The sequence below is a fragment of the Rissa tridactyla genome, chromosome 1 (assembly GCF_028500815.1).
Source record: "Rissa tridactyla isolate bRisTri1 chromosome 1, bRisTri1.patW.cur.20221130, whole genome shotgun sequence".
NCBI lineage: Eukaryota > Metazoa > Chordata > Aves > Charadriiformes > Laridae > Rissa > Rissa tridactyla.
This window is the reverse complement of record NC_071466.1, coordinates 136,759,800-136,881,695: the sequence shown is the minus strand read 5'-3', so window position 1 is coordinate 136,881,695 and position 121,896 is coordinate 136,759,800. Positions and strand designations below refer to the sequence as shown.

The 121,896-nt window shown below is 39.5% G+C and overlaps 1 protein-coding gene across 3 annotated transcripts; it reads right to left on the bottom strand.

Annotated features, from left to right (window-relative positions):
• Positions 1 to 1,375: 1,375 nt before the first annotated feature.
• Positions 1,376 to 85,828, bottom strand: FBLN1 (fibulin 1). Of its 3 annotated transcripts, none has more exons than XM_054222257.1 (17): positions 84,674 to 85,013; positions 69,972 to 70,071; positions 62,009 to 62,144; positions 55,798 to 55,969; positions 53,053 to 53,112; positions 50,742 to 50,843; positions 49,291 to 49,428; positions 46,921 to 47,058; positions 44,481 to 44,624; positions 43,541 to 43,669; positions 42,917 to 43,042; positions 42,217 to 42,336; positions 41,243 to 41,374; positions 40,569 to 40,692; positions 27,105 to 27,247; positions 24,967 to 25,098; positions 1,376 to 4,020 (listed from the first exon to the last, which is right to left on the bottom strand). In XM_054222257.1, the coding sequence occupies exons 2-17, from the start codon at positions 70,061 to 70,063 to the stop codon at positions 3,881 to 3,883; spliced, it is 2,028 nt and encodes a 675-aa protein (XP_054078232.1). In that variant the 5' UTR covers positions 70,064 to 70,071; positions 84,674 to 85,013; the 3' UTR covers positions 1,376 to 3,880. The 3 variants fall into 3 exon arrangements, with proteins under 3 accessions (XP_054078232.1, XP_054078214.1, XP_054078223.1); XM_054222239.1 differs by lacking the exon at positions 84,674 to 85,013 and adding an exon at positions 85,021 to 85,824 and having other exon boundaries at positions 1,379 to 4,020; XM_054222248.1 differs by lacking the exons at positions 1,376 to 4,020; positions 24,967 to 25,098; positions 27,105 to 27,247; positions 84,674 to 85,013 and adding exons at positions 32,277 to 32,719; positions 85,021 to 85,828.
• Positions 85,829 to 121,896: the final 36,068 nt, after the last annotated feature.

The following is a 121,896-nucleotide window of genomic DNA, read 5'->3' as shown; positions in this document are numbered from 1 at the left end:
TGTAAGAACACAGCTGCATCGAACCTGCTTCCGTAAAAGGCGCAGTCTGTCATGTGTTGGTCACGCTGGCTGGTGTAACTCGCTCTGCTCCAGAAGTCACCTTGTGCCACGCTTTTCACACCACCCGGCGTTGCACGAGGCGGGAGACTTCACCAGGGCCATGTTGGCAGCACGGATTGACTGCGTGTGTGGAGGCACCGAAGCGGTCACGAACTGGATGGGCGAAGCGGAGACCATAATATTTCTCGTGGGCCAAACTCAGGCGCAGTGTGATTTTGTGGTGGAGACAAGAACACATTAATGCTGCACGAGCTCCAAATAATGGGGGTATCCACAGTGCTGAGAAGCAATTTGCCGTGTTGGAGCGCTGCAGTCAGTCAGCGGCGGCTTCCAAGAGTTACTTGGAAGTTAAGTCACCGTAGTTAGGACAGCTACCCTGGAAAGGCACACGGTATTTCTCTCCACGAAATAACTTTTGTCATCGCTGCACAAGCTTACCCAGCTATCAAATGTGGAAGGTACTGATTTGAAGACTGTTACGAAACTTGTTTGTTCTTCATTGCTATTGTCCTTGGCTGTCGTGCCCTTCTTCTGTAACAGGAGTAACTACGCTAGGGTTACCTGCACTATGCTATTTTGCCTTCTCTATCTGCTGATAAATTACAGATCCATCAGGAAGCGATTTTTAAACTGAAGAAGAAGAAAGTAGATCAGTCTATCAGCAAATTTATCTGAAATATTCCTGGCATGTTATTATTTTATTTGACTAAGGCTATGGCCCCAATTACTCAGAACCGTCTACGTACACTGAATGCTTACTCAGGCAAAACTGTGCTAATCCCACTAGAAATCACTCTTGAGGCAATTTTTCCTGCCATAAGGCTCGTCCTAGCAGCAGTCCCTGTAGCATACAAGAAGTCGTGCAATCTATGGAGGATGCCTCACTCAGCAGAACAACCCGAGCCCGGCTGCTCCTCCCGTCGGGAATCTGGCTGGCACCTGTGAGCCTTCGCTCATTCGAGTGATTTTTGCCTCTCCGTACTCATCTAGTGTCAAATGAGATAGTTTATCAGGTAATTTGATCCTGTGTAGTATCCGTAATTGCCTGTTATCATTACTCATTCTTTTAATGGTGTGTGATTGTTTTTCCGAGGCACGTGACATCATTCTGTGTGTGACTGAGCAGATGACTTAAAAAAAGCAGACTAATGGGCACTCGGCAGTCTGTACTCGTTCTCGTCGTTTTCTTCTAAATGCTCATTTACTTGTGATTCTGTTTCCCCACAATTAAAATGACTTGAACTTAGATCTAATCATTCCAAAGAAAGCACAGCAAAAGCAAAGCCTGCAAAGTGAGCGGATCTCGGCGACAATTTCATCAGCACGTTCTCCCACTTGAACAGCTTTAATGATTTGCCAGTAAAAATTACAAATAGTTTTACTTTGCCCCATTTGCAACAAATGAAACTTCATTGTCACAGGTTTGGATGAGAGAAATATTTAATCTTTCCTATCATTACTGAATTATCTAGTTTTTCTATGCTGATCTATTAAAAGTTAAGACACGTCACAGTGACCATGGCATTAAGCGCTCTTTAATTTTATTATACACAAAACATAAAATCATCTACTGGATCAACGTTCTCATATGACATCAGGACTATTTAAAAAGCTGCTTGCAATTTTCGAAGATTATTTGGGACAATGTAGGAAAACAGTTTTCCAGGAAGTAGTGGTAATCCTTCTTCTGTCCTATTTTTACTCAAAAATGCAGACAGAAGAAGGGGACAGGGGTGTGTGTGTGGTGGTGTGTGGTTTCTCCTTTACAGAAAAAAAGTTTGTAAATTAGTTTGTTCATCAGTTTGATCCTAAAATTAGATTTCTGCTGTCCCAACGTTCTTTCCAGTGCAACTAAATACCACTTACAGAGGAAATAAAAGATCAAAAATGACAGTCTAGAAAATCAGATGGAAACAGTTTTTGTATTTTTGGTACTAAGGCTAATTACTTTTCCTACACTGGCAAGGAAAAGAACTTGACGTTTAAGTAGAGTCTTCTGTCCTCCTTTTCTTGGACTTTGTTGACATAATAAAATGTTTTACTTTCCAATCTGAATCGGAGTTACATAGGCCAGTAATCCCTGAAGTCAACAGTATCTCTTGTACTTTCGAGTTTTCCAACATCTCCGTTAGTTGAATGACGAAGGTCACCTGCTATAAGTATTACCTGCTTGATAGCATTTTTCTACGCCAATATGTAAATATTTATTGAAAAGATAAAGACCATAGAGGCAGCCACTGACAACACTGAACATGTTTTAAGCTGATGGCATCCTGAAAACCTGGCTACGTATGGTGTTGGGATGCTCTGTGCAGGGGGAACAAACACCGTCAAGAGGCTATCCTTTAGTCAAATTCTAGTCATGAGAATATCATAAAACTTTCATTTAAGGAGTGAGAATGCTGCAGGCAGAGAAGCTTCCCTGCCACAGAAAATGGAATGAAGACTTCTGTATGTACCCAGTAAAGTTGTTATGGTCTTTTATTTGCAAGGAGCAGAGAGGCGGATCTTTATTAGTCTTATTCAAAGATCGTTCAGGTCAATGGAAAGATTTCCTTAAGCTTCAGCGGCTTTTGTGTAAAAGGAAGCAACAAATGCCTAGCGCCAATAATGACCAACGAAACAGCAGGCTGTTTTGAGTGGGGAATGTGTGATATATCCATAGAATGAATTTGCTTGCAGGAGACGCATTTTTGTATATTATACAATTTTTCTGGTAAGCAGAAACCATAGCATGTGTTTGAGTATTTCCCATCTGACTTTCTTTATTTCCTCACATCTTAACAAACACAACAAACTGAAACATGGAGCTAGTTATTTTCCGTTCCGTAATAAAAAAGATAGGTTACTTTGATGCCCAGAAGATACATTAAAACATTCATTTATTTGTGAGAGTTTTTGTGATATTATTACATATACCTTGGTTTGGTGCATAGGAAGCGTGCAGTTTAACATGCTGATTTTATTACCCATTTTAAAAAGGTATGGAGCTTTACTCTGTTACAGAGAGGTGATACAGGTCTGAGTTTCCTGTATATCACTGAGTAGGGATGAGACTGGAATTTAAGCAATATGCCTTATCCTTGTACGAGGTTAATTTCAATGAGAGGTATTTATTTAATTAGAATCAAACATAATCTTACAATCAAATAATAAGTACAAAAAAGGAGTATTTTCTTAATGTGTGCAATAGCTTGCTGCTCTCTTACTCTTTCTAATTCCTTTTGCACTTCCTCTTGGAGCCGTAGCTGAATGGCGCTTTTTAAATACCTAGGCTAAACTTCTCAGAAATGATTAGCAATTCTGGGCGCCTATTCAGAGTTACGCTACTGGGGCCCGAAAGCGAATATTTGGCACTTTCTGACACTCTGACTCCTTCAAGGTAGTTAATATTGAGGTGAAATTACTAATTCTTACCAAACTTCTTCCATCCAAAGATACCATATATTCATCCCAATCAACTCCGACATCTACTTTGTTCCACGTCCTCAGTCGCTCTGGTTATCTGGCCAAGGAGCAATAGTTAAGATCTGCCTAAACATTTAGAAAAGTTTTAAATTTCACTAGGCAGCTGAGCACTTTTACACGCTACTTATTTATACAGACAACTACTACATCAGGCTCACTTAATTTGCTCCACCCTATGTCTCTAATCAACATAATAGCTTGTTATCTGTCTTAAACTATAAACCAAATATTTAAAAATAAAACAAACAAAAAAAAAACACTATTGGGTTTTACAAACAAGTATATGACATAATAGCTTGTGGTAATGATTTAGGTTGGAGTGGCTCGCTTGCCTGGGATTTTAAACACTTTCTCAGAACCAGTACTCGGAGACAAAGATGTGAACGTTGACAATGTTACGATGAGATACCACTCCACCCATGACGTAGTTCATCTCCAGTTTCAGGATGGCATGGAAAGGTCCAACGATGGGCCTCACCTGGCGAACTACACCTGTTGGGGTAGAAATAGGTTGCTGAGACTAATAGGGGAATCAGAAGGGCTTGGATGCACTCCACCCTGCTCCACCTCAGCAAGAGAAAAATTGCCCTTCATTTTCAGTATTGCTGATGGAAAGTTATTTCATCTACTGGACCTGTAAATGGCATAAAGAAAGTTCACAGAATAAGAATAAAATAAAACTTTTGAATCAAAATATTTTGCGGAAGATCTAGAAAGAGCACTAAAATGTTGCCAATGGCAGAAAAGATATATATTCTGAAACGAGAAATTTTTTTTTACCTTGTATTCAGAGCGATAAACTCTTCAAGGCCTGCGACATTGCTTTTTACATAGGACGTAAGGAGACTTTGCCTAGCTAAGCCAGCACACACACTGCCCTGAGGAGTACATAAGCACGCGCACCTGGGAATGCCATGCAATTTCTGGTACCGTGTTGAAAACCACTTTTCATTTGGAACAGTAGAAACTATTTGTAACAGCAATTACGACGCAGCAATAAAATCAGCACCTTCCCTATAAATATCTCGTAACACTAATTTGTAAATTGACAGTGTGTTGCATCGTGGGCGGATAACCCCACTAAAAGCAATCGGAATAAAAGCAGGCGAGTTTAACGAGGGAAGGGGGACTATCACACTGTCTGTCCCTGTGTCATTCCTCACACGGATGGCGGCCATTCCCTCCCCACCAGCAGGGGCTGATAATGAGGAAAGAAGAGGTAAAGGCAAAGCGAGCTGTGTCTTTTAGGGCTCCGGTCCTTCAGTTTGTTTTACACAGAGGAGACCCAGTGCTGGGGCGCAGCAGGACGGGGACTGCTGGGGGCTGAGTGGTGAGGTCCTCAGGGGGGCTGCAGGGCAGGGCTTCTTCAGCCAGGGCATGTCCCACCACCCCAGCCAGGCAGCAGGGCAGGCCAGGGGACAGCCGGGTTCAAGCAAGGGTCCAGATCACTGGGCAAGTTCATGGTGATGACGCAGGGATGAAGTCAAACTAGGAAGGCGGCATATGGGCCAGGTCCAGAATAAGAGGACCCACAGCTGTGATGGAGCCAGAGACCAGCTCTCTTCCAGCACAGCTCAGGCAGCGACTGCAGCTGACTGAAATGGGGCTCGTGGCCGCTGGGCAGAGTGTGGGGGAGGACCCTGGGGAAGCCCATCTGGGCCATATAGGTTTTGTCGGCACCTTGACACGATGTGGCTAAACCAAATAGTGTTACAGCTTCAGACCTACACAAAAGAAAGTCAACGGGAGCTTTGCCGCTGACTCCAAAGGCTTGGGATCAGCCCATAAACGTGTTCTCGCTTCACAGTTATTTCCTAAGCCCGGTGTAATTAGAGTAGGGGGCTACCAAATGGCTGACATCTGAAAGGATGTATCCAAAAGGTCAAAATCACGTAAACCTGGGGTCAGCCAGCAGGCATCGGGGGTCTGGCAGAGACCCCCTCCTCAGACCCCTCCTTCTGACAACTGACTTATCTGGCAAGGCGTTTGATTCGGAGGGAAATACTCAGTTTAAGAAAGGATTCTTTAAGACGTATCCCTTCTGCATGCTGGGGGTTATGTTTCACAAGCAGGCAGCACACCAGCGCCTTCCCAGAGCCCCAGCCGAACTCCTACAGCAGTCCCCTACGAACACGTTGGCTTGAGATCTGATGGGAGAGATAAACGTTTGCTTATGCAGGCTGTCAGCACCTTTTTCTAGGGCAGTGATGACATTACAGTTTTGTTCTGTTTAAATACCAACTAATATCTTCAGCATGCACTAAAATTGCAAACTTTTCACCACATTCACTTTGCTTGCCATATTTGATGAATACACTTTTTAAGCATCCTTCCCCCTACAATTTATATGTACATACATACATATATATATATATATACACACACACACACATATTTTTTTTTAGTTTTCTTGGCTACTCTCCCGCACCTTGTAAAAATGACTGGGCTTGGCAGATGATATATTGAAAAAGAAAAGCCTTGCTAAAATTGCCCTCCCTTTAGGGTAGCATTTAAAGCATTTTGGTAACAACACATCACATTATTGCAGGCAGTGCTTTAACTGACAACCACGGAAACACGCAGCATTGGAATCATTCAGTATTGGCAAGCTGTTTAACCCACCCTGTTAGCGGCTCCTGCAGTGATCACCAAGCCTCAGATGGCAAAGGTTCCTGTTTCCATTTAGCAACCTTTCACAGTGTTCTACGCTTTCTTCCTCTGCTCCAGTGGAGTCTGCTCTAGTCTAGAAGTGGGGTTGCAAATTGTGTTTTTTTCTGACGTGACGCAATTCCCCTCAAGATGGCTTATGCCACAGTATGGCGTCTAACCATACATTATTGATGTCGCATTCAAAGCAATTAGTGACTTTCTCATTCTTGTTTGGATGCATTCTGCTAATAGGCAGAAAAAATGGAACACTTACTTATTTTCAAGGTGGAACGGGCGAATACACTGCGATCCATGTGGCAGTACTTTTCCACGCAGTTCTTTTGCTGCAGTTTTAAAATCAAGCCTAATAATGGTCTGAGAAGCGAAAGCTGCACACGTTAAGACAGCTACACTGAAGCAAGAAATTGCAGGAATGTGCAAAGAAACACAATACTCCCACAACATTTATTTATCCGGTTTGTTGTGGCAATGTCCTAGATGGTCCTGAAATGACCACCAGTGCAAAAGAACTATTTCCCTTCCTCTCCTATTAAATAAACAGGATGTTGCAGCCAGATGGGTTCGCACTACAGCATGCGTATAAGGATGCAGTCATTCTAAATGGGCAGAAGAAAAAAAAAAAGAAAAAAAAGACAAAACCCTTGAAATGTTCTACTGGACAAAAGCACAGGACAGGTTTTCAGCTCTTGGCAGACTTACTCATCGAGAGCTCTCGCATTTTTTTGGTGAAAAGTGCTAAAATGGAAAACCTGAGCATTTTTATCCACCAGCCTCAGGGACAAATGTGGGTGGAAACCATGCAATAGCAAAGCTGCTCAGACCCTGAAACCTGGCTACACATTTACTCACTTCCCAGTGATGCTGTTGCAGTGGTCCTAGGACTTGTCTCAGAAATGCTGTCAAAGGCTACCTGCTATAACCTGTCACTGCCTTCTGACGCTACCTGTGCCTGATTCTCTAATGTCTTGCGCCTGTCATGTCAGGTACGCGGGAGGCACAGCTATTCTGTACCCAAACAAGGCCAGCAGTGCCTTGTGCCTACTCTCACAAATGGACGTCTACAGAAAAAGCTTCAGATTTGGGCCTGGCACGTGTAATTCACATACACGGCTCAATGAATCAGTCGGCATCTTGAGAGCCTTTAGCACAGGACACATCTGAAGATGCCATGTGTGATAATTCTGGATGTTTTTAAGCGACGTGGCTTTATCAGTTACTGCAACATTTGCATAAACATGTTGTTCCACTATGCCTTTTGGCAGACTGGCTGGGTCCAGATTTGTGGTCTGGCATCCTTCAGCACTTATAGATGAATATTGAGTACAAAAATGTACTTTTATAGTAACAGGAAGGTTACAATTTTTAAATGTACTTAAAAGTCAGGAAATGTAGAAATTAGGCAGCTGCTTTTTGATCTCTTTTTTACCAGTCTAAATCCAAAGTAGCTGGATGGAGCCACTCCAATTTGACACAGGGGTAACTGAAGCCTGGGACTTGGTCCTGGATCACTGTAGCAGTACACACTGTCCTGTGAGTTACCCTCCAGAGGATGCCAGAACAATGGTGTTGCTCATTAAGTGACCTGAAAACGGAGTGCTCTCCAATACCACCATCAACTGGTGCTCTCTGGGACCAAAGCTGCAGACTCTACAGTTGGTAAGTGGGGTGAGTTTATTTAAGCAAGTTCATCCAAACCCTTTTCCAACAAAATTAGATTTCAGCTAGGTTTGCACAAAAAAATAAGCCAGGAGAATATTTGCCTATACTAAAACAGGGTCAATCACCGATAAAGGACATTTGCGCTGCTGCTGAATCCCATGTGCCAGGCAATCTCGAGCATCTGTGTTGTCTTGCCTACAGGCACACCTATGCAAGCGCGCGATACTACCCTCCACTCCGATGTGCTGCTGTTGCTGCTGTTTGTACTCTTCAGTTCATAATCTGTGACCCAAACACAGACTCAACCTACAGAAAACCCTACATGTCACAGGCCAGGCAGACTACTTTCCATCAGCTCGCCTTTGTTTGGTTTTGCTTTGTTGTTAACTGAGCAGAGATGTTATGGCAGGTCCCAAATCTGCTTGGGTATCTTCATGGTTTGCTGACCTTCTGCTTTTAGAAAACATTTATAAGACTTCTTTTTCTTGCACACTTTGCCCTTATTGTAAACAGGATCTACGCCAATCCTTTCCACCTGCTGATCTGTGTAAGCAAACAGCCCTGGCTTGAGAGGCAGTAAGTTTTTGGATGTCACAGTTATTTCTGCAGTGATTGTCTGACCATGGCCCAGAACTTTTAAAGCTCTGCAATTAATACTTGCCCTCTTTCTTCTTCTTCTTTCGTGTTTTGTATTTCCATTTTGTCTAAGGTAAAAGTATGTCACCATGTGAAGGCATTAACCTAAATAATATAGAACGCATATTTTCAAGAATAAGAATAATGACAACAAGCAGTATTTTAGAGCCACTGTCATTGGATTACTGATGCTTTGCTTATCAAAGAAGATGGGATAAATAAGACAGCAAGGTTAATATTGTTAATCTTCCTAAGCCTTTCAGCAGAATTTCTATTATTGTAATCAGATGCCACAGGTATTCCTTGGCTTGTCTATACCTCTTTAAGATATCATTACATTTCTCTGCTTTGAAATATGTGAGACCCTCAGGCAATTCACCTCTGTGTCTGGTTTCTGCTTGTATTTTTGCATTATGCAGCTGATTTGCTAAGAAGCTCCATTTCGAACTTAGGAGAAACACTGCTGTTTTGTCAGCACGTTAACCCATTCTGGATGACAAGTCCCCATGTTATCGTGTATTAACATTTTGTCTCCAGAAATCCAGACTCCTCATTCTGACTTCTGTGCTAAGCTCACTGCCCGGTATGCCGAAAAAGCACTTGCAAAACTCTTTAAACCACTTTTTTTAAAAAAAATCCCTTCTCTTCTTTTTTTTCCACTACTAACTACAAAATCTGCAGCAATTACACTTGCAATGAATCTGGGTTATTGCGCTCCTTACACCTGTTGCTGAACACGGCATTTGCATTTTCTCTAGAGAGAGTTCCTCTAACAGAGACCTCCACAGTTTGCCAGAAAGCAGAACCAACAAAGCTTATTTTCACACTGCCATTAGAAATGGCTGGTTTGGGTTGGTAGAGACATGCATTATGTTATGTTTTCTGTTCCAGGGGTGAAGGTCGCAAGATTTTCCACAGGGATTGATTCTGGAGTCTAGACAAATGTTTAAATCTATATCATCGTAAGAACTCGGCGCAGACGTAAGTTGCACCCATTCCTCAAAAAGAGAGCCGCAGATAACCTAAACTTTTGAGGACCCCCCCAAAATCGAACTGGGAAGTGTTAGTGGAGCAGGCAAGGAATCAGGGGCTGAAGGGAGAGGCAAGAGGGACTGCTGATTACTGGGGAGCTTTATCTGCTGACTGCTGGAAGAAGAGGGGATGTGCTGAAGTAAACCTCCTCTTGCCTTACCTGCATATGCATACGCAGGCATATGTGTTTGTGTATATATAAACAACCAAAACTACTGCCAAATCAAGAGTTGTTCTTCCAAATAACCTGTGGGCTATGCTCAGGAAAATACAATAAACACAGTTATCAAAAACGTGATCAATCCCCTCAACCGCATTTCAAGCTCTGTGTTAAGTAACAAGCAGAAGAGCTCTTTTCCTCTTACCACTTTCTCATCTTTTCCCCCGTGCACGGGGTTACAGCTGTATTGTTTTGTTCTGGTCACCACATGCCAAAGGATAGTAACAAAACTACCTTGGGGTTTTTTTTCCCCTTTGGGCTCACAGCGAGCACAGTGTCTCCTTTCTGTGATTCTCCTCAGGTGGCAAGTTAACAGAGAGACATGTGGCTTTTTACTCTCAGTCGAATCCAACAGTATTGCCCCTTTTTCATTAGTGCAAGACATAACCCTTGACAATATGGGCAGGCACCAATTTAGCCCGTTTTTTCTGGGAACAAACGATTTATTTAGGAAAATTTGCTGAATTTTTTTTTTTTACATTGTTTAATTGTATGATCTGTGGTCAGCTCAAAACTGACCACAAACTGGCTAAACTTGGGACGGATGGTGTGGAGTTACTGGGAGAGCATGAAGTGGTAAAAAGAAGAACAATCCACTTTTCCGAATCATTAATCTATAGTAAACGTATTAATCCGGTCCTAAATAGAACAAAACACATCTTTTTATTCATTCTGAGATCTATTTTAAATTTAATACTCTGTAAAAAGTATCTAAAATAATAAGAATGGGATATACATTTGAAATACCAAAGGCAGTCAGACAAGTCTGAGCATAGCTCATTGTTTGCTTTTCCTTCAAAATATGCACACACTGCTATTAATTATTTTTCTTTCGTGTTTGCGTCCTGGTCATGCATTATTAAAATTAACTTTCACAAATCAGAAACTAACAGGACAACTGAGAATTAGTTTTCATTCACTTGACTGCAAGTGGAACTACCGACCATATAAATATATATATATATAAAAAGAATATTTTCCACTAGCTAGAATTAACAGAAACTTGCTATAAGAAATATGATTTGAATTATTGTGGAATAAGGCTCCGTAAGAATGTTATTATCAGGTCCATTGGGAAATACAGTCATAGACAGCAAAAAGTCTGGGAATGAGGAGAATTTAAGAATCTCCTGGGATCTTCTTGGTAGTTCTTATGTGTGATGATGTTTCTTTGCCCCCGATGCACAGCCTGTTCCACTGGCTGCCTAGCTCTGTTGCCCCAGGCAACTTCTGATCAAGTACACGCCAGCAAGGCAGGCAGGAGAGCAGGGCCGAAAAGCTGAGGAGGGTATGAGGCTTAGCAGGTAAGAGGCAGGAATACATACTAGGGCTGAAAAATGCGGACTGTTTTCATGCAGCATGTATGACATATTGGTAGCAATACACTCATTTCTGTTCCTTATGAGATAAATAAAATCCCATGCGAGATGCGTAAGAGCGCAAGCAAATGCGTTTTCCCCCTCAGTTTCCTAATCCTCAATCTATGAGTCTACAGATCTCATTGTAAGTGAAAGCTAAAATCCATCGTTAAACGTGTCCCCTTTGAAAAGGATCACAGGAAGGCTCGCCCAGAGGACGTGCTGTTACACAGTGAGAGGCAGTGCTGTCTGTTTTCACAGACAGGGAACTTTTGGGATGAGCTGCTAGTGACACCCACAAGAAAGAGATTTCAATGACATAAAACCCACCTAATAATTTTTCCTCTACCTCTTTTCCTTGTGCTCTAAATGGATACTTGGAACGTGAAATGATTAATTTGGAAAAATTCAAGTACCAGGGAATGCGATGAGAGCTGTGGAGCTGGAGCCTAAACTCAATTGAAACTCAGGTAATTCATTGGGGTTTATATTAACTTCCAAGTAATCTCAGCCTGTGTTCTACAGTCCTACATTTGGCTCCTCCTGGATCTCTGTTCCATCACAAAACCCACTCTGGTCCCTTTTACAGCCTTGTCAGAGACGAGCAGTCCTAGCTGCCACGACGCAACAGTAACTACCCTTTTTTAAGCGGTGGATCTTTGGGAATCAGAAAAATAGCCTTTAAATAGCCTGCTAGGCTGTGCCAGGCCATGGGTATGTATGACTACGTGCAAAGGACGGACACAGGCTCTCCCCTAATGTTGGCAAACTTCTTTAATCCCATGTGCGTGCTGCAGTAGTGAAGCCGAGAGGTGATCTCGGCCTCCTGGGACCTAAAGCCATTGCATGGCTATTAAAAGGAAAGTAGCCCGAAACACCAGCACACCAGCGGTAATGTGTGGTGAACAACTTTTTGTAGGGGAAAGGCATGTTTATGAGTTTCCCTTAAGCAATGCAAGAAGACTGATCTCCTCATGTTAATGCAAGATCCTGGACTATAATTTCAAGTTTGCTTTTCTCCTCAAGGCCTCTTGCTTTATACTGCTGGCCAAGATTTTCAAAATTAGGAGTAAACATCTCAGATGCATCGGTGTTACTTAAGAGCCTAGTCACAGTTTCAAAAGAGATGTTCAGGCAATTAGGAAGTTTAGGACTAGGGAAATGATCATTGCAGTGGCTATTTTAAAAGGCAAAGCTGATAGGATCATTCCAGAAATGAGCAAGAGAAAAAAAAATCCAGCCATGAATAAATGCTTCCTTGGATCAAACCATAGACAATGAGTTGCAGGTTAAGCTTGAATACCAGACTATCTCAGTCTACAACATGTAAATACATATCTATAGTGTGAAGCCAAAACTATGTAGCCAAAATGTTTTTTGGCTCTGTAGACCTCAACTCAAAGAAGTCATGTTAAGATTTGTAAGAAAAAAGTTATTTCTTATTCAGGATTCATTACAAATATAAAAAGTTCATCAGTAAGGTTAAAAAATAATTCACATCCTGGTCACAAGTAGAAAACATATATTTTAGGCTATTTTATCCAATTATTTTTTTTCTGTAGAAAGCTTTGGGGCTCTGCATACGTTAAAATTTAATTACATTCCTTTCCTAAAGGCTGCTTTGTATTCCAAAACATTATGCCAAAGTAATGATTTTCGCTACTTAAATGGCTCTGCCAACATAGTTACTAGAGTACTTACTGACCGATACCATGCCAGGGGAGAAGGGAAGTGAATCAACTGTTTGGTAATTGCCCACTGTATCCCTAGCTTTGAAAATATAATGCGTCAAACATTGCACATTAGGGAGTGTCTTACTGCATTTGGTAGAGTGAAAGCAGAAAAGTTTTTCCTTTTGTGGCAATCCAGTCCCCAACATCGCCACCATCCAGAATCAGAATCACAGGAACAGTCGAGGCAGGAAGCAGCTCTGAAGACCATCTATACAACTTCTTGCTCAAAGCAGAGTCACACAGAGCATGTTGCTCTGGGCTGTGTTCAGTCTGGTTTGCATAGCAAGGTTTTGTAGTGGGGGGGGCTACCGGGGTGGCTTCTGTGAGAAGATGCTAGAAGCTTCCCCCGTGTCCAATACAGCCAATGCTAGACAGCTCCAAGATGGACCCACCACTGGCCAAAGCTGAGCCCATCAGCAACGGTGGTAGCACCTCTGTAATAACATATTTAAGAAGGGACGGAGAAAAAATTGCTGTGAAACAGCAGCCAGAGGAGCAGAGTGAGAAAATATGAGAGGAATAACTCTGCAGACATCAAGGTCAGTGAAGAAGTAGGGGGAGGAGGTGCTCCAGGCACTGGAACAGAGATTCCCCTGCAGCCCATGGTGGAGGCCATGGTGAGGCAGGCTGTGCCCCTGCAGCCCATGGAGGTTAACAGTGGAGCAAATATCTACCTGCAGTGCACGGAGGACCCCACGCCAGAGCAGGCGGATGCCTGAAGGAGGCTGTGACCCCCTGGAGAGCCTACGCTGGAGCAGGTTTGCTGGCAGGACTTGTGATCCCACTCCATGGAAAGGACCCATGCTGGAGCAGTTTGTGAAGAACTGCAGCCTGTGGGGAGGACTGTCTCCCATGGGAGGGACTTCATGCTGGAGCAGGGGAAGGTTGTGAGGAGGAAGGAGTGCGAGAGACAACGTGTGATGAACTGACCACAAGCCCCATTCCCCATCTCCCTGTGCCACTCAGGGGGTGGAGGCAAAAAAAATCAGGAGTGAAGTTGAGCCCAGGAAGAAGGGAGGGGTGGGGGAAGGTGTTTTAAGATTTGGTTTTATTTCTCATTAGCCCACACTGATTTGATTGGTAATAAATTAAACTAATTTACCCATGTCAAGTCTGTTTTGCCCATGTTGGTAATTGGTAAGTCATCTCTCCCTGTCCTTATCTCGACCCACGAGCCTTTCATCGTATTTTTGTCCCCCTGTCCAGCTGAAGAGGGGGAATCACAGAGCGGCTTGGTGGACACGTGGTGTCCAGCCAGAGTCAACCCACCACAGAATATCTCTAAGTATGGAGACTCCACAGCTCTAGACAACCTGTTCCAGTGTTCAACCACCATTCCAATAAAGAAAAGATGTTTTTTCATATGTTTAAATGGAATGTCCTGTATTTCAATTTGTGCCCGTTGACTCTTGTCCTTTCCACACCACTGAGAAGGGTCTGTCTCTGTCGTCTTTACTCCCTCCCATTACATTGATCAGATTTCCCCTGGGCCTCCTCTTCTCCAGGCTGAACAGTCCCAACTCTCTCAGTCTCTCCTCATATGATAGATCCTCCAGTGCCTTAATCATCTTCATTACCCTCTTCTGGACTCTCTCCACTATGTCCATGTCTTTCTTGTACCAGGAAGCCTAGAACTGGACATAGCACTCCAGTGGTGACCTCACCAGTGCTGAGGAGAGGGGAAGGATGACCTCCTTCAGCCTGCTGGCAGTGCTCTTCCTAATGCAGCCCATTAGCTGCTTTTGGCACAAGGAAACATCATTGGCTCATGATCAACCTGCTGTCCACCAGCAACCCTAGGTCTTTCCCTGTAGAGCTGATTTCCAGCTGGTAAGCCACCAGTGTGTACTGGCACATAGGGTTATAGCTCCCCTGGGGCTGGGATTTGCATTTCCCTTTGCTGAACTTCATGAGGTTCCTGTCAGACCATTACTCCAGCCTGTTGAGGTCCCTCTGAATGGCAGCACAACCCTCTGGTGTATCAACCACTCATCATGGTTTTGTTTCCTCTTCAAACCTGTTAAGGTGCAGTCTGTCCCATCATCTAGGTAATTAATGAAGAAATTGGACCCGGTATTGATCCTTCACGTACATCACTGGTGACTGGCTGCTAGCCGTGCTGCTGATCACAACCCTTTGAACCTGTCCATTCAGCTGTTTTTCAATCCACCTCACTGTCCACTTATCTAGTGTACATTTCCTCAGATTGCCTATGAGGATATTAAGGGAGACAGTGGTGAAAGCCTTACTAAAGTCAAGTAAGCAACATCCACTCTTCTTCTCTCAACCACTAATCCAGTCATCTCTTTGTAGAAGGCTGTCAGGTTGGTCAGACCTGATTTCCCCTTCATAAGTCCTTGCTAACTACTCCCAGTCACTTTCATGTCCTTAATATGTTTGGAAATGTTTCCCTGATGGATTTACTCCATCACCTTCCCAGGAATTGATGTGAGGCTTAACAGCCTGTAGTTCCCCAGATCCTCCTTCCTGGCTTTCTTGAAGGTTGGATTGACATCTGCCTTCTTCCAGTCCACAGGAACTTCCAATCACCGCAGTCTTTCAAAGATAATTGAGAGTGGCCTCACAATGACATCAGCCAGTTCTCTCAGCACTTGTAGGGGCACCCCATCAGGTCCCGTGGACTTGGGTATGTGCAGTTTGTTTAAATGTTCCCTAACCTGATCCTTTTCCACCAAGGGTGAGTATTTCTTGCTCCAGACCTTCCTATTGCTCTGAGGGCCCCGGGACTCCTGAAGACCAGTCTTACCAGTAAAGAATGACGTAAAGAAGGCACTAAGCACTTCAGCTTTCTACATGTCTTTTGTCACCAGGTCTCCTGCCCCATTCAGAAGCAGGCCTACATTTTTCCCAGTCTTCCTTTTGCTGTTGATGCAATTCTAGAAGCCCTTCCTGTTGCCCTTCACAGCAGGGGGCTGTGCCTCCATAGGTAGCCTCACAGGCATTATGTTCTTCCAGTCCTCTCTAGTTCATGACTGTGCCTAAAGGCATAATCTAGCTGTCAAATTGCAGGCATTTCCCAGACCACCAGATGTCTGCTGACTTCAGAAAGTTAATGTACACCTTAGATTCTTCCATCTCTCAAAAGCTAAATAGTCCTTTTCATTTTCTCCTTTTTTTTTTTTTGTGAAAGCTATCTATATTTCTCTCAATTATTTGTGACAATAACAATGTAGGCTCCTGCTATGTAGTGTTCTATAGTTTCTGATATAATCTGTTTTATTAATAAGTGGCTGCTCTTTGGAAAATGAAATATTTCTTGGTAATCATCACTGCAGGCATCAAATCATATACAGAAAAATAGCTCTGAAGATATCATTAATCCTTGAGCTGCCACACCTGACAAACATAAATATGGTTAAAGGATTCAGAAAACTCATTAATCAAAATACAAGTACTGAAATAGATTTCCTCTTGCTTTGAAGTGTATTGCCCTCATAACATTGTGAATTAGACCTTCATTCAAGTTTGATGGTGAACACTTCACAAAATAATAGATTTGGAGAATCAAGTTAGAGTTGGATGTTAACAAGGTTTCCATGCTGATGGAGAACTGCTTCACAGGAATGTGGCTGGCTATACATATCTTCGCTGAAGTACCTGGGGACAAGATTTTCAAAACCATGTACTTTTCAAACATGGACCTCACAGATCTTTATTCAAATTCTAAGAAAATGGCCTAATTTTCAACTGTTGAGCAACCGAGTGCTTATAAAATGCTTTAGAAGTCAAGTTTGGACACATAAAATCGCACTTTCATAAGCTACATGACACTCAGGGCAATTTCACTGTTGGTTTAAGCTGATCAAAAATAGTTGTCCTGCTATATCCTCCACCCCTTCCCTTGGATTAACACCCAAAAGAAAAACAAACAAACAAACAAACAAACAAAAAATGTAGCTTGCCACACAAGCACTAATGCTGGCAACAGGGAAAGGGCTGGAGCGTTTTTTCAGAGGTAGGCAGGAGAGGGGGATTTCCCTTTTGAGCACCAACAAAGCTCCTGATCCCTTAATACAATCCCAATGCTCCCTATTAGGGAACAGAAAGGCAACGGTGATTTAGGTACTGTAACAGTGAGTATTACACCAGTGGCATAAACGGGACTCCCAGCGACCTGGGCCAGTTGGTGCAGTGCTGGCCCCCGTGGCACGTTACCTCAGGAAGGGGCAAAAATGCCTGCATCCCCAGAGCAATTCAATAACTGCTTCCCAACAGTGCAGCTCAGAGCGGTACTCTGTCCTTTACTGAGAGGTGTAAAAGGGGATCAGAGGTAGGGTACGACACGTCTCCGAAAAAAAGAGGGGGGCCTGCGCCTGCGACCGTAAGCAACAGCTCAGATCTCTTCCATGCTCACAATATCTGTTGCCCACAGTAATCATTTACAAATCACATAGAGACAAAGCTCTCATTTAAAGACTGTCCAAACAACTACATCTAAAAATCTCCAGCCCTTGAAGTTTTCACCTAGGGTATAAGTCTCAGTTTAAGTTTAGCTAAAACTGTTTGAATCTACTTCTTTTTTTGCCTTTCACTTCACCTCTGAACAAAAAAGAAAAAGGAAACTACAGTACAGGAGTTACATTTCAGCATGAGAAAGGACCTTTCTGATTAGCCTTATTCAACGGATCAGAAATTTGGGATTCAATTTATTATAAATGCTGTCCTTCAACCACTCAACAAAGTTTAATTTCATTAACACTTAGGCTTCTCTAGAAAGCTTTGATTGCTGAAATGCATCAAATAAAGAGGCAATAAAGAGGCCTCATGGTATTAATACATTTTTTGGCCAGAAACAAATGGTAAATATTTTCAAAGCTATTATCTGTCATGTTGGATCATATGGAGCCTTGGTATTATTAAAGAATTAAAAACAACCTTTGATTTTACTGAGGTTTGGCTAGTTTACAAATACTATGATCTTTATTAAGGATACCAAATAACTTCAGAGAGATGTGCTCTTATCTTGGTTTGGCAAACTTGAAGTGCTTTTAGATCTCTGGTTTGCCTTCCAGCCAAACCTCGCAATGGGTTTTAATGTTGACAATGCTGCGAAATCACTCATGCCTAAAATGCAATAACTGTACTTGAAGTAGCCTCATTAAAAAATAGTTTCCACCATATATTTTTTAATCCTTCCTGTTCCACCTTTGAGAACGTGACATGCTTTATGTAGTATAAGAATCTTACATACTACAAAAACAGGTGGAAAAACTTCAAAGGCTGAATGTCCAACATGTGCAAAATCACATATATCAGCCTCCTGAGACTTTATTCCCACTATCTTATTTACAGGGGTTTAGCGTCCATCAGGGCACATCATCACTTACACGCAATCTCTCCGTTTAGTGAGAGTGCTTTAGTTTACCCTACCTGTCCCACAACCACGTTATTCGGTTTCAGCCAAGCTTTGATACAGTAGCATATCCATGACACCTGGGCAATTAATTATTGTGACCTTAAGCATTTCTTGGCAAAGAGCCACATTATGGCACCCAGCACGATATGGCTCTGTGATTCAATTCACCATGGAAGAAAAAGTACCTAATCCTGAGGATTTGACATGAAAGCCCTTATATAGCCGCTCAGTCATCACCTAGAGGCGACAGCTCTGCTGGTATTGTTAGCAGAACTTCTGATGAGGAAAGCTTTCTGAATTTTAATGTGCGTTAATCCCTGACCAAATTCTCAAAACAAGGCTGAAATAAGGGGTCACTTCACCACATTTGACCCCTTTAAAAAGAAAAGTTAGGGTGGTTGTTTTTTAAGTGAGCCATGCATCTGTGCATCGTACTGGGAAAGATTTATGGTATGCCTTCAGTCTCTTATCTTCCGTTTCCAGTTTTATAGGGTGTGCAGGCGCTACTGCAGGAATGAGAAGCCTGCCACCAACACATAAACTCAGGAGCAGCAGCAGAAGCCGCTGAATGAGTGGCACAAATATTTCACACGTGGAGGTCCTCAGAAAAGCAGGTCTCTGACTACTCTAAACCAGGGCAAAGCACCTCAGAGGACTGAATTCAGACAGACGTCTTTCAGGGGAATTGCTACAGTATGTTTCTCAGTGTACTGCATTCCAAATCTGGCTTTATTTGCTCATTTATGTAATATCTCAGCCCACAGTTTAAAATTAATACCAGAAAATGCATACTACATAATGTGAACCAAGGACCTTCGGCGGTCCCCTTAGCTGTTCCCTGACTCATTCCATTTCTTTCCCAAGTTTAGGTTTTACACTTCACGCCACAGTTCACAAAACTTCAGCAGAGTGGCAGTGTGATTTATTTGTCTGCTGGCTTTATGGAAACTGTAACCGAAGGTGGTCTCTATGAATGTTTTAGTCACACGTTACACCTTCCCATCCAAGGGGCGAGATGAACATTGATCAAGGAGGAGCGTCTGATTAACCAGATACTTGCGATGTGCTACAGTGAAATTTGGCATGAGGAAGGTTGTTCCACTCGAGCACGAGACTCATTCTCACCAGAAAAGCACCTTCAGCATTTCTCACCTATGAAATGAAAATTCACCTCCTGCTCGAGTTGCTTGTTTGCCTCCAGAAGAGCTCTCCAGCCTGACATTTTTTTCTGGAGGGGAGGGAGGGTGTTGAGAGATTTGACTACTGAACAGCGCAGTCATCAGCACCCCGAAAGGGCAGGTTCAGGCAATAAATCCAGGATCCCGTTTACCATATGGCTTCTGGGCACCCTCGTCTCAAATGCGGAGCTACTAATTTCGACAGGGCAAGCTGGCATAGAGAAAAAACTCACAAAATACTCTTCGCTGAGGGGCTCCTCCTGTGAAAGGGGCAAGCCTAGATGAAACCAGAACAAAGATACTGAAAGGGACTGTGCCTTTTTTAATGTAAGGCTGCAAGAGCCTGTCGAAAAACCTGCTGAATTATGTCCCTGCTCTGTGTGCTCACTGTGAATGACTGGACAGCATCGGTTTTGTATTGCCAGACACTATTGTCGTTTCATGCTAATGACATTATAGTCACGACAAAAGGTGGCTATTGTTGCTTACTTTCAAGTAAGAGCGTCCACAAGGGGAGATAACGTTTGTGCTGAAATCCTCACCCCTGTGAACAGCGGAGCTCTCCTGGATGCCTACACCTAGACTCCATTTCCCCACAGAAAAGCAAGTGTAGGTGAACTGCTACTTTCAGCATCACAGCCGTGCCAGGAAGCCCAAATCAGTCCAGGGATCTCATTATGCTAAACACCGTAACAAATGCACGGTAAGAGCCAGCCAGCCTCTGGCCCAAAGATAAAGACTCTAGAGCAACAGAGGATAAGGGAGAAGCAGAGAGGAATGTGAAGGTACTTGCCCATCCAGGGACAAAGTTCAGAACCAAATCTTCTGCAATGCAGTGACTCTGAATTTAATGTCAGAGCACACAAACATTTGTGTAGCGGACTGTGAAAAGACTTTGGCACACTGGGAATGGCCACACTTAGGAGATGCAGAACTCCTACCCCTGCGCTAAGGACAGGTTTCCCAAAAAGCCAAATAAATCTCCAGTCTCCTTCTGCTGCCCCCAACCAATATGGCATCCCACAAGCACACTTTCTTACGGTATCTGTTTTTGTTAACCTTCCGACCATTTTTTAAAAGTCTCTTCCCAGCTTCTGGAACATACTAAACAATCATGATACCATAGTAGAAATTAGACTACCAATAAATCCAGTGTTGCGCTATCAGTAGTTGAGACACTTTCTGTAAAGGTGCAAAGGTAACATCATGAAGACATGTGAAAGAGGCTGGAAATTCAGGACAGAGATAGCAGTGAAATCCTTGCAAATAATAATGGACAACAGTAGTACATATCTGTAAAATTAAAAGCAACCAGCACCAGCACAACACCCCCGAGAATCTCTACAGGTCCAAGTAAAATTTTATAATTGTAATGGCTCTGGATGTTTTTGATAAGAATAGTACCATTCTGCTTAATAGGCAAGAATATATGCTCAGGTTAGTACCAAATGCGATATGGAAGATTTCAGCCTATCAAAACTACTTGTAGCTGCATTAAGAAATTTTAAAACCTTCCTGAAGTTTGCCAGACTACAAGGTGGTATTGCAGTCACCTAAGGAAATGAATGTGTAGCTGAGGGGGAAAATGTTTTATAGTATCTGATAATACCTTAGGCATTGATAGGACATTTTTGTACAGGTTGAAAATGCATTCTTCATTTTTCACTGACAGCTGGTTAACGGAGGAATGCAGTGAAAAGTCTATAAAAGCTTTTAAAAAACCCCCTGGATAGGTCTGCACTTCTGTTTTTCTCCCGCCTATGCTAATAAGTGATGTGCAGTTGTTAACAGTATCTTTTGGATTCGGTGCCACCTTGGCCTGTAACCACACTAGGCAACAGAGAGTCTACAGCACTTCTTGAACCAGGAAAGAATGGGAGTTTGCATCTCTTTTTAAGACGATAGGGTAGAAAAATTGGAGGCAACTTTTTGCACAATTCTTTTTCTTCAGCTTGCACAAGCCTACACACTGCCACTCCAGCAGGCTGGCTTTTGTTCCTTCTCTTCCACTGGAAGATACTTTCTGTTGGGCAGTCTCGCTAGTTTTGGAGTCTGTTCTTATTTCTTTTGGCTCCTCCATGACTGATACTGCTGATCATTGATTCCCATTTCATATAGTTTCTTTCCTTGATTTTGCAATACTGTCCTTGCCAATTTCTTCTCCTACCTTTGTGGCTGCTTCTCCTACATCTCCGTTGAGAGACCATGTTCTTTCTTTTTCTAACATTCCCTGGGGCAGCTCTTTCCTCTGTTTCTAGTGTCTTTTACTTTCCTCACAACCTGCTCCTACACACTCTCATCTCCTCCTATGACCTCAGCTGCTATTTCTCCATCAACAAATCACAAACCAGCCTGATCAGCTACTCTCCATCCAATCCTACATATTTCTCACCTTCACCAACACCTTCTCCTTGATGTCTCAGTGTCTACTTAAAGGGATAGTGGCTAAAGCAGATGACGTGACTCTCTTCAGTCCACAATTCTCTGACAGTGTTGAAGTCCTCACTTTCCTTCTGTAACTCCATCTCTAACCGCTCCTCCCACTCTCTAAACCTTTACCAAAAGAAATCTGTACCTTTTCACTTTTTTTTAATGTCACACTTTTGAGAGCATCTTGTTCCTTTGCATTCACACAAACACAGTTTAGATGCAGGTCCCTTCTTAAGGCATCATCTCTCTTCTTGTTTGTGACAACCTAGCATAAAACTGTTTTACCACCTCCTGTAGAGGTTTTCTGTATTTTCTTTTGGAGAGAAAATTTGTCTTGTAGAGAAAATATTTTTGGTGATTTAATTTCCATTCACAGAGAAAATAGCTTTAATACTCTGATCATTTCTCCTGAAATATTACAACAGAATAAAATGTGCTTATTATTCCTTTTACCCATGCATCTATGATTTATGATCAGATTTATTATTTCCTCTACAATATAGGCAGCAAAAAAGACTTAAAAAAAGATTATACAGATTCGAGAGTCGTATGTCCATCAGTGGTCATCAAGCATGACAGTCCAGGTGTGCTTTCCCAGAAATGTATAAACTGATGATTGCAGCAGGTTGAAACATTATATTTGGAGAACGACTCCTGTATACCTGTCTGTTACTGGCCCGTATGTTGGACACTGGTTACTGGGCTAGTTGGGCATTTACTCTGCTAAAGTCCCTGTGTTACATCCCCACAGTTCTTATGTTCCTATGACTTAATGGAATAACCAATACATCTTTCTGATGACCCACAAATCTTAAAATCACAGAATCATAGAATGGTTAAAGACCATCTAGTTCCACCCCCCTGCCATGGCCAGGGACACCTCCCACTAGACCAGGTTACTCAATGCCTCATCCAGCCTGGCCTTGAACATTTCTAGGGATGGGGCATCCACATCTTTCTAATATTGTCTATGCCCTTTGTCTTTTTCCACCCTCATACAAACTCTTCCCCTTTCTTTACAAGAGGGACTCACTTTGTGAACTCCTGTGGACTAGGATCCCATCTTATTTATTTGTGTTGAAAACTTCCCAGCACTTTTATGGGAACACCTAACATTCTGATTATTAATAACAAGAAAAATGATATTATGATGAGAGCAGCAGAACAGCTGCTGGCAGAATTATTTGCAATCCTAATTTCACGCATACAACATGCTGTCCTGAACCTCTTCCCTCCAGGTAATATCAGCTGGGGTTTTGTTTTGTTTTTCCTTTTCCAATTCTGCTGCAGGCAGTTTACTTTGCAGCTTCCATCCGTTAATCTCAAAGTACTTTTACATAGAGGAATTAATTAAGACTCTTACATACAAGAATTAATTAAGACAGTAGTAGGCATGTTTTATCATCTCCATGTTGCGCATGGGGGAACTGAGGTGAAGAAAGAGCTGCCCAATTCTTTTGCAGAGCTGGAAATGTACTTAGGCATATATCATATCCTCTCAACCTGGCGTATAAGAATATCCTTTCTCTCCTAATATTGTGAGGCAGATATCCAGTTTACCAAGTAAAATACCATTGACACGCAGTCCTATTATTCAAAATGGAAATGCTTCCCTCAGGCGAATAACTTGGCCAGTCAAATTTCTAAACACATCCTTCTTTCTTATTTCAGACAGAAAGAAGAACACAGCAGGAAAAGCAAGCTACTGTAACTACTGTGGGATCTGATAACATTTATACTCTTCTAAAGAATCAACCCAATACCTGAAATCTGTAATCTTATCATCCTGCTTTAACAGACTCTCCCTCTTTCTCAGTATTCACATGTATACTTGTTTGATAAAGAAAGAAATATAAACCTAATGACTTATGATTTTTATCTACAGTTCATAGAACCTTTGCACAGCTGACGCTGTACTATCATGCTTCTGAAATGCAACAGTGCCACCTTCAGATCATGCTAAATATGACTTTTTCACAAACCATCTGTATGAAAGAAGCACAGCAGCGATTTTTCTTTTCATCCAGACAAGTCCTGCTAGAAAGCCCAGAAGGACATGTATAAACCTGAGCAGAACCTGCACATTCACATTCTGAAGCACAAATGCTCACTGGGAACAGCAGTCCTTTATTTTCATAAATAAACATTAATAAAGAGCAATCAAATACTACTTTTTAATACCTGGCATATTCATTCTCTAAGCATGAGAATCACTGCATGTTCCCCTGACACTGCACTAGCAACTCATATTGGGCAGCGCAGCACATCAGTTGGGATCTGCTCCTGCTCTGCAACCTTCACATAATTTGCCAGCTACTCCTGGGTATGCCGGGTCCCCGAGTGAGAGCCAAGCCACTGTATACGCTGGAAATGTGTACCCGTACGCATCTACGTATAGATAGTATGTGCACTATATGCATTACATACTGGATAGTCTGTGTGATATCCGCCCAAAGGGCCCTGCTCTGAAAGAAACCTACCAGAAAGTATGACCCCAGGTTGTGTTGCAGCCCCTCCCTGCTATACGAGGAGATGAAGGTCTAGCGTATAACCTGTATACACAGGTATATCTCCTTCCATGTCTCCTCCCTGCCAAGTTGAGACCATGATCCATTCTGAAGTTTCTTCTAACCCACAGCATTTGACAGATCCCTTTTACTCTCAACAGAGGTATTTATTTAAAACTGAACCAGCCTCTCGTTAAATATTGAAACAGGTAACAGTTTTAGTATATTCAGTCCTGCTTTAAAAATTTGATTATTATCCAAAAATTGGTGCAATGCTGTTTAAACAAGAAAGAACAGTTAATTAAATTTACAGTCTCTTTGCTGACATACTACATATTTCATATTTGGTTTGATTATAATGGGCAAACCTCATCATTTTAAAGCTAAGCCATTTGCATTTGTAATTAGACCTAGTTCTGAAAAAAGTTAAAATACTTCTCAAATTAAAGTTTAGGCCTCTGGTATTTTGACTAAAAAATTATTTGTGATATTAGTTCAGATTACACATGTTGGACTGGAGAATATTAAATCAATAGAGGCTTGAAAATCAAGGTGGGAATTAATTACTTGAGTTAATTTCTTTGACCTTGTTCAAAAATATTATTGAGAGAAGAAAGTACAGAGAACACTCTACTCACCCACTGTCATACCATCCATGTAACGCTTGATGATATCAAAGGAATCTCTTAAATTTCCTTCTGTTATGTCAAATATGATGTCTGCCTGGTTGGCTGGATATGTAGGTGTGATGGCACGAAGAAAAATAATCTCTGCAAACAAAGAGTATTGCAGAATGTACTGAGAAGTATTTGAAAACATCACTGAAGAACCTGACAGAATTTGACAAAATTACTTGTCCCCAAAGCTGGTGGAGGACACCACCCCACCCCGAGTTTGTCTTTTAAAATGGAAAGAAAGAACATTTTGGGGAAGGGAGGATTTGGATTTATTTTCTCCTCCTGCACCATCCAAGCAGCCCTGAAGCCAAACACTATTACTTTGAGAGTCCAGAAAGACCACTGTTAGAAACCAGCAGGATTTCCAGCAGGTACCTAGAGGATCACACTGAGGATCCACAGGGTGGGCAGTGGAGGGGCACCACGCAGGTAAACCCCTGAACTCTGACTCCCTTAGGCAGATACACAAAGTATTGCTATTACAAATTACAGAGCCCTTTTGAGCATCGGAGAAGGGTTTTAGGTTAAAAAAAAAAAGAAGAAAAAAAAAAGTGAGACTATTTTTCAAGCCTCTTGTGAGGGAGGTAAGTATTATTGTTCTCATTATTATCCATGCTCTACAGATGATGAAACTAAACCATGAGGCTGTAAGAATTCACCCAAGGCCATGCGCTGAATTACAGTTTAGGAACGTCTTCTGGGCTTCAGCAGTACTCTCAGATTGCTAGGTCTCATCTCTTTTTATTAAATCATGAGGATGGACTAATGAGGGAACGGTTTGGGAAGCATCCTGGGCCAAATACTTAGCTCTGCTGCCAGTACACCTGGTGAAGCTGAAGGGGTGTGTATGGCAGCAGAAGTGGCTATGGGGCATTCTTCCGTTCCCTGTGAAGTAGGGCCAGCCAAGGCCTGAAACAGGCCTGACGCAATCTACAGCAGCTCTATGCATCTAAGTTATTGGCGTTTAAATTGTTCCTATATGAACAAGACTTGGGATGTCTCTTGCCCTACTTGTATGGCCTGGTGCAGAAGTGAAGAATCAGCTTTGGCTTTCATTTAGGACAACTTTCTGAGGTCACAAGGCTGAGACTCTGGGTGCCTCAGAAACTGGGATTTAAGATCTTCAAAAACCCCTCCAAAATGATCTTCCTTTCCTCTGTCCCCTTCTTCTCTCTCTGTGTCTGTGCCACGCAGCAAGTTGCTGAGTGGCCCATCCTTCAGCGAAGCAGGGCTGAAGGCAGCCATCCCGCCTCTGGATGTGTAGGCAATCCCCAGTGAAGCTGCCAGAAAACAAGTACAAACGCCAAGGAGCAAAAATTGGCTCTTGATCAGTAAATTTATCTGTGAACTAAGGAAAGTGAGCACAATCCTTGTGAAACTGCAGGATTAAAAACTCACAGGTACTACAGAGGCTGAAGGAACTAAAGAAATGCAGGAGTGCCCATGGGAGTGCAGCATCTGGGGCTGGAAAACTCAGTTTGGATGACTGGACAGCCACTCACTTGGATGCTTTTTGAAGATCTTAGCTTAAAAGCTTTCTGGACAGTCCTTGGAATGTCCCTTCCTTTATTCTATACTTTAAAAAAACAACACTTATTGTTTTCATAGGGCAAAAATAGGCAAATTGCAGTACTAGATAGTGTACTCAATATAATGTATTTTGTGACTAACATCTGCATGTAGATAAAGGCCATATTCTTGGAACGAGCCACCTGTCAATAGCGAACAACAGACCATAAACAGATGAGAGAAATATAATGACCACCTACTTCCTATGGCAAAATCTGCAAAAAAAGGGAAGAAAAATGTCATGTGGCACACAGCTATTATGTGGGTAAATGTGGTAAATGGGAATTCAGACTCAGTACTTCCTTAGACCAGGAAGCTGTGTAAGTTAGAGCTCAGAATGACTTTCTTTGCCCCATAAAATTAAAACTCCTGGATATTGAAGGTTTTAATTAAATGAATAGTACACTATAATTTGGAACTGTGCAAACATTTTACTGCAACTGGTAGCTAGTCTGGCTTTAGGCAAGGATTTCCGGTGGAGGTTTTATATGTTGTAGTCTATTAAATGGAACAAGGAACAAACCACTTACCTTCAGGTCTTGTAAATTCTCTGAACGTGGGCAGTGAAATGACAGTGTGGGAAATTGTGTGGACTGGATCCAACACACAGTTGACATCATTTGGTCGACAAGACTTAATGCAACGGATCGTATCTGTCTTTTCGAGTCTGACACTAAGAAGAGAAACGAGAGAGAGATGCATATATATCCTGGAAGTTAATTACTTTGTGTTTTCCAATCTGGGGAGCTAGCAACTATAAGTGGTGTAAGTGTTCATTCTTTGCCTCAAAAACTTAGACAAAGGCAGATCATCAGACCTGCTGAACCACTGAAAAATTTGGGTTGGCTAAAAGTTGCAGTCAAAACCCCCTCAAAGCCAGGCACGTAAAAAATAGAGAGAACTGTAGTGCATAAGATGCCATGTAAAGTCACTTTCCAAGTACAAACAGGATCAAAAGGCTGTCTGGACCAGATCCTCAGCTGCAGTGCCCTGGCGTGGTCTCACCAATTTCAGTGGAGCTACGCTTATTTGCACAAGCCTTTTTGTACTCCATGTGATGATATCAGTCATATAAAGCAGAAGCAATTGTTTCCATTCTGGAAATCCGGCAGGAAATATCCTAAGGGACAACTTTCTTTCAAGAGTTTCAGTGCAGCAAGAGCCAGAAGAGCCTGTCTTAAGTCTTTTTTTTTCACACACCCCCTTTCCATCTAAACTGAGAAAACAGAGAGGAATGGAAACCAGGGGAGGAAAAAAGTTAACCACACTATTTAAAACCTCAAAGATTGAATTCTGAGTTTGGGGAAATGGTAAGGGTCATTTCATATTCCATCTCAACCAGCTGCTCATTCGTCCTTGAAAGTCTATTAAAAGTTAAATGACTTCTTCTCACCCTTGTCCACTAGAGTGAATTTAAAGTCACTTACAGTTCAAGAACTTCACACAATACCCGGTCTGTGCTCATGAGAGATGAAAGGGCTATGCTGGGACTTACAATGTGACTAAGCCCCACAAATGGTCTCAACTTTGACCTGCCCATTTCTTCATATTTCTAAGTGGGAAAAAGAAAAGACTGCAGTGTCAGAGGGGGGCAATTAAAAGATTAAAAGGAAGAAAAATTCACTGAGTAAAAGGGAAACAAAAATGGAAGCTTTACTTTGTCAGATACTTCTAGAAACAAATGGTTCTTGCTCTTTTCAAAATGTGTTACCCAAGTCCACACCTACAAGCCATCTTTTTTCAGATGTTCAAAGGGACTTTATGGCTCTATTAATAATAAATACATCAGTAACTTCTTATTATATGCTATCCACATTTGCTCATCAAAGAAAACAAAGCCAAACACGCTGATATTGTATGAAGCTAAAATAAAGATAAAAGAGAAAACATGAATCAACATTAAGGAAATCATGCTTCAACAGATGTGAACTGGCATAGTCCACGGGAAGGCAATGAAGCTGGGCTAATTTACACCAGCTGAGTCTGGCTTGTTATTCTCACTCTGTAGTTGACGTTTTGAGACTGGCCAGGAGATACAGGCCAGGAGAGCCCTTTTACTTCCCACCATTATCTGGGTACAAAATCTTGTCATTTCCTAGATATCTCACAGGGAACAGAATAGGGCTTTCTACTGAAATGCCTCATGCTGGTCATTTTAGAACAAATTAATTCTGGTTATATTTGGATATATTCTGACCTACAATAACAGATTCCATCCCCTTATTTTAAACCTCAGATGCCAAATTAAGAAAGGACTTCCAGCTAGCTGACCCTCACGTCTGTGCAACAAGGATCAGCTAAATTACGCAGTCTAGTTTCAGTGTAAAATACGCTATTTCAAAATAGATAACAAATACAATTGAAGCAAAATGCACATAGTTTGTGTTTGTTTGCTGCTCTCCTTTTTTTTCCTTATTCTGTATAGAGGAGTTTAGTAGACGTTTACATCTATGCAGCCATACAAACAAACACTACACCTTTCCTCCGGATCCTGCTGAGACAGGGTCATAACAGCCAAGTCAGGCTGGTTTTACTTCCAATGACGTGTTTACAAATTCTGAAAAAGTTCTTCAAAAGCTCTTCCTCTTTGCCTTATATAATACATAAATAATAACTATAGCATCATCTAAAGGCTTTAGGGACACCTAAAGTAGCTTGCATAACTCATTTTGGGACATTATTACAAATGAAGTACTGACAGAATACATACAGCATCCTAAATTTTCATAGCTGTATTTAGGTAATAGAATTTGCATGCAAAAAACATTGTGGTGGGAACATCTGAAGTGTTCAATATTGGTCTGTCTTCGCTCCTTCCTTGGAAGAAAAGAGAGCTTTACTCCCGACTTCAGCTGGAACAAAATTTGGCGAATACAAACATTTCTGAAATTCTCATCCAATAAAGCCATTAATTTGTTTCAGATGCAAGTCCTAGGTAAGATTTGCATTCATAATTCTCACTTCCAGTTCCGTGGAGTAAAGCATTCTGACATGAATTGGGTACCCTGCCTACAGAAACGGAGGACCACAATGATCACAGGTGATTTGTGTTCGTTCCTAACTAAAATTAGTTTCTAGATCCATCCAGCCTGCAACCATACATGTGACAGGTGCATGTTTGCGTCAGCTTGGTTTCTTTGCGTCGTTTCTCTCTCCTTTTATAAATCCCACAACCTTTTATTCTTTTTGCATGTTCTATCCACTGCTAAAGTTGAGTTTGTGCTTTCATTTTACCCTGTGTAAATATTCATTTTCTGATCTCCTTTCTTTTGATATCCCTGCTAATTGCTTCAGCATATTCAAAGTGCAGCTGGTCACACTTTGTTCTCTCATTGCTTCGATGGCACATCTTTAGACATCTTCTGCAGTAATTTCTTTGACAACTAGTATCTATTTCAAATCCTGGTACTTGTTATTAATGATGTGCTCTGACCTCAAAATACTTCTTAATTTTATCCATACCATCATCTTTGCATTTGATCTTCCAATTAGCTGACGTTTTCCTTTTTGCTCCTGTCTTCCTATAGTGCGGACTCTGACTGACAAAAGTTTCTTCCTAAGTACCGAGAACTTCCTTTATTCAAATCTTTCCTTCAAGTTTTCCTCCTCTAACAAAAAATACAGCTTTGGAGCTGGTACCTCCTCCAGGCCTTTTTCATTTAAAAGAGAAAAAAGTTAAGAAACCGCTCAGTTGCTCTAAATATTTTGCAAATAATCCTTTCCTGAATGTAATTTTTTCTTTCTTCTTGGGTCCTGGTGTCATTCCTTTTCATATTCTCTGTTGGATTCAATTAGTAAGTTCTTTGGACCAGGAGCCATGATTTCATTTTCATTTGGAAAGAACCACGCACTTAAATGGCACTACATAATTACATACATTGAACTTGAAAGTTCAAGCTACACTGCAGCAATAAAGCTTCTAATAGAGGAGAATCTGAGCTCCGTGTTCTTGAATTACTTGCTGAAAATGCAATTAATATGGTAGCATTTTACAATACTGAGGGCCAAATTCTCACGCTCCCTTCTTTTCCTGCCAAACAAATATATATTAATGCTTGCAAAAATGAAGTTTATTTTTGAATCTTTATCCTACTTAATTATGGCCTCATAATGAACTGGTAGCCAGAGGGCATTTATATACAAGCATCTTCTGTGGTGGTAAGAAACCCCATTAGCTCAAGTAGCATGGGCTTGTGCTTTCAATATTTAAAGCTGGGACTCTATCCCCACTGGCAACTTCTGGCAGCTTTATAAGTATGTGTCAACAGACTTATTAAACATTGGCATTCCTCACGAGACTTGAACTCCTGTCAGCCAGCTGGGATAAACTTTGCCTTAGGGAACATGTAATACTCTGGCAGAGTGCTGCGATCATGCCACAATCTAGTCCTTGGCTGATGATGAGCCCGAGAGCCCGCAGCTTACAGCTAATAGAGTAATTCCTTATGTTCAGGTGATTAAGGCTTGTGATCTCCATTTAGAAGTTTCCCAGTTTCTAACCTTGTATCTTGCCTGTGCTGTCTGTATTTATATGGTAAAGCATGTTTTTTATACGTGCATTCACATGGATTATTCCTCATTCATCTATGGACTGATTATTCTGCCTATGTAACGGGCAGCAGAGATATCTGAGCCCAGAATGGTGTAAACATTAATTTTTAGATCATACCTCTGGGACTGAGCTTTTAATATGTATCAATACAAGGACTGAAAAGTAAGATAAATCCTGTTCCAGCTCACAAAACAAAATTATTCCAAAGAATTTCCAGTTTTATTGTCTACATTGTTCTTGACAGCATAAAAGTAAAGGAAGAAAGTCATAGAAGTAAAGGAAGAAAGATCTGGATATTGGAATTGTGGCTGACTTTTCAGGGCTGCTAGGGTTTGATTGGGGTTTTTTGGGTGGTGGTCGTGGGTAAAGTCTTTACAGTTAAAAACATATCACCTTTGATATGGAAGTTGGAGAGACAAAAATGTTATAAGACCAATTAAATATCTTTCTCAAATGTTCTTGTATACACATCTCGGGATATAGCCTGTGAAACAGAAGGGAGCTCTCTGCTACTAGCTGAATGCTGTTAGGAAGTTCATTGATGTTTTCCCATCATTAGTGGAAATTCCACTGAAAGGAAGATCAAAAGTCTCTAAAATAAATGTTCTTTAGACAAGATTCTCTTTTCTACCATCCTTAAAGGCTAGAACTGGGATCTGTACCTGGTGGAAATCAGCACAAGCTCACTGGCTACAACAGTGCAATGACAACTAGCACAGCCTGGAAATCTGGTTCCACACTTCCAAAGTGCATTGTGTTCTGGGGCACCTCTGAGGTCCTAAGGGCCTAAGTTGTGCCCTTTTAACAGATTTTCAGAAAATGCATAGTATTTGCCCCGTAAGTGATGAAACTCCCTAAAGATGCATCTGTTGAGACCACTCAAATTAGGTACCTCTTCTGTTTTGAAAATTTAGACCTAAACATATGCAACTGTGTATCATCAAATGAGACCAACTCCACTACTGTGTGAAGTAAATTAATAGCTTTCGGTCCTCAGTATGTTCAGGTAATAAGCTCTTGGACATCAATTTCTGCTTTTTATAATGATGCAAGGTACACATAAGGATCTCCCCAAATTGAGCCGTTCAGTGATAGGGGAAAGCAGAGAACTGTAATGATGATGGTAAATAAAATGCAAGTGCAGCGTGCAACCGATGAACTAAAACTTTATTGAAATTGGGAAAAAAAAGCTACTCTTAGAAGAGAAAGAGTAGCCAATGATGCCTGTAAGTTAGGGATCAAAGCTGTGCAGAGACAAAGATAAAAAGTTTGGCAATAAACGTGTTGACAGTTCCATGGCGGGAAAGTTGCATTTGAATTGTCAGAAGAAGGTCTCTGGGCTCTGTGATTTGCCGCTGCATGACCACAATGCCACTGTGGTTGTTCACTTTTTTTGTGGTGAAAAAACCCTCCTGGTTCCCGCTGATGATGGACAGCAGAATTTTATCCCCAGGGACAGCATTGGAAGGGCCCATGCGGAAAATGTCGGTGGGTACTTGAATGTTGGTGGGAAAAGAGAGGTGATAGTAGGTTATTCTCAGAGGCAGGCTCTGGCACTCCTTATTTTCATTACAAGGCAAGCGCTCACAGCGACTGCAAGAAAAGTGAGAACACAAGACAAGAGGAAGATTAGCGTACATTTAGCAAGCGTGATAGGAGAGCAAGGGCAGTGGGGGTGGGAAAAGATACGTTGACTTGCATACTCTATCCACTCTTCAGCCTGGCACCTCAGTCATATTGCAAAGGGACATTTATTAAATAAGGATGAATTTGTCTGTAGTTGGTGCTTTTGGAGAAGCATTGCCGTTTTCAGAAGTGCTGCCCTTTCTTTGCACGCACAGATGGATTGAGTCTGGCACCTCACTGTGGCTGAGAGTTTATTTGCATTTAGATGAGCTAAGCTCTTCCTAGGGAGAGCCAAGTTTTATTCTTGTGTTGTTTTTATGCCCCCCAAGTGTTATTCTTTTGTTGATTGGACACATGTTAAATAAAGGAAGAGATCCTAAGTGGTTAGTGAGTTGACTGTGTCCTATATGGGATGTCTGGCTGGATTTTAAGACTGAGCAAAGTATTCTGAAAATCACAAATGTACAAGGAGCTGGTCTTTCTGAGAAAGAAGAGGCACTCTAGATACTGCACTATGTATGTTCATCATCTGACAGCATACAGAGGAATGTAAAGCTTATTTCCAATACTGCCTGTATGTTAAGGTTTATTTGCTTTGAAGACAAACCTTCTTCCTCCTCATGTGGCACGGTAGTTCCCTGTGCCACCAGGAGAATCAACCTGAGTAGGACTAACACCCATCTAGGCGAGCACTGAACACAAGATCCAATGGCCTGATGTCTCCAGCATGTGCCCTACACATTCAGTCCACTCTTACGCAGCCTTGAGCCACAGGAATGATGCTGGTAAGTTGCTCTCTGCTGTTCCCTTCCCTTATCACTAGGCACCTATTACAGCGTCAAATCCAGAGAACTAGGAAAAGATCATCCATACAGGCCAAAAGTGAACAATGAACATCAGCACTAGAAATCATGATCTGCATGGAGGAAAGAAGCTCCTCCCTTTCTGTTACTGAGAGAAGTGAAGGTTGTCCAGTAAAATATGGCACAGACAGGTACGGGCATTAAAGTCACTGCTATTAAAGAATGATGTAGTTTACCAGCACATTAATGAAGATCTGACATGTCATGATACCTGGTGGGTTTGAGAAGTGTTTAAAGAATTGCATACAAGGAAAGTTTATGTGACTTTCAGATTAAAGATATGCCCAAATCACCACATTCAATTTGGTATCCAAACATCCTCTCAGACAGGTGCAAAGAAGTGGAGGTAGACATGACGATCTCAGATGGATGTTGACTTTGCAAAATTTGGGGATGATCAGGTTGTGCATTTAGCTCCAAACTTGCTTCATGTGCAACTAGGAATCAATTAAGTTACATACAAGAGTCTTTCCACTTAAAAGCAATATTCAGTCCACAGTCTGAGGTTTGCGAACCTAAACTATTTATTCGTTTCTTTACCAAGAAATGCTCCAGCATGAAAACATGGTTTGATTCTTACTACCTCAAGGAAACTTGAGTGCCCATCCCATTTATTTTTTTTTGGCATATAAAATTGAGCTCCTATCAGGAGTATCTGGTATCAACAGAACTCTGGCTCATAAGCAAGCCCCACGTTGTTTCCAGTGCATAGTGACCTGAATTCCAGGAACTTCTCATTATATGCAAAATAAGTATTTTCAAAAAGAGTAGTTAAAAGCACCCTCAGTTCTTCAGTTAATGTGTTCTATGTTTTCTTTTAATACCACTTGCAAACGAAAGTACAAAGCAATTCTTTGAAGACTTAAATGCGTTCTTAATTTTATTCATGTGCGTAAAGAGCACGCACAAGTCTTCACAGGATGGCCGGCTAATTAGGTGTGGATACTCTTGGAATATTTTCAGGTATAGTGAGTTCTGCATTCTTTTCTGAAATGTCATCAATAACTACTCTAAAGAGAATTACTTGGTTTTGCTGCAATCATGAGGCTACTTAGTTTTGCTGCAATCATGAAGCAAGTCAAGACAGTTAATTTCTTAGTTGGAAATGTTTTCTTCACGTAAATCTTTCTGGAAGCACGTACACACTCATGAGCACTCACATGCTCAGAAAAATATCCTGATTTATTCTTTTATAAAAGATACATTTTATAATAATAGCCAGATTTTTTTAAGAGAACAAAAAGCCAAAGCTCCCAGCTTCCTAAGATTTGAAAAAGGACATTCTGCTGATTCAGAGAGTTATTTGTGGAGACAGGTGTGCCTGCGGCTAGGAGCTAGAATTATTCAAAATTCATCATCTTTTATCTTATTCTTTGGTGGTGCACACTTCACACTGCACACTTCACTACAGGTTTAGTTAATATGCACTAATTGTTCCATCAAATAACCACAAAGGAGAGATAGCAAGTATTATTGCTTTCAAGAACCAGAGTTCATTCTGGGGTCATGCACCACAAAGGCAATAAGCAATGAGCTTTTAAATCCCAGTGTACTCTCTAAACCTTATTTAAGTGCTTCTCTTCAATGGGCAGCAGAAAATTATACAACGGGGGAATCCGACAATCTACTCCTAGTGAGTGAGCAGCCCAAGACCCCAGGTGCTGCTCCAGCTTGGTGGCATCTCAGGAGGGATGACCTGGCCGTAGGGCTACCGCGCCCTGCCACCACGCCGTGTCGCTGTGGGAGAGAGCACGGGGGACCCGGCGGGAGAAGGCAGCGCTGAGGAGGCAACGAGAGGCTACCAGAGAAACCCAACCCAGAGCCCAAGTAAAACACGCACTGCTTTGCAGTGAGGCAGTTTTACAGGCATCTTTGCAAACCTCTAAAATTAGGCACATGGGCTAGAAAAATAAGCATGTACTGCTGCTAAATGCTTATTCCTGAATTTGTTCCTGAATATTTTACCTTGCTCACTACCCTGTTCTCTTAGGTTTACTTATGTGGCTGAAATACTGGTTTCAAAGAATTACTCATAGTTTGAATTTCATGCACCAAACCCTGGTTACTCATAAAGGAAACGAACACTACCAAAACTAGTGCAATTCCATTTTAGATAATGAATACAGCATTTCCTAACAGAGAAATGAGGGTAAAATATTTTCTGCCTTCCCTCCTGTTGATTTCTGAGCCTGGTTTTCACTCCATTGTGCCCAAAGGCATTGAGTGGTATACAACAATCCTCATGCGATGAAGGGAAAAGAACTTTTTATTAGCAGGATTTATGGCTTTGTAGTTTATTTCATACAGGTAAACCATCTCGATATGCTGAACAACTGACCAAGTGTTATTACCAAACTCTAAATTACACTTCTCTGAAATTTGACCCAGTAGATTTCCAGAACAATATTCCAGACCTCCGAAAATATACTCCACTACAAAGGCACTTGCTCATGCTGTCATTGGTGTGTATTTCTTTTCAGCAGGTTGCACCACACCTTGAGGCCCAGATGAGCGATCAGCCGGGCTGTACCACCACATCATGGATCTCTACATTTATGTTAACAGAGCAGCTGTGTAGGAAAGGTGGTTTTTGTCTTAAACAGATGAGACTTAAAGGGAATGAAACCAACTGATGGTTTTCACAGATATTTCTTAACCAGAGTAGAATCTGGAGTCCCATTTCGGGCTCAGGTGGGAATACAGTACACAGCAGTACAGTAGACAGGATGGAGCTGGAAAGTGTCAAGGAGTTTTCAAGCTATAGAAAAGACAGACCCATCTTCATATTGCCCTCAGCACTGAGCCTGTATGTCCTGTCCTTGGCTCCTTCATCTGCCTTCCCCAACCTGGCTCCTTCTTCCTATCCCCTTTCCTTGCCTACTGCCCTTCCTCCTCAAACATTTGGCATCAGGACTGCCCACTCAGCCAGTGCCAATGCTTCTCTTCTTGCTCCATCCTCTCCTGGCTGACACTTGGTTCTCTCCGTTGCTACCTTACAGCCCTAGTCCCAAAGCATACACCCCTTCCGTCAGTATCTTTGTGCAGCCATCCCAAATTATTCCTTGCTCTGATGGTCTTCACCCAAATCTGGCATCAATCACCCTTAACCATAAGCTCCTGACGCCTGTGGTTGGTTTCCCCCTTACCTCTAAATTCTTTTAGCCAATTTTACTTCCTACCCCTCAAGCGTCTCCCATATTCATTCTCCTCACCTGCTTATACCTTCAGATCCTCCCCTTGCTACATTCAGCCTCCTTATCCCTAAGTACGCCTTTCCTTCTTACCGAGTCGGCTTTTATCTCACCCATGCTAGGAACAGCTTTCTTACCCGCGGCACGTGGGTAGTCCTTGAAATCACAGAAGAAACATGCTCTGGGGTTGTCAGGGCCAGCAGAACCTGGCCCAGGACAAATCAGAGCTAACATTATGGGTAAGATCGGGCTTCTTTCCTGTGGCCATATGTGAGAGTGGGGTCAAGCAGGCTGTGGAGTCGGTACCTGCACATTTCAGACTGCTTTAAAGAGCTGGAAGAAGCTCAGGTCTGCTAAATCAGAAGAGGATTTTTTGTTGCTAAAAAAGAAAGACCTCTCTACTTTCTATGAAGAATTAAATTGCACTGAGGAAGATAGTCAAACACAAAGACAGATTGCCACTGAGGCTATGAAATCCTTATTCAAGGACTTGAAGCAAAAGTTAAACAACTCAGAAATACTCCAGGTAGACCTGATTCTGTTTTGGCATACAGGAGTGGATTAAGATTACCCATCAAGGTCCTAATTTCCTACAGTTTATGAAAAAAGGCAAAATACAATTTTACAAAGTTCATAATTTCAAAAGTTTCAGAGGGTTTTGGAAAGGATGACAAAAAGCGCAAAAGTAATCTAACGAATTTCAGATCTCTACTGCAAAACATGACAGACAACTGTTAAAAGAAAAAAAAAATCATCAAAATGTCTTAAACACACACTTGGAAATGAGTAAACTGCTTTGGCTGAAATTTGCCAACACTTAAGCCTGAGTCAGACACCTGGCATGTAAAATTTCAGCCGTTGGTTATGTTTTGGCAAAATTCTAAGCAGTTAAAAACAGGTCCTTATAACGAGAAGCGACAGGCAATCTTAATAATACGCAGACATGTCTAGAATATAAAAATATTTCCCAGTCTGGCTCAGTGCAGCACACATTTCTGACACACCGCCATAACCACTTCTTTATCTTTTCTACTATTTTTCTTGGCTTAAATATTACAAATGTTTGACTTCAGTGTCGCATAAAGAGAATTTAATTGTTATGCAATTTGAAAACAAAAAGTGTTTGGCAAGGCAGTACAGCAAGTTAAGTCCTATTGTGAGCAGCAGTAGATCTTAATTATCCTTGGAAAAATACCAAGCCTATAGGCTGATCAAGTTTTAAAAAAATGCAGAATTTAAGCAAAAGAGATAAGACCTTCAATAAAATTGTTACCATTAAGGATCAGACCATGCCAGGCACTTTGCTGGTCTTTGGGGAAGGTTACACAGGCTGTTTGCTCCTGAAGCTCAGAGTATCTATACAGCACCCTGAGCTTTCAGCCTGTAGCATGGGACGATCCTGCGATTATTTCACCTGATGACAATCACCACTGCAACAGCCACGCAAAAATCTTTCCTTCAAAGGTATTAGGTAAGGAAGCTTCTGGGTCACTGAGGGCTCTTGCTTGTACGTAAGGATTTTAAGGAAAAATAAGAATGAACAAACTTGGATTTGCAGGAATGAGGCCTATGAAATTATAGCTGTTCCAAAGAAAATATTGGAGAATAGGGTAAAAAAATACCATAAAGTGCCAACTTGATGAGAATGGAAAATGTGTTGTCTTTCTTATGACGTGCCAAGTTGGTGAAACTGGAACGTGTTTTGAATAAAAAGGAGAGGAAAATGGTATCTGTAATAGATACGATGTTATGAGAAGCCAACTGTTTTGATTTTAGAGTCCTGGCACAAGGTTGGGTGAAATAGTGATTTAATGTCGTTATCATGCAAAAGCTAATGAAGATATGCTAGCTATCAGCTATGATGGGTTATATACACCAAAAATAAGTGATTCAAGAACGTGTAAATTAGTTTGGATATCAAAAGGCTGCTAAAGAGTTGTCTTATGGAACTGTTCCCCAATGGCCACAAGGTAACCCACTACATAAACTCTGATACCGGCATGTTGGTATAATACTTGTATACTGGCTAAGTATGAGTACCTATCTCCCTATTGAACTAACTTGGACTTTTTGCAATAAAGACAATGAACTCATATTCTCTGTTTTATGCAAACGCATTTTCGACAATAAATTTAGTAACTGTGTCTGTAGCTGTTGAGAGGGGAAAACCTAATAAATCCAACAAGATAATAACTCAAGGAATTAAAATAATTAGAACTTCGCTGAGCAGCTGCAGGATTTGTGTCTGACTCATAGCCTAATTATAGCCCTAGCACATCAGAAGAATCTCTCCCTCTGAGTCTGTTCAAGTTAGGCAGAGTAAGCCATTACAAGGCCCCAACAACCCAGACACAGAAAAACTATTCAGACATTCTACTCCTTCCCCAAAAGATCCCTTACATCTCAAATAGCCATTAATTTCAACACATGCATAGAAATATAGATAAGAAAGAATATGAAGTGGAATGCGTGTGTGCGATGCATATTTTATAAACTGAACTTTGCAACTCAGGGATGTCCATAAAAGTAGAAATCTGCTAATTCTGCTTAGTGTCCCATTGCAAATGACTTTTTTGAATTAGGATGCAAATGAACCCACAATATTACAAATAAAGAGAACATCTGCATCCCAAGGCACTGCTTGTTTATTGATGTGACAAATATAATTTGAAGTTTAATTATTATTGACACTTCTCAGAATACAAGCGTGTTTTATAAATATCTGGTTTTATACCATGAACTCCCTCTACAGCATTCTCATCAAATACTTCTGCTGTGCCACTTATATGGCATTTCACAGCTAAAGGTTTAAATGGAGACTAACTAATCCCCACAGAGTCCCTCCGATGAAGATCAGCGTTAGCTTCATTGTACGGAGGAGGCACAGAGTACTCAATTTTATCTAAAAGATGGTGGGTATATGAACACTGGCTGTGAAAAGCAATAGCAGGCTGATGACAAACGTGGACCGTACACCTACCTGGGTATGGGGTACATGGCGGGGGACCATGGAGCAGCCTTTGGAAGAATCGCGGGAGTACAGGGTGGCCATAAAGCCACAGGGCGGGAGGAAAAAGCACTCATCCGCATCAGCCATAAACTCCAGCTACGCGACTGAAATTTTGCAACAACTTCTGCACTTTTCTACCACCATTTGATGGGTATAAATGAGCTGCCAGCTGCCCCTCTCCCATACTGTATTTTCAACACCTGAATGCACAAACTTTCTCTGAGCTAGGTACATGGGCAACAGCTAATGTATCACCCTTGCTAGGATTCCCAGCTTTTTTAACAGAGGTGGAATTGGGGAAGACATTCTAAGTAGTAAGGCATTCTTGCAATGCTTTGCAACAGCACTGGTAAGACTTCAGAGAGGGAGCTAAAAATAACCCTTCCGTTGGAGTATAATAGTAAGGAAAGACTACGTGTGAAAGGAAGTGAAAGTCAGAACTTTGAAGCTGAATGTGACCCTCCTAACAGGATGCCTGCAAGGTAGCCCAAGAGAGAACGTCAGCTTATGGCTCTAGAGATCATTAGGATGCAAACCACTGACATGTGGCATTTTTTAAGGGAATACTTTTTCCTTAGACTGAAACAGGAGCATGAGAAAGGGACCAGACCTGTGTGTGCAAAATACAGGGTAGGCCTACCAACGAAGTATATGTTTGCCAGAATCCATTATGTATTCATTCGGCAGTGGCATGACATAAAGGAGATCACGTCACCAAAAACCTGTTCAACCTTGAAAAAGAAAGTACTTACGTATCTCCCGACTTGCGGTAATTTTCTGGACATTCCAAAGACAGACAGCGAAAGCCCCCCTGGATGTTGAAGCAGGTCTCATTGAAAGAGCAGTTGTGGCTTTCTGCAACACACTCATCGATATCTGCCAAATGGAAAAAGGTGAGTGGATTGAACACGTGCCTTTCCTCTACTTGCAGGTGCCAGATGATGAAAGTATCATATTAGGTACTACAGAACATGGGATGCAATTAAACATTGTTACAGCATTGGAAGGGGAGGGCAGGAGAACAAAAAAGAAGAAAACTAACCCAAACAACAGGCAAGAATAGGATAAGGAAGAGCAGCAGTGCCACTAAGTGGACAAGACCTAAATATTTGCTGAAATGTTTATAGCATGATATTTCATTTTAATGGCTAAACTAACTCATGCCATTTCGCAGTGGGAATCTTCAGAATTTGGTAGAATTCTTTAATAATGTTATAAAAAAATATTCTCCACTGCATTCTATAGATTATAAGAGAAATTTCCTGTATATTTATTATAAAATACTGGTTTCTTCAGATTTCAAGCTGATGTTTACTGCTTTACCTATATTGTTGTAGGAAAGACAGATTCTTAAACATAAAAACTTGCTAGAACTTTTTTACAAGTCCACAATCCAGTCAGGTCTCCCTACAGTTATTGAACTCACCTTGGCAGTTGCGTGCATTGGGTGCCAACCTGTAACCAGTGGAGGGACAAGTACATTGAAAGCTCCCAGGAATATTAACACATCGAAAGGAACAGATATGCCCTCCAGTAGGTAAAGCACATTCATCGATATCTGCAAGAAGAAAACACCACTGATTTACTATATGTTCATGACATTCAAACAAGTGCACACATACGGTGCTCCCACTGCGAGCTTCAAATACAATTTCATGATTCTAATTGCTGGCCAAGGAAAAGGTGCATCAGATAGGGGTGGCTCTAGTCAATAAAGGCTGCCAGGAATAAATGGAGGTGCGAAGAAAACAAAAAGCAATACAAGGGCCCAAGAGATAAAGTAAATGGATAAGAGCAAACACTTTACAGTGACATGTATCGTAGTACTTTACGAAAGGGAGAGGAATAGTTTTATCCCTGTTCTTTCAAAAAGGAAACTGAGATGAAGTGTTCTGCCTAAGGCCTTACAGTCTAGTAAGTCCTTGAAACCTAAGTCAAAATTCAAGATCTTGTCCATGAGATTACACCCACATCCTCCTACTTACACATTAGTTCAGAACCAGCCACAAAAAGAGGATATATAACTACCTAGCAATATTATATCTTACATATGTAACATATAAATGTGTTTGTATTTTCACTTGCTGAAGACTAGAAATTCTGTTAGCTCCTCAGAAAAAAAAAAAACAAACCCAAAACATTTCTGGCAAGTTACAGAAGTATGCCAAGCTACAATTCAGTGTAAACAGCAAAACTGACACCACACAAGTAGAGCTATTTCTAGCCTAGGACATGGGTGGAGACCTTCATTAAATACAGTTTCATAGTTTCACAGGAAAATACCAAAGAGACTCACACGTTAAAAGGAAACAATTACAGGTCCATGGAACTGTTCATGCATGTTACAGTGAGAATAAGAAATGCTCACTCATCCTCCAGCTGCAAATTGATTCTGCTTACCTTCACATGAAATCCCATCTATATCACTGAGTTGAAAGCCACGGCGGCAGTAACACTGATAGGAGCCATACACGTTGGCACACTCTTGACTACAGGGGCTGCTCTCACACTCATTTAAATCTGAAACACAAAATTATACACCTGAATCCCCAATTTCTTGCTATGTTCGTCACTCCTATTACAGGAATAAGGCAAAAGTTTGGAAGACAATTTTTTTTTATTAAAAAAGGATGGTATGCATGTCACTGAGTAAGCTGGAAAATAGGGGGGCTTTGGGTGTGTTACTCTCAAAAAAGTCTGGCAGTGTAGGTTAATCTGCAGTGTGCTATTATTTCCCATTGTTCTTCAAGGTGTGTGACTTGGAGGAAGTCCTTAGGACCACACTTGCATTTTTATATCTGGATACCAGCAAGGCTGGTTTTGAAGGCCTTGAACCTGATGTACCTGAATCACCCTTCAAAATACAGCAAATGCAGAACCATACACTTCTGTGTGATTCCACCAAAGGGCAATATACTGGAACTGTGGGCTACCATGGTCTTGATTAATCATAACAGCTTTCATGTAATCAGAGAGACCACACTGGGTTGATTTCTCATGCCATTCCAGTGCAGTCTTACAAGCTAAAATCAAACAGAAATAGCTAAATAGCAACAAGCTGTATCTCACGCTTTATGACCAAAGCATATGACAGACATACCTTCACACGACCTGCCATCAGTTGAAAGTTTGAATCCCATGGTACACGTGCAGTAATAGGAGCCAGGAGTATTCTCACACTTGTGAGCACAAAGGCGGCCTGGATAGCGTCTGCATTCATTGATATCTGCAATGATAAATATATACAGAGGTCTACATATTTGCTGGCTTCACTGCAGTAGTAGTCTGGACAAGAATGTGGTCATAAAAGTTTTATTTTTCAGATCTAAATTTCATACTAGAGAGGAAAGGACTTGCTCAAAATGCTCATTTAGAAGCACCCCGTGCATAATTGAATTAGATCTATAAAGAAGAAAGTTGCTTTGATCTTCCAAAGGAATGTTTTGCTGTAGGTGCATATAAAAATATCACAGAAAACAATTACACACACTCTCATAATCTTACCTTTTAACAGGATAACAGATAACACGTTGACAATACTAATACAGCTTCCTTTGAAGTACCAGCAGCTCTTTAATATGGTATTAGATTTATACAAATAACATAGTAGTCAATTTTACATTCAGATGAAAGAGGTTATGCAGAGAGCAATAACATTATTTACACAGGATCATTTTTCACAATGCCATGGCTGCATGTATTTAAGTCGATAGGTGCAACTTACCGATACAAGTTCTACTGATGACATCAAAAGAATAGCCAGATTTGCACTCACAACGGTAATTGCCTGGGGCATTTATACAAACATGTCCTTCTCCACAAGGCTGATTAGAGGATGAGCACTCATCCACATCTAAAAAAAAGGAGAGAAATGATTGAAAGTACACTTCTGAGCATGCCAGTTGAGAGAAGAGCAACATCTTAACATATTTCTATGACCCCTAGTAGTTATAAAGTGTTTTGAAACAGAAAGCAAGATTTTGATCTAGCTCTCAGCTTCCATAAGATCAGAGTCATAAATCCAAGCTGAAACAGGTTATCTTGGGTGTCCTGTTAATCTTGATGGACTTGGGAGGGAAAAGGAATCAGGAAATCAGTCTCTGGAGGAAATCAGGTGCAAAATTGTTTTATGATGCACACCCCATATTTATGGATCAGATCTTCAGCTAGAGTAAGATGCCAGAGACCCACGGTCTGTAGTGCTTTGATAAGCCATTTACAAAAATTGAAAACACATGCAAAAATACCTCTCTTTGCAAAAGCCACCTTAGCTAAAAGCCAGCCAATGGCATATATGCCTTTCAACACTTGAATGGCTTCTGTGGGACATTATGTGGGCCTTGTGTTATACCTCTGTATTGGGGAGGTTTGAGACCACACAGTATTATTCCAATACAATAATATAGTCACAGACAATGGTATTTTTTGGGGGTGATTATAATATCTCCTCTTCTTAGAATACAGGGTTTCATGAGTTATATGAAGGGCAAAGAGTGGATCCTTGTCATTCTTCACTTGTTGGGACTGCCATGAGGGAAAGAACAGGATCAGGAATTAACTGTGGGAATGAGAAAAACTTGGGCAAAGTGCAAGAAATTGGTCTACGTAAACAATAGATGTGACTTATTTTCTTCCAACTGTTTTTTTCTTCCAAACTTACTTACCTACGCATCTTGTTCCATCTTCATTGAGATGATAACCTCGGCCACAGCTGGGTGAGATTCGCTGGCAGGTATACGAGCCATCAGTGTTAATACATATCTGTCCAGCTGGGCATGGCATGTTGGTGCTCAGGCATTCATTGATATCTACAAGGGCACAAGAAGTCAGTGTAACCATCTGCTGCCTGAAGATCTTTAAGGTAAGATGCTTTCCTTGTGTAATCCTTCAGAGGATTACATCCTGACATAATCCTTCAGAGACTGAAAAGTTCTGCCCATGGGAGAATACAACTATTTGTGCCATTTAGCTTTACCGATATAAGGTGAAGGGCGTAAGGGTGAAGATCTAAGGGTGAAGATCGGGAGAGGTATGAGACACCCAGATCCCACTGAAAAGCAGAGGAAATCGGGTATAGAACTTGCATTTGTTTAAAGCCCTTTAAAAGTCTTCCCTAAACCTACAAAGAGATGATCAACAATTCAGTTCACCAGCTCAACCAGTTATGCTGCAGTCTGACTCCATTTTTACAGAGAGATAAACTGCTTCTCACAGGTATTCGCCATGAATACCTTACCTTGTCTTTCGGTAAGTGGTCCATGTAAACACATAAGAATCTGAATTATATATTGACAAGACTATACAGCCCTCTATCATCCATCAAACACATGTCTGTTTTTTTACAAACCGGACATCATATCACTTTGTGACAAAGATATTCTTTGCCTAGTAAGAACCCGCTGTAAAATAAAATCTCAGAAAATGTAATGAGATGAGACTAAGCTGTATGAGCTGGTACGGTGTATCTAGCCAAGAAGGTAAGGTGCTCACTGTTATGCAAGGTTATCATGTGCTATTAGTTTGAGGGAAAGGAGTTTCAGAGTTGGGAATCGGTAGCTACTGAGGCAGCCTTGGCTACCTGGCAATGTTAATGTAACTAAAATCTGACAGTTTGCAGGAGCAGCAGGGTTTGAATGTATGGGCTTGCGTCCCATAAGCTTCAGCAAAGCCCAGCTTCACATCAGTACTTCTCTGCCTAAAATTTTCCCAACTGTTTCACTGGGATATTATCATCATTTTACACAGTGGTACTGTTAACTGTTGAAGAGTTACTGTTTTCCAGTTGGTACGGTATGGTATGGTATTAAGTAGAGCATCCAGCTTGCAAAATGTTGTCTGCCTGAAGATGGGGAAGGGAACATAGTATAACGTGAAACATTTCAGTCAGGCCTATCCCAGCTCACTAAAGTGTAAAATTTTCTACTTACAAAGACACTGGAAAGACAGGAAAGTTTTCATACTTCTTCCCCTCAACCCAAAGGGCAGCATTTTGTTCAGTGTGTAAAATCAGCCTGTGAAATTGTTTTGGTAAATATTTTGAGCAAATGCATTTTAGGGGACATAACTATTGCTGCTGCAAATTGATGGGACTTTACTAATGTCAGTGAAGACAAGCTAGCTACTAACTGCCACGGACCTGATACTAGCTATGGCAGATAGAAGTCTTCAAAGCGTTTGTTGTGTGCAAGCGCTGCCCCCCTTCATTTTAAAAGCTGCAAATTTTTTTTTCAGTCTCAGTGTTTCCAGTGTCAGATTTCGGCACTACAGGGTATGATATGGTCAGGAGATCGAGGGGTTGACAGTGAGCCAGACTTGGCAGCTGCTGCCGCTCAGCCAGTTCCACAAGTCCAAGACACGCTACGCCGATGGGGAAATTCAAAGTTAAGTTGAGACTTGAAAACACTACTCAAGGGAATAACTGATAGATTTGTAGGTCACATTAGACAATTCCATTTAGAGTCTGCTGGAAACCAGTAATTCTAACATATTTATATAAAGGTTATAATTCTGTTTTGTAGGAGTCTTGGAAACAAGGCATTAGCCCGACAGATTGTAATCAGCCTTTAAAATAAAACTCCCCTCCACAGTGTGTTATAACTGGCCCATCATTCTCATAAATATAAGATTCTTGATAGGCTATAACTAATGGGAGACAGGTCTGGAAAGACCTACATACCTGTAAACCCACGTATACTAACAACAACAAAGCGTGTTACACAGGATGTCATAAATTACAGCTTTTTATACTAACCTTTAGCTAAAACCTTTTGGATAGAGGGAGATAAAACACATCCCAAATTTTTTGCAAATTTTGTTTCCGATAAAATGCCCAAAGACTTAGGGGAAATGTTCAAATGCAGCTAAGTGCCTTAGGTAACCAAATCTCATTAAAAATAGAGATCTAGTATTTAAGTCTTTTATTTAAATGGTTTTTCATCTGTAAATCTTACCTGCAGGACCAAGCCTGCCTTTAAAGGAGCAGAAAAAACACATAGCAGAACAATGCATACATGCAAAAGGAATAACTTGAGAAGCTCAGAAATCACCCAGTGAAACTACAACTTATCTCACTTAAGCATTCACTGAGATAAGAATATGTCTTACCAATACAGTTGCCTAGCGCATCTTGTATAAACCCATTCATGCACTGTAGCTTGGGTCGGCAACGGAAAGATCCTGGAGTATTCTGACAGATAAAATCGGGGGGGCAGTTATGAGTACCAGTCTCACATTCGTCAATATCTGGTACATCACAAAAAAAAAAAAAAAAAAAATCATTAGCAGGAGTTTGACAGAAGCTTTTACATCACACCTAAAACGTAAGACATAGTTTAAAAAGTCACACAGATTAATCCTCCACATACCTTCATGCAATTCAATGCAGGATCAACCTGACTTACTACCTCAGAATCTCAGTAAAAGCAGGTAGAATAAGTTAAGGTTTTTTTATTATTTCATCATGAACATTATATATAGGGGCGAGTATGACTATTATGCTTTACAAGTTTAGCTCTCACAACTAAATGATTCCAAATTATAGAGCACTTGAAGCATCATGTTCAGCAGTGTTCAGCCTTGATTCAGCAGTGTGCTCGTACGTGGGCTCAGCTTTGAAGTCAGCAAGATTTAATTACATGTCCAAGTGCAACTTTAATCTTAGCCTTAGATCCAATGCAGACATTGTTCATTTCTTTCATAAGGGAATTAATCGGCCTTGATTCTCATCCATATTAAGGCTTGCAATATCCTTGCATTATTGTGCTTTAAAATGCACATAAATATGATTTCTGCTCATTTTAATATTCCGTTCCAGTTCAGAATAGACAATAAGTATTTGTGAATATATTATGTTTCAGATAAAGCAGACAAGGGCTAACGGAGCTTCATTCATGAATGTAGCCCTGTCCACGTAAAAGCAACTAAAATTTAATGTTTGACACCTTGCGATGGGATTAAATCTCCTAACGCTATTAAAATACAGAAACTTTCTAGCAATAGGATGCCTCAGCTTTTCCATTTATGCAGCTGACACAATAGTAGATGCAACTGCTTATCCCTTGAGCTTTGTGAGACTTAAATAATGATTGTGAAGCCCGTTTTAATTTTAGGATGGGTTAATACTGCATTGGGTTCAGCTGGGTTCTACATGTTGCACAACTCAGTCATTTTACTTGGCATTTAAAAATCATACATGAAGAGTATTCATTTTCTATTTTCATCACTATGAACATAACATTAATAATTAACATTATTAACATATCTTATCCAAATAAGAAATTTCTAACATTAAAGGCATGCATAATTTACTGTCTGTACTCCTTTTTTTCCACCAGAGAAAGATTGTTAATACTTGCTGGTAAGCTATTTGTTTGTTGGCCTAAATCTGATGTCATTCAAATCAGCAGAAACTTTACTTCAAAGAAATCAAAGTTAGGCCATGATACTTTGAAAAACATTGTCTGCACGTTCTACAGGTTTTGCGTTGGAGTTGGTTCGTCAGCTTTTTCATTCAATCTGTTATTCATCGCTGATCAGTTCCTACAATAAAACCTTACCCAGAATTTTGCTTAAGTTAATTTGCTCAGTGGAATGAAATCAGTCTGTTTATAAACAACTCTAAGGTCTGAGGGAACAGACTTTCTCATAGTGGAAACCAATTCCACATTCAAATGGAGTTTGATGCTAATCTCTATCTCTGTGAAGGCAGCATGTCAGGTGAAGTTATGGATGCACATAACAGCATACTTTGAGCTAGATGCAACTTGAAATCAGTCATTGCTTTAGTAAAAAAAAAAAAAAGACTATTAACTTTGTGTTCAAACATAGTCAAGGACACTGGTTTTAATCCTTTTCCATTTTTAAATCCTTAAGAATGAAATTAATCCCTTTGTAACAAATTTAAACCTCCTGAGGATAAAGGCTTACTTTTTTAAATGATGCATCTACCTTAGCATTTTCAAATTGAATCACTTGGTCACTCCACTTGCAACACTTCATTTCACACTCCAGAATGCGCAAACTTGATTCTTTCAGGTGAAACTAAACCATTAGACATGCTCCAGGAGCAGGACTTAAACACTCTACTCACTAACAAGCGACCAATTCACAGGATCAGACTAGAGCTAGCCAGAAGTAAACACCAGGAAAATGTGTATAGCGTGAGTGCTAGGCCTTCAAAATCAGCTGCTTCAGTCCCCAGACCAGATCCTACCACACAACACAAATTGCTAGTGTAAAATAAACTTAGTTATCTCTCCTGGAAGTCTTTGTAGCAGTCCATAGACAGTCTGATCTGGCATCTGCAAGGTGACAGGTGGGAAACTACGGTCTCGGAAGAACTAGCACTGTCTGTGCGTCCCTGTGTAACTACAGCTTACACGTGTATTTACCAAAAGTAAAAGAGTATGACATGACAATGTACTTATTTTTTTTACTTAAGTCCGGAAGACTTCAGTTTCTCTGCACAAGACATACCTTTGCAACGACTGTCATCCGTTAGTTCATAACCAGTTCCACAGCTCGTGTCCCGCTGACAGCGAAAGGATCCTAATGTATTGACACAGGTTTGTCCAATCCCACAGCTGTGTGTCCCAGTGATACACTCATTAATATCTAGAATATGCAAAATGATTTGGGGAAAAAAAAAAAAAAGAGTAAATAAGAAACATGAAATCACTGAAAAGAGATGAGGTCAAAGGCTAGCTGTGGGCACACCTCCAACCAGTCATTACTTTGAGCATCAGCATAGAATGAACAGTGTGGATTTGGCCTCACACTCACCCACCCACAATGTGGCTACTCATCTCTGTTGTCAGAGCATCAACCAGTAAAGACATTTTGACCCCGTTGGTAACATGGCTTATGACTGCTGATTCACCTTACATAAGAAAGGAAGAAGTTGTGCTGAGTGACAGCAAAGGGCCAACGTCATCTGATTGAGACCAGCAGCAGATGATTATAGTGACTATATTAATGAGGGAAACTTTCAGAAATCCTTCCCTTGCTTCTGCCTCCCACCAACATATGGCTTAGGCACTCCCCAAGCCACAAGTTGCAACTTTCTACTTTATAGCTACTGATAGACATTTCTTTTGTGATTGTTTTCATTTTCTCTTTGAATGCATACGAAAATTTGGCATCCATGTGTATCAAATGTAAAAGTTCTTTCTTTTTATATTTCACACTAGGTTGGTGTTAGTCTGTCCAATCATCAATATTTAATTTATATTCTGAAGTTTGTATCCGAGATACTTACCTAGACTCCCTTTTCAGTCAACGACAGAAAAAGGCACTCCTGAAGAGTAATGTTTTTCATCCTAGAATAGCTACGCAGAACAGGCAAGATGAACTGTGCCCTGGAAGTGCTTGTTTCTCTCAGTTAACAACAAAAGGAGCCCGGGCTGACTAGCTCAAAAGCAAATATCTACATTGCACATGTCTGAAGCCAAGGGTGATGAGCTCTATTCCAGACCATTTCATTTTATGTTCCTTTAGTTCTTCTTCTGGGAGAAACTTAACAGCTCTTCCCCCTTGACTCACCATATCCAAAACTTTCATGCTTTCTGTCAGTTGTCTCCTTAACAAGCTGAAGAATCTTATTCTACTTCATCTGCCTTATCAATTACTACCTACTATTATAAAAGAGAATAGGTATTTTATTTTGGTTTTATTCACAACAATAAATTCAAGAACTTCTGTCTCTTCTCCACTCTAAATCAGTCTCTTCTACTAATTCTTTCTTAACTCCATCTTCCCACAACTCTTATTCCAAGACACCATTTAAATCAACTTTTTTATTATCTCAACTCTTTCCCCAGCTGGCCTAAGCTTATTCTGATCTCTTCTGTCTCCATCTTTTTTTATCTCTTCTTGCTCTTTCAAAACAAGGATGTAGATAACCAAGGCAATGGTTTTCTTTCTTTTACCTTCACAGTTGACACCATCAGGTTGAAGCTGATACCCAACAAAGCAGGAGCAGACGTAACTGGATCCTGTGTCTCTGCACTGCTGAGAGCAGGGACCACCACCTAATTGGATATTTTAACAAGTCTTATACAATAAAGAGGCTCTTCACAGGAACTGAAACAAACCATTCATTTACAGGATGTTTACTGATTTATTTAGAAAAGCAGATAACTAAACACACACATACAGAAAAGAAGGAAAGGACTAAATACTGAAAGAAGTGTTTAGAATCACTGGATTCTTTTAGCTCTAAAAATGAATACAAGAAGGAAGTAAATTAAGGAGTCAGTCATAGCTCATCATTGTTAGAAGTTGAAGGGAAAATGCTGATGAGCTCAGACATTTTGGCTAGGAAGTTAAAACTTTGTATGGTGATTACTATAAAATAAGGAAGACAAGATGCATCACCATAAGTTAATGAAACGTTTTCACTATTAACTGCATTAGGCTTTATTTCTAGCCCATCATTGTTAGGACCATACTCCTGAATTAGCTATAGCATGTGCTCTTTTCCTACTTAGGAGGCAGGAAACACAAAAGGGAGAAGAGGGTATTGTGGGTGACAAAGGCTTCAGAGAACCTAAAGGAACCAAGACTTACTACTGGGATACTAAAGAGCTAGTGAGGTGTGTGCAGGAGTCACAAAGGATGTGAAAGAGAGCTGGGGTTAGTCTGGCAGACAGAAAGAGAGGATACTATAGGAAATTTACAAAAAATTTGGCTCATCATTAAGAAAACTTAGTTTTTCTAATCCTATTGAAAATAATATTAAAAACATTTAATATTCTCACAATAGAGAAAAAGTTATATACTTCCCACTATTTGCTGTAAGACCATTGATATTAGTACAAAAGAGTACTGATATTAGTACAAATAGAACCTGTCTTCTTCCACTTTTCAGAATGGCTGGATAGGCATTAGAAAAAAAGAGGTTTGAGATAAGCACAATCTCCAGGAAATGCAGCTGTAATACTTTTGAGTGAATTAAAATAACTTTTTGAAGTGCAACAACTTCTAATGAGGACAGAGCCATTAATACACAACAGAAAATCAGGTCTGTACACAGTACCGGGAAAGGAAATGACATTAGAAGGAACCATAGTCTTGCGGTTGAGATGAACAGCTAACACTTTCCGAACATCTACTAATACTGCGAGCTCCTGTCAGCCGCAGTGAATCCTATTGTGGAGGTGTTGGAACAACAGAATTAATTTCCCCATACACCATGAAGGTGCTCCGTAACAAACTGCTGGAAGTTCCACTGCCTAGGAAATGTAAGTTTCCCCTTGTGAAGACTGTAAAATCACAAGTAATTCTGGCATGCCAAGTTTATCAGAAAATATACTGTAGACAGAAACTCTAATTTGTAATTAGTCATACCAATCCATCTCTTGCAGGCAGCTGATTAACTGACGAATGCAACAACTGATTACATAAAGAAATAATGCTAGGAAAATATATAACACATTTTTCGATGTCATCTCTTGTAATTAGTAGCTGGAGACAAGGAGAAGAGCCAGTGTTGGCTTTGACTAGCTAATGACCTAGCAGACGTTTCCGTCCTCTCTAGAGTGTAATAGCTATACAACATGCAGCACAGTAAATCATCTCTCAACTGGAATATAAGTCTATTAAATTGATTTTATCCTAAATACATTACTTAGTTATGAAATGCTTGTAGAAAATAATAAATCACTGCTGTTTTAAGTTTATAGACATGTAAATCACATGTGACAAGCAATAAATCAGAACAATATTCCAGTAACACATTCTTCCCAGGAGGCAGAACAGCCTGACTAATGAGGACAATAGCCACTTTTCTTCCTTTTTTTCAGGTGATGCATCTCAACAGAAAACAAGTTTCATTTCATATTTAATCACCCTGATCACCCCAAGAGGAGAATAAAAGAATGCACATATTTAATATAGGATCCCCATCTTCTGAAGAATCTGGAGTACTCCACGGGTTCAATGGGTAACACCTCTGAGGTATTACCCACTGGCAGTTAAATAGAAGTTAAATGTACAGTCTAAGCTTCAGTTGAGTACGACAAACTCCTCTATAGGAGACAATACCTCCCTTGTATTTAAGAACTATTGAGGCATCATATAATGGCCCATTATTTCTTAGAAAGGATCTTCATTCTGTTATTTTTACCCATAACTAGCCTAGGCAAAAGTTTTTGGCTAATCTCTAGATCTAAGTTTGCTTCGCTTTTATTGGAGGCAATCACAAAAGAGCTGGCTAACAGGACTAGTCACCTGACTTACCTCTGCAGCCATCATGCAGATAAGGATCTTCTTGGTCTAGTTCCTCCTTTGAAATTTCAACTAAAAAGAGGAGAGATAGGCATTAGAGGAGAAAGCACTTTTCTTCTCACAGTAAAAAGCTGCCTGCTTGCAATGGGACTCAGACCAGGGTTTTGGATAAACCAGGACAAAATTAAAGAGCATTATTTACATATTTTACAGCTATTTCATGCTTAAATTTGACATTCAAATGCACATGGCCATGGGGCAATTTCCATCTGACTGATTCAATATGAAAATCACACTGTGATCATAGATTACATATGGGCTGAGATTTTCAAATGCAGGTTCTTAACATTAGGCTTTTAAACAGAGCTTAACCTCATTTTCATAAGACATGTTGTTGAGGCATGCTTGGCTTCCACTGACTTTATAGTAGCTTGGGGTACTCCTAGTTTTAATGAAAATCAGATTAACCTCAGTTATTTATTTAGACTTCATTCCAAAAAGAACTCCACACCCAACTTTTGGGCATCTTCTTATGGCATTCTTTCAAATGTACTTCATATACCTTAACTTGCAGAGATTTGATCAGCGGTACTTCTGCTACATGCATGTGTCCTGAGAGTTCTTTCTCTCCACATGGAGGACATATAAAGGCTGAATATATACACTGCCTGAAGCCATTGCTTGCCCAAAGGACTAGCTAATGGACTTCCTCCAATCCCACCACAATCTCAAAACACTCTGGTTATTAAATAGGAAGCTTAGCCTTATTTCAGTGACCGTCCATAAGCCTATTCAACCGGTGGTCACTTACAAGCAAATAATACATCACAGATGGGAAAGCAAGTTTTTGTGCAATGGCACAAGGCTGGGTTGGTGCACTGAGTTCTAGGGGTACATGTTGGTCACACAGAAGCTAATGAAATCATTTTGCCCAAGCCTGGCCTGATTTTGTAGGTCTCTGGGGTCACAGTACCAGAGATTACTCTTTACGTGACTAAGAAAGCGCTACACAGGGAGTCAGCTTGCCTTACCCTCTGCAGCAGAATGCCTTGCTATTGCATAACACAAACACAGGGTGCTAGTCCAAGAAGCTGCCTCACGAAAGGGAGACTGATCTCCCCTTCACGACTAACACAGCTGTCTCTTCATGTTGCTTACCTTGCCTTTCTACAGGCAATTTTTATTGTCAATAGTGATATTTCATAGAATCATAGAATGTGTTGGGTTGGACTAGATGACATTTAAAGGTCATCTAGTCCAATCCCCCTGCAGTAAGCAGGGACATCTTCAACTAGATTAGGTTGCTCAGAGCCTCATCAAGCCTGGCCTTGAATGTCTCCAGGGATGGGGCCTCCACCACCTCTCTGGGCAACCTGTTCCAGTGTCTCACCACTCTGATTGTAAAGAACTTCTTCCTAATGCCTAATCTAAACCTACCCTGCCCTAGTTTAAAGCCATTGCCCCTCGTCCTATCGCTACATGCCCTTGCAAACAGCCCCTCCCCAGCTTTCTTGTAGGCCCCCTTCAGATACTGGAAGGCTGCTATAAGGTCTCCCCGGAGCCTTCTCTTCTCCGGGCTGAACAACCCCATATATGTATAATGGTTATTATGCGTGCCACTTGCCCACAAGGGTAAGTGGGGAAATACTGTATGCTGTGCTCACAATTCTGGATTTTCAGGTGTTGCTAGATTTCTCATGCCATGCACGAGCCTGCAAATTTTGCTATTAGCAGAGTGGTCTACATACAAAATATATACCAGTCCAGTCACTTCAGCCAGTGCTAATGGACAAGGGGAATTCCCCTGCTGAGACAGTGGTACGCGAAGAAACTGGCAGGGCATTTCTAAACATTACTTGGCTGACATAAGTTATTAGAAACAAGTCTGATAACACACTGGCTCATGCAGACCAATGCAAGCTCTTGTGGTGGGGTTTGGGTTTGAGTTTAAGTGATTCATTAGGATTAAGTCTCCCAAAGTCTGTCCATGGTGATCTGCAAGCCAGACTGCATGTTTTCAGTGCTCAACTGCCCGTGAAGGAGGCAACACTATACAGCGTGACTTTTCTGCAGTTTCAGGTCTGTCTGCTAAGTGAAAAAGTCAAAAAAATCCAACACCTGGATCTGTAAGGGTCAGCGTGTCCACAGTCATCCTCTTCAGCTCCATGGACTAGGTATGGAGAAGGGTGTCAGGAGCTGCTGCAATCTAGATTCACCTCTCTTCCAAAAATGTTGAAAGAAATGCAGATACCATGTTTCCCTGAAATGTTCCCAGACGGTCCAGGCATTTCAAACGCCCCCAGTTTGTGCGCATTTGCCTCTCACACAAAAGGCAACATTTGAATTCTGCAGAGCTAGCAGAGGCCATCTGGTTTTTAAATCTAATTAAAAGAATCAGTTTTCGATTTTCTTTTTAATTAAGAATTTATCAGTGGGCAAAATGCTATGAAACATTAATAGCTTATACTCAATTTCCAAGATCAGATCATTAGCGGCCAAAATAATCTGTCTTATAGTTAAGTTCTCACACCAGGAACTGAGTGACCACTTTCCAGCTCTTTTAGCCTTCTTTTGTGGTATACAACATATCAGCTATCACCAGCCAAAAAAAATGAGCTCCAAAACATGCATCATTATATTACTCAGAGGAGATCTCAAGTTAGAAGAATTCCAACAGAAACAATTTAAAGTACAGGCACTCCTTCTATCCCATATCATTTTGTGTCTCACTCTTTTATAACTGGCAACATAAATTACCTTGTTCCTTTTTAGGAGCATCATCGCTGATGGACACATCAATGCCTTCCTGACCCTTCACACAGCAATCTCTGAAGACAATTCCACACTGGTATCCTACCTTTGGGTTGGGTTCACAACTCTGTCCTTGAACTTGGGCAGCTTTTCCCAGCAAACAACAGTAACAACATACCTGTTAAAAAAAAAAGAAAAGAAAAAAAGAAAAAAAGGTCAAATCCTAACCCTGAACACTTCAATGCAAATTTTGTCAGTAGCGTCAATACTGTTATCTCACCTTGGCAAACTGATGAAATATTTTCTGCAAACTCCTTAAGAACTCATGTTTTTTTAAAGACATTTTAATCTGCAGTTGAGTTCAGTGAGCTCTGCATCTGACCTACATAGAGCCAAGCACAGAACCTGGATCCATTTCTCACAAATATTGTGTATGCGTGAATGCGTGCGCAGGGTGATGTGGAGAACCAGAATGGTCCACGTATGTATATGGAGTTTCACGGCTCTCATGCTGGGCTGCCTGCATAGCCCTGTTTCAAACACCAGCGAGCAGTGGGAACTCTTAACACCTCTGCTTCCCTTTTGTGTCCAGTTCAATTAAACTGGGACACGATCAATGAAGTCCATGACTCGGTTGATAAGTAACTGCCTACTCAACTTCCCAGCAAAAAATACCCCTCTCTGAACTAACAGACAAACAAGTGAATAAACATGATTCATCCAAGGTTAGTGTTAACAGGTCATAAAGAGAAGGTATTCTGCTCTGAAAAAGAGACTATAAAGTCAATCGCTATTTAAAACCATCACAGTCTGGACATGGCTTCCAGCAATGAAACATGATCCGCGTTTTCCAGACCTTCTGAACTACAGCCCCGGAATACACCACAGAAGCGAACACAGGACAAGTTAATCCCATGGAGGTTTCCTTTTAATTTCAAATTGAGGGGACACTATGATTTATTCCGTTTTCCTTTCTTGTGGTTAGAAAGCAGCGAAGATGTTTGGTTCTGTTGAGCTGGTGCCTGCCAATTGCTACTGTCATGTAAAAGCAGATTTAAGCTTTTATTGTTCATTTTGCTTGAAGAAAACAGCATGCGCCATTAAACAGAGCAGATGGAATATAAAATAACTAAACATTGAACTACATTTCTGTAATTTGGTGCTTTAAGCACCACACCTATTGAAAAGAAGGCAACTATTACATTTCTTTCACTACTGGGAGATGCATACCCCTGCCTATATTATAAGCTTTCCCTTATAAGGTATTCTTTATGTTTCTCTCTCCACACTGCAATGAAAGGTTCTTTTAAAACCTAGAGCAGCGTGGAAGTAAAATAATAAAATCCTTTTTCTTTGTTTCTTCAATCTCGTTTTACTTTATAGCATTTTGAAGTATGCAAGCATGATATTTTGTACTTTGTCTTTAAATACACAACTGAATCCTCTCCCTGCTGCAGAATGCTGTATGGCAGGAACTCTTCCCTCCTGGCCAGTGCTGGGGTGTTGTTTTCATGCCCACCATAATGTTAAGATACACGTTTTTCCTTATTAACTGCTGTTTGGTGGGATGGTTCCTCACTACCACCTTTTTTTTACGTGGCTCTCCAACTACTTCCATACAGTGGCGGATGCTCTGATTTCATCACTAGTATGTCTGTGATATTTCCATCTTTTCTGGCTTTTCTGGATCACTTTAGAAATCTCTTCCAAGAATTGCAACATTTCTGAATATTTATTCTGTCTAACACGTCTAACATTTTCCTGAGGCATCTTTCTCAAAGCTTTTAACATCTGTCTATAATTTTGTTAGATTTCCAATTTTCACAACCATAAACTACAAGACAGAAATGAAAACTGAGCTGAAGATTCATTGTTTGACTTAAGCTTGTGTATTTTTGATAACCAGACCTTATTTAAGTTACTGAAGACAGCTGATGCCTTGCCAAATTTTGTCATTATATACTTCTGGATATCCTCACTGGCTTCTACTGTTAGGCATGTGAATTGACTCAATCTGTTTCATTGTCTTGTCACACAATGCTCAAAATGGGAGTTACAGACTTTCTCTGGATTTTTTTTTTTTTTTAAAGAGCGATCATCAATCTTGCTGTTCTCGAAGTGTTGAATAACCTTATGTTCTTTATTTCTTCCAGGTTCAGCCAAAACTTGAAAGACCTCTGTCTCCCGCTAATGTGAATCTTCAAGTACAGAGCTTGCTAAGTCTTGCAATGCCTGTAAGAAACTGTATCTTCATTTAACATAATTGAATGCATTGAACCATTTGTTCCAACCTGTATTTATTCTACCTGTGCATGATGCATCCTGATTTAACATCTTGATAATAATTTATGTTGCTATACCACAGCCAAAATGATCCAGAGATGGAAAGTGTCAAATGTTTTCTTAACTGATATTTATGGTAAGTGGCTTTAAGATTGACCCTGGAAGATTCTGCACTGGCAGTCCTAAAGGCTAACATTTCCTGTTCAACTAAAGAAAAAAGATGGCGAAGCTGATGAATGGCCTTGTGCTCAGAGCACGCCAAGGACTCTCTAGACCTGCATACATCTCCACATACCTCACCTGTGAACTTGTAAAGTCACCTTTTCTTCCAGTTCTCCCACTGTGGAATGGTATAAGGCTAGTTTAACTCATGTTCACGGAGCACTCTGGCATTCTGAGACATAAAGCAGTATGTCATTACATCAATATCCTGGTAAGATTAATCTCAACATTTCCTTTTTCACGCTAATTTTTTCAGGGTTAGCCTATTCTGAAAGACTTTGATCCTTTAGTCTGGAGTGCAGTCTAGACTCCATATTAGTTCTTGATGTGTTTGTAGCCATTTTCCAAAGGTTGCCAGCTTCCCGGAAGCATGCTGCGATGACCATTCGCCCATTTGCTAGAACCATCGCTGCCCTCATGGATGGTACAACCTAATGATCGAGTTGTTATTACACACTTTCACTGCCTGGAAACCTTTGCTTCTTAAGTGATCCCAATAATAATCTCAAACATTTTTTCCTTCGCCTCTCCCCTGTTATTAGCAAAAGCCCATGCAGCTTCAAAGCCATGCCTTGATCTTTGCTTTTGGATAGAAAGTTGTGTCCTACTTGAAGTCCTATGATCCCCTGACTACTCTTATACCGTGCCTCCTCACAGAAAGGAATAAAGATGTAAGGAATAAAGGAATAAATCATTACATGTGAGAAAGTGTTGAAGATCTATCTTTGGTGTGATTAGGAAGCACCTGAAATTCCTTTAATCAATAAGCTCTCCTAATTAGTTAGATTTTATAATAGTTCTTTATTATTTATGCCTCCGTTTAAGTTACCGGATCTGGAAGGGTGAACCGTGTATTAACATTGCTTTTGTGTATCTGTCCACAAGAGGTCTCTCACTTGCTGAAATCCAGACTAACTAGCACAAGCTAGAAAAATTGACTGAAAAAAATACAAATAGCAGAATTTTTCTGAACTTTTGAAGATCTGAATAAAAATAAAGAATATTTCAACAGTTCAAAGCAACAAAACTTTGTGCTCACCTAATATACACAACCAAAGTATTCTTGAAAAAACTGGGGAGATAAGGCCGTATCTCGATCTTTGGAAAAAAAAAAGCACCTATGACAAATTTTGGGGAAAAAGTCCAAGCACCTTAAAGAAGACCAAATTTCTAGAAGCTGCACTCCTTTCTGCAGGGCTGTTGTGGTAGAAAGTTTAATAAAAGCATTTCAACGTCTCCTGTATCAGGAACAAATCTGGAAATTGATTACTGTCTTTTGACAAACATTTTAAAGATTAATGATTAATTTTGCATCCTTTTTTTCAAGGCAAGAAAATCTGTGCTTCCAAGAAAACAGAGGAGTAAAATTACGTTGATTATTACCTATGCCTATTGCCTTTAAGCGTAAAAGCTAAGGCAAGTGTTTTCAAAATATGCTCTTTTTATCTTCTTTCCAATCGCAAGTTTTGGATTCAGAAGCAAGATTAGCTGCCTCATTTGCTGCGAAGTGCTGTGATTAATCCTACTAATTGAATTACTAAATCATTCTTTCTGCTTCCTTGAAGGAGACAAAGAGGATCCAAAAGATTTCCCATGCTACCTAAGCTAAAATAAAATGAACCAACTTAGGCAAAATGAGATTCAAGCCCATGTGAGATGGGGCTGGTGTGAATGTAAAAGTTTACCACACCAGGAGAAAATTGCCAGATAAACTGTATGTCTCAAGGTCATCAGATTAAAAATGTATTCAACAAAAGAAATTATACTTGTTCACCGATATTAGATCATAAATCCTCTGTGTCCACCATGGATCAAAGAGGTTATCTACAAAGATACTCCTACAGGTACCTCAGTACAGTTATTAGGTGTAGGATATTTCTATGAGGGAGTGGAGGGGCAGAACGTGGCTCACAAAGATGAAATAACACTGACTGTGTTTATACCAGTAAATTAAACAGGGACAGAATATGCGGTCAGGCATTGTCCCGCAATCGTCTGTAATGTTTAAATATTAGCAAGCTCTAATGGCAACTAACATCCCTCAGACAATGCTGAAGCATATTTTGGGGTTAGCACAGGCCAGCGAGTGTTCCCAACTGCCTTCATGCACTGTGTTTTGCAGGGGAAAGACGTCAGTTGCGTGACATGAGCTGTGCTGAGCCATTTATTCTCAGGGCCAGAGATCAAGGCCCAGTCCACTTTGTTTAATGATACAGCTGTCACCATGAAAACCTGCCATCTTTGAAGAAATCTGGCCATTTTAAAAAACAACACCATTAACTCTTCTTCTTCCTCATACTGACAGGCGCACATAGGGAAACATCAGTCAATCGATGAGAAAGTGGGTTTCCTTGAACAGTTGCATTCTGTTTAAAAGGTGTCCCATGGCACGTGTTTAAAATAGCGCTGCTGTTATAAACCTGATGTCAGAGTACTCGCCATCTCGGTCCTTGTTCATCTGTTCACAGCCCTTCACAAAGTATTGACACAAAGGGCTAAATATTTTTTCACGCCACATCCAGATTGGGGTGGACATGCTTCTAATGCTACAGGCTGCAGAGAGGAATCTCCATGCCAAGAGAGGGCACACCCTGGACGTGGTCGAGAGGGAAGGTATGTCCCCTCTATGGAACATGCTCCACCGTGGGACAAAATCACGCTGCACATGCAGACAAGTTTGTGACAACCCAACAATGCCAGCCTCATCATCATGTTACCTTTCTTCTACTCACAGCGAGAACGTGGATCACTTCACAGCCCTGGCATCAGCAACATCCTACTGCCAGGAACGTGATCAAGCCAGCATTTTGAAGACATATAAAACCTGTGAGTCAGACATCGTCTGCCATCTTCTATATAGTAGATAGTTTTTTAACTCAATGAACTGGAGCATTCAGCATCTTTGAGCAACGGGAAGAATTAAAATCATTGTCACCTATTTTCATCACCACTGAAAGAAATCTGTAATAGGACCAGAGCCGTTCATGCCTGGGTCATGGTCAAGGTCATGATCTTACTGGTGGAACTTTCATCCAAAAGCACTCTGCGGACTGGTACGAATATGCTCCCTTTCAAGAAATGAGAGACAAAGGCAGTAATAAAGGTGGAGGGCAGGGCACAGATTAATTAAAGATGCCAACAACAGGCATTTTTATTCTAATATCAAATGCTATTATCACGAGCTTATAGACGTCTCCATTCAATTGTAAATCAAAGCCATGTTAACTAAGGACACATGCACAAGCTGGAATTATAAGTACACTGAGAGGATTAACTACAGTCCTATGTTTTTGGACCACCAATACTGAAAACCACTGAGTTTGACCTTAGGCCATGAGGGTATAATGAAAGCTAAAGTCTGAAACGCATCTGAGTTTCTCACCCATCCCTTCCGACGGCGTTGATGTCTTCTCTTCATGCCAAAGTAGTTTCCTAGCCAATTACCTGTTCAAGACTTCTTCACCCCTTTGCATTCTACCCTCTACCTCTGCTAAAATATAATGAGACAATCTGCTTCACTCAATGAGGAACTGTTTCTCTCAAAGAAGCACGAAGTGGCGAGCCTTAACAGAGACACGAGGTGTAGGTGGGAAAAAAACTGTCTGTGTGCAACAAACTGAGTACAGCAACCTTCAGGGTCAACCCTTAACACCAATCCAGACAGTCAATACCATTTCTTAAAAGATGAACAGGAATAGCTCTGATGGCTCACCTTGAAGTGTTCAGCTTCGCAGGTGGAATTTTCACCAATATTTGAGTCACACTCCTCACGCACATTGGCAAATTCAATCCCATCTGAACAGTACTGCTTCTCCAACTGGCTGCGGCAGCACTGTACCTGAGTCATGCTGACAAAAGGATGGAAGCAATAGAAGAATGTCATATGTGGGGCAAGAACAGATAATCCAAGTTTTGACAATTAGTACTTGTACTAGCGCCATGGAAAGAAGTTCCTGTGGGCACCCATTTTAGTTACACAGTAAAAAAATATTCTCTAGAAGTAGGCAGAATGTCTAGGTTTAATACAGTTTAACTACCTGTCTACCTTGTAGTCTGTCCTAACAATTTTTTTAAGCAAATGGCTAACTTCAACCACGTTTGCCACAGGGCCCAAGGTCTCCAGGACTTGCATTCTTGCATATTTTGCGACAGCTGGTGGCTGCAGAGAGGATGGCAAGAACCAAATCGGTGCTCTGACTGACGGAAGGGAGAAGCCAGTCCTGAGGCATTGTGAGAATCTGCAATCCCATGGCCAGCCTACCCTGGCAGGTACAGCATGTTGAAGGAAGCTCAGATTGTTGCTCTGTGGGACAACCAGAGATACGGGGAGAACTGAAGATACCAAGGAAAGTCACAGCGAGAAATAAGAGTGTATTGCAAGCAAGAGACAAAGAAAGACAAGGGAGAGAAGAGTATTACAGGGCAGGAAGATGCAGAGAGGAGACAGGATCAAAATCTGCGGGAAACTCAGCTTTGTTAGTTCCACTGCTCATAAAATAATTCTGTTTTATCTCTGTTTCAGTGAATAAATTTAAAACTCCTTCCCATGGGGGGAAAAAAAAAAAAAAAATCTGTGAAAGGAGGCTTTAAAATACTCCATTCCTGTTGCTACTGTCGCTTGCATGCAAAGCCCACTGAAGAGGGTATCTCCCCTCTCTCCACTGTTTCTACATGCAGCTCTGCCTTGTTGGGTAGCATTGTGGGCGGAGCTTGCAGTTTAAGGCTCTTCCACAACTACCACCTGTAAGAGACACTGGGAAACAGAGGGAAAAAAGTTCAAGAGTAACAAATCAGATTGCACATACAAGGATGTAAACATATCCATGTGTTTTGCGATAATTTCACTAGGAATAATGTTACCCAAGTTGCTAGGGCGAAAGGAAACTATCCCAAAAGCAATCCAAGCTGATAAAGTCTATTTATAGTATAACAGGCGCACCTAAAAGGCATAGACCAATATATTAGAGCCCTATGAAATGCACAGAAAAAACCCTATAAATGCGTTTTTATACCCATCACCACAGGAAATCTTACGCATCTTACACACCAATAATATTGAACACATTCTCTTTGCTCTTAAGAGTATTCACCTATGTTTTTTCCTCAACTCCAGTTCTTTGAACTGATGACTCAAATCTTTTCAAAGTTTACCTAGAAATACATAAAAATACGCAAAGATACTCAGCAAACCCATACCCTTTACTCTTAAAAATCCTTTATTTACACTGTTGGATATTTTGCAAGTATAAGGAAGAGGGGTGGGTTAGTTGCACTCCTGAGCTACAGGCGTCTCCTGCTGCCATCTGAGATAAGTGGATTCCCATGCATCACCTCCGGAGGAGCTTCCCTGCTCTCGATGACCATAGGATGAGCTTTCAGCTCCCAGGCAGCGTGAGGGACTCCCTCAGCTTTAAGGCCAGGCCATCCAGTCCAGCCCACTAAAAGCAGGGGACACTTGGGTACCGGGCTGAGATTCTGTGCGTATTGGCGAGGCAAGGCTGTCAAGCTACACTCCTGAAGATTCTCAATTCTTATTTACTGGATTTTGTAATGGTCTGACTGTGCAGTTTACACTTGGACAAAAACAGCCATGGGATTTCAATGCATAGGAACAAAACCCAGGTACATTCATGAACAGATTATTCAAAAATAGACTCTAAAGTCATAGCAAGAAGTTAAGCCCAGGACAGTAACTTTATTCGGCTGAATATTTGAAGTTTTTGATATTTGAGTCAGTTCCAGTTTGGAAGAATACGTAGCTTTTTTGTTGCTGAAATTCGCTCTGAAGCAGAATTTCCATTCCCTGCCCAGCTCTGGGGTGGTCTGACTGTCAGGACTTTGGAAGCCTGTAAAACCTGAACGTCAAGCCCAAGTGTGTGGGAGTTGAGACTTTCCAGCTCCTTTAGCCCTCCATGTCCTGCGGAGGAGCTAGATATGTTAGCCACAGACAAACAAACAAACAACAGCAGTCTTTCAGTAAATCTGTTTGATTTCCAGTGTGGCTTTTTTTTTTTTTTTTTTGCAAATACAAGTCATGTCTTTGAAATCTCTGACAAATTGGCAATTTCAACCAAAACAAAAAAGTTTCTTAAAATGTTTCTCACAGCTGTATTCATAAGTCATGTGGGCCACCCCAACTGTAATAAGGAATTAAACGTCAATTGAATACTAGATTAAAATACCATTTGTTCATTCTCAGAACAACAACAATAAAATCACACTTCATTGCCCAAATCCTACAGTGAAGTTGCACTGGTAGCAAATACCGCTTGAGCCTGTAAACACCGGTGCGGCTGTGGCAGAGGTAGAAATCCTTGAAAGATGGTGGAGAAAAATGGTAGAAAAATCCACACAGTACTGGTCTTCCAGCTGCAGCTTAGCCTGCCCAGCTGACCATCAAAACTTTTCCCTTTGCACACCAGCCCACATGCTGACGGTCGCTAGAACATCCCACCTCAAACTCCTCAGACTCCAAGACTTTGGAGATGAAGAGTATCTCTCCCTGCCTTTGCTAAGTTATGCATGTCTCCCTGGCTCAGACTCCAATACATTCCCACTCTCTACTTCATAGCAGAGTAAAGGAGCCATCTCTAATGGCTCATAAGCCAGCTAGAGTTGTCTCTTCGCATAAAACCTTTCAACTCTTCCTGTGTAGCATTCCTATTAACTTCATTTCTACGGACAGCTTACAAAAGAGAGAAAGTAGAGGAGTACTTTCCTGTGGTTTTTTGTTTTGTTTTGTTTTTTTTTTTTTTAATTACTCCTAGTAATTAAAAAGCCATATTCTTCCTTATCTGTCACATTCTGATTTTCAGTTAAAACAGTGCAACAGAAGTTTATTGAATAGGTATTTACAATTTGACTGAAATCTTATAACACTAAATACAGAATCTCTAGGAGCATAAGGCCTCATAACTGAAGTTCACTTGGATATTTTGGGTAAAATCATACATTTTCTGGTTTCTCTGAAAGTAGTTTTATTCATGGCTCACTAGTGAACAGAAATCACTCAGACATTTAAAAAAAACCTTATTCTTTGTTGCACATGCTGGTCTAAAAATGAAAGTTATTTCATTACTACGTAATTTGATTGTAAATCAAGTTAAGAAATCATGGTTTATATTCTCACTTTTACTTTCTGTTAAAATTTAACCAATGTTTTCATGGAATAAATTTCCAGCTGAAAAGCTACACGTCCATTTACCTCCATAATCCTTTCACATTTATTATTCCCCTTCCCAGACAATACACTCCTAAACCAGCACAGATTTCATAATTACCAATTTTTCATTTCTTTCCATAAAAGCATTAACATTTAACTTTGCTCTGAAAACAGTGTATTTGTTGTCAGCCTAATTTCATTACCCTCTGCCTCTCTCTTTCTGCTTATTAGCCTGTCTTCAAACTATGTCAGTGCTATTCATGAGCACAGCAGAAGACTTTTTCGCAAAAAATACTAAAATTAAAAAGTGGATGATTCCACTTCAGAATTATTTTGCAAAAAAGAAGCTGGGCCTTCCACCCTTAGTCCTTTCAGTTTGCAGTTTAACATGCAACAGAAATGAACTTAGGAAAATTAAGAGCAAGATCTGGTATTATGAGTGACACAATATGACAATATGAAAATAATAAAGCGTGCCTCAACAATGAAAAACATGTATTTGAATGAGCATTATAAATTAGCAAGGGACTCAAGTAAAAACAATTGATTCAAACCTCAAAATTAATCAGCTGCAATCCATAAACAACTTTGTTGTTTACTTAAAAAAAAAATTTCTTGAAGGTCAAGAGTAAAATTATATTGAGATCATATATTATGTAGAGGAACAATACTGATAACATTGTGGCAGAGAAAGAACTGAGTTTGACAATATTCACAAAGCGAAGTAAGCAAGTTATCCTAAATGAGTGGCAATAAAACCCTGACAACATAGCAGACTGTTCTTCTGTCCCTCTGACTGGGAAGCCAAAAATCTTAAGTGACTGTGAGGCACATTTAGCGGGCTGCAGAGAAGAGATAATAATTAATAAAGACAACTTCTCCAAAAATAACTTTAAACAGCTTTTTCACACAGAAAACTGTCACAACTTCGATGTCCAAAATCTCAGGCTCTTCCAGACTTACAATGGCATAAATCAATAAACATCTATCAGCAGTTAAGCATCTGGTGCCTATCACTCCACACACTCTTGTCTTATTACTTCCTTGTGTTCCCTCCTGAATCTGTATCCAAGTGCTGCCACTTGTCTCTGCTTGGGAACACAGATCATCTTTTTGTTCTGTTTTTGCACAGCACCTAGCAGAGCGTTCTGTAGCTTCTTCTTTTATGCATTTTTGCAACACTAATAATAAATAATGTTATTTCCAATGCAGCTCCAGAAAGACTTTACACAGTGCTAAAGGCATGCAGTTCTCATATGGAGATACGCTGCTTCTGGCCCAGGAATTAAGTTCACTTGCTAAGAGCTCTGGGCAGGGGAAACTCTTCATTTTGAATGGAAGAAGATTTACTGGGCAGGTTGAGTTCCAAAAATAAACAGCAGCTGTTTCCAGCTGCTGTGAGTTTAACTGCATCACAAGAAAATGGATGAATGGGCAAAAAGCTGCTGTTATGACAGCCAAAGATATTATTCATTAAAATGCTACGCTTGTATTTACTGAGTCATGAAGACACAGAGAAAAATACTGTCATTGTCCTGAGTGATAATATAAAATCCCACTTATTTGTGGGACAAGCAACCACAATAAGAGATTGCAGAAGTGACTGGAGGTTGAGCCAGGAGCCTTGTTTCAACTTAAACGCAACTGAGTAACAGTAGCCAGATAGACTTTCCAAATTCATGTGAACTTCAGACAGAGGGCTGGCTCACCTGTGGAGCAGGACAAAAAAGCGAGCACATCTGTAACATATTCAGCATATTTTTGCCAAGAAAGGTTGGACCAGATGATCCTTGAGGTCCCTTCCAACCTGGTATTCTATGATTCTACGACAAGTGATGCTCACGCAGATGGCAAGTCCCTCAAGAACCACAAGAGACTTTGGGGGAAGGATCCCCCAAAGAGGGGATGTTGAAACCCATAACTGTCAGCTTGTTTCTAGGACGCACAATACATATGAGAATGTCAGTGCTTGCATGGAAGCCCTTCTTGATTACCATGAATGTGCTTTAAATGGTTGGGAAGAGGCCAAGGGGGTGCAATTCTAATTCAATAAGGCAGCTTGTTTCTCACATGAACAAAAGAAAAGCAAAAGAAACTCTCTAGCAGTGGGCTTGCTTTGAGGGAAGGACTGAATCTGAGATGCTGTTCTTGTTATTACTATTCTAAGCAGAGGATTCAACAGCAGCATGTAAATTCTTGTAAAGCGTGTTGGGTAAAGTAATCACATCCAATCTGTTCTGTGTTGCACAGTCCTTGCAATGTAACTGCACAAAATCACTTTTACCTCAGCAACTTCATCAAATCTGCTCACTTCACAATGTATTTTTCCCTTGCATCCCACTGCTAACCTTGCAAATCCAAGCTGAAATACGCGGGGCAAACAGCTCCATCTGGCATGAAGTAATATGGGCTTGTACACTCAAGAGGCTATGTTTTTTTGGAGCACTCAAGTCTGCACTGCCCAACACTGTGCTGCCGTGGACAGCCAAAAGATCACAGCTGGGGTTTAAACAACCACGTAAATGATAAATATCTGTCCCCCAGCAGCTCCCACTGCATGTAGGTGTCTAAATAGGAAGCAAGTTCTCTTGAGAATCCATCACCAATAAGGCATCCTGTGCCATATTCTCACCTGCTTAGACCTGAGCAAGTGCAAGGAACCTGGTTTTGCTCACATCTCTCTGCAGCAGGAAAAAATGCAGAAAACCAGCGTCATTACCCTCATGTGCTTGCAAAGGGAAGCATGCTCCCTCACTATTCATTCTGGCGCCAGTTACACCAGCCATTAGGAGTAGAGTTTGATCCTTACTTTTGTGTCTAAAACAGCATCATAAAGTGAGTTTTCTGTACCTCTCACAGATATGCCGGTTTTCAATCATAACTGGAGTAAAAGTAATATTGCCATTAAAGAAAGCAGTCAAGGGTGCCAATTTTACTTAGTCATTTTTAGAGTGAAGGCAAGCTTCAGGGGGAGCTATGTTCATATATCGTACAGTCATGAATACATGCCACTGAACTGCATTTATCCACTTCTTTTTTTGTCAATAAGTACTCACGCCTCTCACAGAATGTGCGCCTTTACCCATTTCTTATTTACCATTACATCACTATAATTTTCTTAATTACTATCAGTTATGCACAAAAGCTAGATGAAGTATTAGTAAGCTTTTTTTCATTTCCTATGAAGTCGTAAAGACTCTCTAAAATGGCAATCTTTAAAAGGATAAATTATATTTACAGCAGAATCACAACTCACATTAATCAAATGATCATTAAATCATCAAGATTCTCACTCCCAGATTGTTCAATAACCTTGGTTTCCTGTTTTTCCTGCCTCTGTTTTGTCTGTAACTCTTCTGAGACTCTCCAAGTATTTCCTAAATTGGGATTCAAGTTCTATCTGTCAATTCTTCTGCGTAAGAGAGTGCTTTCAATGCCAATATAAATGCCAAAGTCAGAAAACATGGACAGACTTGCCTGCAAGACACATTCTTTCCGTAATAAAGATCAATCCAACACTTCTACAATTACCAAGTTTAAATCACTTTGCAATCCATTTGAAAAGACAGAAGGGAGCAATGTAATGTATTTTAAATACAAAGTCCCGTATGAAACTGCCCCTAAACTACCAATCACAAATTGTTAGCTGCACAAATTAAATTTAACAAGTGCACTTAACAGCAAAATAACACAAATTGACATAAAAACTACGAATGCCCCAACCATACAAGAGATTCAGTATAACCAAAGTATCACTGTGCAAATGATTTATCATTTAACTTCATTATTTCATTTTCTAGATTACGTAACAGACATTAGTATCCTATTAAATGTCAGTAGAATTAAGAAATGTATTTATTAACCAAAGGTTACTCTTTTCTACGGTCAAATACATTTGACAGAGGTCAGATATTCTACATAACTAGGAATCTCCTTGACTTAAGCTTTAAATTCTACCCCCCAGCAATTCAACTAAGAATTGCAGGACAATTTCTGGGTGGCACCCCACAGGAGAAACAGTTTTAAAAGGCTGTCTTCCATACACACATATGTACATATTTAATCCAAAGATTATTCACATACAGGATCTGTTCTGTTTCCTGATAAACTTTTGCCCAAGAATTTTGATCACCACTGGGCTAGATTCATAACCAGCATAAAATGAAGAAGCTTTGCTGATATCAGTGGAGCCACGCTGAGGTACACTGACTGTAGGCAGAGTCCAAGCCCTACGAGTAGAGTACAGTAGAAAAACTTCTGAGTAAGAGACAGTACATGTCAAGCAGATTAAAGCTGGGTGACTCTACACCAGACCAACAGGAAGCATTTAAAGGACTTAATGGAAGAAAAGTAGGTAGTCAGTAGGTACTCCCCAAGGCTAGATATGGATCTGAAAGACTTGGATTTAAGAGCTGGGTGCTTCACCTTCTAAATCAGCTCTCATACCTGCCATTCCTGTGGTTTTACATGAACATATAAACTCTAGTTTAATATATAATACACAACTATATACCTGCATTCTCTGGACTCGGATATTAACGGTAGAGAAGTACATATTCTGTTTTTATTTGCCCATTCAATACCCTTGTCACAGCAGTCTTCCATTGAAGGATCTGCAGAAATCAGGGAAGAAAGAAAAACACAACAATATATTTAGTACAACCTTAGTAAATGGTATGGCATCTGCCAGTTAAAAAAAAAAACCAAAAACAAACCAAAACAACAAACAACAAAACAAAACAGAGTCAGTTTGTTTACCCCTCCCTAATCTACACACAGAATAGTGCACCCATCCAAAAGGCCGCCATGGCCAAATGACGCATCCGTTCTTTAGCACCTTGCAATCAGCCCACGTGCTGGAGGTATTCCTTCCTCAGTGAAGCAAACTGCAGTCTCCCTTAACCTTCCACATAAAGACACAGCCTAGGGACTGATACTCCAGCAGAAAACAGTTCAGATGATAGACAGTCCTGCACAATAAAGGGATCTGTCAGATTGCACTCCTTTATTATTGAAAGCGGCAGCAGCAACAAGCAACCTTTTAAAATCATGAAGAATACAGGATAAATCAAATAACTGTCTGATACGAAAACCAGATGAATCTCATTACAAGTTAATTTGCAGAACTATTTTTTCCAACATCATCCAATCAATCTGTTTTACTCAAAAGTATGTCTGCAAATGCAGAAGTATTGTACAGAGAGACAGAAAGGCATACGGTATTTTGATCACTTAACGCATGAAAGAAAAATTTATACAGATAGCAACTGATACCAACCCTGAAACTAAAGGGAAAAGCATACTGAAGGTAATTATTTGTGCAGAGTATGATTTTGGCAAAAGTCTCTAATTTAATAAAACTAAATACTGCTAATGAACTGACAAGCACTACTTGATACTCCAAGTGCAAAAGTTCACTGCACAGCAGGTGTATCAGAACTTGGAATAAAACATGAGTCACATTTTCCTATTAATTATCTCGTAGTCTGGACACTGAACAGCTCCTTGTATAACAAATATGCAATCTGTGTAAAACCCATCTGATTATCAAGGGAGACAGCTTTCTAATGTTTTCTCTTTGTTTCCTAAGTTTTTTGACTGATGGCCCTGACAGGCTGCACCCATGAGTGCTGAGGGGCTGTGAGCTGACTCCTCACAATTATCTTTGAGAGGTCATGGCGAATGAGAGAAGTTCCTAAAGAATGGAAGAGAACAAATGCCCCCCCTGTCTTCAAGAAGGATAAGAGAGAAGATCTGGGAAACTACAAGGCTGGTCAACCTCTTCTGTCTGGTAAGATGACAGCGAAAATCCTCCTGGGAACAATGTCCAAACACATGAAGGACAGGAAGGTGATCAGGAGAAGTCAGACTGGATTTATGAAGGGGACATCATGCTTAACCAACTCCATAGCCTTCTACAATGAGGTGGCTAGCATGGTGGATGAGGGGAGAGCAGTGGGTGTCATTTACCTTGACTTCATTAAGGCTTTTTACACTGTCTCCTGTAACACCCTCACAGACAAGCTGACAGCGTACAGGTTAGGTACGTGGACAGCGAAAGGGACTGAAAACAGGTGGAACAGCCAGGCCCAGAGGGGTGTGATCAGTGGCACGAAGTCCAGTTGGAGGCAAATCACTAGTAGCGTACCTCAGGGGGTCAAAACTGGTTCCAACGCTGTTCAGCATTTTCATTGATGACCTGGACACTGGGAAAGAGTGCATCCTCAACACGTTCACAGATACAACACTGGGAGGTGTTGCTGATGCACCACATGGTTGTGCTGCCATCCAGACAGATCTCAACAGGCTGGAGAAATGGGCAGTGAGAAACCTTGTGAAATTCAGCAAAGGGAAACGCAAAGTCCTTCATCTGGGGAGGAATAAGACCTACACATCAGTACATACTGGGGGCTTACCAGCTAGAAAGCAGGTCTGCAGAGAAGGACCTGAGTGTCCTGGGGGACACCAAGCTAATCATAATCCAGAAATGCACCTTTGCAGCAACAAAGACCAACGCCATCTCAGGCTGCAATAGACAGCACCACATTGAATGAGGTGATCCTTCCCCTCTGCTCAGCATCAATGAAGTCCCACCTGGAGTGCTATGTCCGGTCCTGGGCTCCCCAGTTCAAGAAAGATACGGATTTACTGGAGTGAGTCCAGTGCAGGGCCACCAAGACAATTTATGTACTGGAGTATGTTTCATATGAGGAGAGACTGAGAGCTGGGACTGTTTAGCCTGCAGAAGAGAAGGCTCAGAGGGAATCTGATTGATGTTTATAAATGCCTGATGGGAGGGGATGAAAAAGAGGGAGCCAGACTCCTCTCAATACTGTCCACTGACAGGACAAGAGGCAATTGGCATAAATTAGACCATACGATGTTCCACCTGAACAGAAGAAAACACCACTTTACTGTGAGAGTGTTCAAACACTGGATGATCTCAAGAGGTCCCTTCCAACCTAAACGATTCTGTGACTGATTACTTAATCAAAAATAAGTAAGACCCTTTCAACTGTAGGTCTGTGTTGCACAGGAAAAGGCAAATCTCATTTACTTCTTTTTGATGGGGAAGCTGAAGCATAGAAGGATGAAATGACTTGCCCAATTTACAAAGCAAGCTGATGGTAGAACAGGGAGCGCATACAGTTATTCCCAAACCATCTCTCTCCACTGGATCATAAAATGCCTCACATAATTCTCATTCTTAGTTTTGCTCCAAGCACATCTAGAGGGAGCAAACTTCAATAAGCAGCAGCATGATATTCAATACTATCCATCTTCACAAAACACTTCCTGCAGAGTCTAGTAAGGATAGGCATCTGTCTCCTCTGGCTCTACCTATAACAGTTACAACCCCATCATTCCCCAGGTGCTCCTGATGTATGAGGGTTACAGCCTCCTTCTATCTGTCCATGTATCTACCTCCTAACCTGTTCTGTTCATAATCACACTTACTTTGACACGCATCAGACAGAGTTTACAGGAGTACCTCAACTGGCAGATCTTCGTATGCGGGAAAGTAAAAAGCAGCTGAAAGCAAGTAGAGAAGACAGCCCCCCTCCTGTAACTCAGTTGTTTGCAGGGAACAACCTATATTCCTGACTAGCGATTATAACTCAAAAATTCAAAGCAAAAAGGAAAGAGTTAAAGGAGATTTTAGGATGTATCAATCATCTTAATGTAGGCACTCTTAAGGTAGTTATCAATTCTAAAGCGCTAAGCTCGGCAGTACTGAGCATAATTCTGGCTATGTCTCTTTAGGAACTATTACATCAAAATGGAAAATGCGTAAAGAAAGGCAGGGCAACCAAAGCCCTATTATATGAGGAGAAACTGGAAGAAATAGACCATTCTAAGCCTAGATAAGTAAAGCTTGTGAAAGGATGTGGTTTCTGTCAACAAATGCTACAGCAGTAAACAATAATCAAAATTATGGGATCAAGTAAGCCAAACATTTTTTAATAAGAAAATCATTACACTTATAAACGGAATGACATTAAATGTTAGCTTATAACAGAGCTTTGTACTCTATGACCCAGGTCACCCTTCTAGTCTTACTTACATACCCAAAACAATGGTCAAAATTCTGTCATTATGAAGTCAAGGCAATATTTCTCTTGAATTCCTCAGTGTGTCCAGAATTCATGCCAGTGTCTGAAAGCTAATTGTAGTTTATAATGCTACAGAGAAAATCAGTCTTGTAAATAAATATCTGTCTGTGGTGAAAGACATGAATTTGTGCCTGATCTCTTCTTTGGGAATAGGGACCCTGTCTGGTGCTCTCTGTCTGCCAGTGTACTGCTAACAAACATTATATCCATCAAATTTCATACAATGTGTTACAAATAACCATATTTTTAGTCCTGTTGTCTGCAATTAATCTTAACCGTGTTGAAAAATGATACACGTTTAACTGAAGTGCAGAGCTGGCTGCAGGTTTTTGCAGGGCTTTGTACAAATGGGTCTTTAGCCAAGTTCCTCCCCAGAAGGACAATCCCTGGCTCTGGACACCAGTTCTTCCCTCCCAGCTCTGGCAACACACCTCTACTCCAACCAAATAACTCAAGAATTCAAAGCAGGCCAAGCTAAGCAAGCTCGTCTGTAGGAGCGTATCCAGACAAAGAAGGATTTCGGATAGTTCGTTGACAGAGAACTGTGGTCCAGGCTCATTTTTTTGGTGACATCACAATTCATATCCTCCAAAGATCCTGCCAAAAACCTCTTGAGAATAGAGGGAAGTGAAAAACAAGCAGTAAAAAAAGGACTCCACCCTCAAGGCCATTCTTCTAAAATATAACAATAAAACAGTGAAAAACATTTTCTCTAGCTTGGCTTTGCAGTTTGCTTTCAAAAATGGTCGTTCGTTGACAAACCTCTGCTCTTTCAAAATTTCAGAAAGTACACGTCTCACACTTCGGGTGTCAACTCCCGATTGCACTGGAATCGATTCTGACTATTTTGGCATCAAGAGTTGTTAACGAGTATTTAGAAGCAGGACAGACTTACCGTCTCATAACCGTATTTTTCCAGTGTTGTGGATTCAACTGTACATGTGCATATTCATGTGGTTCCCAGTTGGAAATCTTTGGGCAAGCAGTTCATGCTGAGGCCATTTGTGCCTCCTCACACCCTCCTCAGGGGACCAACAGCATGGGGGGGGGCCGTGGCCTCTCCTCAGTTTCTCATAACTAGAAGCCTGTAATGCAGGGCATCTGAAACGACGGGGTAGTGGAAAGCAGATGGTAGAAACTACTCGGATTACAACATCTTGAAGAATCTCACTTACTGGGCAGAAAGCAATCGTTCCTTTTTTCTCTGAATGTGACCATGTGCCTTTTACTGCAGTTGATGGGCTCGTAGCACCCCTCAGAGCTGAGTTCCAAAGATAATCAAATAGGAATTACAGTACTGCTCTTCTGAACCTGATGCCCCTTCAACTGTTTTGCCAAGTGCATAATGTTTCATGCAGATCAGCCAGAGAAATATCAGGCATCTGACAGACAAAACACTTTTGGGAAAGGCTGATTATATTGTCTTTGTTCAGCTGAAATGTCACTTTTTTATTTGGAGGGAGAAACGCTAGAGGAAAGCTGTAACATCAGGAATACACTGCCTGGTCCTTTTTGTAAGTTTGTGAAGCATTTGTTCAGCTTTTTGGTATCGTGAGACAGAAAAATATGAAGATAAATCTGAGATCTGTTAAGATGGTAGCGTGTTTAATTCCTTTTCACTCAGATAAAGTATTTTTGCATGCTAATTGACTAATTGAGAAAATCCAAGTCTATTTTGGATAAGATAAATGCAACTTCATCACTACTTTGTCCCTGTAAAAAAGTATGTGCAGCAGGGCATCCAAAAGAACTTGAGTCGCGTTAATACGGTAACAGCAAGGATGCCTGTCCTGATGTTAAGGTGGTATATGCAGTATTCTGAGAGTGATTTCAGAAGAGGACAGTAGAAAGACACCTAGAACTCAGAACTCTAATTTTACAAAAGCTGTCATGAAGAAGACCTATCAGATAAGACGTGATTAAAGGTCATGCAAATGAAAACATTTTTTGCACGTGACGCATTCATGTGCTAGTTATGAACTATGCTTACGTAGACAAAATGTGTACGAGCATATGGTTGTTTTTAAAAAAAAAAAAAGATAGTTTGCTAATCTTAACGGGATTGCCATACTGTGTGGGAGTTCAAAGCAAGAAATGTGGTTGAAATCTGTATAACCTTAGACTTCTATGATGTAATAATTGCTTATTCAGCTGCCACAGTGAATATTTTCTGCAAAAGAAAGATAAGCTTAAGAATGTTACCCAAAAGTATGATTCCTGGAATGAGAAACCCTGAATTGTTTCTGGGAATTGTGCAAAAAATAAGCAAAAGTAAAAAGGACTGGATAATTTTCATGGCAGTAGCATTCCAGCTAGATCAAAAAGGAACAGATTTTTTTTAAGTAACAATCTACAACGGCAGGCATTGTGTACAGCTGCTGATGATGGAAGAGCCTATGTACAATCCCGGATGAGACAGCTGTTCATTACTCAGTGCTGATCTATGGAACAGTTACAAAGCTGATGATAATACCAAACCAAAGCCACGTCTAAGCCTAGGTGGGCTTATCTAGCTAGTGCTAGTAAAGCTTTTGAGTTCTTCAGTGCAATATGTGATGTGACCGTCTAATTCACCAACTTCCCAGCCCACATAACCAGCTATAGTTGGTTATGGATTTGGAAGGGAGTCCAGGTCAAGGGGTCAAAGTCACACCTCCTTATTAAGATGTTTTCAATCTTTTAAGCACATTAATTCATTAAGTTTGGAAAATGTGGTGCAGGTCTTGCCCTTCACTCAATTTACTCTGTACTCAGCACTATGGAATGTGAGAAAACAGAACATGATTATCACTTCTCGGCATATGCAGATACAGGCAGCAGATGGACTCTGTGAAAGCTCAGCACTAGTCCAACACGTTTCAATAACAGTACGTCATCCAGAATTTTGGAACCCATGCTTACAACAGACATGCACTAGTTTAGGTTTCCAGTAAGGAAAATACTATCAACTATCACAGCTACCTTTCTGACGAAATCTTTCCTGTCCTGTCCTGTCGAGAAAACTGTCTTACTAGTGATGCTCATCCATCTAACCGTTGGCTGAAAAAAAACAACCTACCAAGTCTACATACAGAATTTGATCTTCAAAATGACAGACTGGCCATCCGTATTATTCAGAGTCATATTCTTTGTCTTCCAACCTCCCTTTCCATCCGCACTCTCCTGAGACAAAACCAGAGCAACTGCATACCCCTTTGGCCAAGACTCCACCATGCCATAGGTTCAGGGCAGATAAAGTATGCCTGGCCTGCTACGCCAAACCAACTGTTCTTGAAACAATGACACCTGGCTAATTTTAGGTGGACGAGTTAGCTGCCTTTGTACCAGGGAAGTGGGTCAAGTGCTGGCAGCTGGGATTTGTAGTCTTGGTTTTTTGGCTGTCCTTACAACAAACTGTTGAAATGCTGTTTCCTGGCAATGCAAATACACTCTGGACAGCCAATTAAGGCATTAAACAGACCCAGAGACGCGTTTAGACAAGAGGGAAGCCAGCTGACTTCAAAGGTCCAGTGGGTAATAGACTAACCTAAGTACAGCCTTGTTGCATCTTGATCTCATGTCTCAGCCTAGGGATTAGGCACACAGAGTAGAGGAAAGGGTGAAGGACACCTGAAACTACGAGAGAGAAAGACATACAACAGAAAACCTGGCTTCATGATTCCCTGAAAAAAATACTTTGAATTGGGAGTAATGGAGGGATGCAGGAAAGCATTACATTCTCCAGCTGAGATGACGTGAGTATTTGCTGGATCTCTTCAGGCTGGAGTTGGAATGAAGATGCCCATCCTCCATTTTATATGCAAAGAAAGAAGTAAAGCGAACAGGAGCTTTTCTTTTTCTGCAGAGATGTTCTTGTTTACCTCAAGACCGTGCATCAAATATGCCAATGTACTGACGGGGTAAGATGAATAGACACAGCTGAGCTGTAGCATTGGTCGCCTTTGGACAGTAAGCTGTTCTTAGTCATTCCACTAGGTCATTCTTATAGATTCCCTTAAAGAAAAGGCCAGTTTGAACTTCGTAACAAATGCATGAAACTTGGAGCCAGAATGCTCTCTCTTGTCTTCCCCACAACTGCACAAGCCAGGAGGCAGTCTCCAATGCATCTGTTGCAGCCTGCAAGGCTGTGTTCATCACCAGCTGCCCCTCTCCAGTACTGCTCTAGACTACTCTTTGCCCTCAGAGAGGGCCTATGACAATGGTGCTTCTCTCTCCCACGTGTGGAGGTCATACTGGACCTTTATGGACTGACAATCACTCACAGTTCACGTGCTGCTACGAAATACAATATTCTCCCTAAACAGGCTTAAAGGGTTTGAACCTTTACCTTCAGATGAATTCTCAGCTGAGTGTGGCTATTTCAGCATAGCTGAAATCACTGAAGAAAACCAGTTAGCACTCTCACTAAAGTAGCAGCACCCTAAAGGAAATGCCTGGTATGTTACTGTGCTTTGTGGTTGGTTTTAAAACAGCCAACATTTTACTGGAAATTTTCTTTGGTCTGAAGAACACTCATTTATGGGGAATGCGGCTCTGGTGGCACCAGCAGTGGCCATCGCACAATTAGGGGGATTTTTCAGATATGGCCAAACCTCATTTTATGAGGTGTCTGTTTGCAGTTAATAAAAGAAGCTCTTAAAAATCGTTCATGGCAATAGGTGCTGATGAGGTAGCTGCTGTGTTTGGTGATAAAGACAGGCCTAAGGGAGGCAATGGTCTGTTGCAACATGTCTTATTTTCCCTGGTGGGCAAAGCAAGTGCTTTACTGTGGGGGTTTTTATTCTGCCTAATAGAAAGAAATCTTCAAAAAAGGCAACTGGCTATTGAAAAATTAGAAAAGAAGACTCCACCTATTGCAGGAAGACTATAAGGCATCCTATATACGGGCCAAAATACCACAGAAGATAGGGATGTAGGAGCCCTCAAGAGGTTATCTTGTGCTACCCACTACTCTCAGGCAGAGTTATTCATAACGATATCAAGTGAGGCTGATTTCACAACCTCTCTAGACAATGTGCTCTTGTGCTCCAATGTCCCTAACGACAGAGAATTTTTAATAATGTATTACCTCACTGTCTGCTCCAGAAGCCCATTTAAGCCCGTTCCTTTGTTGCTACCTTTTACACACTTCGCAACCTGTATCTGAGGACTGCTACTTCACGTGAATGTCTTTCCTGTCTTTCCAAATTAACTTGAATTTTTTCACCTTTCTGGATAGGTTATTTTCCGGACTTCTATGAGGAGGCTGGAGATTGAAAGATACTAAGACTAGAAGACTGAAGACTGTCCTGATGATTTCTAGAAGACATGAAGAAATTGAGAGAAATTTAATACTGGAGTCCACTGAGTCAGCATCATAGAAACAGCTTAGTATAAGTAAGGCTGTCCTCGACTTTATATATTCACAAGAACATGAAAAAGCTCTGATGGACACGGGTGGTCTAAAGAACCCAGTCCCACCAAGATGACACGGGTGGACCTATAAAAAAGACTAATAATTGGAAGAAGAACAGAAACTGCTCTTTCTGACAAGCACATACTAAATTTTGTCCTTCGTTCCCCACTGTATGAAAAAATCATGCAAATAAAGAAATTACTTTACAGGGTACTGATAGCCTCCAGTGGCACATTTAAGAACAAGTTTTTGTCTTCTCTTGACTTCACATTTCAAATCTTTAAAAAAATGTGTGATTAGAAAGTTTTATATAGGGTGTTACAATTAATCTATTGTTAGTCCTGTTCATTTGTATGAAGGCCGTGATCCAAAAAGTACTGTAGTAAATGACAGTCCTTAGATAGCCCTTAAGGAGCTTTGGATCAAGTCCAAAAATATGTATGTATTTAAACTAAAGCAATCAAAATAGGAAGAATACAAGAATATGACAGAGCAGCATGTCTCAGAGTATCAACCATACATATGCTCAAGCATTTCTAAACTTTCCCGTGTGAAATGGTTACAGGAAAAACATTTTCACACTAGGATTTCTCCATTTTCATCTGACCAGAAAATTAGCAAGAATAACTATGCTTTTATATACTGCTTAAGCAACGCATATCTACTGTGTAGGCATATTTATTGCTGAATTAGAAAAAAAAATATATGGACAATGACGAAAGATTCTGATACTCTACTGTAGGTTTAGACTGGACATTAGGGAAAAATTTTTCACAGAAAGAGCAGTCAGACACTGGAATAGGCTGCCCAGGGAGGTGGTGGAGTCACCATCCCCAAATGTGTTTAAGAGTCGTTTAGATGTGGTGTTGGGGGATGTGGTGTAGGGGAGAACTTTGTAGAGTGGGGTTGATGGTTGGACTCAATGATCCCAAGGGTCTTTTCCAACCTAAATGATTCTATGATTCTACTGCCACATTGAAAGAACAGTCCGGAAACATTATGTATATGGGATAAAATCTATAGCACAATGGGACAAGGTTCCAGTAACTAATGAACATAGAAGGAACTGCAGACTTTACAAAGCAGGGAGGAAATAAAGATCCTTTTTTTGTACATATTTATATAATAATGATTTAGGAAAGGTTTTCTTTTGGAGAAACTGTTACTAAAACTCTTCCAGGAGATTTTCCTCATTATTGAAATTGTGTATACTGAGTTGCAAATTGATATCTATCTCTTACAGATCTTCTGCCAAAGTATTCATATTAGAAGTACTCAGTACTCCGAGCTTGGAATTTAGTCAGTGATAAGAACTTCAAACCTGGGAGACGGTAGTATTTCAAATGGATGTACAGCTGGTAGCTTTTGTAGAGGATATCCTTCCAGTGCTTACTAAATTCTAGTAAACAGCCTAAAAAGCTGGAATATACCAGACAAAGTATTTCTATATCCATACACATACTTCAGCATCATACAAAAGGCTTTTTTAGACATTACTTTCTTTATTACTATGCTTAAGGTCTCAATCCAGATTTTGACAGTACTAGACCCAAAAGTGAACCCTTTAGCAGGGAACATCTTACATGCTTGTTCAGTGTGGGTCATTTGTGGGTGCTACCATAACCCAGAAAATAATGTACTTCCTACGCTTGTGTGGCAAGCACCCAAAACTTCACCAGAGATATCATTCAGCTTTCTTTTAATGAGAATTTCAAATTAATTTGGTTAATTTGAATGAGAATGCCTGAGAATATAGAAATCCAGTTTCATTTTGCAACCCAACAGCACATATCTGAAATCCAAAGGGAAATTTCTCAAAACTTTTAAGCCTAACGTAGATTATACTAAGTACAAAGCAAAGACAAAGTAGTCATGAGTGCTGGGGGAAAAAAAAGTGTTACTTGTTTAAAAAACGTGAAGGCAAGAAGCTTCATTAACTGTGTGAGCCAAAGATGTGCCAGTGTATTCAGGAAAGCATTAGCACTGGAGATCCTTCTTTAGAACTGCTGCATCCTGTTCATCAGAGATGGCTTTTACTGGACTGTCCCAGTGGCTTGCCAGAGACGATTTCAGCAGGACAAGAATCATCTCCCAGTCTGATAGGCAGGCTACTGTCACAACTGCCACCATTTCTCCCTTACTGTACACACTCTCCCTGTCACTGCAAATTACCCAGGACATCACCTCTGTAGATACTACTTTGATTCCTCCCTCTCCGCTTTACCTGGCATTGCTCTGAGCGTTTCTAAACTGATTTTTACTCATAAAATATTACGGCCAGTAATATTGCTTCATGTGCCCTCTTCCACTGTTTTCCCTCTTGCTCTTGACAACTCCTTCATTGACTTTTTTGTGAACAATTTTTCTATTCTTTCTCACCGTGAAGCCTTCTCAATCTTCTGCCTCCCCTTCTACATTTTATCTTCGAGCAATGTTGTCCACGCTCCTAGTTTAATTATATGTGATGACTTAACTATTAAAATCTTAACACGTGGCCTACTTCTTTCCATCAAATCTACACGTAAATACATATGCCTGACATTTCCTGAATGCTTTATAAAAACTTTTGCCTGTTCTGGCTAAAATGCTCTGCTTATTTCGGTCTTTCTTAACTTTGCTCATTTTCCTCATTCTGTGACTGTCAACCCTCACTTTTTACAACCTTTTTCACAAAAGCTTTTGTTCATTTATCTCTTTCATATGAAACCACTCTATGCTACCATTAAAATTCTTGCCTGTGCCTTGATTCTTTTTTAATTTGTATTTCAGCTTGCTCTTTCTTGACCTTCAAAGTCTCTTCCCCTTTTATTCTCTACAGATATTTTACTACATCTAGTAAACCCATACTGGCTGTTTACTGAATTGATTTTGCAACTAACTTCTTTAGATCTATCCAGAACTCACAAAACCAAACTTAAATTCTTTTATGGTCACAGGTAACTCTATTTCTGTCAAGTCACAGATGTCTAAGGCTCATCTCTCATTTCAGAAAACGTTAACAAAAGTATTGTAGAACAAGTTGGTCTTAACACAACTATTTATTAAAAACACCTGTAAAGTTGGTATGAAACTTGTAGAATGGGCTAAAGTGCAATAATAAATAAATAACTTTAGAAAATGCATTGACCTGCTATCAGATAATGCCTGCAATGTGACAGAGCAGTATAAATATACTGCAGTAACTTGATAAGCTAGTTTATGGATTTTCATCTTGGATTTCACTAACATGTCTGCTTTCAATTACACAGATGAAAAACAAGTTTAACATCTTGCTCTTCCCTGATTGCAATAAAATGTCACATCTGAAAATGTACTGTTAAAAAGAAACTCAACTGAAAACCAATTTAGAGACAGCACTCGTATTTGAGAATTGTATTTTTTGGTAGTATGTGATTTTTGAGGAGATTTTATCTATGATAGTGGGCAAAAGAAAGCACAGATTTAGCCTTTTATAAGTCCTACCTCCACCCATATACTCCTTATAAATTTACTGCTATAAAAGCACATGTAAAAATCATAATCTTAAAATAAAACTCATTCCACAAAGTCAGTGGAACATTTTTTTTTATTACGAACTATAAGCTCACCCTGAAAAGACATGTTTCCAGATGTTTAGTGAGTTAAACTCTCTGTGCCTGTAGTACCAAGACATGCCAAAGACGCAGCTAGGGGATGAACTATTCATACACTCACTGGACATAATGATGTGCGTAATTCATCTTCTGCAGTAGATGGTAGTTTACATCATAAGCAAAAAAAAGTTTTTTAAAGAAGAAATGCTTACAATAAAGCCAAGCTACATTATAAAATTTAGAAGTTTTTTTTAAGACCTTTACTTTTGCAGAGAATGAAGCGCATATCTATATTCACATGGCAGTTCCAGTGGAGCCAGTCCCTTCTGTTTTTTCAGAATGCGGACTTTTAATTAATAGCTACTGATGATTTCGTGATTCATTAATAAGGAAAAGCAATTAAGAAAACTGACGGTAACAAGCTTAGGGGGTAGCTGTATTTCAGAAATATATTTCCTAGCAAGTTGGCAACTGTATCACTAAAGCCCCTTGGGAGCTCCTCTTTGCCCCAAGCCCCTTTAGACAAGTCACACAGCGGAACACCAGCTCTGCCCCAAAGAGCCTGCACTTAAGTAACATGATCTCACAAAGTAATTACTTCATTTGCCTGCAAAACACAGATGGCCATGTGAAATAACGCACATTTCTTACAGCAATTACAATTACTAGTAATTATTAATTACTAGTAATGATTTCACCTGAGCCGTCTACTCTTCAAGAGGTAGTGTCCTAAGCAAGGATCCTCATTCTGCTTTTAGACATTTAAATCTACTTTTATACAATGTACTGTTTTCACAATTCTAGAGATGTAAAAATTCTAGGTGAAATTAAGAGTATGGATTTTTATTTAAGAATAAAAATCTGATATACCTTTTATTGCCAAATTTGACTATAGTTTGTGTTAACAAAAAGCTTTGAAAACCTGAACTTATATATCTAATTACTTACCAGTTTTCTAACAGGTAGTCCAGTAGTTAAGGTTAAATGTACACTGAGATTATAAAATGGAATTACTCAGTGTTTTATAATAATGTTGAATGCTTAAAATTACGATGTCTGTTCACTGTGATACATCAAAGCCAGAGTTTTGCTGATGTACCCTGTTGTCTGAGAGAAAGCAGGAGTTACCTTGGGATTCTGGCACTAAATGTTGCTTTTCTAACCTTCTTTATTCTGTCCCTCCTTCTTTAAAAGGAGTGGCTAACATCTCTCTATCAAAAGCAAGTATTTTAAAGGATATCTGTGACAAGTGCTTTGCTACGTGAAAATCTAAGAGCCAGAATACTGTGATAGTAACAAATAATTTACTTCAAAGGCTTCTGTCTGCCATTGTTAGGCCTAGGCCAGAGACCATACGTTTGTAAATGTTTGCCTGGAGCATGGCATAATCAAGCCTTAACTCTGAATGGCTCCCTTGGGGTTACTCTAATAGAAAAAGTCACTTACCTGTTAGCAATGATAAATTCATTACCATCACATGAAAAGTAGTTTCTTTGTCATATCTTACCAGTTATATTTGCACTGGATAACTACACTGCATTAAATCAAATTAATATCGTCTTTTTATACAGTATGAAGAGAAAAGGGGGAAAAAAAAAAAAAGCACAGTTACGGCAAGGGAGTCATGGCCCGAATCCAGATCCCTGCTTCCAAAAGCAACCGCATCGCACAACACCATTCATAAACGTTTCACGTTTGCTCTTTAAAAAGCCTGCATGCCTTTGCTTCGCTATTTTTCCTGCTCCACTGAGATTCCAAGTTAACTGCTGATCCCGTTTCCCGTTTGTTTTTTTTTTTTTTTTTTTTTTTGGGGGGGGGGTAGTGTAATTTGGTCCCCAGCAGATCAGACCCGACACCGTTCCCGACCGCCGCTCTCGGGACACGCCACCTCCGCGCTCTGCCATTTAACCCACCCCCGGCCGCCTTTCGTCGCGGGGCGGGGGGGGACGGGGACACCGTGCGACAGCCCCAACATGTCGCAACTCCCGGGACGCCGAGCTGCAGAAACCCCGCAGCCGCCCCCGCGGGTCCGTCCGGCCCTGCCGCCAGGAGCCCGGGGGGGGGGGTGTCGGTGCCGGGAAGGGATACAGGGGCGGTGGGGGGACCACCGGACGGAAAGCGCGCTCCGACTCACCAACTTCCAGCGGCAAAGTCCGTCCCGGCGGAGCCTCATATCGACCCTCCGGGTCAGAGTTAATCTGCTCGGGTGGCAGCGGCCCCGGGGAGCGGAGTCCGGGGGGGGACGAGATGGGAACCGGCGGTGGCAGCGGAGGCTGCAGCGGAGCCGGTGCACGCCACGCCTTTCTGCTCACTTGAACGTGGCAGCGGCGCTTTAAAGCCTGCCCGGGACGTCCAAGGGCACGGGGAAACGGGGGACACACACCAGGGGACCCCGGGATCCCACGCCGCCTGCCCCGGGGGTACAGCCGGTCCCGCGGGCGGCGGCGCCGGGCTGGGCTCGGCGCCTCTCCCCGCACTTACCTTGGCCCCGGAGCGAAGGCATCAGCGCCAGGAGCAAGAGCAGCCGCAGCGGCCGGGCCCCGCGGAGGTTGTCCATCGGCCGCCCGCAGCTCCCCGCCGGCGGGAGCACTCGCACCGAGCGGGGGCTTGGCTCTCCTGCGGCGTCCAGCGGGCTCCCCCCTTTTTTTTTTTTTTTTTTTCCCCTCGCTGCTGCTGCTTCTGATGTTATCCCAGCCGCCTAAGACCGGTTGGAAAAAAAAGAGCTTGCAGGAACCCCCCCCCCACCCGACTCAGTGGGCTTTACAAAGATTTAATTCACTGCCTACCCAGTTAATTACACAGCCTGCAAGTGCTTAGCAGAACTGCGGAGCCGCCGCCGCAGCTTGGAGGCAGGGACCCTGTTGCTTCTGATGCCCCTACCTCTTCTTCTCCCCGCCACCCCCACACACGCTGGAAAAGTGACTCCCTTTCGCTCGGAAAACTTTACAGATCTGCTCAGCGTGAACCTAGGGACGGCGTGACTTGATTTCTGTGAGGGAGAAATGCAGCGACTTCTTTTCGCTGCCAAGTAGGAGAAAGCCACAAACAAAGGCAAAGCAAAGGAAAACAAAACAAAAGAAACCACCTAGCAGGGAAGGAAAGGTTTAACCTCCGGAGGGGAGATTTATTTTTCAACCCCCGTTCTTGGGTCTTTCCGTGGATTTCACTCCAACACAACTTTTGTAAATAAAAAGAATTTTTCAAAGGAGAGCTATTTTAGAATCTTTCAATTAAATTCACTGGAAAAAGAATTCCCTTCTTTCCTCCCCCTCCTCTTAAAAAGTCAGGATGAGAATTTAAACCCAAATGAGGCAGTCAGCTCTGCTCTATCTCTTCCCTCCCTTCTTTTTTTTTAAACTTATTTATCTTATTTAAACAGGAACACAAACACTGATAGCGGTCAAAGGAAGAGCTGGAGTTGAAAGCACCCAGTTGGCTATGCTGTTGCCAAGATGTTTAAGATAAAGCAGGGGGATAATATTTGCAGGCAAATGCGCATGGAAACAAATGGAGAGTTCATCACCCTTCTATACTTTGCCCTCGGTTTAACTCAGAAAAACAGCTGGAAGTTAGTTTGTGTTTACTCGGTAGTTGTGCCACATGGACTCTGATTGGACTATCCCTCTTGTAACTACTCAATAACTCAGTGTTTGAATATCTCTCGTCAAAATGTCCAACTGGAAAAAAGTATTTAAGGCAGTAAGAGTTGAAAGTGTGCATGTTTTGTTCTGCACCAGGTTACTTGCTCTTTTCTTTTCTTACGCGAGAACATAACAATGGCCATACAGCCAAGGGTCCAACTAGTCCAATAGCCTGTTTTCAGCAATGATCATAAGTGGTCACCAAAGGAAGAGTATGAACAAGGAAAACACATGTGATAATACTCCCAGCCTCCAGCTGCTTTGAGTTTGGAGCATTTCCTCAGTGGAATGTGGTTTCTGTGCGCTTAGTAGCCCCCAATGAATTTCTGTTCCAGGTATTTATCCCGTCTCCGCATGAGTTCTTGTAAACCTTTATCATCCACAATATTGTTTGGCAACAGGTTTCATGAATCTACCACTGACTGTATGAAGGGCCATTTCCTTTTGTTCCTTTTGAACCTGGCTCCACCAACCTTGTCATGGTGCCTCCTAACTCTACTGCAGGAAGAAACATCAAAGAACTGACCCTATCCCCACTCTTAATGCCTTTATCATATCCTGCCCAGGTCACCTTTTTTTGACTGCTGTTTCTTTTTTGTTTGTTTGGGGTTTTTTTTTTCCCTATTTTATTGGGAAGGGGCAGCTAGAAAAGGGGAAGAAGGATAGAAGGGTGACTTCATTTAGAGGTATTTCTTTCTTCCTTTTTCTACACATGCACATCTATTTCTGTCTCTTCTTTAAATGCCCTAACTCAGTTTACAAGGATCTTACATCAGTGATAGTGGGACCTTGGCAGTGTTTCATCACAACCTCCAAGCTACTGTTTTTCACCTATCAGTCAGCTGCAGGAGGCAACTCTTAAAGATCACATCTTGTCTAAAGTTTCTACCAGCTTAACTGAACTGGTGGAAATCCCTCTATAGAAACCCCGGATTCAGTTCAATATTTCATTTATTTTGCTTTACTTTAAGCCCCCTCCTGATTGATTAAAGGCGGGTAGAAAGAAGTTCACCAGTTTGACTAAACCAATGTAGAGTCATACACAACAGCCTGTCCACACATGGAGTTACCCTGATTAACACCATGTGTGGACATTCTTACTCCAGAGTAAGAATTCCTTGTTGCTGTTTAGTTTGCCACCACAAACTGTTTACCAGAAATGAGGCAAATTCAAGTAACAGCTTAAGAAATATTTCTAGAAACTGTCACGGCTCTGGTCATCTGCAGATCTGATAATAGGTTTTTCCTTGGTTTGGGGTGGGTTTTTTTGCATAATGTTAATACACATTTCCAGAATAAATCAGCACTCTCACCTACAATCAGATTCAGTGGCCTCGAGTACATGTGATTCTAATTACTGACCCCAAGCTTTGTAGTGAGCTAAGCCATGCACTTTGGGCTCAATTCAAAGCTCCTGGAAGTCAATGGAAAGTAACGGCTTATGAGAGGGAACATTTTGCATAACCACATTTTTTCTTACATCTGTTTGCAAAGGCCCTGTAATCCTTTGTGTAGCTTTTAAAACAAACAAATTCTTTAATGAGGATTTTATTTTTACTTCAGAAGAAAAAAAATCATTTGCAGAAGCTCAGATTAATGAGTAATGACAGCGTAACAAATCATTGCGCAAGTAATTTCCAAGGGTCTTGTTGAGAGTAGATACACGCAAGTAGACTGACAAAGAATTTAGAATTAATCTAACAAATCCATTACCATCTATGGCAGCAGGTTCACAGTTGTCATTCGGCTACTTAGTTTTCATGGGAACAGAAATTCTTGAGATGGCCTGAATAAGCCTATGTAAGGACATCAGCCTCTGCCTAGTGAACAAAGCTGCCCCAAAGTCCCAGCTGTTGTGCCTCCCAGCTCCTCTGTTTTACTGCAGCTCCCAAATCCTGATTTATTTTTTTTTCCTCCACCCATCCATCCCAGAAGTTGAGCAAAAGAGAGGGGAAAGAAATTGCTATGTTTTCCTTGTTTTCAGGAGGGATGTTGCAAGTAAGAAAATAGATTAATCTAGAAATGAAATCTACCCATAGTTACTGAAGGGAAACTCCTTGGCCCCTATGGCAAAAAATGAAGCTGCTTTTTGGCTCTTATGATGGTAATGTTCCACACTAAAGATGCATAAAAAGGCCTTTTCCTTCTTAGTGGAAAGAAGACTTCACTGACTGCTACGGACGCACAGGGATTAAGAAAAGCCTGTGTGGATCTTGCCATCTCCCACCATAAAAATAAGACCCAAACTCTACAGTAGGTGAATCCATAGCCATTGGAGTACAAATGATCCACTCAGCTTAGCTCCAGACACTAGTATGTGCAAAGTACAATTGGCATTTGGCTTCTTTCCTGGAGAAATACTATCTGAATCTTTTATGAATTAAAAAATAATTAGAATAATAAGGAAGACGTTTGTCAACTCTGTCCCATAATCATTTTAATATTGGAAGTTTTGAAATTTTTTGGTTTTAGCATTTTAATGTTGGAAATGGATTTTTAAGGTTTATGAACACCATTGTGACTATCTTGCCCATCTTTCTGAATAGTATAGGCAGGTTTTCTGATTGAACTAGAACACACAAAAAAACTTGTCAGAGTTTTCAGGGATGGATGCACCATAATCCTTGGTTATTTTTTGAAACTGTTAATGGCATTACAGATAACAATTCATGGCTTATTTTGAGTCTAAATCAATCTGGTTTAGTTTTCAGTAGATCTCTGGACTTCTATTCATGTTGAAGTTACTGCCACTATGTACTCAGTGCTTTGTGCGTCATCAGTCACCATCAAAGCACCTTAGGGTAGTGTAGCTTGTGGACACTTCATAGGCACCTAACACGTCCTTGTTAGGGTTTCGCTTGGAATAAAACCTCCCCTTAGATAAGTCAGTTTGTCCCTCATGCCGCAGGCCCATCTTCATTCTCAGATCCCAAACTACCGCCTATCCACACCAAATGGATACCAGCCTTGACGGTGCCAGGCCCTAGCTAAGCAAGGGAAGACGGGTGGATTGAGAGCCTCCTCTGTTCCCTAGTGTGTATGAAACTGTGCCTCCAAGACTAGTCAAGAAGGCTGACCTAGCCACCACCTTTATGCCATCTGGCTGATGATGGCATCTTGTAGCTAAAGTCAGGCAGAGAAGCTGGCTCAGAACTCCTTCCAGAATAATTACAGTGTCAGATTAAATGTATAACCATCCTAAATTTGGACTGCTCTTTATATAAATAATATTACTATATATATAAAAGTACATATATAAGTAATATTACATATATGCATATATATAATTATGTGGATGCCAATAGCCCAAGCTGCTTATACCATATGGGTAGCAATACACATGCTTGTATCCAAACCAGGGAATCTACCTGGGCTCTATGTTTCAAATACTTAAGGACTCTTAGAACAGGTTTGGCTTACTTTATAGAGCTTTCCTTGTACAGACAAACCATTTCACTGCTAGATTAATCTCTGAACATTTTTTTCCTCTTTGCATGGATCAGTTAAATATTCCAGACTGGGACTCTGAGCTCTTTTCAAAATCATTGCTTCTAAGCATTTTGAGTTTTTGCCCGGTTTGGAGTTTGTATCCGTTTTGTGAGCCTTGCCTACATTTTCTTTTCTTTCCTGTCTGATTAAGAAAAATATATATAGCTATCCCGGACACTCAAAACACACACTGGTTTTCTATTAATATGTATAGGGTCTGCTTCTAAGACAAGGAGGAGTTTATTTGGGCATAAAGGAATGCTTTGATGATCCATGTAATTTCCCTTGTGGCATTACTTGTAGAATTCAGGAATAACTCAATCTGACATTCATGGGGTATTTCCTGCCTCTCCTTCTAGAGATGCATCCTCCCAGTGTTTCAGATCTCCCCCTTCCCATAAATTTCCTTTCTCCTCCTAGAGTCTCTCATGTCACTGCAGGCAGAGCTAGTCTTATGTGTGAAGAGGCAAGGTGTTTTCCAGGACCTGAGACCTTAGGAGGGCTGGGCTTCATTTGGATAAGCTGGAGGGCAGCGTGAGTCATGCTCACATGGGTTGGAGGGGACAATGGTATCTGCCTTAGGCTCTGCCTGGAGCCTTCAACAACAGCAAGGATCAGTCATTATTTTAGCTGCCATCTCTCAGAGGGTGACTCTTAAATTTGTCAGTCAGCATCTGTACCAATAGTTATTTTCACTGTTCAAACAAAAATAAAATCTCATTATAAAGGGTGGGGAAGAGCCATCAATAAAGTAAATGGCTATTCTGGCAAAAAGCCATTTCCCTTCCTGACATCACTGAAAACTCTGAGCTCCATCCCTGTCAAACGAAAATAATATCCAAATATGTGACCAAATGATCTTTGGAAAAGAGAAAATATACAAATGAATCTAAGACATTTCAGGTTTGCATAAATAAAATTCCAGAGTTTGTTGTATCTAATAGCTTAAAATCAGGAGCACACAGTTTTCTATATTTCCTCATGGTCACTTAAAATCTGCATTCATTCATTATAGTTTTATGAATTTGTTGTATTATTTACAAATGTTTTTCCATAAGCCTATTAAAGAAAGAAGCAGTCCTATCCATCTGCAAACAGTCCCAGCCTGCCAGAAAACTTTTATCTTACCAGTAGAAATTCCGATTTAAACTCAGTATAATGTAAGCAGACAGTCAGCGGAAAGAGTATGAACACTAATAAAGCTCTACAACAAATTCATGTATACTGGGTTTCATCCTTTTCCCTCAGCCTCACAGACAGCCTCTGTTTCTTTTCCTCAGTCTCAGTTTCTTTAACAGAGTTTCCCAAACTTTATTTACTCATGTACCACATCTTTTAGACTTTCCAGCCTTGGGCTGTAATATATTTGCCCCAGGAACCCAAGATCATCCTTGGTGGCCTGATTCTACAAACACATGTTAATAATATTGTACACAGGGAGTGGGGCTTGCATTTACACAATGCTTACACAATTCGGAGTGGTGGCTATGGGAGGGCACCTTAATACAAATTAATTTAAAAGTCGTAGTGTAGCAAACTGTTTGGAAGAAAAATATTATAAACTTACCATATTTGCTGGCATGACTCTGCAGAAACTGGCTGACATCTGGGATATGCGAAGTTGGTGGACTCTGGCTCTTAATTGGAAGGATGGATGGATCATAATATCTTTGGACAGCTGCAAAAAGAAAATGAAACAAATTAGCCCTATTAAATGAACCTAATGGGTTAAGTTGTTCCATGCTGCATGTACCCTGTGGCTCCCAAGTCTCAGAGCAGACAGTTTCATTTCATTTCATTAGCCACAACCCATGCAGATGAGGAGACTGGCTCAGAGGTTTTGGAGAAGAGCTGTAGCATAATTTAAGTTTTTCATAAAAGTTGAGTTATCTGTCTGTCAGGGACTACTCTGACATTCCTTTCTTAGCTCCTGATTGAACTCTGGAAGCAGAGCTAGCAACAGAATTTAGGTTCCATCTAAAAAATCCTCAAACCAGCCAGCCCTGTACTACCCTTTTTATTCCAGAAAACCCTTTACTTCCACTCTTCCTTTCAACTGTGATCTCACAACTGTTCTTACAACTAGTCATAGAGTTTGGGACTGGGTCAGTGGGATATTCCCACTGATATGAGAGGGAAGACCAGTCCCCAGCGAAATGTATAAAAAAGAGGATGTGACATACAGACAGCAGCAACTTGCACCAAAGGGAGGCAGAGAAAACATGCTCAGTCACCTCTCAAAAATGACCTCCTGTCCCCCGCAAGTCCTAACTATTTAGAAATTAATTATCAGGGAGAAATGTGGCCTGCTAAACAGCAAGTTTGAGCAGACTTGAACAGAGGGTCTGTTTCCAGCTCTCTTTCTGGCTTATGAGATGTCTTTTGGCAAGATACTTTACCTCTCTGTACCTCATTTTATCTATGGGAATAACCTGATTTGTAAAATGTTTTGAGCTCCATAAAATTAAACAAGCTGCATAAGAGTTAGCTGTTATAAACTAGCAACCTTGAGCCATTAACTTCCCACGAATGTGGTATGAAGTAATTTAGGCCAATTTTAGCTTAACTTCTATTTCCCGTGTTTAAAAGCAGCACCCTATATAGTCGTCTATATTAGAATAATGTTAGTGTTCAGAATATCTCTTGTATTCTTTTCTCTAGACTTAGAAATGTAAGGGCAGCCAAATTTCCAGATGAATAGCAGATATATACATTTGCTTTGATAGTTATTCCATAATTTGTACTTTGCTTTTGAAATGTTCCTCAAACATACAGACGAGTCATTATGAGAATCTAACTCGTGCACGTAAGTAATAGCTTCATTGCAAGTCAGAAAACGGGATTCTTTCAAAGTTTTAGATTTTCCATTAAATAGGTGTATTCAGGAGTAATATAAATTGTGTCTTAACTCTCATAAAGCAGATAGCTAGTAAGAAAAGCATTTGCAGAATCATTAACATGAATCCAGCAAAAGAAGTTTCTTTATTTGTAGCTTTCACTTTTTCCCTCAGTTTATGCAATATACTGTATTTAATAGCTCTGCTAAAGACGAGTGAAATCTTGGCTCTACGGAAATCATTGGCAAAATTCCCACTGACTTCAGTGGGGCCAATACTGCTGTTAACTCTTCCCTACAAGGAAAATCCAGATTGCCTACAAAACTGACCTGCCTCTGTTAAGACCACAATCCAGACTGCTTACAAGTTGAACTGACCTTGTACCATTACTAAGGCTGTTATTCTTGAGAATTTGCCAAATCCTTAAGACAAAACTAGCATCATAAATTATCCCCAAACTTTTACCCTGGAGTAAAACAAACCTTCTCACTTTATAAGCGAAAGCACCTATGCAGACTTATATCTTCCAATGGTTTCACTGACAGTTTTGCTTTCATAGAAATAAAAAAGTTCGTTCCCAGCTTCAGAAAGAAACTCATGTTCCTTAAATGAACACTGATGAAATGTTTTGCCCTCGGGACCAACATTTCATTATAAATACACTAAAATATACAAAATTTGGTGAAATATTAGTATATTATTTTGTATCTCCTGAAGCTATCAGAATTAAGGCTGATTGAAATATATGTTTACACCAGACCATTCATTACTATGCTTGGGATCTTTCAGCTTGCTTGTTCCCATCCAAATATAAAGACGACTTTGTGAACAGAAAAAAAAGCACTTAAAGGACATACATGCATAAAGTATGGAGACACACAGATAACACTTCCACACCTTCCATCGAACACTTCAAATGTGCTTCAGTAATCTACTGAAATTTCTGTAGTCATTTACTTACAATGTACCTTGCTCCTCAGATATGTTCCACATAGCAGCAGCCACACCAAAAGCCAACACTGTTTTGTTTGCTTCATATACTGAAGCCAGGGCATTAGTATCAATTATAACTGGGCTTTATACTGTATATTCTGCTACTTAGCTGTACATTACAAACATCACTGGTCCGGTCACATTATGTTTTATATGATACATTGTGTGCAACTTAATTCTGCCCATTCTCTGACCACTACAAAAGGATTGAAAGCCAGGTCCCTGAACTGTCACCAGGTAACAAGAAACTCTGCATTCAACATGTAGCAGAAAATTCAGCAACATTGTCATCGTCCAACAAAACCTCTAAAAATCCAACCATGGAGAATTCTCTGTAATAATGTACTGAGGATCTTCCATATTTAAAGTGCTTTGCTAAATGTGCTGTATGCAAATACATGCTATTGGTCATGGAATAAATCTCTGTGTTCCCTTGATAAGTCTTTCTAGACACTTAGATGCATTTTTCTTTCAAACTCTAGGAAGTTTTACAATAGATGTTAAAGTACTGTCGTTCTGTTCCTAGGTGAAAGAAATCTGACTCTGTGCACCGAACCAGCAAAGCTAAGAATAGCTTTAACTTTGCAAATAACTGCCACTGAAGTAAACGGTAATATTTCTATTGGAGGGCTGTTAAGACTTGTTCCCATGAGATGGTATGTAGTCTGATTTCAATATAGCAAAACACTTCATCATTTTTTAATAGTCTTATTAACTACAGTGGGATTACTCATACACCTTAATTTATATATGCCCTTAAATTCTTTACTGAACTGGGTTATATAAAGTATCCTCAACAGAAAAGCTCGCTCATGCTTTTTATTTTCCAAAGTACATGTTGGGAATTGTAGTCTTTCACTACCGTTTCACGAGTGCTATTTAAAAGCTAGCATTTGCCAGACCCCATCATGGGTCAAAAGAATCTTTTTTCTCATGCTACTCATGCCTTCTTCTGTATTTTCTGACAGCTCACACAATTTGAGGTCTTTTTGACTTCATTTGTTGTTACAGTGATCTATTTCCTTTTTTAGAAAAGCCAGCCTTCCTAGAAATGTCTGTAAATTCTCTCCTGTTTTGCTGTTCTGTTTCTAGTAACAAAATCCATGCTGGAGCTCCTGAAGTTTTCATTGCTAGATTTCTATTCAGCTCGGTATTGGGGAAGAGGACATGAATAATAACGCCAGCATTGCTTTTATATGTCTAAAACTGACCTTAGGTTTTGAAAAGGTGGAACAGTCTGCTTCTCTGGTATTCTGAGTTTATTTCTTCTGTGAAGGCATCAATGACTCTTCTCCTTTTTAAAGAACTAGCTAGCTTGTCATTGAACTTCACTTTCTTGGAGAGCAGACACAAGAGTATGTTTATATCTCAGGAGAGTGTATCCCCTATTCACTTAATCAGGAGTGAAGACACACTAGCAGGGACTTTCAGTAGACTACACACAAACAGACTGTCACATCACCATGGCTATTGTTCATTGTGTTTGCCAAACGTAGGCTGTTTCAGGCACAGTTACACATGGCAGAATCGCTCGTTTATTTGATTACGCAGACATTAGTTGTATGCTGCTAATGGCATCTGGCACTGTGGCATCCCATTTGCAAGACAGATCCCTAGATATTGTCTTGATATAAACAGTAACTAATAATATTAGTAATGGTATATGTACTCTCAATAAAAAACAAGGGGAAACCCTTTTTGATGATAGCCTAAAGAATTCTTTTCATCTGTTCTCTCTTCCTACATTACATAGCTCCTCCTTATACAATATACTTAATATTTGCCTTAGATGCCAGTTAAAATACTTGAGCTTTAACCCATCAAACTTGCTAAGAGCTTCTCATCCGATTGAGGGCTTTTGAGATGGAAGATTACCTAGAGATCTTTCTTGCTGGAAGGACAAGTCTGCTCCTAAGAGCACAGCCAGGATGGACACGAGACTAAATTGTGTATGTGACCGTATACAGTCCTCACTTCTATGCTAGCAGGATAGCAAGGTCAAAAAGTACTTACCAGAAAGACTTTATCAGCCTTTATACTGCTTTCATCATGTGCTCTTTCAAGCTTATTGTGAGCGTTCACAGTATTTTCTAAATGTTTTCCTACTGTATTATGTCCTATATGGCCTTTACCTCCAGACATATGATGACAGGGAAACCTCAAAATACCTCTTCCTAAAATTTATTTTTTTTAACCAATATAGGTCCTAGAGAAAGCTTCTGTCATATGTATGAACAACCATCTATAAAGCTTTAATTTAAGAATACAGCCAAAGAACGACAAGTCATTTGTACTTTTCTCCATCTCAGGCTGTTGTTTTAATTATTTCATACCTGGTATTCTTTGGGTTTTTGCTATTTTTTTTTCTTTACAGTCATTTTGATGATTGCTTTGGCTGTCGTGTGCCACAGTTACTCTCTGCCTTTATGACACACTGATTTAATAAAGTCACTTTAAAGCTCCTTTGTTCTGTTCAGAGTAATGCAAAAGGGTTTTGTTTACAATCTCTTTCTTATTAACAGACACAGTTGAGCAACACATACAACAGCCTGCAGCAATTTTGAGTTATATATTATGCCTGGAAAGGCCTTACGCTGCTTGAGAACCAGGATACGCACATAACGATTTCTGTGTATCTCTGTCTGTCCCATGTGACACTGTTCAAAATTTATACTTTTTTTTTTTTAGAATATGAGTGAGTTTGTCTGCCTCACATTTTACTCAGTCTGTACCACTTTTGGCTTTGGCATTCCCATTTACCACCCAGGTTGTATTTTGTTTGAAGTCATTTTCATGGTGCTCCTCTCTTACTTTTATGTAAGTCCTCTGAAGCAAAGGAATAGCTGCTTTCCATTGTACGTAGGACAGTGGATTGACATTTCCTTTGCAATGTGGGATTGGAGCTGTCACTATAGTACGTATGATTACATTTATACAATGAATTGTTTAAGCACTCTTAGTTATCACAATAACAGGATATGTATTTTCTGGGACATACACACAAAAGTACTTAAATTAACTTAAATAACCATGTTCTCGTTTGACACTAATACATATGAAAAGCACCCATAATTGTTTGTGAAACAGCACAAAAATGCTAAGTTTGAGCATGTATTTCTTTGCTTGTTTGTGTATTTATGTATATATGCATGCATTGTTATGCTGGCCTGTTTTTTGGATCAACGCATCCCCAGTTCCTGCTGAAATGCACTGGAGGTTAACACTCAGTGTCTCTGAAAATGAAGAATTCTTGTTTAAAAGACTGTTTGTACATTTCAGCAAGTTAGATGTTTTTGCCTCAGGACTCCTGCACTCCATCCATAATTTCAGGTAAAGACTGAACAGATACATAGTCTAAAAAGTCATCCATGGCATGACGAAAAACAGAAGTGATATCATAACCAAAAATGCAAAGGAAGTATAAATATATATGTGTCAAGATTCTCAAATGTGTAAATCCTCATGGCTCCACTCATTTCAACAAAACTGTGCCAATTTACAGCAGAAAAGGATTTCCAAACCTTGGGAAAAAAGGTGTAGTATCCTACATATTTCTGTATGTCTATATGTAGGATAGGAAGTTTACTAGTGTCTCTTCAAAGATATTCTAGTTCATCTCTCTATTATTAAAGAAAAAAGAAAAAGAAAAGCCTTTCAAGAGATCCTAGTTTTGAAACTTAGACTTGGAAAAATACCAGTCACTGTAAAATCAGACCTTTAACACATCATGGTATAAAGCACTACACTTAGCTGTAATACTTAAAAATATTCTGACACTCCTTGTAAAATCATATATAGGACTTGGATTTAAAGTTCTCTCTGTTATTACATTTCCCGTCTCCTTTTTTTATGTCTTTTTTTTCCAGAGTCAAAACTTCTTAAAGCCCCTGCTTCAAATAAAAGAAAATCTGGTCCCAGATGTCACTAATTGGGAACAGGTTAGCAGAGAGATTTAAACAGAGATGCCTGAAGTTACAATTCATCATGTGGGATCTGACAACTGCCTATTTCACGAGGCTCTTTCATTTAGTTTGTATCATAATAAGCTTTAACTAGTACCATGCAAAACACAGAGGATACATTTAAGCAGAAAAATTGCATTAATACAGGTCTTTTTAAATGCTATTAGTATTTGCAATATGCAATATACTGTGTAAACATCTCCTTTCTATCCACAGGTTTGGCATATGCGCAGATCGAAAAACAAATCCATTAATCAAAGTATTTTGTTTCTCCTGTCAAGCAACCTGTTTCTTAACTTCTGACATTTAAAAAGTAAATTTAAATTGAAAGTTAAATGTCTTTCAGCAGATCATTAGTTAAAGAACATTTAAAAATTAATTTTCTGTAATAAACAAGATATTTGGAGAGGGAAGGAGAAGTAGAGGGAATTGTGGTTAGTTATGATGTAGACTTGGTTTTGCTGCTGGAATCAGCAGGAATTTTGACATTAATTTCAAGGGTATGGTAGAAGGATCAAGCTAACTACATTACAGTTGCACTAAACAAATCAACGGAAATACTCACTGCCCACAGGGTTAAAATAAACCGTACTTAATTTGAAATCTCGTCTTTAAAAAAATAAATGCATCTAACTACAAAATCAAGACAGTTTTGTACATTTACATGCAAGCTTGGTCCAAAGACTGCTGAAGTCAACTAATGATTTTTAATACATTTCATCTAGTTGACATTGCCTGATATGGCTTACTATCTGCTAATTATTTAATTGAGTAAGATACTAGCACTTATGCTCAATTAAAAATGTTGAATTAATATTTATAATGCTTTTTCCTACAATACAATGTAATTGAACATATAAATTCTGGCATGCTCCAAGTTACAGTATTTTGTGCGCCTTATTATCCATTGTCCTGTGTCTCATGTTAGTCATTAACACTGGTGCTAATTGTGAGTAAGACGGAATAACAGTGGGGTTTTTCTTTCATTTTCTTTGCTTTGTCCCAAATGACTATATAAGCATCTGGGCAAGAGTTAGGTCCATTGAAGTCTATGGCAAAATTCTCCTTGACTTCATAGGAAATAGGATCCAATCCAAGTTATGTAAGACATTTTGTATTGTGGAGATGACTTCAGCCATACTCTGTCTTTCAAAGAAAATGAAAAGTAGCAGGCAGTTGGTATGTACGCATATATTAATCAACCATATAGTTATTATTCTAGGATGTCATTATGAATGTGTAAATTCTTTTTACTCCTAATTTCGTGGTCTTCTGAATATTAAGATCTGCATTTGAGATACAGCTGAGTTGCAGTTGAGATACACTGGTTCTGAAAAGACGGGTTTTAAGTAGCGAGATCCCATTTTCTTTTGCAAGATCAGTCTTTATTGCTGGATCTGTAGCTTATTATAATTATTCTCATATGCAAGACTAGAAAGTCTGACTCTTTTTCCTGTTATAGTAGTCTTTGCTCTCGCTGACATACTGTGATGTATTGTGGGAACCAGACAACCACTGAATATTGAGGAAGGTGTATCCCCTTTGAAAGCCTCAGCTCAGGAAAAGGGGAGACGGAACTTAAAATTGAATTTCAACAAAAATTGAGTTTTTCATTTAAAATAAAATTGATGTAAATTTTTCACTTAGTCTAACTGGTTGCACCTGAATTCTAATATGGAGTCATCTTCCTGTTGGTTTAAAAAGATTCTGTAGTTTTTTCTATTCATTTCATCCCTGGTTTCTTTAACGGGTTCATATAAAATCTCCAAACAGCGGAGCTCAGAAGGCTTAACAATGTAGGCGAAATGTAGGAGAAAACCAAACTGCCATCTTCTTAAAACAATTGTGCAAAACAGGCAAGTAAGGCCACAAGTAAGTTTTCAGCAATTCGTCTTACGGAATATTTCAAGATCTTGAAGGAAGTGTCCAAAGTACTCTTTCAAGCTCAGAATGTCTTATCTTCAACATTTAGCGTGGAAATAAAATGGTATCCACCCTGAACAGTGGCAGAAGTGGCAACTTTGGCTTGTGGAGGCAAGAAAAGGAAGAAGATAGGAATTACCGTATGTGCCTTATATTATGTTATGTAGCCATACATCTCCACACCAGACTGGGGCAGAAGCAGGCACAGCCATAGACATTTTCAGTGCATGCAACAAGCTCGCATGAAGACTTAAAGCAGATCCTCATGAGACAAAACACTGAGGTGGCAACATCGTTACAGAGTGCAGTAATGTTTTTTCCCCCATGGACTGGAGCAGGCAAACAACAACGTATGCTACTCAGCTCCCATCACGTTGTAACTATATACATGCAATGTGACCAAACACTGGAAATCCATGAAGTAATAGCCAGACATATCCAGCATAACCAAAGGCTGATGTCTTATAACTAGTAATGCAGGTATACAAAGGGATAGGAGCAACTCACTGAAGTACTTGCTCTGCTGCACTGGAATTTGAGGCCTTCCCTTCCAGCTCTCTGACTGACTGGATCAAGTCCGTAAGGGTCTAAGAGACAGTATCAGAAGTGGAACATGATTTCATCATGGACCTTGGAGGGGTCAGAATGAAAAATGTTAGTTGGAAGCAAAAGGTACAAATGCTATTTCTGGTTTTATGACATCCATAGTGTGCTCAAAGCATTACTGGTAGTTACTGTTAGTTATGAGCTGTACATTAAACTCATTATGGAAATTAAATACAAACACTGAGATTACAATGAGAATGAAAATCAACATTATAGCATTTTTACAGTTTTCTCAATCTTCTAGAAGTACTAAGAGAAGAAGAGAGAGGCTGTAACATCCCAAAATAATTTAGGAGCAAATCTTTTTGTTTGTGCCTGCTGTGTCTCCTTTCAAACAGCCAGTTCGGCTTCCTGGTGAGCAACAGGAAAAATAAATCTACTACGCTGATCAGAATTATAATTTTCAGACTACATTCAGTTCATATTAAAAGATATCCACACAGGCAGAGGTCTCAAGTCTGTCCTACAGGGCTAAAGAAAAGAAGGCAATGCAACTTCTGCAAATTATGATCTACACTGCTTCTATTTTTAGACTTGAGTCTTGGATGCACTGATGTTGGTAGCAACTTTCTCAGCGAGTTTTCCCTTCTTCGTTCAAAACTTAAAAAATACTCTTATTCAAACTCAAAAATTTTAAGTTTTTTGCACTTTATTATTTACTAGATGTGCAGACCAAGAAACAGGCTGTTGTCTACTTCCTGGTATTTTATTGCACATTAATCTGACATTAAGAACTAAAGTCATGTGCTAACCTTACAGAAGACTATGATTATTGAGGGTTAATACACACTGCAAGCAACAAATAATACAAGCAAAAGCCTTAATGTAGTACAAAAATTCCTGATTTTATCAGAAATCTTGTACTAGATTGCTAGATACACTATATACATGTATATATATAAAATAATATATTAATTTTCTAATCAGTCAGCAGGAGTCTTCAGGTCAAATTTAGAGTCCTCCTGTGCTAACTAGAAAACTTAACTGAGAACTGAGTAAGCTTATTAATGATGGAGAGCATGGTAACACCTTGATAGACAGTGAATTTTCACTGAATAGACAGTGAATAGTGATTTCACTATTATTCATTCATTAGTAGTTTTATGCTAATATAACAACATTCTTTTCAAAATCCTAAACTTGCCTAAATTTCATGAAGTTGACCAAAAAGGAGGATTAACTGCTGTTAATAGCATTAAACTGAAGTTAATAATGTAAAATATACTTAAATCCCTGGAATTCATTAAAGAAAATGCTATGCATTGTAGCTGTGGTGGACTGAATGTTAATCTAATGCATATGCTTTGGGAATGTCCATTCATACATAAATTCTCAGATGCAATATTTGAAAGCATTAATATAATCTTGGACAGAAATATTCTTCTAGATCTTAAACTGTTTAGTTTGAGGTTTTAAGAAATATATGCATTAAGGAACCACATAATTTTTGTTGAGTCTTAGCTGAAAAAAAACACCCATTTGATTCTTCAGAAAAAGATGTTCCAAGGGGTTACACATTCTGGAGTGTTACAGGAGCTTCAGTGAATCAGCAAATGCAAAGAGCACTATTCTTCTTGAATGAACTACAGAATACACTTATGGAACCGTCATGTTTCCTGGAAAATCACAATTAACATCAGCTTGGTTTTGAACTCTGTTTTTTTTGTCTTTTTAGGCTTTGGGGATGAAAATTTAAAACAGAAATATGAGTTTCTACTCACCCTGCATTGACAGTCTGTATGGCATCTTAATAATCTTAAAGAATATGAGAAGAGATGGATCCCTAATTAAAGTGCAAACGTCAATACAATTTTATCCATAATCATTACTCTCTAATATTGCCTATATGTTATTTTATGTCCCAGTTTTCAAGGACAACATATACAATGAAATATCTAAACCTGTCTGCAATTCCATCAGATTTGGAAGCCAGGCTCCCTTGTTGTTTTATGAAAATAACAGCTCTAAATTCTTACTTGGATATCTAAATAGCCTAATAACACAGAATACCGAATGCTCAACATTTGGTCTAACTCAAAGACTGAATGAAGACTTCAGCCTTTATTGTTTTTAAAAAAGAAACACATTATTTGCACTTATATTCTCAGCATGAGTGCTCAGCGTCTGCAGCGGAGCAAAACAAATAAGGCTCATATAAGATCAGAAATGCATCTATGGATTCAAACCAGGGGTCCATTTAGCCTAGCATCTTTTTTCTAAAAGCAGCCATAAGTGCATGTTCAGTGAAGAGCAACAGAGAAAAAAACAGACTTTCCCTTCAATAGTCCCTCCGTCTCCAATTATATTCAGGTCATGCAATTTCCTGAGCTTAAAGGAGTTTTTCTGTTTAGTAACCTTCAGTAGATTTCTTTTCTAAGTGCTTGTCCACTCTCCGCTAAAATACACATAAATATGAGCATCTACAATGCCTTTTGGCAAGCAGTTCCATGGGCCTACTGCACGTTGCATAAAGAACTACCATATTATATTTGTTTTGAAGTTGGTTTAGCCAGCTTCATTTGATGGTTCTTAATTTCTCTATGCGAAGAGACAGTGAACAGCTGATCTGCATCAACATGAAAGCCAGGATTCTGTGCATCTGTCATCAGCCCTCTAAACTACCCTTTTCCCAGTTAAAAATGCCTAGCCTGCTAACCCATCCCTTCTATAGAAACTCCACATCTTCCTTGCCTTTTTTGCCTTCTCTGAACATTTTTCAGTTTTAATATACTCCTTTCTGAGATGAAGGGATCTGAACTTGCACAGTATTCAAAACACGAACTATAAATGTACATGGTGGCATAATGGTGTGACATAATGGCGCTCCCTGTTTTGTTTTCAATCCTGAAAATGCCTAACAGATGATTTGTTTTTTTGACTGTCATTGAGCAATGAATCAATGTTTTATGAAACTAAAGATCATAACCTCAGAATCTTGCTCTTGAGTGGTAACAGCTGGTTCAATTTTACATATAACTCTAGAGTTGTTTTCACCACGTGAATCACTTCACATCGATCTGCAATCAATTTCAACTGCCATTTCATTGTGCAGTCACTCGGTTCTATAAGTTCTTCTTCACAGTCTTCTCTCCTCCTTTCCATCCTGAATAACCTAGTATCTTCCACAAACTTTTAATCTCAATGTTCACCTCTGCTCCCAGGTTATTTATGAGTACGTTGAATACAGTAGATCCTACTGCAGACCAGTCCGTTATAAAACTCTTTAGTGGATATTTTAGTCAACTGTTTAGCTATGTAAGGACCTTCCTATTTATTCCATGGCTGACTAATTTTCTTAAAAGCTTTCAGTGAGGGACTTCAATAAATGCATTACATGTCTACACAGACTATATTGCTTGGAACAATATTGTCCACAAATGTGTTTACCGTCTGAAAGATCACCCACAGGTCTGTAAGAAAGAACTTTCCTTTATAGAAGCCATATTGGGTCTGTTATGTAGATCGTATTTAGTTAGGTTTCCACTCATTTGAATCTTTATCATGAATTTATAGCAGAATTCTGCATGGAACAGATGACTGCACATTATAAACACTAACAAATTAGTATTTCCAAACCCAAACATGAAATGTTTTTACAAATATGGGGGCAATAAGGCAAAGAAAGAAAGGCAGTGACTTAAGGAGAGTCAGACAATGCATCCTTGCCATGGTTCCAGTGGCCCAATGTATAAAGGATGGGGTAATACCTTATTGTCCTGCTAGATTGCTGGGGAAGTAATTATGGTTCAGAAAATCAGATATTCTTGCCATCTTTGCACATCTGAGGAATACAAACTGACCTACGGGCTGCGCTAGCTGTAAATTTGCACTATCATGTGCATAGTGGCTGAGCTCAGCAAGTAGCTCACCAAAGTTATGTTTAATCCTCCTCATTTATGTTCAGGCTGCGTGGTCTGGAAGGGGAACAAAAGAGTACGTTGCACCTTTTACTTTTGCATGTTAGATCCCAAAGTTGAGAAAGATCTAGAATGGTGTTACTACTTTTAACTTCTTTGCTCAGATGTGCAGCTGAATTGTTATCTTCTAAACTTGCATCCAAGTTTGAGAATACATGAAAGAGGCCTTGTTACTCGGTGAGTGCGGTTCACAAAGCGGAATCTGTCATTCTGCGCTTCTGGAACATGCAGAGTCAGCTCAAACAGAAGACACTAACATCTTTCAGGGTGGAGAAACGGCTCTGCTATCTTCAGTCTATACTACTGTAGCCTTAGCAGTGGACATAGCCATGCTATTTCTAGTCTTTAAGCTCCTAAAATATTAGATTTGTTTGTGTGCCAAAGCGGCAGCTGATGAAGCTGTATTGATTTACATCAATGGTAAACCAGATTGCTTGGCTTTTACTTTCATCGGAATGTACCATTCTGTAAGGTAAAATGACAGGTTTTACCAAAAATGTAAAGTCATATGAGTCATTCTTTTTCTGTAATTCACGAGAAAGAACAGAACTAAGCAATTAATTGTGAAAACCTAGAAACCAGGAAAGCTAAAGTTGTCTGGGAAGCAATCTCATATAGTTATTATTTAAACCCTTTCTAGCTAGACGAAAGGTGACTTAAAGTACCTAGGAAAATCTTAAAAAAAAAATACAGCAGTTAACTGTATTTTCCTTCCCTATGATAGCATTTGATTTAAAAATAACTGCATGAACTAAAGTTTCATTAGTTCTTTTAAGAATAGTGTGATTTTAAGTGATATCCACGGACAGCTGCGATACTCTGTAGCATCTGTATATGGCATTGGCTCATAATCCCTAGAAAGCTCTAACTTAACAGAAATATTTTCTTTTTCTACTGTCTGGAAGAAGACTAGTCTTCTAGGCCCACCCCTGAAAACTCCCTATGGTGCAAAATCAAAGATGAGTGAAAAAATGTTGTCTGGATCATAGCATTCCCACTGCAGTAGACACGTATCTAATTAGTATTTGTAAAGATATCTGTCAAGGCATTTAATTGTCTGAATTCAACATGAATTAGCACCTAAACATATTTAAAACTCTACCACGCATGACAAAGTGGGAAACAGAATTCTTTTTAGAGGGCAAACAAAAGCCCATGTGTGCCAAAATGTTCCTTATTAAAATTTAGGGCGGAAAACTACAGTGAGAGGTGAGGACACAAATGGAGGACAAGCTAATAAAAGAATGGCGGTGCTCACATAAATTAGTTGTCTTGTTTGTCATAATAGCTGAGCTGCTTAGTAACCTCTTAGTGAGGATTTTCAGCTTTTTTTCTTTTATCAGTAATAAGTCATTCTTCAAAGTAACTATAAAGTAAATTCAAGAGGTGTACAAAGACAAACAGCGCTAATAGAGCAGCCACAAATTAGTGTCCTGTGTGTGGTCAGCAGCTTAACATATATAGAACAATGGATTTCAGTTTCTCCTGTTTTAATGAAGACTAGTTTATTACAGATCTTTTGCAAAAATGAACTGATGGAAGGAGTAAAGAACATGAGTTTCTGAAGAAGTGTTGTTCGTGTCTGTTGGTAATAGCCAGAGTCTGGTCAGCACTGAAGTGTGGAAACCATATGGTAAGCTTCACAAACACTCTGAAAATACTGCTGTGAAAACTGCTTAAGACAGCAAGGAGCATGTTACAATTACAGCATTCTTACCGTAAGCTTCGTCAGCATGGATGAAAGAGGCAGCTATAGCAACAAGATGAAAATTAGAATATTTTAGGGTCAATTGCAGGGTCCTTTGGCAATAGAAGCTGTGCACGTGAGTGAAGAACTTTTTGGCCTTTAGTGGTTATAATAATAATAGTTACAATTAAACACTATTGCATACAAAAAAAGTGTGGGCTTGTTTGGGTTTTTTGAGCTTACAATGTACTGTAATCATTTGAGACTGTAATGAAGGCTTGGTTTGTTTGTAGGGCATCTCAAACAAAAAACATCTTAAAAATACATTTTCTTTTCTCTACAATAGTAGCAAATCCCAACATCAATTCCACTTCATTCAAATAATTCAAATAGCCAGGGCAATGTCTGTTCCCCACACAATCTGATGTAGAGCAAGTAGACATTCAGTACCCCATAACCTTTTTATACCTAGATTTAAGAACTGTGTGGTGGAAAGGAAATCATTTGCTTTTAACACCCTCGTGAGCACAAAACCTAAACTACAATTCTGCACCTATATTTATCCTTCTAGCTAAACTGATCTGTTAGGAATACTTAGCTGTCTCTGCTAAGGAAGGCTTATCTCCAATGCAAGTTTGAAATTTAATTTACCTGCCTCTTCAGTGCACCATATAATGTGAGATTCAATAATTTTCCAAAAAAGAAGAATCTCCTTAAGAGAAAACTTCTTAACAGTGAAGAATCCCATTAGAAATCCCTCCTTTCTCTATCCAAACACTGTAACTCGAAGTACATATACTGCACCACAGCATCAGATAAAGACTATTCTCTACACAATAGAAACCCCATAGGTAAATGATCACGTCTTGCCTTACCAATGAATGGCAAATACTTCCCACTGCGAACTGCTCCTTCCCTGGGTACACTTAGGTTGTGTCACATCTTAGGGAGCTAATGTAAGGGGACAAGGTATCAGACCAGTCTATTCAGCACACTGGCAAATTTGCAAAACAGTTCTTACCTCAGCATGTTAAAATTTCCTGCCTGCAGCTGATTCTTCCTCTGTTTTACTCCAACTGCATTACTGTGATTTCCTTTTACATTTAGCTCTCCTGCGTGATATCTAGCTGAGCTACTATAACCTTTGTAGATAAAAAGTCTTCTAGGGCAAACATTAAAGGCTAAAAAAAATAAAGAAACAGAGGCAAAAAGCAGGTTAGATTGTCTAAAATACTTTTTAAAAACTAAATTAAATTGCTTTTTTGTTTTTCTAGTGCATTCATGCTTCCATCTCTTGTACATTATTTTCACAGCCTGGGCCAAATTCTATAGATAATAAACTTTCACACATTTATGTAACTTCCAATAAGGCTTGTGACAACATGTACTTGGATAAAGAATGACCTTATGTGATGCCAGCTCACTACTTAATTAGATGCCAAGAATTACTACATGAGAGGTAGCAGGTGAGAGAAAGAACACACAAATTTCTCAACCTTGGCAAAGTTAAATTAGCAGCTAGAACTTCCTAGACTCCAAATCTGATACACAAATACATATGAAGCAAGCATCATTAGTTGTTATTTTGGACATAATTTTACAAAAAATATTAGTGATAAATTAGTAACTGGCATAGCAAGCTGCAAAATGATCATATGCGGTTGCCTCAGAGATTCTCAGAAATAGAAGAAATAATCCAGACAGATCACTGAATTTCAGGTTTATATGAGGAAGATTGCATTACAGATGATAAAGAGATTTTTGTATCACGCTGTAGGAAAGCTTATTAATTCCTAATGACTGGAAGTGGGCCTGTGAACTGGAATGTGATGTTGGCAAATATACATTTTTGTATGGAATAGGCCTACTATAAAAACTAAAAATAAGCAACCATATCTTGGATTCTGTCACTAAGTAAGAAAAAACATGTGATTTGAAAAGGTAGAAGAAAGACGCATTTTTTTCTTTCACAATTTTAAATGGTGACTTGTGTGGCATCTACACAACTCCATGGCTGCCTCAAATTGTAAGTGATATGGTTGCCATATTCCTGAGAATGCAAGAATCCACTGAGTCATAGATTTGCTCTTCATATTCCAAAATAACCTGGAATATTGTACTTCAACAGGGAGAGAGCAATGTCTCACAGCAGCAGAGGACAAAGAACCACCTTCCCTGTCTCCCAAACATTTCTTTCTCTGTCCCATAGGAATGCGTCAATTGCAGTCTATTGGTACTATTTCTGCAGCTTGGGCTGCTTTTTCTTATTTAAATGACAGAAAAATATGGGTTCTGCTTCCCTGCAACTATCAAGAATGTGCAATTTGTGAGTCTTTGCAAAACCTACACTTCATATATATATGGGTGGATTCATTATAAACGTAGAACGATTAACTCTGTCCACAAAAACACTACCAAATAAATTTTGAAAACACTACTGAGTAAGTTTTGGAACCCTAAACTCTTCCCAGAAGGGATTAAAACTTCCTGGTTTTGCATAGAAGAATTTTACTACATCGGAGTTTTTTGTTCTCAATGGATAGCTGTTACTTATATTACGGTATTCGTTTAACCTTTGTTTTTTCCTTTTTCTTTCATTTTACTTCCTTTTTTTCTTCCTCCTTTTTTGTTATTTTATGTTTTTCCTTTCTCTTTTCTCTTTCCAAGACCTCTTGAGACGAATTTAATAACATGGAAGGAAAAATGAAAGCAATGAGAAACTAACAATCTATTTTGCTTGTACATTACTTCAGAAATGGCTTACAATGTCTCACTTGCCATTCTAATTATACATTTTCCAAATGGTCCGGAGGTTGCGCTTTACAATGGTATGGTATGTAGCTGACATACAGATGTTCCTTTTTAGTTCCACTGACTGTCACAGTGATATTGAGATGAAAAGATGTTTAGATACATAGATGAACATTTTAAATGAAGAAAAAAAAAAAAATCTACTTCATATAGCTCCCATTTCTTTTCTTTTCTCCTCTTCCTTTCTTGTTTTCTTCTAATTTTTCCTGGACATTAGGTAAATATTAAGACAAGTCACACTAAAATATCAATACTAACACTTAGTTCCTGACAGTATTTTTCCTGTCATTATTTGAAACAGATGTTTAAAAAGATACAAACTCCAGTTGAAGTGTTTCCTGTGGCTGAAGAAATTAACATTTTTTTTCTCCCATGCAGTTTTTTTGGCAAAGCTGCAGGCTTTTCTTCAACTAGACCTATAATGAATCCTTCTCTGTTACCTATATTCAGACTCATGGGAACTTCTCGCTGAGACCTTTCCCTTTTGGTGAAATGTGACTGAAATTGGCTAAGGAATGCCAATTTATTAGGAGAGCCATACAGATAAAATGACACACAGAACAGTCATATACACTTTTCCCCAAAAGGAGACCTGTAAATTATTTTCTCTATTCTTCTTATTCTCACTTGCAAAATCTTTGCCTGGCTAGAATATCCTACTGTCTATTTGGTTGCACTCACCAATTAGAAGAAGTAAGGCTGTTCCTCTGTTCTTTCACTCAGTCCTTATCAGGTCCCAACTATAGACACATCGAGTACAGTAGAGTCATTTGCCTCCTCCCCCCCGAACAACTAATAGGTAGAGAAGAACTGAAGGACAATGAAGAAAATTGAGAACCATATTAACTTTTCTACATTGGAAACTTTAAAAGCTTTTCGCTGTCACATGCTGAGTACCTTCACAAAGATAGCTCTGAATGCTACTATAAACAAAATTCTTCATCTACACACCAACACGTATATTCCCTTCTTTTTGTAGAGGCAAGAAATGAAATCACAGAATCACAGAATGATTAGGGTCTGAAGGGACCTCTGGAGACCATCTGGAGACTCCCTAATTGAAGCATGGACACCTACAGCTGGTTGCCCAGGACCATGTCCAGACAGCTTTTGAATGTCTCCAAGGATATACTCAACAACTGCTCTGGGCAACCTGTTCCAGTTGTTTGTCATCTTCATGGGAATGACTTCCATCCCAAGTACAAACGGGCATGCCCATGCAAAAATGGCACTATATGCTGTTTTATAATGAAATGTAAATGTTTAGATAAAACCAGAAAAGCTAAAACTGAAAATTCGTGTTGGCAGTCAAGTAAATCATCACAAGAATACACTGCTTATTCAACTTTATATCTATTTGTATATTCGTATCTACTATTAGGGATACTATTCTCAAATAAAAAGTTTCAGTCCTTGGTTATTCGCTCTAAAATGAATATGAAGATTATACATTCACACTCGGTACCATCATATCCTTTGATAAAATTATAAGAACTCATCAGAAAATAGAGGATACCAAAAGCACTGAGATCCCACTATTGAATTTACTGATTTTGGATGTGGACATTAACCACTTTGAACCAAAACTCACAATGTCTCTTCAAAGTACATCTTTTTCAAGATTGCAGAAAAGAAAGACATCAGTTTAATCAGATTAGTAACCTTGTATGTTGATGCAGCATAATGATTATTGTATGTATTATACATATATTTTCTCTAGACATTCAAGAAAACACGTCTAAAACTTAGAAACACAGATATACTTTCCATGGAAAGTATTAATCAAAAAAGACTTCTATGGTATCTAATTTGTGCACAACTTACTCAGGGCCTGAGGCTTCAGCATTCAAATCTTCTCTTTCTCTTGCACAAAGTCCTAATTCAGATCACAGTATGATGGTGCTATTTAGTCAGATGATCAGATTTTAACTATTCTGTACATCTAGGACCTCGAGTTTTAGCATATTAAAACTATTAACATGGCTCCATTCTAAAGATAAACAATGGTTTCTAGACACAACAACAGCTTTTGTTTGCATAAATGCTTTTTACTGAATCTGAGCAGCATTTAAAAACCATACATTCTTTGTTTAATGTTACTTGCCAAGAATGAGAGCAGGATTTGGGCTACAAGCTTAGTGACATCATTGCTGAAGAATGAAATGATTTTCCCATCTACTTAAAAAACCTGGATGCTATATAATGTTTAAAAAAGGTAATCTCCATTATCTGTTCCTAGTATGTACATTTCTAATAATTTACATTTCCTAGTGGGTACGCCTCTTCTATTTTTAGAGAGGTCAGATAGGTCATGCAGAAGACAAGGCTCATAATTCTTTTTTTCCACTATGCATCACAGAAGAAGGAAAACAAAAACAACCCTAGCATTAAAAAATTGCTTGTTACAGGAAAATAAGAACATGAACTAACTATTGGATCAGACCATCTATCAGTCTCTCTGTCCTAAGATCCTGCCTTTGGCAGTAACCTATACTATTTGTTTTAGGGGAAAGTAAAAGAAAGACATAACAGACACCTTTAAAAGAACGTGCCCATAGTTGTATTATCTTTCTAACAATGAACTACTAGCTCCTGAGCCAGTAAAGCACTTAAGTGCACACCATCTCTAAGCATGAATGCCATTGCCTCGAATTAAACCATACATGTTCTTAACATGCTTTAGTGATTTATCAAGTGGTGGTCTCAATAATTGGCTTAAGCCCTGAAACATGACTGTTTACACAATAATTTTCATACCCCAGAGTAGTTCAATAGATTCTCATTACCATATAAACAAATTATTTTAGATTTTATTAAACTGTCTCAAAGATTGTATTTCCTTACATTATGTGTTGCTTTCAGACATTTCCTTCTACAATTTTAAGCATATTGCCTTCCAGTTTCATTGTCCTATGTTATCAGAAAATAAATAAAGTGGCCCATTCACTTTGTCTATGTCCTGAGCTAGCCCAAACCAGGACTGATTTAAATGGCAGTTCTACATGAATGCAACTGCTCTACTTTCAAGGTTGGCTGCATTTCAGAAGCAGTTCGTGTCACCACATGGCATAGAAGTCAGGTAAATAAGTCTCTTATTTAAGAGCTTTATTATAAGCAAACCTGAGAAGATGCCCACAAGAACTACAAAACTAGTAAGTCCAAGAATACGAGACCTGTAATTGACTGGATGTATTAGCTGAGACATTCAGGCCTACCAGTTGACCACTACAACTTGAAGTCCATTGTACCTATCAAATTATTTTATGTAGTGACATAAAATCTTAAGTATATTTATCTTGTTTTATTCAGTTTTCCCATTTTAGCTATCTTTATAATTTCATGCAATTATGTAATCTTACAATTTGACAGAAAGTGCTGTGAAATAGTCTCTTCAAATTTCAAGTGAGCATAGGAAGTAGAAGTAGATCCAATCTAAGTATTTGTTTATATTATTTTCTACATAATTATTCTCATTTTGCAGACTGGAAACTAAAGTGGAGAAAGCTTAAAGAATGCTCTTGTGGTCAGACATAAAATGTGTGGCGGACCAAGGATACACGATCATCGTCTCCCACTGTTCTAAACTATTGCAGAAACTAGCTTTTTTTCTGAGATTCAAACTTTTTTTTTTTTTTTCCTTTCTCATCTCCAAAATGCCCTTCTCTCTACTTTAGGATTTTTTGACAGAGGACAATCAGAGCCAAGCATAAGGTATTGGATCATTGTCATGGTTTAACTCAAGCTGGCAACTAAGCACCACACAGCCGCTCATTCACTCTCCTCCTGCTGGGATGGGGGAGAGACTCAGAAGAGTAAACTTATGGGCTGAGATAAAGACAGTTTAATAGGTAGAGCAAAAGCCACGCACACAAGCAAAGCAAAACAAGGAATTCTTTCACTGCTTCCCATCAGCAGGCAGGTGTTCAGCCATCTCCAGGAAAGCAGGGCTCCGTCACACACAATGGTTACTTGGGAAGACAAACACCATCACTCTGAGCGTCACTCCCTTCCTCCTTCCTCCCCCAGCTATATATGCTGAGCGTGACGTCATATGCTATGGGATATCCCTTTGGTCAGTTGGGGTCAGCTGTCCTGGCTGTATCCCCTCCCAACTTCTTGTGCACCCCCAGCCTACTTGCTTATGGGGCGGTGTGAGCAACAGTGTCCATAATCATGACCAGAACCTTAGTGACCTCTGCTCTATTTTGTTCATAAATTACTTCTCAAGAGGCTCAAAAGTGCAAAAATTAGAAGTATCAATTGTTACTTTCATAATTTACTCAGATTTTCATACAGCTATAGTTTGCTGTTTCTGGTTTTTTCATTAATTATTATTTACTTAATTCTTTTTCTATTTTTTTTCCACTCTGTTTCTTGGTTAGATAGCTGAAAACACAGATGATTTGGTTAACTAAGACAAACCTTGCTGCTAACCCTTGTATGAGTGAAATTCTACCCCACCTTCTTGCAGAAAACTATAGTTATATTCTATATGAGATGCTAACAATGGCTTATCATCCTAGTACTGGGTGGCAAGCAGGAATGAGAATAACCCTGTTATTTCATTAACTCCACAGCGTACGTTAGTATTTTTCAGGAAACGCAAGTCCTTTATGTGTACTTTTCATGTCTGCACACAATTTTGCTAACTAAAAATGTGCAGTAAGCAAACACTTTTTAAATGAGAATGAAGTGTTCTTGAGCTTTTAAAATTAAAGTACACATTATGTAACAGAAACCTCTTACTACTAACAATATGAGTGCTCATGTTAATTTGGTGGCATTTTGAAAGCTTTAGAGACTTTTCATTTACTTTTCATTTCAAATCTGCTACAAGACATCCTTGCATTTTTACTGTACTGCCATTTATTGATTGTTTAGATCTGTTTCCTATTCTTTCCAGATCTTAGAATGTCACATAGGTCTGGAAAGAAAAGACTTTACAACCTTTTCCCTCTGTGCGCGTCTTTAACTCTTTATGTTTTCTTCCATCATTTGATATGGACAGTCTTATAAATGAGGTTCTAGTAATGTCATCTCCTCCTTTTTATTTATATAAAACATATTACCGAAGGCCTTACCTAGAGCATATTGGTGGGGGAGGGGGTGGGGGGGTGTAGGGGGGCAGAAACAAAACAAAAAATAACAGGGAGATACTGGATGAAATTTTGGTTCCACTCAGGGGTTAGGTTTTCAGATATTATATACCTTTTAAACATACACAGGTATACACCGCCAGAGCTCACGTGTTTGAACCATACATGATTAATGCTCTCAGTTTTGCAAGAACTGTTATATGTCCTTCTAAGGTCTCAACAACAGAAAAGCTAAGAGCCTTTAGACCCTGCCTTAATGCAGTTTAGTGAAGAAACAAGGTATTTCTCAGCTCTACACCAGCTGCATAACACTTGGCTATCCTTGGCAGAATCTCTCATTCTTCAGTCATTTAAGCTTTCAATGAAAAACATTTTCTTTCTAGAAAAAAAGCTTATGATCTCTGTTGGAATGAACTCTGTTGCTGGCCATCCTTCCAGGAGCCCAGGTTTTTTTACTTTTTTTTGTTGTTGTTGTTGTTGTTAAACTCAGCAGGAGCTAAACAGATGGCTTTGAAAATTGCACTTTCATTTATGTATATACATCTACGCTTACACATTACATGCTCATATATGTAGTGGTACGCTAAAAAATTGATCCACTGCAATTTCAGTTATCCTGAGCCCGGACTTAGTACTCAGATCTCTGAGCTAGACTCAGGTAACTACAGATACAGGGAGACCTGAATCTCCCAGGAATTCACAACTCAGACTTTTAATTGCCTCAGACCGACTATTGGCCCAGCAGGGGCATGAACCTGGGAAATGACAGTGGATACTTCTGCATGTGATCAGAAAGACAGCATTTTCCAGCTAGAGGATTTGCTGGAGACTGCTGAGTAGCAAATGTGGAAAATAAGACAACTCCAATGACTACGTGTCTGCACGGTTTCTTTTAACTGAGTTTTCTCATGTACTACAGCATTAAACTATTCACCAGTTTTACTCTTTTCTCATCTATCTTGTCACTAATTTCCTCACCCATCCTGATTCCAGAGCAGTGTCATTGGTTTCAAGTATTTTAACCAATTTTTGTGATATCTATGTTTTAATCTCACCACTTCATTGCCAGTGACAACATTAAAACAACAACTAATATTTTAATACCACCAATTAAATCTTTTGCTTTAAAAAATGGTAGTATCTTTATGTAGTTGTCTCTTTCTTTTGGTCATTTTTCCTATATATGCAGTATTTTCCAATCCTCCCTTCCTTTCTCGCATTTTCAATTAAGGAAGTAGTATGAATTAACTCTTTAATTGTATTGATGGAAAAAGGTCATAGAAAATTTAATAAAGCTCAAAGCTAAATAATTTTCATTTGTACATGCTGTGTCATAGATAGATAGTACTTACAGTACTCTTTCTTTTTAACTTTTCAAACACCACCACTGTAATAGCAAATATTCTGTTAAGAAAACCAGAGCACATATTAGTGTGCTGTTTTGTTTCAAGCTAGTGTGATGATGATGTATCTACATGCTCAGTATTTCCACTCTCTTGTATTGTTGCAAAATGGCATAATTAGATTAGATCATGTATTATTACAAAAGAATTACTTGCCCTTATCCATCTTTTCTAAGGATAGAAAGAAGGGGCCTATTAGTTTCTGGAGCTTAGCATGAGTATTTTTGCTGTGTTAACTGCAGTTGTGCAATTTCTGCTATGACGTCTGGTGGCTGCTGTTTGTTTTCTGTGGTTTCTTCTACAGACAAGATTTTTGTGGTTTCTTCTGTGAAGAATTAGGATTGCTAATAAGAAGCCACAGGAATTAGATTTCTCAGGGTCAGAGTTCATTATAGTTTTGCTAAGCAGCACTACATTTGCGAGTTAGAGGATCAATAGCAAGAAAAATTCTAACAGCAACGTCCTCCTCTCCTGACTGGCAAATACTTCATCAGCAAAGTAACTAGTGCACATTTCTCTAGACCTGGGACAAATATACATTCATGTGGCACTCACTTTTCATGTCTAGTCTGCTGCGTATATTTTGATCAATTCTCCTGGCTTGTAGTTAGTCAAGAACAACTATGGCTTTGAACTGCAGTAAGGAGTATCTTTCTGAAGCTGACTGCATAAAACGCAGGTAGTACATACTATCAGGAAGGTGTCTGGCTGTGTAATGCAGTCCCATTTGCTAAATCTTGTAATAAATCTAGAAAAGAGGAGGACGATATATTTGAAGATGTATTTAAACCAACAAAAAGTATGCTAAAAACCTAAAAAAATATTTAAAGATTCATGCAAAAATAGGCACACATATGTATCTGTAGCAACAGAAACTTACAGAACAGTAGCGATAATCTATTTAATAAAGTTAACTAAAAACCAATAAGCTAAACCAACCCTTAAATAAATTCATGTTTAGATAAAACTCTGCTTCCAAATAGCAATATCTGTCCTGATTAAATGATCACCTCATACTCCTAATACATCATCAGCCTTTAATTGAGTAGAACGTCTGCTAGATATTCAGTTTTTCGTGGTTCCGTGTGCTGTCATCTGAAAAGGATTTCACTCCATTAATAACTGCAACATGGTATGGCAGAAATCACACATACAATTTACTGGAACAGACTTAACACCAAGTATCTCCCTCATTTATAGAGAATATTTCCTTGCTTCAAGAATTTGAAGTACAGCTTTCTTATATTACAGGGCTGGGAATAAACACAGTATCCTCAGGAAATAAGTGTGGAGGTATATAAGAATCAGATAAAGAACAGTAAAATTACAGTAGGAAAATCAGAACTGACCTGGCTTCCCTCATTAAATGCTTTTATTTGTGTATTAGCATTACTAAAGCAACATTAGATAAGAAGAAAATACTAATAACATGTCACTAAAAGCTGCAAATAGAACTTAACTTTGCACTTGCACGCAGGAAACCCAGGAAATTTTAGTAAAATGTATTTATCTGTTCAGAAATTGATTTTTTTCTCCCCATTCAGAGACTATTTTTTTTCCAGTTTTAAAACCTATATGCTCTTTGTCAATGAATAGTTTACCTTGTTGATTTGTAAACTAAATTTGTGATTATGTAACATATCTGTCTACGCTACCAAGTTTTGAGGTTAATGTCCTCTGAATTGGATACTAAACACTATCTTCCATTTAAAACAAGTAGCTAAAAACTAGCTCTGAGAAAGTGTTCTAAAAATAATTATTTGAAAAGAGAAATATCAAGATCCTCACAGAAATATGAAACAGAATAAAGAGAATTATTCCTTTTTCTCATTCAATAATAAAATTTCAGTATTTGAAATGGCTAAGTTTACAAGAGCAGAAATCACTTCAATATCAGTAACTTGAGTCTCCACTACTTGCTCATGCAGCTTGCCAAAATAACAGCAGCAATTTACTGTGAACTCCTTCAAATCCATATATAGCGTACCAATTTTACAAGGATTTGCACTCTTCCAGTAGGCATTTCTTCCACTTGTGTAGAATTTAATGACTTGTGATGATATAAATAGAATGCCATTTACCCATCCACATACAAAATTTAGTGATATAATAGGCTCAATTCTGATTAGTTCAATTCAGAGGTTAATTTTACTCAAAAGGTGAAAAATTTAATGAAAGATCAAACTTGAGCTAGAATAACACTAAGAAATTATTTTATAAGGTCTTTTTACTCCTTTTGTATTTATGATGTTCTCTTGGGTTTAACTGAAAAATTGCTTTGTTTCTCAGCATGTTTTGATTAAGTTGGATGCACACTTTAAACGCCGTTCTTGTTCCATGCAAATATCCTAACCTTAACAGAAGTACTGCATTTTACTTCAAAGCTGTCTTTCACTAGGTACTGTGATGTTTAATTGCAGTAATTTCTGATTTTTGAACACAAAAGAGCTGAACCTTACCTACTCACTTCTGATCCAAAGCTCACTAATATCTGCAAAACTCTTACTAGGCTTTTCTGAGTTTTAGAAGTTGGAGAAAGAAATGGCATTACATTATCACAATTTAGTAACTCAGACATTCCTTCTTGTAAAATAGCAAATAAAACAGCAGGCTTTTTTTTCTTTGAGCTTTTAATTAACTGATAAACCCAGAAAATTCATATGTTCTTGGAAGAAAATAAACTGCCCATTGGCATGAGAATGAGGGGGTTTTGTTTGTTTGTTTCATTTATTTTGTCTCTCTCACCTATATAGTAAAATAAAACCAATGGAAATATTTTTTAACAACATGATCTTTTAAAATAATTTGCTAGAGATTTTGAAAATACCTAGTTAAGAAAAGAACTATTAAAAAAGAAACGTAAGTAAAATTAAAATTACCAAGACTTTAGAGAGAACAAAACTTCCCCAAGTATCATTAGGCAACAAAGTAAACTTTTTCAAGGATGCCGTCTTACCTCCAATGGTTGGTGTCGGAAGCAGTGGAAGCAAAAAAAAAAAATCCCACAAACCAAAACGAACTCTGGCAAGTTAAATGTAAAACTTAACAACACAGACGAAAAAAAGTTTAAGGATCTCTAAAGTAAAGACATAAAATTTGTATTCACTTCTGCACACCTGAACAGCAGCTAGTCTGAAAAAGAAGCCTGTAAGAAACGAAATTTCTAAGAGCAGCAGTCAGAAGAAATCAGGTCATTGCAAACAGATTTAAAAAGTTTTCTTTGTGTTCACGGTGGAGGAGAGTAAGGATGTTTCCAAACCAGAATTCTTTATTATGTGGAACATATTGGTAAATGTCTCAAGCCCTTATGTTGATTATAGAGATTACAGAACAGCATAACAAAATGGACAGTAACAAGTTGCCAAGAATGAATGGTCCGCTTTGAAGGGAAATAAATAATGACGTCCCACAAGCCCTTGCCCTAGGTAAAATGCTATTCAACATACTGAAAAAGGAGGTAAATATTGTGATCATATACTTTACTGATCATATTAACTTACCTGTGTAGTAAAAAGATGGTGAGAAGAGCTGCACGAGAACTTAGTGATAACTGAGTGATGGGGGGACAAAATGGTAGGTTAAATTTGGTACAAAAAACCCCAAAACAACACATACAAAAAAACCTCTACAAACCCCACAGCCCTAATTTTAGATATATTTTAGTGGCCCTGAACTAGCTGATACCACTGAAGAAAAAGATCTCGAGTTATAGTATAGAGTTCTATGAAAATGCATCTCAGTGCTCATCAATGGCCAAGAAAACAAAACAGATGGTGGGAATACATGGAAATATACATATATGCACTATGGAAAATATGGAATAAAACAAAAAATGTCATTATTACATAATCTTCTGACCCCCTCATCTCAAAAGGGTTACATAGTAAAATTTTTAAAAGTACAGAAATGGGTAACAAGGACTGAGAAATCTATGTGACCTTTTTTTAATGAGGAATAACTGAATCAATTAAGGATTCTTCAGCCTAGAAAAGGGGAAGATTAAACAGTGATGTGACAGAGGTGTAAAAACTGTGAAGAATATACGGAACAGCTGTTCACCTTTTAAAAATATTTTCATAAAAAGATTAACAAGCACCAAAAGAAGCTTAAAGATGTCAGGTTCAAAACCAAACAAACAAGTATGGAGTCTGCAACAATACATCCTGGATGCTAAATTTATGTGGATTCAAAAAGTTTAAGACTTTTCTATGACAGTTACTAAATGTAATAACACCCGCCTATAGCTCTGGAAGTCTCTGAGACAGTTTGCTGGAAACTAATACTCCTCCATCAAAGAGAGGACGATGACTTAGTTGGATGCTTATTCTGTCACATTTCTTAGTCCCTTTTTAGGGAAAGGAATGGAAGAAGGGTAACCATATACAGAATTTCAAACTCATTCTCTCACACCAATTACTATAATTTCAAAGACTTAACTATGCACTTTGCACTACGTCACAAATAGACTGAAAAATTGTATCTCATTTACGCATATAATAAGCTAGTTCATGTTCCAATGAAACACAAAAAGATTTATACCAATCCAGTTTAAACATTAAAGAACTACAAACATATCCAATACCACTGATTGCCATAAGAATCTTTTACGCTAAGAATTTCCTTGGGTCAGATGTTTGCTCCAGATTTAGGATGGAGAAATTCCTCACAGCAGTGAGCAAGGTCACTTAACATTCGTTGATCACTTCTACAACAGCTAGAGTAATTTTGTAATTTCTTTTCCTGAATGTAATCACCATTATCCTGCTCAACATCATCATGGACTTGCATTTTTCTAAGGTGCGTGTGAATTCTATCAATACCACTTTCACCCTTTCCCTGCCAGTTTACGTTAATCTGTAGATCCAATTTTCTTTTTTGCAACATGAATCTGGCTTACAGCAAAACTAAAAGCAAATACAATTATATGAGTGAAATTTTATTATGAGGTATAGACAGTGACCTGCTCATGAAGGTTAATATTTGCCTTTTCGCTGTAGAAATAATACCTTTGATGTTTAATACATGATGTTTAATATGCAATGGTATAGAAGTAGAAACTTTGAAAATTAAAAGCAAATAGATACTGTTAAAACGATGTCCCAGATGTAATTCAGGAAGTATACAGCAACATTAGATTAAAGCAGATGACAGAATGAATAGACTAGGCAGGGAGTAACCATTAGACTTGGGACTATAAACTAGGCAAATTTTGCTGTCATTAACATCCATGGATTTAATAGTATTAGAAACTATTTTTTTAATGTCTCTATAAAAAGATCAATCTCATGCTAGCCTGTCTTCAGAGGAGGAAATAGAAGTTCAGCTGTAACATAATATACAATATTCAAAGCAATATAGCTTAGTATGAAAATGCCTCTAATATGAAATTACTTACCTTCAGTAGTCCTTCTAGTACTAAGTGAAAAGCTTTTGGGCATACACTGTATGAAATTATTAAAAATATGAGGAAAAAATCCCAAGAAAAAGTAGAATACCGGACTCAGTTCAACCACTATAACTTCTTCTTTAAACTGAAAATACATAACTTTTCTCAGATTATTAATCCAAGGTAAGTATCAGTAGCGCAGAAAACTATGATACAAGCAAAATTTAAAACAAAAATTTAAACATAATAGGTACTGATCATCATTTTCCTCCCTGAAATCGGATCCTAGCACTTACATTTTACCCAAATTACTTCAGTGATGCTCCATGAAGACCATTTAACACATTGACAATTTTGCAGTACCTGCATCTAATTAATTAGGTTAATTGTAGGGACAGTAAAAGGAACTGATCAGCATTAGGAATTTTTTATGCAGTACTCACAGTTTTTGATAAAGTTATTTTTAAAAATAAGTGGAAAAGAAACATTTTTTTTTTAATAAAGAGATAGTTGCTAGCCCTCTACTCACAACAGCTGTAATTTGTACTTATTCCAATTAGCTGTCCATATCCTCACATGGAAGATACTGTCTTTTTCACTGCCGTATGTAATTATCTACAAATACCACAAAGAAAATATGACCTCAGTAATGGAAACCAACAAAGATTTTAATACAGCATGTACAATCAGTTAATGCTCTTTTAATACAACTTGACTACTTATTTCAATATTCAGCAGTAAAATTTAAGAGTGTGACATTTCAAAAGCTGGAGATACCAGTCCACATCTTGTTATAGAGCCATACAGGTTTAAGAAGTTCCTGCATCTCAACACTTTATTATCACCTACGCAATTGAGATATACCTACTGAAAACGTGGTTTGTTTCAGTGCAAAATAAAAGAAGTTGGTATAAAATATCAACAACAATTAATCAGATCTTTTTCACATTACATTAAGGATGTTCCCTACAATTTGGTTGTGCTTCTTTTTTAACACGTAAATAAGTTTCAGTTTTTGTATTCTGAAACAACAGCTAGAATGTAGCATGGCTGATTTTGCAATTATGATTGATGACACAGAAAATTTTCCAGGGAATTTAGTGATGCCTGATCCTACCCAATTATTGAATTGTCAGAGTCTTCTTATTTGAATTTTTATCTAAAGGCTTATTCGTAGTATAACTGAGAAACCTATCCTTTTTGTAACTTCATACAGAAAGTTTTCCAGCAAGTGAATAGGTATATACAAAAAGGCTTTAGTCACATAGTCCTTCCTTAAGGAAGCTCAAATGTCACCTGACTAGGTCCAGCATATTTTAGTTAAACTCTACAGCTGTTGTAAAGTCTGTAAACACATACTCACACAGGTTGGACAAATGAAGACAATTTCATGGACTTTTTAATACTTTCTTTATTAATTTTTTCTGTCAGGTAATTAAAACTTTGTGTTAAAGAGAAGAAAAAAGTCAGTGCCTGAGATATTCAACACAGATCAAATCCAACTTTAGTTAAATGAAAACTACTATAGATAGACTACTGTTTTATCCTCCCACCCCACTTGATAGCCTTTCTATTCTGAGATGAGTACCTGCACTTCTGAGATTGT

Coding starts and splice junctions, on each gene's coding strand:
- FBLN1 (XM_054222239.1), bottom strand. CDS start 85,096: ATGGACAACCTCCGCGGGGCCCGGCCGCTGCGGCTGCTCTTGCTCCTG. Junction 70,072..85,020: donor GCCTTCGCTCCGGGGCCAAG/GTAAGTGCGGGG, acceptor TGATTTCTGCAG/ATCCTTCAATGGAAGACTGC. Junction 53,113..55,797: donor TGCTCCTAAAAAGGAACAAG/GTAATTTATGTT, acceptor TCCTCTTTTTAG/TTGAAATTTCAAAGGAGGAA.